Below are 144,179 nucleotides of genomic sequence, written 5' to 3'. Positions count from 1 at the left end.
ATTTGTGACTGCAAATGTTGATAATGTTAACACATAACATGGCTATCAGTATTTTTGTCTAGGCCTATAATTTTAGGTATGAGATCGAGAGAGGAAAAACTAATCTATGGACTCAGAGTTCATTGAGATTATTTTGGAGGGGAGACTGAGGCAGTGAAAAAGAGGGATTTATAATGACTGTTCATATGTTAATGATACTTGTCAAGAGACAAGAATGAGTTGACTTCCATGACACTACAATGCCCTCTTATCTCTTTTATCTCTGATCTATTTTACTCTGCTTCTTTTCCTGGATTCTCTTTTGCTTTTTTTTTTTTTTTTATTTCCCCTAAAATATAGATTTCCTATGATTCTGTCCTCAGGCCTCTTTTTTCTTTATTTTCTTATAGTAATCTCAGCAAAACCCAGCAATAATGAGGGGAGAGAGAGAGAAAGAAAAAGAGAGACAGAGACAGAGACAGAAACAGAGAGACACACACAGAGATATAGAGACAGATAGACACAGAGAGACAGACAGAGACAGAGAGACATACACAGAGAGAAACAGAGACAGACAGGCAGACACAGAGAGACAGAGACACACAGAGAGACAAAGAGACAGAGAGAAAGAGATAGACAGACAACATAGAGAGACAGAGACAGAGACAGACAGACAGAGACAGAGACAGAGACAGAGAGAGACACACCAAGACACACACACACACAGAAACAGAAAGAGACAAACAGATAAAAACAGAGAGACAGAGAGATACAGAGATACAGAGATAGAGACAGAGAGACAGACAGAGACAGACAGAGACACACCAAGACACACACACAGAGACAGAGAGAAAGAGACAGACAGATAAAAACAGAGAGACAGAGACAGAGAGAGAGATTGCTTTTGAACCTTGAGAGATAAAGAAGAAATAAGTGATAGTAGCATTGAATGGTGAGTGATGAGCACCAAATGGAATTGGTGAGTTATTGTACTTGTTCCTGAGGGCACTCAAGATACCTTTTATTACATAACCATCATTCATGGGATGTTACATACAGATGAGAAATCATATTGGTTAAATGATTTATTCAAGATCACATAAGTAATAAGTAGAAGACTGAGATGTTACATATAGTTTCTCTGATTAAAAATTCTACTATAACATCTTTTGTGGCTATTGTGGATTTTTTTTTTTACATAAAGACTCTTCACTAAAGGAAATTGGCAATGCAATGTTGGAATTCAGTAAAAAGTTCTTGATTGGGGTTCCAGTTTTAGAAATCATCTCTGTTGAGGTCATATTTGAAGTCAGTCATTGAATGAGATTGCCAAGAGAAAATGCAGAGAAAAGAGGACTCTGAGCAGAATCATAGGAAACCTTTATATTTAGAGGGTAGGAAGAAAAGGGTCCAGGGGAGTAAGCAAAGAAAAAGATCAGAGCCAAAGGAGAGCCATGGCCCTGTAGTCTCATGAAAATCAATCCATTCTGGTCTCCAGAACTGTGTCATTACTATACAAGCACCCAACCTAGGCCACTTAATCATGCTTATTTGTGAGTTCTTTATAACTTTCTTGTTTTCAAATTCCAACCATTAATCCCTGACCCTCCCAGACTACTTGTGTACTAGTATTTAACTTCCATTACTGAACACATGTTCTACCATCCACGAAGAATCTTTGGAAATGCATTTTCATGTTTTAATATTTTTATTTTCCCCAGTTACATGTAAATTTTTTTTTTACTAGATTCCTCTTCTTCCCTCCTCTCATTGAGAAGACACATGTGAAGTTATGTAAAACATTTTGGAAATGCATTTTCATATAGGAACAGTCTTTGAAGATCTTGATGGGCAAGATTACATTTAAGTAATTATGAACACTTAATGGTGACTGTAAATAAATATATGCCAGGAAATGAGTGGATAACTAGTGTTTTTTTAAGGCCTCGATCAAGGAAGAAAAACTCAAAAGTTTAACACTCACGAGTAAATACAGTACATTAGGTAGCTAAAGATTCTAAAAGACAAATGCAAAAGAAAAAAATATTGGAATGTTATGGGAAAGTTGGAAAGATGGTTGTGGGTCTGTGAGTTCCAGGTTAGGCTCTGAGGCAGTTAATAAAATCTACCTAAAAAAGTTTTTTTGGTTTTGTTGACTTGATTATATTCAATACTTGAAGTCTATCAAATGGACTTTGCCAAGAGAATGATGCATTTCCCTCTTGTTCATTGTGTCTAGGTTGATAGGAATTGGTCAACAATCTTTTAGTGTGACTAATAGGGTTTGGCTCAAAGTTCCATCTAAGTATGTTTAGGAGCGGGGTATAAGGCAAATAAGTCAACATTTAATATATATACACACACATACACATATATAATTTATTGCTAACACTCATTTTATAAAATTTTTGAATTCTGATTTCTTTCCCTCTGAACCCTCCCTCATCCACTGTGAAAGCAAGAAATGGGATATCAGTTATTCATATGAAATCATGCAGAACATGTTTCCATATTAGACCTGCTGCCAAAACAGAAAAAAAATTAAAGAAAGTGAAAAAAATATGTTGCAATCTGCATTCAGACTCCATTACTTTTTATCATATATCTTTCAGAACTGCCTTGGATCCTTGTATTAGTTAGAATAGGTTAGTCATTCAAACATATGGCCAAAAAAGGAAGAAGAAAAAAGGAAAGAAAAGTATACAAGTAATTCTTATTACAGTTGATCATTGTAAATTTTACAGTATACAGTATTCTCCTGGTTCTGCTCATTTCACTTTCCATCAATTCATATAAGTCTTCCCAACTTTTTCTGAAAGCATTTTGCTCATCATTTTTTATAGCAGGATAGTATTCCATCACAATCATTTACGTCAGCTTGTTCAATCATTCCCCAACTGATGGCCATTCCCTGAATTTCCAGTTAGTTCCTGGCCAGCATAAAAGGAGTAGCTATAAATATTTTTGTTCATATAGGTGTTTTTTTCTTTTTCTTTGATCTCTTTGGGATGCAGACCTGGTAGTGGTATTACAGGGTCAAAAGGTATGCACAATTTTATAGCCCTTTGAGCATAGCTCCAAAATGTCCTCCAGAATGGTTGGATTAGTTTACAACTCTATCAGCAATACATTAGTGTTCCACTTTTTTCACATCCCCCCAAACATTTGTCATTTAGCTAACCTGAAAGGTGTGAGGTGATAGCTCAGAGTTGCTTTAATTTGCATTTCTCTAATCAGTAGTGATTTAGAACAATTTTTTTTTCCCCATATGACTAGCGATAGCTTTGATTTCTTCATCTGAAAAATGCCTGTTTGTTTCCTTTGGAAAACATTTATTAATTGAGGAATGACTCATATTCTTATAAATTTGACTTAGTTGAAGCCTTTAACAGAGAAATTTACTGCAAAATTTCTATTTTTTTTTTTTTTTGGTCAAAACCTTTTTAATTTAATCTAATCAACATTATTCATCCTTCATCCTTTGATCTTCTCTATGTCTTGTTTGATCATAAATTCTTTCTTTATCCCTAGATCTAACTGATACATTTTTCATGTTCCCTTAACTTGCTTATGATATCACCCTTTATGTCTAAAATGTGTACCTCTTTGACTTTATTTTGATGTACAATGTTGGTCCATATCCAGTTTCTGCCAAATTGCTTTCCAGTTTTCCCAACAATTTTTGTCAGAGGGTGAGTTCTCTCAAAAGCCTAGATCTCTGTGCTCTTTGAACTGGTTATTTACTAATACATATTGTATATACATTGTATATACAATATATATCTAGCCTTTTCTACTGTTCTGCTACTGTATCTAATATTTAAGAAGTTATAAGATTGATACTTATTAGCAGCTTATTAGCTTAATAGCAAACTTATTAGTTTGGGAAGGATCTCTTCACAGACTTCCCATTTTCCTATTACCATGACTCATTGAGTTAATTCTTTCAAGAGTAATGATGAGGGAGTTTTGGAACGGATAATGGCTTATGCTTTTTGGCTGCCAAAATTCTATTATTTAATAAATATTATTGAGAAATGGTATGATGGCTGCATGTGCAAGACCAGTCTGGAAATCTCCTGGAAACAATTGGTCTCATGATACATCTGCTGCTCTTATCTGCTTCAGAGATCCTATGACAAGAGGAATTCCTGCTTTCTTTAGTCAGATTTGGACTAGCCCTGGAAGTCCAGGAATGACTAAAAAGATCAATGGTGGAGGAGGGGAGGAAAAAAGTAACTAAGTCTCTGAAAATAAAAATCCTTAAATTAAGATTGCTCTGTGTTTAGAGATTAGACATTTATCAGTTCAAAATTTCACAGCTACAGAGAATGAAATGGTGGGGTGGAAATACTCAGGGTGTTTGGGTTTGGGTTTTTGTGGCATTGGATATGGAAAATCTTTTAACGATAAGGGCTATTTCCCTCTTGGCCAGTCTCCAGAATGTGTCAGAATGAGACATAAAATTACACTCATTCTTGTTCCCAAAATGTGTTTCTGACATTCAGATTTTGTTCTTGGACTCAGTCTTTAGACAGCTCACAATCAAAGACAAATCACTGTTGCTGCTGCTTTCTTTGTGTGCTCGTTTATGTTCCCAGTAGACAATCTTCATTGAAAACTGGAGGGGAAGGGAAGGGCAGGAAGGTGTAGAGAGAAGCTCCTCTTGCCTCCATTTTTCCTTTTGTTATTCTTTCTTCCAAAAATTGAGCTTTTTTTCTATCTTGTCCCCATTTTGACTTCCCTGCTCTTTTCTTTTCCTGTAGTTTTTCCTTGAGACTGGGGCCATTAGGGATGTGGGACAAGATGCGATATAAATTTGTTACCTACTATGATACAAGTATAGTCTGTCTATTGTATGTCTATTATCCTGAAAGAGTGGAAGCTTCATGATCGCAGGGATTGCATATTATTCTTTTTTGTGTCCCCTCTAATACTTAGTGCTCAATAAATATTTGTTAATTATTGAACATTTAAGAAAATGGTAATATTGTGTTTTTAAAGCATTCCCAGGATGGGGATTCAGATACAAATGTCTGATACTGTAACTCGGAGGTATCATTTTATTTTTAATCAATCAAGTAATTAATCATTCAGCAAGCATTTATTAGGTAACTACCATGTTCCAAGAATGAGTATGTTAGGTATTAGGGATGCAAAAAAAGTGGGATGGGGGAAGAAAAGAAAAGAGTCTCTAATCTCAAGGAGCTCAGAATTCTTTCTGAGGAAGAAACATGTACATATATGTATGTGCAAAGTAAACACAAACTCATTTAGCACAGTTTACCAGAAACTGTGTCTTTATGTATTTTGATATAGAATCATTAAATGTAATAACCACAATAATTTGGCTCAAAACTCTTAAAGTATTGATACTGGGATTCCTTCTTTTGGACCACTCAATATTTTTATGTAGAAAATCACCTTTCATAGGCTGATTATTCATTTTTAGATCTTTTCCAAGTCTTTGTGGTCAAAAATACACACAGCACTGATATAACATTCCTATTCATGCTGGAAGGGAAAAGGATTAAATATATGTTAGTCCATTGTGTACTAAAAAAAGAGTGAAAGATTTGTTGTCATTATTGTCTTTTTATGAATTTTTTAAAACTTCTCTTAAAGTGATGGTCTGAGTTAATGACTCAGGTATATATAACTTGAGGCAAGTGCTATAAATTGAACCCAGATAGAATTTCTTTACATTGACTCTTGGAACAAGGATTTCACCTTGGCAATAAGAAAAAATTAGCTACTAATATAAGGACATATTTTTTAAAATAGAGTTTCAATTGCTTTAAAAGGTCAAATGACTGACATTAAGTGAAGTGAACAGAAGCAAAGAATATGATACACAATGACAGTAGCATTGTGTAAAGATCAACTATAATAGAGTTGGCTCTTCTCAGCAAAACAATAATTAAAATAATTCCAAGGGACTTGAGATGGAAGATGCTCTCTACATCGAGAAAGAACTATGAAATCTGAATGCAGATTGGAGCAGACTATTTTCACTTTTTTGTTTTTGTTTTTGATAGGTTTTTCTTTTTGTCCTGTTTTTTTCTTTTATAACATGAATAATGTGGAAACATGTTTAACATGATTGCATATGTATAACCCATGTCAGACTGCTTGCCATTTTGGGGAAAGGATAAGGAGAAAAATTTGACTCAAAATCTCATAAAAATGAATTTTGCAAACTATCTTTTTATGCAGTTGGAAAAAATAAAATTCTATTTACAAAACAGGATCAAGTATATTTGAAATGTAACTATGGTCAATTTTGGAGGATCTTCTACATGCAAAAAATTGAGTACTAATATTTTTTAAAGTTAGTTGAAATAATATTATTTAAGTGAATATTACTATGAACATAACTCATATGTGTTATATGAGTAACACATATACATATATATCATATATATTCATTGTATAACTATTTTAATGTTTTTTATTATTGATGCTTTTTTTGCTCCCTTGTCTTCAACTCCTTCCTTTGGCTTCCTTCAAGTCTGAGCTAAAATTCCACCTTTTGTAAGGAACCTTTCTTAATCCCTTTTATTGTTTGTGCCTTCCTTCTGATATCTCCAATTAGCTGTCTATATAACTTGTTTGTACATAAGAGTTTGCATATTGTCTTCCTCATTAGATTGTAAGTTCCTTGAGGACAGGGACTAGTTTTTGCATTTCTTTATATCTCCAGTGCTTTTGAACATAGAATGTGACTCTTGATAGTAGATGCTTAATAGATGATTGTTAATTTGTTCAGTCATTTCAGTCCATTCTCCTTCCTGCCTCCCACCTCTGTACCCTCCTTTTTGACAATGAAAAACAAACTAAAAATCTGATTATGATTTACTGTGGAAATATTTATTATTATTATTATTATTATTATTATTATTATCATATTCTGTACTAATGGTCCTCTGCCTCTGGGACTTTCCTTGTTTTTTTTTTTTTTAATTACTGAGAGTTTGCTTTCTATAAGTGATGTTTTCCTTTCTATTGTTGTAGTTATCATTTATATTATTATTTCGGTTCTGTTTATTTCATCAGAAGGTAAAGAAATTTTCCTCATATTCATCATTTCTTACTATGTGGTGATATATAACCAATGCCAAAGTGAACACAAACACACAAAGCTTAATGTAAATGTCTGGATTTTGACTTAGAAGAATTTCAATTCATCCATCTATCTACTAATATAACAATTGAGATGATGTCCACTCAAAGTAGAAAAGTCTATAATGTTTATAAAATTTGGTGAGGTATCCTGTATTGGAAGAAAGTTCCATGTTATAATCAATATTATAAACAGAAGATTTGGGTTTTAGCCCAAGTTCTGATACTACTTTGATTTTGGGTAAACTCCTTCACTTGTTGAGGATCAGTTTCCTCATCTGTAAAGTGAGTCTATTGGAGGAAAATACTTTATGGTTCAGAGCAAGATACTCTAGACATGAAGTTAGAGAATCTATTTAAAACTTTCCTTGGCTATTTATTAACTCTGTTCAAGATAAGTCACTTTTACTCTTTTGGCTTCACTTTACTAATCTGTAAATAAAGCATGTGTACTGAATATCCTTTAAGAGCTTTTCTAGCTCAAAATACATGAAGTGTAAACTTCTTTCCACTTCTGTGTTCTATAAACCAATTCAGACCTTTTTTTCCCAGATTGGTGCTGTGCTTTAGTATTTAAACCATTGTCTCTGTTATCTACTTCTATGTTACCCATTATCAAGCTATCACCTTTCATCTCTAATCATGGGAAGCCACAGATGCAAAATTAAAAGCATTGTTCTCTGAACACAATTCATGCACAATTAGAACTTAATTTAAAAAAAAAGCCAAACCCTAAGCAACAACTGGGAAGAAGGTTTTGAGAACTCAACCATAACCTGCTTTCTAATTGAAGTCAAGATCAATGTACAAGAAAAATGTCATAGAACAGCTGTTCTGTGGGATTATGGGATATTTGAATCTGTATTATTGAGGAGAGATACAGATTTTGAGGAAAATTATGTAAAAACCCTGAATAAAATTAACTATTAAAGATGAAACAATGTAGGAGAGAAAAATCAATCTAAGTGCAAATATCATGAAATCTAGATTTGGGATGGAGTAGAAATTGCTCTAAACTCATTTAATATACTTGAGCCACAAGAGTAATTTAGAGAATTAAATGAGCAAAAGCAAATCTCTGAAGTTAGAACCTACCTTGTCAATGGAAATGTAGAAACACAATTCCACTGAAATGGATTTCAAGAGACTGATATTCACTTGTATTTGCAATTAGGAAGACACTACTAAGGCTCAATTATATACTGTCTTATGTAACTTTCACATTATTTTGACTGTATTAACCATATTCTTCTTCTTTCTCTCTTCAAATAGATTATGAACTCCCTTAAGGTAGGGACTTAAAAAACATAGACTTTTCAAACATGAAGATACCATCAGAGAACCATACATCATCCAACCCCCTCATTTTACAGCTGAGAAAACTCAGGTTTGTAGAGATTGATTTGCCCCAGGTTACACATAGCTAATACATGTGGCAGAGCTGGGAAAATAACTCAGGACTCCTGAAGCTTAGTTAAATTCTCTTTTCACCAGGACAATATGTCTTATATTTCTTCTTCTCCTCCTCAAATAAACTACCATGCATAGACTTTGTTTTCCATCCTGCCCTCCCTCCCATATGTAATCTCTTTGATGGTAGAAGTTGTCTTTTTTTCCCCACTCCTTTCTCTTTCCTTCCTTGCTTTCTTCCTTCCTTCCTTCCTTCCTTCCTTCCTTTCATCCTTTCTTCCATTCTTTCTTTCTTCATCCCTCCCTCACTCCTTCCTTTCTTCCTTTATCTCCTATTCTCCACACCTTATCCAAATTTGTTATTTGATAAATGAAGAAACTGAGACATTAGCTTACTTGCCAAAGACTTCACAACTGCATTATAGTCATTATAGTCAAGACTAAAATCTCAATTGAACTCTATTCCAGTGCTGCCTTCTGAAAAAGTCATATGCTAAGGATGCCAACTTTAAAATACTGACCCCTAATTTCAATCCACTTAAAGACAAACCCCATCGCATGGACACTTCTTTCATCATGGATTATTATGGATCAAAGTATTAAGGCAAGGCTTGTTCTGTATCCTTCACTTACTTTTCTTATTCTTTTCTTGTCATTCTCCATAAAACTTATCTTGGAAACCAGGCACTATTTTCCAAATCAGAGTAAGGTGTGTATAATGGGGCCTGCAATAGGATTGTGTTGATAGTGCAATTAAATGGAGGTGGAATTGAGACTCCCACTGCTTTCTCTCACAGGGACTACCTTAATCAAGGGTTATGGAAGCTGACTTACAGTCAGATCACTTTATTGATATAGCCTTTCTCTTTTTTTACATTCTTTATCTTCATTTATGGGGTCTTCATTTTCCCTTCACTCTCCTCTCCTTCTTTCTTTTTCTCTTTCCTACTTGGTCATCTTCACTTAAACATGTACTTCATTTTGAGGAAATCCCTTCAGATTTCAGGGGAAAGAGGTCAGAAGAAAATAAAAAAGCAAGCTGTGGAGATAACCCTGGGGGATTTAGGACCCCTTTGTTATAACAATCCTTTTATGTGTGAAATATTTATTGGGCCCCTTCCTAGTCCCTATTTGAAGGTAAATCCCAATGGATGCCCCACAAGCCCCTCAGGAGCACAGAAGAGGGAATGTTTACAGTTTAGATGGTGCTTGATCTCAGAATGACAGGAAATGATTTAGCAAAGCTCAGATAAACCATTTTATCATAGAAAGCATATGTGCCAAACCCAATTTAAAATAAACACATCAGAGTCCTTTAAATGCCTTTGGCACCAAAGACCCCACCATGTCGTCTCCAGAGGGTAGAGGGCTGAGGTGGGGGTTGGGGAGGAGTTCCTCAGAAGAATATTTCTTCAGCTTGAGACTGAGTTACCTGAGACTTCACACTGCCAATAAGGGATGGAAAGTCTTTGCAGATTTTTTTCAGGCTTCTTTTATCAGAACCAATCCCTAGGTTTTCCTATCAAGGGAGAAGAGGGAAGGAGACTAGAATATAACTATTCTCCAACAAATCTCTCCTACTGTTTGTACTCCAGCGCAAATCCCAGTATTACCAGCAGATGTTATCCTAGTAGGAAAGGAGTGGGGAGAGAGCTGAGGCAGGAGGGGATGAAGGACCCTATCACCCTTTTGCCTGACCTTAGCACTCTCCTTATGATGGTACTGTTAGTTCTTATGTGTCCATTCTTTCTGCCAATATCCTTGTTCAAGTCCTTATCTCACACCTGGACTAGTGTCATAGCTTCCCAATTAGTGTTCTTCTCTCCATTCTCTCCTCCTTCACACCCATTCTACACAATAATACCAGTTATCTTTTTAAAATGTAACGTATCATCAGATCGTGGATGCAGAATTGTAAGAAAACTCATAGGTTATTGACTGCAATCCTCTCATTTTACAGATGAAGAAAATTATCCTCAAAAAACTAAATGACATTTTAATGATGTCAAGAGTTTGCCTAAATAGAAAATGGCAGTGTCAGCAGTGGAATCCATGTCCTCTGATTCTAAAGCCAATGTTCTTGCTGGCTCCTAAAATGTTAATCATTTATGTCTTCAGACAATATATTTAAACCTAGAAGTATCAATTGCTTTAAATTAATTAAATAATTGATTTAAAACTGTAAGTATCAATTAATCAAATTAAATAAAAAATCAGTACTCTGATTATGACAGTAATAATACATCAGTGAAAAGATCAGTCCTAAGTCTTCAGTCTAATTTCACCCAGTTCTGTTCAATTCTATCCCCATGATGAACAAATTGCTTTCATGTCTCTGAATACCACATTGCTTGCCAATTTGGATTTTATCCCTTTGTCTTTGGACATATGTAGAAGGGTTAAGGGAGAAGAGAAGAGCTCAAAACTAATAGTTCCTATTGGTAAGGGGGAAAGCACAATTATTTTAGCTCATGGCTATAATTAAAGGAGCCCCTGTTAATCTCTAGAGGCAAAAGTTTATGACTAATTGCCTCCACCATTGTTGACTGTCAGAGGGAACATGGGGATTGCATTATCCCTTAGGTACACACACACACACACACACACACACACACACACACACACACACCTATTTCCTACTTGTTAAAGTGGATCTGCACTCCAGCACAACACTGCTTCTAGTGGAATGGGGCTTTTGATGCTCATATAGATTTCTTGGAGCCAATGACCAAGCACACCTAGCAAAATCTGTATTATGTGAGAATAGCTAAGTAAATGGTGAAACAATTAAGTGATTGGGAAGAAAATTTGGGCCTTTTTGTATGAAGTAACAAATCACCTCTATTTTAGATCCAAAATTAGAAGAATAGGTTAACAATTGGAGGCAGATATACTTTTTTCTAATCAATAAATAGGATGAGCTGGCAAACAATTTGGAATGATGCAAAAGGAGCAATTGAAATGGCCGTATCCTTCGACCCAAAGATCCCACTGCTAGAATATATACCTCTTAGAGGTCAATGATAAAAAGAAAAAAACTCTATACATCCTCCAATATTTATGCCATAACTTCTTGTAGCAGTAAAGAGTTGGAAGCAAAGGAGCTGTATCTCACTTTTCCACATTTCTTCCTACCTCAGCGGTGGCTCTGTGTTACTGAGGAAGTTCAAACCCTTTGTTCTGGCAAATGTCCCTGCACCCTGTGATATTTGATGAAATGAGATTAAATAAGGTAATGTTCATAAAGCACTTAGTGTGCTACCCGGTTCTTAATAGGAGCTTAATAAATGTTTGGTTCTTTTTCCTTCCCCTACCCTTCCTCATCTTCTAGACAGAATCGATCTTTTCCATTTTCTGAATTCCTACAGTAAACGCTATATTTATGCTATACATATGGTACTGATTTTGTTCTGTCTTAAGTCAGATGGGTAACACAGTGGATATGGCCTTGGGCCTGGAGTCAGGGAGAGCCTAGTTCAAAATGAGTCTTACGTCACCGGGTTATTGCATGGAACAAATGAGGCAATATTTGTAAAATGCCTGGCACATAATAGGCATGCTTAAAATGTTGGCTATTATTGTTGCTGTTGTTGTTATGACACATCTATTTTGCTTTAGAGTTGACAAGCTGCTTTATATGCATTGCCTCACTTCATTTCTACTCCGACTTTGCCAGGCAGATGGATGCCAGCAGGCTGAGTTCCTTAAGGATAAGAGCTGTTTTGTTCTTGTTCTTTGTATCCCTAAGTACCAAGTCCACTGAATAAATGTTTATTGATTGATTGGATTATTGTCTAAATTTACAGAGGAAGAAACTGAGACAAGAAGCAATTTTCTGATTTGCCCAAAGTCACATAGCTAAAAAGTAGCAGTTAAGATTTAAAGCCAGATCTTTAAAAATTATTATTATTATTATATTTGAATTTTTATTTTTTATTATTTTTTAAATTAAAGCTTTTTATTTTAAAAATATATACATGGATAATTTTCAACATTAACCCCTACAAAACTCTGTGTTCCAATTTTTTCCCTCTCTTCCCTCTACTTCTTCCCACAGTTGGCAAATGATCCAATATATATTAAACATGTGCAATTCTTCTAGACGTATTTCCACAATTATCATGCTGCACGAGAAAAATCAGATCAAAAGGGGAAAAAAATAAGGAAGAAAACAAAATGCAAGCAAACAACAAAAAAGTGAAAATGCTATGTTGTGGTCCACATCCAGTTTCCACAGTCCTCTCTCTGGGTGCAGATGGCTCTCTTCATTACAAGACCATTGGAACTGGTCTGAATCATCTCATTGTTGACGAGAGCCATGTCCATCAGAATTGATCATCATATAATCTTGCTGTTGCCATGTATAATGATCTCCTAGAAAAACCAGATCTTTTTGACACCAAATCCAGTGATTTTTATAATATGAGTTCCTTGAGAACAGAGACTATTTTGATTTTCTATTTCTATCCTCAGTGCTTTAGCAGTGCTTTATGCATTCTAAGGGCTTAAAACATGTTTAAAATTCCTTCATTTCTTTCTTCATTCCTTCCTTTGCTTCTTTCTCATACTTTTCTCCCTCCTTCCTTTTTTCCTGCTTCCTACTAAATCATTGCTGCTAATTGTATTTTATCTTATTTGTGTAATTGTCCTGTCTTCCCTATCCAAAGTTTATACTTTTTGTATGCCTTATTATAAGAACATAATACTTTATACATAGTAAAACTTTAACAATAAATTTTTGAATAAGTGAATGAATAAACGAATTAAAAGTTTCCTTCCAAGCTGCACCTCTTTGAATGAGTCAAAAAGGGGAAGATTTCATCCTAGAGATTCAGGGTTCTTTCCTTTTTAGTTTCTGAAATGATGTTTTCTCCTCTTCAGACTAGGAAGAATCATAAGATTTGAAATAGTCTTTCTTGGTGATCCAGTCCTACTATTTGCCTTTGGTTAGGTTACTCATAGCATCCAAGAAATACAGTTTTTTAGTATTCATATGGATTTAGTAGCAGTACTATATAAATATAGTACTGTTATATATTTGTTTGTGTGTGTACACATAGGTGTTTGCATTGTTGATGTTGATCTTTGAGGTAGTGATAGAAAAACTTAATAAAGGATTGAGTGTATCATTTACAAAGCAACTTCACTGAGTCACAAAATATGTAAGGCACTTTGCAACTCTTTTTGGAAGACGGAGTGGTATAATGAAAAAAAGGCAAATTTATCTTCTCAGGGAGTTGGGTTGGGGCAAGAAGGAAAGATAGTATGATGGTGATAGTGGTATCTTTGGTTTGGATTGTAAACAATGTGGAGAAATCAGCTGGGAACAAATCACAGCTGAAGAAGAAAACCTGTTTCTCTATGAATTAAAAAATCTTAGTGTGCCCTGCTGGGATCTGGCGACCAAACGGACCAAGGTCTGTCAAAGGAAGATAGGGATTTTAGCCATCCATTAGTTTTCAGAGAATGATGATTAGCCCAGAATATAAGCACAGTAGGGAAGGATGGAAAGATAAAGCCTTAAAGAATTAGGTTACATTGAAGCACACGTGTATCGGGACTATGAATCAAACACAGAACTTGTTCATTATCTGCGAGAATTACATTACAGAAAGGTTATATGTTACATATTTTTTCCATGAGCTAGATTTTTTTTTCCCCTTTTGGCTGGACTTGTGATTTCATCAGAGCAGGAAGCTCCTGGTGGAGAATTTCCTCTCACTATACAAATCAGTACCTTCTCTGCATTTAATATTTTAGAGAGTTGTGAAGGGACCTGGAGAGGTTGTCTCAGACACTAGAGTCAGTGTGTATGTCAGAGATGGAATTTGAATTGATGTCTTCCTAACTCAGAGACTCTCTACACATCACCACACTGCTTCTGAGATATGATAAAACTTAAGAAAACTGGCAATATCCTGATGGTGAGGATGTGGGTATTCGTGCACTACTTTGTTGTTGTTCAGTCATGTCCAACTCTTCATGACTTTATTTGGGGTTTTCTCAGCATAGATATTGGAGTGTTTTTACATTTCCTTCGCCAGCTTATGAGGAAACGGAGGCAAAATGGGTGAAGTGATATGCCCAGGATCCTACAGCTATTAGTGTCTGAGACTGGATTTGCCTCCAGGTCTGATGCTCCATCCACTGAGCCATTCAACTGCCTACAATCTCTCAAAAACTAAAGTTGAGGAGCACCCACAATTCAATGAGAAGGGGACACAGATGGTATGTTTAGACTGGCAGATTTTATAAACAAGAAGCAGTATAAAAAATTCCTTTAAAGAAATGAATGACTAAAAAAAAAGATGGTCCATCTCCACTGCAAAAATGAGAGACAATCCCCCAAAAGATCAAATGCTCCACTGATTTTCTTGTGATGTCAAAGATACTTGAAGAAGACCCTCACAGTATGTTAGGTGGGCCACATGAGGTGAATTTACAGGAGAACACAAAGTGGGTTTCAAAATATGCAGATGTGGGAGATGTATATTATTAGTAGGTTTACTCAAAATGATGAGATAATCATAAGGTCTACAAAGCACTTTAGGTGCATTAGTTCTTTTTTATTAAAGCTTTTTATTTTTCAAAATATATGCATGGATAATTCTTGGACATTAATCCTTGCAAAACTTTGTGTTCCAATTTCTCCCTCTTTCCCCAATTCTCCCCTAGATGGCAAGTATTCCAATATATGTTAAATATGGTAAAAACATGTTAAATCCAATACATGCACACATATTTATACAATTATCTTGCTGCACAAGAAAAAACAAATCAAACTGGAAAAAATGAGAAAGAAAATAAAACGCAAGCAAATACAACAAAAAGAGTGAGAATGCTATGTTGTGATCTACACTCAGTCCCCATAGTCCTCTCTCTGGGTGCAGATGGCTCTCTCCATCACAAGATCATTGGAACTGGCCTGAATCACCTCATTGTTGTAAGGAGTCATGTCCATCAGAATTGATCACTGTACAGTCTTGCTGTTGCCATGTACAACGATCTAGTTCTGCTCATTTCACTCAGCATCAGTTCATGAAAGTCTCTCCATCCTGTTGATCATTTCTTATGGAACAATAATATTCCATAACTTCATAGATGGGCAGTCACTCAGTTTCCAGTTTCTTGCTGCTACATTTTTGAGGTGCATTATTTCTATTGCTCTTTACTGTAACATCCTTGTGAGATAGATGTTATGATTATCATTCCCATTTAATAGATGAAGTTGAATGACTTGCCTACAGTCACATAGCTCTTCAAAGCAGGACTAGAACTCAGATTTTACTGGTTGCAAGCTCAACACTCTATTCTCTCTAAAAGCTCAACACTCTATCCCCTATACCACACTACCTTTCCATGTCCACTGTAGAATTGATGGATTTCATATTGATAGGACATAGGAGATGAAGAAGAGAGAAGAGTCAAAGTTAATACAAGTTATGAATATGAGTGAATAGAATGAGTGAATAATGGTGCTATTAAGAAAAAAAGGAAAGACAGAAGAAGAGATCTGTTTTGGAGAAAACAAGAGTTTTATATTGAGTCAGGCCATTTAACTTTCGGAGGCCCAAGTTTTCTTATTTGTAAAATGGCAAAAATGGATGACAAGATACATAAAATTCTTTTCAGGTCTAAGATAATCTGACTCCAATTCTGTTCTGCTCTTTGTCACTTCAGAGGGAAGAGCTAAAGGTCTAAAGAGGAAGATTTCAACTTAATGTCAAAAAAACCTTCTAAACAGTAGTGGAATGTACTGTATTAATATTCCTGGCCAACTCCCTGGATGTCTGAGAAGGACATTATATAGAAAGGATTCCTAAAATAGGAAGGATATTGTACCTATAAAGTCCATTCCAACTCTTAGACTCTGTGATTGCATGAATATTGGATCAGATAAACCATTTGCTTGGGTTCATATAGCATTTTTTTAAGTTTTCTGCCCTCTCCAGTACATAAATGGTCAATTGGTGATGGTTTTCCTTCTATACTAACTATACTTTTCTCTTCCATTTCTGAAACACTGACCCCATGAATATAGTTCTGTGTCATGGTATTTTGAGCTGGAAAGTCCTCTCAAAATCATATATTCCAATCTCCTCACTTTAAAATGAAAAACTGAGATCCTAAGAAATTCATCAGTTTGTCTACATCAATAGATAGTAAGTACATGGCAGAAGCAGGGTTTGAACCTAGGTTTTCTGACCCCCAAATCCAGTGCTTTTGGTACGAGGCTGGTTTATTTCACAAGATCCTAGGATCTAGACCAGAAAGGGACCTTGGAGTTCATCTGATTCCAACCAGATCACATGAGAACACTAAAACCTACAGTAATTGTGTAACTTGGCTATAATATAGCTGCCATTTAAAGTCAGGCTTTTTGATTCTAGAACTAATGCCCTTTCCATGACATTATACTCTCATCTCTCATAGCCTTTTTATAGCTATGTTTAAGTTAGTAAATTAGTCGTGTGTTGTTTTTTTCCTCAGCAGATCAAAATTTTCCACTCCTGATAAATAATACAAATGAGACAACTTTTCACTATGGGTAAATTGTCAAGTGGGTCACATGCACATGGTATGGACACCAGAGACAATGTACAGCAATGGTGATAAGGGCTCCTGGCTATAAGAAGAGGCAGGATGTCATTATGTGAATTAAGCTGATGCACAGGTGACTGCCCTTCCAGCAGGAAAAAAAAAGTCAAGGGTCAGGAAACATGTGGGCTCTGCCTAGGACAGAGAAAGTGGTGAATGAAGAACACTCTTCCTGAAAGTCCTTGCAGCCAAGAGGAAGGGTAAGGGCAAAATCAACTGACTTTCCCCTCATTTGTGCATCAGCAGCAAGCGGTAACCTTCTGCCCCTTATCTCTGGGTCCCGAACACAAAGACCATGTGTTCATCTGGCTGGCTGGGGAGACTTCAAACAGGGTTGAGTGAAAAGAAATTTAATTTCCCAGTTTGGAGTCCCCAACTCTTGCTCAGAATTGGCAGAGTCCGTTCATTCTTGATAACCAGTGACTATCATATCAATACACATTCCCACTTGGTATCAGGTCACATGGGACCTGTTGGCCCAGCACATGCTTTAATATTTATTTTATTTAATATTTCATGTTTGTATATCATTTAATTTTTATTTAATATTCAATAAATTTAAATTAGTTAATAATTATTAAATCAACTTAATTAAAAATTAAATATTAATAATATTTAATATTCTCTGAGATTCAGCCTCCTCATCTGTAAAATGACTCCATGACTTCTAAAATTTCTTCTAGTACTAGTTTTAAATCTCTGATCCTATGAGTTGAGTCCAACCCATTTATTTTAGAAATGGTGAATCTGAAGCATAAAAAGATTAAGTCCAAGGCAGATTGTAGAGCACAGAATGGAATTCAGGTCTCCTTCTATGATTATTCTTTCCACTGTAGCATGAGTCCTTGCACAAGAAAGCAGGTTGTTTCCTTTGCCTTTCAAGGCCAATATTAAGACCTCTCTTCCCCATGAAGTCTTCTCTGATCATGCTGGTCTTTGGTGATTGATGATTTCTCCCCTTTCTGAACTTCGTAGTGTTTGCTTTTGTATCAAGCATTCTCCCCAGCATCTATGACATCGGAGTAGATGTTTCCATGGGGGAGCTCCAAGATCTGAAAAGCCTTTGATGATTATAACAGGGGTTTGATAGTGTTTTCTCCATGGAGGGAGGAGAGAAAGAAGATGGATCTTTGTTTTTAAGCTATAGAAAGCACTTTTTTCACAATCCTATGAGATGGGCAAGAGTTATTCCTTCCATCTTACAGCTAGAGAAACTGAAATTTTCTGATGCTGTGCCGTGGTCAGGGAAGCAGAATGCCTCCTCCAGGGATGTCTTGAGGATGTCTGTAGTTTCTCGCCATCCATTCCTTCTGTTGGTATTGTTTTTTTTTTCATCAATCATGTTTTGAGTCTAGATGTTTCTGCACCAAACATGGTATTTGGGGAGATGCTGGTCTTGAACTCCTGTTTTTCCTCCTTTCAATGTTCAGGTGGTTATGGTTGGCCCAAGTGCCATAACAGATGTTGCAGAGGGGGCAAAGTGGCGGGCTATTCTATTGCCTCAAGTCTGGGAAGAGGAAATAATTCATGCAGAATAGATGCTGCCTGCAGGAGCATACAGGATACCAAATGAAACCAGTTTGCCTGTCTAAAAGCAAAAGTACAGATGTGTGTGTGTGTGTGTGTCCAGGCCATGTTTGTTGGCTTGTTCAAGATTCTTTTGAATATCTGAATGGACAATATTTGTTCTGGTTTTTAAAAAAAACTCTAAATGAGTTTTAGCAGTGATAGACATAGGAATTTTGTTTCAGGACCCTTCCTTCTACAATAACAACTCTAACTCATATTGTGTTTTTAAGTTTACAAAACTATTTGTTTATAAGAATTTTTTGATGTTAATGCAAAAATATCATTCCCCCATTTTCTTCTTCTTCAATGCAACAACAGATTGCAACTTCATGAGTATGTGGACTCTTTCACTGGATTCAGCTTAAAGCTGTTACATTCATACTTCATGATTGTGACCAAATGGTAATGATTTTCTTGGTGGCTGCCTTTCTGGTGATGTGCCTCCCTGCATTTGGCTAGGTCTGTCCTTAGATGTTGATGATCATACAGTCTATGGCCAGGTTCATTCATGTACAAAATGTTCAGACACTGTTTAGACTGCAGGACTCTGAAGTCCTTCCAAATCTGAGAACTACTGATTCTGTAATCCCAAGATTTGTCAGAGTTTATCATATGGATTAATCTTGGAGACCCTAGTCAGAACCCCACGACATGGTAAGCCACCTCAGTGGAATTTAATGGATTTTTGAGATGAAGTGCAGAAAAGCTAAAAAATTACTCTAAAAAAGCAGGATGTGATTACAGAGAATCAACAGAAGCACCAACAGGTACTACTTGTATGTAAAAATGGCCCACAGGCAACAATGTGCTGGTAATTGCTGGTAAATGTTTAACAACCAGTCCCAAAATGCCTGACACATTTTTAAGTGTAATATGGATCATTTGCATTTTATCTATTCCTTTCTTAAGTCTACATAATCAACAAAATGATAACTCAAGGCTTGAGAATTACCAATTTCTGAGGCATAAATATTCACACTGAAAATTTAACAATTGGTTCTCCAAGCTAAAAGCTGCTTCAAACTTTTTTTGTTTCAAGAGAAGGTTGTCATTGCAAGTATGAAATTTCCCAAATATAATCTAGATTTCTCTTTTCCTCTGAACCTCAATTTCCTGACATAAAATGAGGGGATTTTTACCAAACTACCAAAACATTATTTCATAGTGAGAAAAAATAATAACAAATTTCATCTGAAAGAACAAAAGGTCAAGAATATCAAAGTAATTAATGAAAAAAAATGTGAAGGAAGCCATTCTAGATCTCTAATTTTAGTATAAAGCAATAATCATCAAATCAGTCTGGGACTAGCTAAGAAATGGGGGGAGGGGGGAGTAAATCAATTGAATAGATACACAGTAGTTAAAGATTATAGTAATATAGTGTTTGATTAACCAAAATATTCATGCTTTGGGAACAAGTCAGCAGTAAACAAAAATTGTTGGGAAAACTGAAAAGTAGTTTGGCAGAAACTAGGTAGAGACCAACAACTCACCCTGTATAACAAGATAAGGTCAAAAGAGGTATAGGATTTAGACTAAAAGGTATGTCATAAGCAAATTAGGAGAGCATGGAAAATTTGATCTGTTACATCTATGAATAAATGAAAAATACCAAACAAGAGATAGAGAAAATTACTGGATAGATAATGAATAATTTTGATTAATTTAAAAAGGGTTTGTGTTAATAAAACCAATGAAATCAAGATTAAAAGGAAAGCAGAAAATGGGGGGAAATTATAATATGTTTCTCTGATAAAAGCCTTATTTTTCAAAATCACTGTTAGAGATAAGCAAATGAAAACAGTTCTAAGTTATCATCTCATAATAATCAGATTGGTTAATACGACAGAAAAGGAAAATAACAATGTTGGGAGAGGAATGTGTGTGTGTGTGTGTGTGTGTGTGTGTGTGTGTGTGTGTGAAAATTGGGATACTGATGCATTGTTGGTGGAATTTTGAACCATTCTGGTGAACATTTTAGAACTATATTCAAAGGGCTATAAAGCTGCGTATACCCTTTGATTCAGCAATACCACTATTAGGTTTGTATCCCAAAGAGATCAAAGAAAAAGGAAAAGGACCTATATACACAAAAATATGTACAGCGGGTCTTTTGTGTTGGAAAAGAACTGGAAAATGAGGGGATGCCCATCAATTAGGGAACGGCTCAACAAATATGTTGAGTATATGATTGTGATAAATATAAGTTGAGTATGCGATTGTGATAAATACAATTTGTGATTATAGAATATCATAGCAATTATGCTATTGTGGTATAAGAAATGATAAGTCAGGAAACCTGGAAAAGCTTACATGAACTGATAAAAAGTGAAATGAACAGAACCAGGAGAATATTGTATACGATAATAGCAATATTGTACAATGATCAACTATGAATGACTGACCTATTCTCAGCAATACAAAGATCCAAGGCAATTCTAGAAGACTAAAGATGAAAATGTTATTCATCTACAGAGGAAAAACTCAATGAAGATTGAAACATATTATTTCTCACTTTTTTTGTGTGTGGAGTTTTTTTTTTTTTTTTTTGGTCTGTGTTTTCTTTCATAACATGATTAATATGGAAATATGTTTTGCAGGATTGCACACGTATCATATTTCAAATTACTTGCCTTCTCAAAAAGAAGAAAGTAAAGGAAGGGAGAGAAGTAGAAACTCAAATTAAAAAACCACCAAATGTTAAAAATTGTTTTTACATGTAATTGTAAAAATTGTAAAAAAAATTTTTTTAAATAAATAAAATAAAATTAGGGGATTTGACTAGATCAAAATTATTTAAATGGTGAGTCCTGGCCCCATATGAGGTCATGAAATTATGATTTGTTATCAGGAATGTTTGGTTTTTTATTTTATATAAAATTTTTATATTTTATATATTTTTACATACCAATATATTTTATTTTACCATATTTTATATAGTATTTTATATTATATATATTTGTTTGTAATATATATATTATATATAGTATTCATATTTTATATCCGAGACAGTGTAAAAATTGAGATTGAGAGTGGAAAAAGTCTTTAAAAGGCCTGGAATAGATTATCTTAAAGGTCCCTTCCAATTCTATGATCCTTTGATCCTATTCAACTCTATGCCCAGTACATTTTAATATACATATCAGATATATATGTTGATAAACTAATTCAATGGACTTTGTATCATAGAGTGATCTCTTTTGAGTGGCTGTGTGACTCAGTATGGTATTCTATATTCTCTTTTTATGTAGAAAGACTTCAAATAAATACTAATGCATTATATTTGCATAATATTTCATAATTTATATAATCTTTTAAATACATTATCCTATTTATGGCCTTCATAACCTAATTCCCTCCTATCTTCACAATCATCTTATCTGTTACTCTTCACCAAGGATTTCTTGATCTAGTGTCACTGATCTTCTGGTTGTTCTATGAGAAAGACACCCCATCTCTCATCTCCAGGTATTTTCATTGTCTGTCCTCCATGTTTGGAATATTTTCTCTTCTCAATTCTGCCAACTAACTTCTCTGTCTTCCTTTAAGTTTCCACTAAAATCCTTTCCGATCCTTCTTTCTGTTAACTATTTCCTTTTTTATCCAGTAGATAGCTTGTTTGTATAAATTTGCTTGTGTATTGTTTCCTTTAGATTGGGAGGTTTTTGAGAGCAGGGACAATCTCTTGCCATTCCCAGTACTGAGCACCCGACACATATGCCTGACACATAGTTAATATTAATTAATAATCAAAAACAACTGATTAATTGATTGATTATACAGCAAATAAAGAGGAGAGCTAAGTTTTGAACCTGGATCTGTGGTCCAGTCCTGTATTCTTTTTAGTGGGTTTGGAGATGAGTACATTCTGGGATTTGGGGGGGATGGGATATTCCTAAGGCATTTTTCTAATGTGAATTAAATCTGCATGTGAGCTCTCTTTTACTATAGATTGTACTGACTGAAAAGCCCTTGTTTTAACAAGTTCCTTGTTACTAGTACCATTTCTTGGATTAGATAAACTCTCTGAAATCTCATTCTATTTTCTTTTTTTTAATTAAAGCTTTTTATTTACAAAACATATGCATGGATAATTTTTCAACATTGACTTACAAAATCTTCTGTTCCATTTTTTCCCTTTCTTCCCCATTATCCTCCTCTAAATGGCAGGTAGTCCAATACATGTTAAATATGTTAATATATATGTTAAATCCAATATATGAAACATATTTATACAGTTATCTTGCTGCAAAAGAAAAATCAGATCAAGAAGGAAGAAAAAAAGTGAGAAAGAAAACAAAATGTAAGCAAGCAACAATAGAGAGAGTGAGAATGCTATGTTGTGATCTATACTCAGTTCCCATGATTCTCTCTCTGGTTGTAGATGGCTCTCTTTGTCATTGCACAAGTGGAGCTGGTTCGATTGTGTCATTGTTGAAGAGAACCACGTCTATCAGAATTGATCATTGTATAGTCTTATTGTTGTCGTGTATAATGATCTCCTGATTCTGCTCATTTCACTTAGCATCAGTTCATGAAAACCTCTCCAAGTATCTCTGAAATCATCCTGCTGATCATTTCTTATAGAACAATAATATTCCATAAAATTCATATATCATAATTTATTCAGCCATTCTTCAACTGATGGGTATTTGCTTAGTTTCGAGTTTCTTGCCACTACAAACAGGGCTGCCACAAACATTTTTGCACATATAGGTCCCTTTCCCTTTTTTAAGATCTTTTTGGGATATAAGCCCAGTAGTAGCACTGCTGGGTCAAAGGGAGCACAATTTGATAATTTTTTGAGCACAGTTCCAAATTGTTCTCCAGAATGATTGGATCCATTCACAGTTCCACCAACAATGTATCAGTATTCCAGTTTTCCCACATCCCCTCCAACATTCATCATTATCTTTTCCTGTAATCTTAGCCAATCTGAGAAGTATGTAGTGGTATCTCAGAGTTATCTTAATTTGTATTTCTCTGACCAATAGTGATTTGGAGCACCTTTTCATATGACTACAAACAATTTCAATTTCATCATCTGAAAATTGTCTGTTCATATCCTTTGACCATTGATAAATTGGAGAATGGCTTGAAGTATTATAAATTTGAGTCAATTTTCTATATATTTTAGAAATGAGGCTTTTATCAGAGCCTTTGAACATAAAAATATATTCCCATTTTATTGCTTTCCTTCTAATCTTGTCTGCAGTAGTTTTCTTTGTACGAAAGCTTTTTAACTTAATATAATCAAAATTATCTATTTTGTGATCAATAATGATCTCTAGTTGTTCTTTGGTCACAAACTCCTTCCTCCTCCACAGATATGAGAGGTAAACTATCTTATGTTCTTCTAATTTGTTTATAATCTCATTCTTTATGTCTAGATCATGAACCCATTTTGACTTTATTTTGGTATATGGTGTTAGATATGGGTCAATGTCTAGTTTCTGCCATAATAATTTCCAATATTCCCAGCAGTTGTCAAATAGTGAATTCTTATCCCAAAAGCTGGTGTCCTTGAGTTTGTCTAGATTGTCTAGATTGTGATAGTTATTGACTATTTTCTTCTGTGAACCTAATCTATTCCACTGATCAATTAGTCTATTTCTTAGCCAGTACCAAATAGTTTTGCTCATCCTATTTTTCATTCTCTATTCTGATTTCCCTCCTCCCCACACTTCCTACCCCCCAAAAAAGCAATTCTATTCATCAACTCAAGAGTCCAGCATGAAAATGATAGATCCATTGCCTCGGTAGATAGAGAGTAATTATTGACTGGTAAAAGAGTGGATGACATAGCTGAAGGATGGTTCTTCAGACCAAGATAAACTGTTGATAGGCTATTCACTTCCTATAATCTTTTATTTCAATGAAAGAGTTCTAAAAATGCCTGATGAATTAATTTATCAATTTGTCTATCTCTTTATCATCTGTTTGTAAGTCTAATTATCTATTTATCTGTTAATCTTCTTGCTGTCTATCTGTTTATATCCATCTTTATATCTCTAAGCTAATTTCCATGTCTTGTTTTTATTATTGTTCAGTTGTTTTTCAGCCATCTCTGAGTCTTTGAGACCCCATTTGGAGTTTTCTTAACCACTTACTGGGATAGTTTTTCATTTTTCCCCTTCAACTTCTTTAATTTATTTTAAAATAATTTTTATTTAAAGTTTTGAGTTTCCAAATTTTGTCCCTCTTCTCCTCTCTTTCTTTTCCCTTCCCTGAGATGGTAAGCAATCAGATAGCGGTTATATATGTACAATTATGCAAAACACTCCCATATTAACAATTTCATTTTGACTCAAATAAAAGAAAAATTGAAAGGTAGTTAAAATAGTATACTTCAGGCTTTCTGTGGAGATAGAATGCTTCATCATTAGTCCTTTGGGATTCTCTTGGATCATTGTATTGCTGAGAATAGCTAAGTCATTCATGATTCTTCTTTGAACAATGTTGCTGTTACTGTGTACCAGATTCTCATGATTCTGTTCATTTCACGTATACAAAGTTCATGTAAGTTTTTCTAGTTTTTTTTCCTGAAATCATTCTGCTTGCCATTTTTTATATCACAATAATATTCCATCACAATCATGTATCACCGTTTGTTTAGCCATTCTCCAGTTGATGGGTGTCTTTTCAATTTCCAATTCTTAGCCACAACAAAGAGCATTGTCTCCGGCTTATTTTGTAGATGAGGAAACTTGAAGTAAGCAGGATTAAGTAGCTTGCCCAGGATCACACAGTTAGAAGCTGGATATCAATTCAAGAAAATGTCATACTGACTCCAGGTCCAGCCCTTTATCCACTATACCACTTAGCTGGTTATCTCTATGTTTATCTTTCTGTTTACTTATTTATAATAAAGGATATTTATAAATTTACTATTGAACATTAATGCAATTGCTTGATAATTATATGTAAGTTGATGGCAATTAATTTTAATGAATAAAATATCACAATACATTTCCAAATATTATCTTTAAGTCTCAATCAAGCTTCTTACTTTGTCCACTGTTTTTCATTAACTTTTCCTGGATATTCCTCTAGTATGTATAGTCTGTTCTTCTGATCCTGTATTTTCCTCTTTTTATTGTTTTATAAGTCCTTCCAGATTTCTTTATGATATTAATACCTGTCACACTAAATGTCATTACACTATTCCAATGTACTAATGAACTGCTATTAATTTAATCATTCCCCTATGGTTGTATATTTAGGCTGCTTCCAGGTTTTGAAAATACAAAGAATGCCATTGTGAAAATCTTTAAACAGATAGCTTTTTGCTATTGTTTTTGACAACATTTTCATTGTATAGTTCCAATAATGAAATTGTTATGCCAAAGCATTTGATTATTTTTATAACTTTTATGGGTAGTGCTAGAAGTTTATAATTTCACCCATAATGACTAAGTCTGCCTATTTCCCTCTAATTTTGTAAGTACTGAATTTCATTATTTTTCTTTTTTTTTTTTACCAGTTTGACAAGTGAGAAATGGTGCTTTAAAAAAAGTGATTGTTTATGTTAAATTCAATTTCAATTCAATAAATATTTACTAAATATCTTTTATGTACTAGACAAAACGCTGAGCACTGGGAATACAAAAAGAGGCAAAGGACAGCTCCTGCTCTCAAGGAGTTTATAATCTGATGTGGTGGGGGGACAAAATGAAAATATATATACAAAAGGCTATGTACAGGACAAATAGGAAAGAGTTAATAGACAGAAGGCACTAGAATTAAAAGGAATTGGGAAGGCAAGATTGTTGTTAGAACTAAAAAAAAGTCAGGAAAGTCAGTAGTTGGAGTGGAGGAGGAAGAACATTCCAGGGATGGAATCCAGGGATTCCAGAAAAAAGATTTGGAGCTTGAAGGACTGAGTGGATGATAGTACCCTCCATAGTAATAGGGAAGGTAGGAAGAAGGAATGGTTTTGAGGAGGTGTGGATAATGAGTTCTGCTTTGGATATACTGAGTTTAAAATACCTACTGGAAATTCAGTTTGAAATGTTTGAAAGGCAATTGGAGATGCAAGATTGGAAGTCGGCAGAGTGATTGGAATAGGAAAGGCAGAATTAAGACTCATCAGCATAAAGATGGTAATTAAATCCATGGGAGTCAATAAGATCACCAAATGAAGTAATGGAGAGGATCCACACAGAATCATGAGGAATACCTCCTCTTTAAGAAATTTGATGTAAATTCTTAATAGTTATTTATATATTTTAGATGCCAAATATTTGAGTTATACTTGCTATACATATTTTCCACTTATTTTTCTCTTAATTATATAGCTTTATTGTATATTATTATTATTATTTTCCTGAGTCAATTGGAGTTAAGTGGCTTGCCCAGAGTCACACAGCTATATATTATTTTTAATTAGAATGTCAAATGAATTTCTCTTGTCCCATCCATGGTATAAGAAAAAAGTTATCTCTGCTAAGAGAAATGAGCAGAACCAGGAGATCGTTGTACATGGCAACAGCAAGCCTATACAATGATCAATTCTGATAGACGTGGCTCTCTTCAACAAGGAGATGATTCAAATCAATTCCAATTGTTCAGTGATGAAGAGAGTCATCTACAACCAGGGAGAGGCCTGTGGGAACTGAGTGTGGATTACAACATAGCATTTTCACCCTTTTTGTTGTTTAATTGCATTTTCTTTCACAGTTTTTTTTTTCTTTCTTGATCTGATTTTTCTTGTGCAGCCAGATAACTGTATAAATATGTATACATATATTGGATTTAACATATATTTTTAACATATTTAACATGTATTGGACTACCTGCCATTTATGGGAGGGGTAGGGGGAAGGAGGGGAAAAGTTGGAAAAGGAGGTTTTTGCAAGGATCAGTATTGAAAAATTACCCATGCATATATCTTGTAAGTAAAAAACTTTAATGAAATAAAAAAAGGAAAAAAGTCATCTCCCCTTCATTTTCTTCCATCTTTCTACACTTATTTTTTTATAATTAAGAATGGCAGCTTGCTCTTTCAACCATATTGTTAACTGTAACTATAGAAGCTTATCTATAAAAAACTATTTAAACTGTAGAATATTTTAATGACACTTGAAATTCTACGGGATTTATTCTGGGTTTTAGCATAAGAGCTATTAAAAAGAAAGTTGTATCTCTAATGGATGTGGCCCTCTTCAACAACGAGATGAACCAAATCAGTTCCAATGGAGCAGTGATGAACTGAACCAGCTACACCCAGGGAAAGAACTCTGAGAAATGACTATGAACCACTACATAGAATTCCCAATCCCTCTATTTTTGTCTGCCTGCATTTTTTATTTCCTTCACAGGCTAATTGTGCACTATTTCAGAGTCCAATACTTTTTTTTTTTTACAGCAAAATAACTGTATGGACATGTATACTTATTTTGTATTTAATTATACTTTAACATATTTAACATGTATTGTTCAACCTGCCATCTGGGGGAGAGGGTGGGGAAGGAGGGAAAAAGTTGGAACAAAAGGATTTGCAATTTTCAACGCTGAAAAATTACCCATGCATATATCTTGTAAATAAAAAGCTATAATAATAATAATAATAATAATAATAATAATAATAATAATAATAAGAAGAAGAAGAAGAAGAAGAAGAAGAAGAAGAAGAAGAAGAAGAAGAAGAAGAAGAAGAAGGAGAAGAAGAAGAAGAAGAAGAAGAAGAAGAAGAAGAAGAAGAGAAGAAGAAGAAGAAGAAGAAGAGAAGAAGAAGAAGAAGAAGAAGAAGAAGAAGAAGAAGAAGAAGAAGAAGAAGAAGAAAAGAAAGTTGTATCTCATTATGTTCCTTGAAAAGGAGTCTATCCTATACTGGGGTATATAAAGTTATCTAATAATAGTTAGGAGAGGCAGCTAATAGTGCAGTGGGTAGAACACCAGTGCTAGTCAAGAGTACCTAAGTTCAAATTTGACCTTGGACAATTGACACTTACTAGCTGTGTAACCCTGGGGAAATCACTTATTCCCAAATGTCTTGCGCGCGCGCGCGCGCGTGTGTGTGTGTGTGTGTGTGTGTGTGTGTGTGTGTGAAGCATTTGCAGAACACTTTGAGGTTTGCAATACACTTTACAGATACTTTTCTTATATTTTCACAATTGTGGGGTTCTGGGAATTATTATTAATTATTATAGCCCAGGGGCTATAATTATCACCATTTTACAGATGAGGTAATTGAGCCAAACAGAGTCTTCTTGTTTTATCATTATTATCCCATTTGTTCCTCACAAAAATCCATCAAGAAGGTATGTCTGTTTTACAGATGAAGAAGATGATGCTCAGAAAAGTCTAAAGGATTTCATTAAATTAAATTAATTAATGAAATTAAAGGACCATGAAGACTGTGACTGAGGTAGAATTGTGACCCCAGACCTTGATGACTTCAAGTCCAATGTTCTACTCACCATATCATGCTGCTTCTCCTTTAAATTTAGGTAAGCAGGACAAGCAGGTGGAAGGAGTGCTAGGCTTGGAATTAAATCTGGCCTTAGACACTTACTGACCCTGGACAAGTCCCTTAACCCGGCTCAGTTTTCTTATCTGTAAAACAAGCTGGAACCGGCAAATCCATTCTACTATCTTTGGCAAGAAACCTCTAAATGGGGTCATAAAAAGTCAGACATTACCAAACAACCACTTAACAAATCTTAAAACTTTATATAAATTAAGAAAATGTTATATTGTTAATTAGATGATAGTAAGACAAATTTTAAGTATCTGCCACGTGCAAGACACTCTGCCAGTCTTGGGGGAATTAGGTGAACAAGACCTCTCAAGAAGTGGAAATGAGGCAGGTATCCCCATAAACATAACCCAGTGTAGATTGTGATAAGTGTGATAGGAGAGGTAAGAGCAAAGTGTTAAGTGAGAGCCCCAAGGATGAGGAGGAGATAACTTTTGTCTTGGGAATCAATGAAGGTTTCATGGAGGAAATGGTTCAATAACTTTGTTACGCTGTTACGCTAGCCTGAACTAGATTTACAGAGCCAATTGTTAAATTTTCAGTGTGAGCACAGGCACAGAAATGGGCAATCGCTATAAATCAAGGCTTGATTTATTGTTTTGTTGATTGCTCAGATTTAGGAAAGTGATGGAGAAAGTGTTAAAAATGCAAATTAAATTAAAGATATGTTTTGGACACTTTTGGGGGGGAGATAGTTGTTAAATGTTTACCAACACACCTCTTAATAATTCTTAGAGAAAATGTTAAAAATGCAAATTAAATTAAAGGTGTGTTTTGGATACTTACTTTGGAAAGATGATTGTTAACCGTTTACCAGCACACCTGCTAATAACTCTTGGAGAAAGTGTTACAAATGCAAATTAAACTAAAGGTGTGTTTTGGCTACTTTTTTTTTTTTTTTTTTGAGAGAGAGTTGTTAAATGTTTACCAGCACACCTGTTAATAACTTGAAGAGTCACTCACTGGCAAGCCTATGTTCAGCCCAGAGATCATCAACTGAGGGTATCAAAATGATGTCAAAAATTCAGGGGTATGAGATACCTAAAGGCCATCTCCTCTCCAAAGCAGTTCACTGACTTGCCTACTATCACAGAAGCAAAGTAGCAGCCGGGACTTGAGTCCAGATTCTCTGAGTGAAGGGTACCTCATTTTGACTAGTGGAGATGAAGGGATAGAGAAGACAAACCAGGAGGAGGGTCCAGTGGAAGCAAAGTCACAAAGGTAGGAAAATGCATGTGGAGAGCAAGTTAGAATAAAGAGGAATACCTAGCTTTTCTGAAAGAGGAATCCTATGAGATGAAGCTAGAAAAAGATCACAGAAGATTGGGACAGCAATTGAATCTCCGAGAGCCTGAGTGAAACCTTACGCAGCCAGTGAGAGGCAGATTGAATCTCAAGCCCATGTTTTCTACCTTCAAACTCAGTGCTCCTTCTGCCATCCCACGTGGACTGATGACAAACCACGAAGGATCCTGAATACCTCCTTTGAGGAGCCACGGAAGAATTTTGAGCCAGAGCATGACATGAATAGAGTTGATTTATTTTTCTTGAGGAAGATCCTCTGGCAGAATGTGCAGGGGATGTTGGACTGGAGTGGAAGAGACTACTTTAGAAGCTTCTGCAGTTTTCCAGACGACTCAGATGACTAACTTTTGACCACAAACTCAAGGAGGGTATCTGCCATCCTCTTCCACAAAATCTCCTTGGTGATGCCATCCCAGATAATTCTGATCTGGAGAGATCACAAGCCTGGCACGGAGGATGACCTCATGCTTTCTTTTCCTGTGATTAAGAGTAACGGGCCACGGAAGAGCCTGGCTTTCATCTTAAGGAGCGGAATAAATAATATGTCAGCCTAACTGGATGGTCTAGATGACAGCAAGAAAAAAAAGGGTTGGCTACTAAACCGTGGAACAGAAAATTCTAAGAGTCCATCCAAAAGAAGACCGATGGCTTGGCTGAGAACTTTAATGTGAGAATGAAGACCAGGAGCAGATGTAAAAAATATTACTAGGGAAGAAAGGGTAAGACCAAATAATATACAGCCTGAGAGCAGCAAAAGCCTTCCAGGACCCCAAGATCCATTCAATGGGAGTTGGTAAAATAGGACCTTTACCCCTGGATGGATAAATTGTACAAAGGGAAAAAATAGACTGGGTCTTCATCTTGTTTGAGCATCAAAACACAATTGTGAAGGAAAGTCACATATGTGAAAAACACTATTTTTATGAGTTTTTTCTTCATCATCAGGTTTTGATATTGAGCTTGCTCTCTCTGCAGCTGGCACTTCTGTTTACATGAGGAGATCAGACCCATGAAATGCCTCATTTGTGGCCAATGCCAGCCTGACCAGCTTTTGGATGAATGTCAACTTTGACTGGACATTTTATTCTGCCTTTCATTTGTTATTTGCTAAAACCAAGCACATCTTGCTGAGTTGTTTTGTTTAGGTTTATTGCACACGAAGGCAGCAATGTTCTAGAAATAAACGTTTAGACATGCTTGTTTGATCCAAGAAAGACTTTTATTTATACTTCAAGGGGAGGGGTTATTTATTGATGTTTTGGAAACTCTGGAAAGCAGCTGATATGCAAAGAAAATAGAGCATTTCTGCTATCACCGTGTAGCTCTCGAATATCAGGGAAGCAAAATTAGCTGGAAACATGATCATCAAACTGTTAGGGACACAAATACCACAGAAAACAAATATAAGTAATTGGACAAATTGTAAATCATTTTATTGCAAGCAACTGATGAGTTCTAATTTGTTTTTTCTTTTTTAAAGTCTCTTTTATGTCAATGTGTTGGTTTGGAACTTATAAAAACTTTGCTAAATGTTGTTTATAGAAGCAGCAGGGCAGAGTGAGTAGGGAGTCTGTCTTAGAACCAAGAAAATCTAAGTTCAATTGATCATTCAATAAACATTTATTAAGTACCTTCTATGTGCTAGGCACTTCTATGTTAAGTGCTAGAGATTCAAAAAGGGGCAAGAGACAGTCCCTGCCCCCAGGAAGTTTATGTCTAATGGGGGAGATAACATATAAACAAATATATGCAGAGCAAATTATGCACAGGACAACTAGAAAATAATAAACTGAGGAAAAGGGCTAAAAATTAAGAGAGATTGGGAAAGGTTTCCATCCTCTGACCTATATTGGCTATTTGGGTGCCAATATTTAACTTCTCAATGACAAAGGCAATTATCGAAAAGGTAAATTATAGGTGAATTGCTGAGGAAATTTCCAAACTGGAGATTCTTTACAATGATGAAATAAAGCCTCTCTACCTCCCCAAACAACAATAAACCATATCTAATTACTGAACACACATGTGCACGCGTGTGCACTAACACACATACACATACTTTTGTGGAGAAAGAGTAGTATATATGCCTGTTTTATAAAATAATATCTTGAAGAGAACAAAAGCAATTTGAGAAGCAATATTAATCATCTGAATATTGCAAAGCTCTTTCCTAAATCTACATTACCTCTTGATTGGGCTATTGTAATAATTTTCTGGTTGGTCTCTTAGAAATGAATCATTCCCCTTCCAATTTATCCTTTACATGGGTACCAAATTGATATTCCTAAACTCAGGTCTGATCATGCTCTTTTTCTGCTTAAGAAACTTCAATGGCTTCCTATTATCTCTACGATAAGATGTAATCTCTGCCTTTTATAGCCTTTTATAATTGGACTTCTGTTTATCTTTCTAGGCTGACACATAATTTCCTTTCATTCCTCCATGTTCCAGCCAAACCAATCTACTCACCTCTCCCTGCACATAATTTTATGTCTCCTGCCTCTTAATGTTGAATAAGCTATATCCATTTCCTGGATTATTCTCCTTCCTCATCTACAACTTTGGAACCTTTAGCTCCCTTCAAATCTCACATCAAGTGCTAATCTTTCCACTTGTTAGTGTTCCCCTTGACCCAGGAATTCTTTTGTATTTATCAAATATTCCTTTGTATTTATTTTATCTTTACTTATCTATCTATCTATCTATCTATCTATCTATCTATCTATCTATCTAAGAGGGTTCCTACATTGATGAAACCACAAGATTATTAGTAGATTATAATATTTTTGTTTTCAATAAACAAAAATAAATTATTTTCTTTCCTTTCTTGTGCTACTCTTTTCCACCATTGCAAAATTAAAAAAAAATGAATCTTCTGTAAAAAAAAATGCAAAATCAATTTAAAAATTTTCTATACTGTCCATATTCAAAAAACATGCATCTTAATCTACATCCTGAATCCATCCCCTCTTTGTAAGTAGTGGGAAGCATGTCTCATTATGGATCTTATAAGTTATAGGATCTTAATGATGGTTCCCCCCAGGAGAATGTAAACTCCTTGTAGTCAAGGATGGTTTTGTTTTGGTCTTTCTATTCTTAACGTCTAATACCATACCTGACTTATAATAAGTGCTTAATAAATACTTGCTGAATTGAATTAAATTGCATTGACCCTGATTCTTGAGTATCATGCCAGCGGAGGGCTTTGAATATGGACCTGTTGATAGACAGTATTGATTATTCAAAGGTAATCTTTGCTAGCTTGTGTACATACTCATCACCAGAAAGATTTTCATTCATTCATTCATTTGTTTGTTTGTTTTTGCAGAGGCAACTCATGAAATCATCTACTAATGTGTGGAAGGAGCATAAACCCCAGGGATACCACATCCTTGAAAATGAAATGTAAGCATCGTGAACATTGTCAGCTTTGGGAATAAGAGGACTGGGTCAGAATTCTAATTCTACTACTTGGTATCAGTGAGAGGGAGCAGCTTATTTTACTTCTCTGTGTCTTGATTTCCTCACTTGTAAAATGAGATTTTTGGATTAAATAATCTTTAATGTTCTTTCTAGCTTAAAATCTTTTGACACAACTAGATGATTTTGTAGTTTCTGCATTTCTTTTTCCACTATTATTCCATTACCACTGAAAAGAGTACTTCAGTGGCTCTAAAACTTATTCACAACTTTTTTCCATTTCTTGTTAGTGTTTTGTGCCCTTAAAGATGTATATTAAGGTCATGGAGAGAGAGTCAGAAAAATCTGTGGTCTGTCTTTGATGCTAGCTGTGACTAGGGAAGTCTCTTCACCAATTTGTGGCTCAAACACCTTCCCAGGATAAGGCAATATGGGGTTCTGGAGAATAAGTACACTGCCTCTGGGGTCAGACCTATTCAGAGTCCCATCCCTGATGGGATGACCTAGATGACCTTCACTTCTTCGGCCTCAGTGTCCTTATCTGTAAAATAAGAAAATTGAGCCAATGGCCTCTGAAGTCCCTTCCAGTTGTAAATCAATTAAATCAGAGATGTCATCAACACAAGGACCAGATTAAAATGTAATTGGGGAAAGACTTAGATGAACTGATGCAAAGTGAAGTGAGCAGTACCAGGAGAACACTGTACATGCTAACAACAATGCTGTATGAAGATAAATTGTGAATGATTTAACTATTCTCAGTAATACAATATTCCAAAAACAATTCCAAAGGACTCGTGATGAAAAATGTTATCCACTTCCAGAGAAAGAACTATGGAATCTGAATGAAGATCAAAGCAGACATTTTTCCACTTTTTTCCATGTTTTTTTTTTTCTTTTTGATCTGTTTCTTCTTTCACAATATGACTAATTCCACTAATATGGAAATATTAGTATGGAATTAATGAGAATAAATGTACATAATTGTACATATATAACATATTTCAAATTAATCACCATTTCAGGGAAGGAGGAAGTGAGGAAAAGGAGGAAATTTGAAATTCCATTTTTAAATGAATGTTAGAAAATTGTCTTTACATGTACTTGGAAAATAAGATACTATAAAATGTAATTGGGAAATATTGAACAAAATATGACAGAATATAGATAATGTTAATATATGGTTTTGCTATATCTATATGCAGGGTCCTTTAGGGACAGTTTAGTAACCTCTGTTTCTATTTGACTTTGACATCATTGGACTAAGTCATGGCTGTGCTATACTCTGGCTTGGTGTAGGGAATTCCTCATAAAATCACAGATCCTTTGAGTATTCAATAACCATTTATCTATACATTTCTCTTATCTATTTTTTTTGGAGAGATAATTGTGAAATCACAGAGAAGTATAACTTTCATAAAATAAGAACAGCGAATGAATCAATAGTAGAATCTACTAATTATTAAGAGTTTTCATTTTCTCAAAAATAAATGTTAAAGTCATACAAAACTATGTCATCTAGGTGATGAGAAAATAAAAGCCTTACTGTACAAAGCTTGGGCTGACTCATCCCTGGTATTCAAGAATGGCAGTGATATGATCATAAATGAAGAAGTGGGATTGGGGGTAGAAGAAGAGCAGAATATTATGGTGATTTGACTCCTTACATACCTTAGTCTATCTGGTTCTGTCTAAATCCACAATGTTTGGTCCTATGGAGAATGACCCCAGAAATCTTAGACAAATCTTAGATCATTCTGGTCATAAAGATTCTAGGGAAGTATGGGTTTTAGGTCCTGGGTAGGGTTGGGAGGGAAAGAATAGGTAGGGAGAACCGTTCATGTCATGTTTGAGCTTAGAGATCCAGTTTGGTTGGGGGATTGAACCTGCCCTCCAGGTTCAGATATATTCTGTTGATCTGCTACCCCACAGCAAATGAACATCTTGGAAAATACATAGGTTCCAGCCTTTCAACAGGATCGGAAGGTGATGTCAACAGGAAAGAAAATGATAGCATCAGTTCTATTTTCTTCCCACTAGAAAAAACTAGGAACCTTTTTTCATCCCTAGGTTGTAAAGAAAATAAATTATTGGACTTAGAGTCAGGAAGATTCAAGTTTGAATCCTTCTCCAAATACTTACTGGCTATAAAACCCTGTGCAAGTTACATTTTTCTCTGCCTCAGTTTCCTCATCTGTAAAATGGGAATGATAATAGAATCTACACTACAGAGTTGTTGTGAAGATGTGTGAAGATAAAAAAAAATCAAAGATCAAAAGATCAAATGAGAAACACATTCTATACACACACCATTCAGTGAATCTGCCTAGATCATTTTTGGACTTTTTCAATTTGCTTCATAATTTAAGCATTATTTGGATGTTGCATTTTCCTTTCATAAAACTATTTGAAGAATCTATGTAGTAAATTTTCATCAAATTGTAGGGCTTTGATCTCATCAATGATGTAGGTTAATCCTTCCATGTCTGTTCATCTGTGCATCTTTCATCTGTATTCTTCACTATCACTGTATCCCCACAAAACAGTCTTCCTTGCATTTCTGTGGTACTTCATAGATGCCAGGGGAACATGCAGATGGTCTGTTAATTGTTCTTTGTTTTTAATGGCTTTCCTTTCTTTCATCAAATACATCTTTTGCACCACTTTTGTGCAATTCCTCATCTGCAATAGGTTGCATTCTGCTCAAATTCAATATAAGCTTTTCATTGCCCTTTGGTAATCTTTTACTTCAAGACTTCAGGGAATGTAGTGACTCATGGCCATAAAATATCCCTAGATCATTATTGGTGTTAAAAAAAACAAAAAACAAAAAAAATGGGCCTTAGTTTCAGAGAAAACTGGAGATCACATAAAAAAATCAACTGTACAATTCTCTAAAAGAAACACAACTTTTTCCTCCTTCTTCTGTTCACTTTTAAGCCCAGCACATTGTCCACTTGTAGAACTTGTCCCAGATATGATGTACTGACCCTAAAAGGTGTAGTTTGCCTATCCGATTGCATATCATGATTTGGACCATAGAAATTCTTCATCTACTTTGTCTTCTATATCCATGTTTTTTACATTATTCACTCTTTTACATTAATCTGGACATCATTTAGGAAGTTCTACATTATTATGGAGTTTATTATAATTAACATAAAATCTTTTACAAACAGGAACATCTGGAAGATCTTACTATCTATAGGGAAATTCTTCTTATACTCTGTGTTTAATCTCCTCCAGGACAGAGATAAACATCTTTACTGGGATCTATCCCACTGTTTAATGCTTAGATTGATAATGGCAATCAAGGCCCTTGAATAAAGTTATCTTCATAGATTCATGAAGGAATTGTGTATAATTTTGATATATGCTTGTGAGACATCTTTTTGGAGGAGATCCTTTAAGATAGTAGTTTGCTCTATCAAAGAAAGTGCTTTTTATTTAGTCAATAGAATAGAAACACAATAGCCTCTTGTGTGCTAATCTCTGACTTAATTTTATGATTGTAAACATGCAGCAACTGGCACATAATAGACACTTAATAAATCCTTGTTGATTATCACTGGCAGAAGATTGGCTATTCCCTTCTAATCCTTTTAGTGTAATAGTACATCATTCTCAAAAATTTTTGCACCGTTGGGAAGATGCCAGTTTGGTGAGGAAATAAAATGGTAGATCGATACTCTCTAGGTCACTATTCCATCGACAATACTAAGGTCCTCTTTGGAATTTTCCTTCCTTTCCCCTCACTTAAAAATGGATCCAGCAGTATCTTCGGAATTGTTTCTTGGATCTCTTTTGGAAGTAGTGTTTAACATTTTTTCTCATCTCTGTTTATTTCAGTGCCATTTTCATTTCTTCCAGCACACATGTAGGGCCTTAATGTCCAGGTTGAAATGTGATTGCCTCATTGTTCTTGATGGTGGAAATACTTCAACAGAATCTTTATAGACCATTTCTATATCTTGTCCATTTGTTGTTCTTTAAGTTTGGTTCTTAAATACTGTTGGGATGACTTCATTTAATTGGATCTCTACTCAAGCTTTCTTTAAAGTTGCTTTCCCCCTACCTCTTTCTGTTTTATGAAGTGATGCTTCTCACAATCTTCCATCATCCTTTTCTATAACATCTCACAAACAATTGTATATTCTAAACTAGCGATGCTCTTGGCTGCCATATTTCTCTGCTTGGCAAGGACATCACGTGTTTCCTGGCCGAGGCAGGTTTTTGTTTCTTTTAGTTTCCTCATTATAATAATTCATTATAGTATTTAAACTTCTGTATGAGATTGTTATGAGTAGTGTCAATGTCCCTATATATTATTTGTATTTTTAAAGTTTTATTTATGTTTCACTAGCAGTAACTTTCCAATAATGCCCATGGGAGATGTCTCCTTATAACAAACAGAAACCAGTTAATCAGATCCAATTGACAGAGCAATTGTTTTGAGCAGCATATCTATCACTCTGCAACTGTATTCCACCACCTTTCTACCAAGAGGATAGGACTACTATTTTGTTTTTAAATACAGTTTTTCTTTATCAGCTCCACACAGTTCATAAAGATGGAAAATCTATTTTGTATGTTAGGCTTATCAGAATTTTTAGTCATAATAAAGAAAATACTGAAAACTGGATTGGCTTTTTAGTAATATTAGTTTTTCAAATGAAAAAGCCTTATTAATTCAACTACAAAATACTAGCTCGTCCTTAGTGGAGGAAAATACATTGAAATATAGAAAGAAGACAGCTTTTAGTGAAAGATGAAGAATACATTTTTGTGTTTCCCAAGTAGCAGTATAGCTATAAATATAGCTGAGACGTGGAACCAAACATCTGGCAAAACAGCCATATTCTTCTAGAACAGAAAATAAACAAAATATCAAAATAAAGGCAAAGGAAATAAACACCAACCTTTAAGATGAAAATGTATAATAACAAAAGTTCTGACATTTGAAAATCAGCAAATCAGTGGAGAAAAAAAAAGTAGATTAAAATAACCTGACAGGTCAAGAGAAAAGAAAGCACATTGGGGATGGATGGTAGAAAGAAAACTTCAATTGAGTTATTGAAAATCTTGTGGTCAGACTTTATTTTTTTTTTAATTGTGAAAAGATGAGGACTGACAAAATAGACTAACTGGTATTTTATTAGGATAATGCTTTATGTCAGTGTTCCTGGGGAACTTCCATGACATCTGTTTGTAAATCAGCAAATCTAAATATTTAGATTCTGGTTTGCACATATCAATGTTTCTTCAATAGAATGTAACTTTCTGGAGGACAGGAACTGTTTCGTTCTTGTCTCTGTATCTCAAGTGCTCAGGTACAGTGTTTGTCAGAAACCAGATATGATAAACACTTGCTGGTTGAATCTAAAGTAATGATGATGAAAACAGAACTGAACATGAGGGAGAATAATTGTTTCTGGTCTACATACAAAGGATCTAGCTTCCTTGGCTGAACAAAGAAGGGGAAGGGTAACAGCATTATGCAAAGGTCTGGGACCCTGATCTAGAAATTAGTAGACCTGTTTCTACTCCTAGTTTTGCTATGTGAGCTTGGGTAAATCAATTAGCTAATCTCTCTCCATTTTAGTTATTCAATCTCTAAATTGGAAGAGGAACACTAGCCTAGACTAGTGTTCCCCAGGTGGTGAACTGTGGACCCTTAGGACCAAGGAATTATTTCAATATGTTTGCACATCTCTAGATAAGGACACATATTTTCAGTAGAATAAATACAAAATATTTCTTACATGTATATACTATATATTTTCAAATGTTACCACTGAGCTAAGTCATCTCAAAGGTTTCTTTAAGTTCTGGAATTTTACCAGTCTCTGATTGGCATGTAATGGAGAGGGAGGGAATAACAACCAGGACTGGGAGGTGAGAATTGTTTAGGAGATAGGGAAAGCTTCCCCAGGGTTATGTCCTACCTATGTTGTGTTCTTCCAGACACAAACAGTTCTTCCTTCCTTCTGACTCATCAGTCATCAGTTTTAATCTGGTAAATTTCATTTTAAGTGTGTTTTGAGAATGGAACAAGTAGTTGAGAGTATATTCTTTAAGGAAAATTTTGTTAAAATAAAAATGACTTCTTTATTGTAAAAAAGAAGTTGACTAGCCAAATGGAGGGTGAGATAAATATCAGGAAATATCAGAGAAGATGACCTCTTTACTTCTAATTCACCTCTTATTCTATTATGACTGGTTAATTCGGCCAAAGGGTGATGACAAGTGTTTGGGGGGGGGGAGTGGAGGATTTAGTTTGTAAGGTTAATTATAGTAATTAGGAGGATTTGTATTGGTCTACTTATATTATGATGAAGTTTCTTTCTGTAAACCTCCCATTTTCTAGGCACTCACACTGATTAAAAAAACACCTACATCTTCCAAGGAGGCAAAAAAAAAATGAGGATTTGCCAGATTCTGCGATTGAATTCAGAATAAATCCAGTGTGACTCTTGAGATATGAAGGAAACTGGGGGAAAATCAAGGAGAGCAAAATGGGAACTGGAACAAAAAGAAATGTATTCAGAGACCCATTTTCACCTTTCCCACCTAATTCCTCCTTTTTTAAACTTTTTTTTTAAATAAGGCTTTTTATTTTCAAAACATATATACGGACAATTTGACAGCACTGACCCTTGCATAGCCTTGTGTTTCAGATTTTCTCCCCCTCCCCCCCATGGCAAGCAATCCAATATATGTTAAAATATATGTTAGATCCAATATGTATAAACATACTAAATCCCTCTTTTGCCCCAGAAAGGTAGACAAGATCCCAGGCTCACAAACTGAATCATATCACTATTTCCACAGGTGAGACTGATTCAGAGGGGAGCCAGAGTTCTTTCTTAGGTCAAGGAAGGCCCAGAACCCTGAACCACCAAACCCCGAAGACGCTGAGAACCATTTTGGGCATAGTTGGTTCTGTACTCCAGGCTTCTGATTCTGCCTGGCAGGGCAGGGATGGCACGTGGAAACAGGCCCTTCTGAGGACGAAGTTGGCTTCTTCCAAGGAGCATCCCTCTGCCCATCACTGCAGAGTGAGGGATCTCATCTCTGACTACGGTCCCCAGTCTTGTTCCTGGTTGGGCTAGGAGGGATTCCTCCCCTCTGCAGCCCCAGCAGCAGAGCTGCTACTTTGGAGGATTCCTCCTCTTTCCACTTGAGTTTTGCAGCCCCAGCCCCCCACCTCCTTGCATGATTGAATGAAATTTGCCGTCCCGTCAGAGACAGAGACGTCCCTCTCCAGTTTACTTTAGGCTTCCCTGGCTTCGAGGGAAAGCAGCTCGGGCTCACATAGGGAAGATCGCCAAGGAGATCTGGCTGTGAAGGCACAGTTTGTGGAAACCACTGAGGCTCTGTCACCCTCCGCCTGGCAGTGTCTCCCAGGGACAGCCAATGGGATCTCAAGGAACTCCAGATCCAGTGTCTTATGCGTTAAAATACAATAATGATGGAGACATTTAGTACCTGAAGGCATTTTTCGATTAACTAGCCCAGTCTGCATTTGTGATTGAAACCAAGAGCGGAAGGGCTTCGCTAGGGGTCCGGGGGATAACACCCACATTCTCCAAGTCTCAATCAGAGCGCTTTCTCCTGCGCTCATCTACTGGTGCAACGGGGACCCCTTTTGGAGGCTACGGCAGGGATCGGAGGCTGGGAAATGGACTCTGCCGCGGGCCTATCGGCGAGTCCAGAGTTATCTGGGGCCTGTCTCCTCCAGGTCCAGTGAAATCTTAGCCAGGGCTAGGTAAAGATTAGGGGCAAGGCGTGGGCGTGGGCGTGGGCGGGCCGGGGCGGGCACATGCCAGCTCCGCCCCGTGTGCTCACAAGAGGAGCCGGCGGAGGGGCTGACCCGGCGCAGATTCCCGGGCAGGCTCCCAGGAACGCGAAGCAGGCTCCGGCCGGTCCATTTCCTCTCCTCTCCTTCTCCCATCACTCGTGCCCTTCGGCGAGCTCCGAGTCCCTCCCGGAGCCAGAGCGAGCTCTCCGCGCCATCGAGAAATCTTCCCTCCGCTAAGCGAGCTCCGCTTTCCCCTGGCGCCAGTGAGGGGCACCAGCCGGGCACTGAAGCCGGAGGCATCTGCGCCCGGCGCCTTCGCTTCCCTCCCGCCCTGACTGGCAGCTCCTGGTACTGGAGGCGGGGGAGTGGCTCCCAACGCGCCAGTAACTGGGAATTAAAGCCCCCGGGGCAGGAGCGGGCGCTGGAGCATCTGGATGCTGGAGCCTCCTGCGTCCTGCAGCAGCTGAGAATGGGAAGCGCCGCGATGCTTCTCGTACTCCTGTGCCTCGTTGGGAAGAGCCTGCTGGTCTCAGGTAAGGGGTCCTGGGCACGCGGGACCGGTCTTGCGGGAAAAGCCGGGGGCCGGGCCGGGGAGCGGGGGCCGGGAAGGACTGGGAAAACCAAAGGGAGACCCATCTTGCCTTTCGCTGAAGCACAACCGGGGAGCTAAGGCTTCCTTCGGCCAAAGCCGGGGGCCCCCACAGGTTATAAAGGGGGCTGCGATCGATGGCGAGGAGTTGGCAGAGAACGCGCAGCCCGCCAGCTGGAAGGGGCCTTCGGCCTCAGCATTTATTTAGCGCTTCCAAGTTTTCAAAGCATTCTAAATACTGCCTCACAACTAGCCTGTGAGGTCAAGTGCTACAGGTATCATTACGCCTATTTTACAAATAATTTACAAATTTACAAATGAGGAAACCGAGGTCAGGGAAAGTACCTGACTTGCTCCGGATCACTCTGCTAGTCAGTGTCAGAACCAGAATACGAACTCAGGGCTTCCCGATTCCAAAAGCAAAACTCATTAATCATTAACTCATTAATGACTCTTGCGGTCACCAATCTATTCCAATCAAGTCCTGCATTTTACAGATAAGAAACTGAGGCTCAGAAAAGGGAAGTCCCTTGTCCTGGGGCGCACAGTTTGGAGGTAGCGGATCTGGGATGCTTATCTGACTCCCGGTTCACGCGAGTACTTAGAGACACTTAAAACCACAAGCACGTACCCTCCCCCTTTCCAAAGGGACTAGGTGGATAGATATGCCTCGAGTCTCGGGTTCAGGACTTCAGGCGTAGACACAGGCAGACAAGGAAAGCCGTGTGACCGCTGAGCTCCGGAGAGCGGAACAGAGTTGGAGAGTCCCAGCCTGCCTCCCAACCCCGGCCTCGCACGCCCCGGGACGTCTGGGGAAAGAGGATCTCTGCTCGTGGCGGCTGCGGGAGGGAACCAGGTCCTCTGCTGGTGACGCGGGGAGGCTGCCGGGACTCCCGGGCGACGTGGAAGCTCGGGCAGCCTCCCGGGCCGCAGCATCCCCAGCCGCCCTCCCTTCTTCGGGCACTTGGCACTCGCGAAGCTCTTAGCGCTTTGTCAAAGCGCCCCCTCTCCGAGCCACAAATCCCTTTGTCTGAAGTGGAAGCCCCCAGAGCCAGGCACCTTTCAGGCCAGGTGCCCCTTCTTGGCTCCGAGGGCGCATTTTCCGCGAGATTAAGATTACGCAGACGCTCGGTGCAGTAAACCCCTTTGGGGCGCTCCCAGACACGCACGCCGGGAGTGTTATTTCCCCCGCAGCCACGCTTTATCGATCTCTAGAAAGTAAAAAGGTACTTCTGTGTTTACATTGAGGCAAAGGGATCCAGACAGCTGCAGCAATTATCTGGATAATTCATGCTACTGGGGAATTGGGAGGAGAGGGTTTTTTTTTTTTTTCCTTTCAAAGAAAAGACTCCGCTCCCTCAATTATCCAGATTGTCAGTCTGCATTGATTGCATTTACCTTATAATTATTGGCCTCTCAGGCCTGAGAACTAGGTCAAACGGCTGGGTCTGTTGCTAAGGCACTTCCCCTCCCTCCAGCCCCTTATATTTAGCATCCAGATCTGGGGTCCAGAAAGTGTGTGAGATATTTGGATTCCAGAAAGAAGTGAGTTTTTTTTTTCATTCCAGAGGAAAGCATTTAACTTTTCCCGAAGGGGCCCTCCTCAGTGATGGGAGCGACCTTGCCCTCCAAACAGTAGGGAGGGAGCTGTTGGAGAGGGTTTGATCCCCTTAGTGGCACTGGTTCATAATTGCTGCCTTCAAGTTCTTCACACAGAAGCACTGTTGTCTCTCCTTCGGAGTTCGAACTGGGCAGGGTAACAGAAGGATTAATTAATTAACATTGGTTATAAGCTTTGAAAATAGAAGCAGCTTTCTCAGTAATAGAATAAGCATTTCTTCCTCTAGAATTTATGTCTTAGAAATGTAAACCCATAACTAAGGGTCCCCAAAGTGAGTGCTGACTGTAATAGAAACAAGAATTTACATTAATTAAATTTCTATATTGTATCAGACAACAATGAAGTTATTTAATGAAAAAGCTAACGGACTCAACTGTTCTTTTTTCTTGGGTTAGTTATTTGGAGTTGTATTTATCTTCTGTTTCTTATTTTTAAAAAAATAACACTGCCAGGTGATTTTTACATGGGAAATAGTTTGCATGAGATCTGAATAATTTTGATCAATTGAGTTTATTTTTGTTTTGGGGGTGCCCCTTCCCCCTACTTTTATCACATTACTCCAAACTGTACACCTATAATTAATTCCTCACATCACACTACCTATTTCTGAACATCACCTTGTAGTTTTCAACTTAATGGAGTTTTTTTTTAATGTTTTATGATTTTTTTTCATTATTATTCCTTCCCTTTCATTATTGGCCCTTGCCATTTTCTGGGGTATAAAATATTTTTATAACACAGAACCCTCCATAAGAGAAAGAATAGCTAGATAAAACAAGTTAGTATATTCACAGTGTTTATAACACTCTCTGGGAGGATCCAGCTAGTGTTTTTCCAATCCACTCTAGAGATTCTGTATTAACCTTAATTTTTTTTTACTATCCCATAGAAAATGAAGCATCAAACTCATTTTTAAGGTTTTCCTTTGACTTTGAAAAACATTTTTTCATTACCCACTTGGTACAGAGGCAATTATTCCTTTCTTAATGAAAACTTTTATAATAAATTTGTAATAATGGATGTCAAGATCAATCCCAAGTCAACACCAATAGCACAGGCATTTGGGGACCTATTGACAAAGTTTAAATTCCTATTTTAAAACTACACTCTTGTTCCAGGAGAAGGTAAAGTGGAGAGTTGAGGCTTTATCCAAAGGCAAAATTTTGTGAGTGGGAGTGTGGGAATTAGGAGAAAGTTGGTTTTTTACACAGCTATTCCCATTAACTGTGTCTTTGGATAATATGAAATGGGATAAGATATAGAATAAATACCTACCCTTCCTGCTTCACTTTTCTTGTGTTGCCAATGGTTATATCAATAAGCAGCCAAATAATGGATTCTTTTTCCCCCCAAATGATAAATTTAGTGTAATCATCTCAATGAACAGACACAATATTGATCATTTTCAGTAATTTTATGATCCATTACACTCATTAAGACAGTAATGTTTTGGTACTCAGTCACTGCCCTGATGTCAATATTATTTGTCAGATGAATTTCCAATAGGTTGTACCTAAGTGCAATTCAAAATTCTTCTTCTGCAGAATGGGATATGGTAGGCAAACTTTCCCATGGAACTGTCCTGCTTTCAACCTATAAGTAAACTTTTCTTATTATCAATTTGTGACCAGAGCTGTGAGTCATTGGGCTCTGCATTCATCAGTTGGAATTCTTGCCTGCATCTCTAGGGAGCTAATGTGTACATTATTTGATATTGTGCTAGTTTCCCCCTGAACCCTTCTTCCCGGCCTCCTTCCATTTCCTCCTCAAGGACAGCTACCCTGAGCCACATTTTCAGCCTAGTTAAGAGAGGAAATATATTTTTTTAATGGCATAAAGGAAAATGAGGTAGAATTCACAGATTCTCCAGGTTGTGTAAAGGAACTCTGCCCATACAACACAAAATACATTCTGAACAATATTCATTAATCAGCACTTTAGACAAATGTGTATATCCTACATTTTATAAGAAACGTGGTCCTGGATTTTCCCAGGGGAGTGAGCTCATCAAATGAAGGTTCATTTTATTTCAATGTCCCATATCCTTTTGTAAGACCTTGAAGTTGGCAAGGCAGGAAAACAGGAACTCCACCCTCGCTCCATGAATCCCTGAGCTGCTCTCCTAGTTTATGACCATCTGCCCATTCTTCCTGTTATGACAAAGCTTGTGAACTTTTACTAGAAATAGTGAAAAGTAACCTTTCAGTTTTGACACAATGAATTGCCAAAGGGGCAGTCAATCCAAAAGCAAGAAGAAGTTTGCTTTGTTTGGGAAATCTTTTTCCTGTTGGGACTGCTCTGACTATATTCATCTCTCTCCAGGTTTCCCCACTGTTTCGCCTGATCCCCCAATTCTCAGCCCACAAAAAGACATACTTATCATAACAGCAAATTCAACTCTTCAGATTACTTGCAGGTAAGGAGTTCATTAAAAAAAAAAAGTCCTCTGGCTTTCATGAATATATTGCTCCTAATTTTTTGTAAATGAGGTACTGAAATCCCTTCCAAACTAGAGTCATTGTAGGTGAAAATTGACTTAGACTTAGTATACTGACTCTATTTGCCATGAATAGCCTAAGATGTGGATCTACTTAGATATTTTAGGGCTAGTTCCCTGAAGGTTCTTGGGTTCCCTTGGGTTAAGAGACCGACAAATAGTTCCTGAAGTACTATGAGTTTTCCCCAAATCTTAGTAGTTCATATTCCTCTCTCTTTCTCAAAAGAATTTCACATTGATAAAATCTGATTGTGGAAGTAGAAATTTAGCATTTGATTATGAGTATTCTTGTGTAAACCCTCCGCATAGATAAAGGACTGTCTTTTGACAGTCTCAGAATTCATATCTTTGCTTTCAACTGTAAGAAGTCACACTGTTGATTAGACTAATTGGGTAAACAAATTTCTTGGCTTATCCATGGTGTTTTTGAAGCCACTTTTCAGCAGAGAAGGTAGAAGAGTTTGGGGAAGAGGGGTGTTATCTCTGGGAAACCCTTAGCACATACAAGTGCATTTGTTTTAGAGCAGTGAAGAACGGTGAAAAAATTTTGTATGAAGCCATGAGGGGCTAGAAAGCTATAAAGAAACTGATTCAGAGCCTGCTGAAGTGTCTCTCTGAAATTTCACTGGACACAAACAACGGCTAGATCTAGAAGAACCAGGAATAAATCCAATCTTAAACCATTTGAACCTGGTGCATTCCTCTAGGAAAGCCTCTGGGACACCTATATATAAATCCTTATTAAGTATAAGTCTCCATCAGATAGTGTTCTCTACACTTCAGTACTCCCATTGAAGAGGTGATCTTACTGGAATCCATATCCAATGGAAAATGATAAAGATATGAGAGGCAGTCAATGGAAAAAAAAAGTAGTTCAACAGTTTTCCTCCAGCCCTCCCTTCCTGGATAGGGCAGGATACATCTTTCTCCAGTAGGAAAAGGACCCCGAAAGTCCCACCTATTAAACTATCTAGAAGGCCAGATTTATTTGGCCAAATATACCACAGCTGTATGGGGAAGGGAAGAGGGATGGAGGATTGGAACCAAATTTAGGATTTCATTGGTGCAGGGAGCTTTTAGTGAAAAACTTCCTTTTTTTCGTAAAGGTTAATACTTCTCTGCAACTTAAGAGTTTCAGCACTAAGAAGTAAATAAAAGTCAATCACAGAATGTCAGAGGCGATATTTGAATCCTTATCTTCCTGGCTCTTGATGTCTTTATGTAAACCTAACTTTAAGTTAAACACAAACTGGGACCTTTATTAGAACAGATGCAGACATGAGGGCCATGTCAGCTTCCCCAGTGAATCTTGCTCAGGTATGCACTCACTTTGTTAAGTAAGTGAATGCATGATCAAAGAATGAAACGAGTTGTTTAAAGGAACTTCTGAACATTCTCTTGGATGAGAATTTGACCTGTTTTAAGAAGAACTTGTAGGAACAATGACTCTATGGCCCATACAATTTTCAGACACAAAGCTTTTGTCTCTGGCTAGTTGACTGTCTTGCAATCCATCTGCTAACTTAGAAGCATTCATTTTCTCAGGGGTCAAAGAGATTTGGACTGGCAATGGCCCAACAATCAGGGCAGTTCCGATAATCGAGTAATGGTGACTGATTGCTGGGATGGTCCCTTCTGTAAGACACTCACAATTACAAAAGTGATAGGAAATGACACTGGAGCCTACAAGTGCCTGTACCGAGACAACGATGTGAGCTCAAGCATTTATATCTATGTTCAAGGTGAGTGGTTATAATTGACTTCCCATATGATTTCCCAGCCTCAGAACAAAGGAGGAACAAAGAGAGCCAAGCGGGACAAAAGCCTTCCTCTCAAAGGCTCTCTGCAGACCAGAAACTTCAAAATTCCTCCCATGCAAAAAGCCGTTTCGGTGACTGCAGGTGTCATTCATTTGTTTCAGAGTCCGGTCCATGTCATGCTCGTTTCCTTAATTACACTAGTTCTTCTCTCTTATTCCAAAGCAGTCCATGATGACACTTCCATCTTTCCCAACAGCATTCCCAATGTGCATCCCAAGTGAAATCTTCTGCATAGGAAATTTTGGGGGTGAAGTTAAGTGAAAAAGTATAACTGTTGGAGTATGAGAGCCTTTAAACTGGAGCTGTGTGTGTATTTCATGAGAAAAATTTTAACAATCCTATTTCTGCTTGTAGAGTAAGTGGACCTTTGGCTGAAAGGTATATTCAATGATACCAATGCCTTTTGTAGCATTTGTAATATCAGAGATAATAAACCAACAGATCTTGCTTTCTACAAGTCATAGATTTATAGTTGAATGGGACCTTGGGTATTACAATTTCTTAATTTTACAAATGGGGAAATTGAGGCTGAGAGAGATGGGTCCTTATCCAGCAGAAATAAGAGAAGGGAAGGAATTTGAAACCTAGTCCTTCAACCCCAAATCCAATGTTCTTTCCAATGTACTCTGCTTCCGTGAACTATCAGGCTCAAGGATTTCTGTTATTGAGACCCAGGGTGTCCCTAATATTAGTTAGGGACCAATACTGTTGCACACACCCAGCATCTAAGTGCTTTGAGATTTCCTTATCAGCATACTGATTTAAGTTAAATTTGAGGCACAGTAACTAGTGTTTTGCTTGGGTATCCTGAGATTTCCGTGATCCCTAAAGATGACTGGCTAAGATTTCCCCTGTCAAAGAAGCATTTCATTTGCAGAGAAAGACTCCAATCAGCTCTTCAGATCTTAAGTGCATGTCCCATTTGCATTTCAATTGTGCAACATTCTCTTTTCTCCCAAGTAATGGGAACTACATTGAAATAACATATACCACTATTAGGTTGCACAAGACTTAAGAATGCTCGTTCCATTTGCCAGGTGTAGACATAACTCATGTATAGACAGCTTCTGGTAAGACTCTGCAAGCTCCAGGTACCACCTTTCCCTGCATTATCTCCTTAGCCCCTCTTTCTTTTTCTCCTCAGTTAAAAAGCCATTCTCTCCTTGGCCAGATCAGGCAAACTTCAGGAGGGAGATTCTTCAGTTCTTTGTGATTCTCTAGCTTCTTTTGATCTAGCAGGCTGAAGAGATCAGCCTATCTCTGGAGACTACAAGGATTTCCTGCTCTCAGCCTGGCTGGAAATGTTACAAGGAGAACGTCTCCTATAATATTTTGATATTTCCTTCGCTCAAGTCAGGAAGTGCAGAGGCATGTGACAATTCATTTCGCAAAGTAACAGTAAATATTTTGTTTGGGGAGGATGGATGATTGTTTGGTTCTTTTTGTTTATTTCCTTTTGGGAGGAGACAATGAAGTAGAAGCCACTTGCCAGAGAGAGTTTTAATGGCATCCAAGAGTTAATTCAGGTTCCAAGGGTACATCCTATAAAGGGAAGTTAAGCCATATTTTCATAGCATGCAGATGGAAGGTAGGATGTCCTACCAAGAAGGTCAATGTACTGTTTATTTGGGAGTTTCCTTGTCTGTCGTGGAGTACTTCAAATGCCATGTCCTGTCCAAGGTTATGAATGATCCACAATGTTTTAGGAGTTGAGCTGTCCAGACCTGGGGTCATGAGGATTTACAGTGGAAAAGGGTTGTCAGGATATTCCCCTTAAACAGCAGTTCAGTCTTGTGTCCCCATTTTTGCTTCCTTAGTCTTAGACCCAATTCCCTTATAGAGGGGGTAGAGTTAGGAAGTGGGGCCCTGACCCCATCGGGTCTTGCTTTGACTTGTGTCCAGTCGAGAGACAAAAGTCAGACCTCCTGCTTTTCTGTCCTTTGCAGCTGCAGAGGAAATAGAGCTTCTCCTACTTGTGGGTGGGGGTGGGCCTGGGAAAGAGATATTTATCCTTCCTCTCATCCAGGTTTTAACTGTTTCTTCATCTGCCTAGCTTGGAATCCATATTATGTTAGGTTTGAGAGGCAGACCCATGTGGGAGTTTGCCATTGAGATCTGCTGGTCAGATCTCTGGTCCAAACTATCCCTTTCTGAAGGGATGAGGTGGATTGCCATCAAGGTGTTTTGTACATTTTTTTGCTGAGGCATTTGGGGTTAAGTGATTTGCCCCGGGTCACACAGCTAGGAAGTGTGAAGTGTCTGAGACCAGATTTGAACTTAGGTTCTCCCGACTTCGGGGCTGGTGCTCTCTCCACTGTGCCAACTAGCTGCCCCTCCTTTGCTAAAGTTTTGAAGGTTTGTCTTCCCTTCTCTGTTGTTTAAACTCCAAGCTCTTTGATCGCAGCAGTACTCATGTGAGTGGAAATTTTTCTGGGTGCCTGCCATCAGTAGTAGGGAAGCTCCCTTGAGTTAGGATGGAATGCTTCAACTCTCCTAATTGTTAACTTAGCACAGCAGGCGGTCTGCCTTCATGGTCTTAAAATGATGCAACTTTATGATGCTCTTCTGTATCACTCCTTAAACTTGAATCTGAGATTTATCTCTTCATATATAGTAAGTGCATAGATTAGTATTTACAAAAGGGTTCATTTCTGCTGTTTCTACATAGTGGGCTGAAAAGAGCTAGTTCAAAAGTTTACTTTTAGTCGAGTTTAAAACATGGTATGTAAAATCCTGTGGACACTGGTTTGCTCTTTTATTGCAAAGCTATATAGTGATCAGTTGCCAAGAAAGGAGGGGAAGTGAAGTGAAGGAAAGCAAGAGAAAAAAAGAAAATGAAGGGAAAAGAAGGAAGGGGAAGAAAAGGGAAGGGAAAGGAAGGGAAGAGAAGGAAAGGAAAGAAAAAGAAGGCAAGGGACAAGAAAAGAACAAAGGGAAATAAGAAGGGAAAGGGGGGAAAAAAAGGAAAGGAAGAGATGAAAATTACTTTTATGACTGATAACAGTGTGGTCCAGTTCTGAAGTCAAAGGACCTTTATCCATGTCACTTAACTTTGCTGGGTTTCATTTTCCTCATCTGTGAAATAAAGACGTTGCCCTGAATGCCCTGTGATGTCTTCCACTCAATGGTCCTCTGCTCTTACTAAAGCTTTCAGAGGTTGTGCTCTCCTATCCCATGGATTGAGATGCTGTTTTGATAAATACTGTCACCCTGATTCTTTATCTCTCCCCTTACCTCCAAACCTTCCTGTGCCTTTGTAAATGACACTTTCATCTGATCTATGGGACCAAACCTTTTCATTGAAAACAAAATCAAGGATTGAGCAATATGTGGATCCTAGACAACATAGCTGCTTGTTAGGATCTTATGTTGGTAATCAGAGGAAAAAATGATAATTAGCCAACATCCTAGGTAATTAATTGAGACAACCAATCAGCACATCTATTAAGTTCCTATGCTGAGTGCTGGGCATTTGAACATATAAATGAAATTATTCATGCCCTTAAGGAGCTTACATTCTAAGGGGTAAGGAACAACACGGTCATTTATCAGTTTATAGAGAATAAATACAGGGTAGTTTGTAAGAGAAGGAATTCAGGCTTCAAATCTTAGGTAAGACATTTAAGGTGAAAGTTGATCCCTAAATTTTGTTTGTCTTCATTGTGCATTTCAGAATAAATTGGGATTGGGGTGGGGAAGATGGGAAGGGATCCAGGAAGGCTTCATGTAGAAGGTCGAAATCAGATGAAATTCAATGTCTTCATTGCCAGAATTCGTGGAAGAGTGATGGTTTTATTCTGGTGTTGGAGATACATCTTGAAAATCTAATTTCAGTACCTTCCAAATAGGGAGAGGAATATTAGTACTTATTATCTGGGAAAAGGGAGGAACCCTTTAAGAAATTATAATAGGGATGATCATGAAAATGGAACATTTTATTTCATAGTATCATGCCAAACTAACTCTATCATGATGTGTTTTAAGTGACACTCGTTAACACATTAATGAAATGAAATATTCCTTTAGATTACAGGTCTCCATTTATTTCATCAGTAAGTGATCAACACGGTGTCTTGTACATCAAAGAAAACAAAAACAAAACCGTCGTTATCCCATGCCTCAGTTCCATTTCAAATCTCAATGTGTCACTTTACGCAGTAAGTCCAATTTTCTTCTTTTATCTATGCTTTGTTAGGACTCTCATTGTCTATAAAAGACACAAATACTCCATATAGAGTTTTTCCATTTCACAAGAGCAATGCCCAGTAAGGGATTTAAAAGTCAATCTAGGAAGATCAGAATAGACAATTTGTAGTTTTAAAAATAAGAAATAAAACAAGAGGTTTAATTAGAATTAAATAAAATGTATTCAGGCTAGATTTGTGTAATTTTCTCTTTGGGATGCCAACCGACTGTGCCATTACTGTTTCCCCAGAAGTATCCAGAAAAGAGATTTGTTCCCGATGGTGAAAAGATTTTCTGGGATAGCAAGAAAGGTTTCAGTCTTCCCAGCTACATGATAAGTTACGCAGGCATGGTCTTCTGTGAAGCAAAAATCAATGATGAAAGCTACCAGTCTCTCATGTACATCATTGCGGTAGTTGGTAAGATGACAATTACTTTCCTCATTTTTCCTATCTAATCATGATCATCAGATCATAGATTCATAGCTGGAGGTAACCTTATAGTTTCACCTAGTCCAATCTTCTCATTTTCCAGATGAGAACTCTAAAACCCAGAGAGATCAAGTCACTTGTCCAAGTTCACACAACTCAAGAGCCTGTAGTGCCAGGAAGTATCAGTCCCTACAGCATGAGTTTTTCTTAGGCTAGTCTGTGATCTTGATTCTGTCTCTCAGATTCCTGGGAGGGTTTAGGATCTGGAGAAATCCCTCAGAAGCAAAGTATCCCGAGGCATTTAAAAAGCGAGTGCCTTATTGCATCATTGGGAAAGAACATATACCCAAGTTTCAGATTTTTTTTCTCACTCATCTTTTATTTTTCCAATTTACTTCCTACAGGGTACAGGATTTATGATCTGGCTCTGGATCCCCCTCACAGCGTGGAACTGGCTGTTGGAGAAAAGCTTGTTCTGAACTGCACAGCAAGGACAGAACTCAATGTGGGGATTAAATTTCGTTGGGAACATCCTTCTTTGAAGGTAATGCTCACAAAGCAAGCCAAACCTCCAGATACCTTGATAAGAATTCTTGGGAGGGACTCACCCTCATGAGTTGTGACAGCCTCTGGCCAGATCAGCTCTTAGAACCTCTTTAAGTTTTAAAGGGACCACAGAGCATGGAGCACCACTGACACAGAGAAAGAGAATGAGGGAAAATTCACAGAAATTATATTCTTCTGTTACAGTGAACTTTTTTTTTTCCTGCTGGAAAAATTATTTCCTCCTTTATACAAGATGAAAATCTTGTATGCTCCTTTGCTGTTGTGACTCTCTTTGCTCCTCTTAGGAGTTCTGAGGTGGGCAGGGGTGACATTGAGTTTTGGACTCTCTTCTTCTTGGCTGTGTCTCTCTGGCAGTTCATCTTCATCTTGCACTCATGGCTAGAGCTTTTGTCCTATTTCTAATTCACCTGCTGTCGTCTAGTCCTTCTTGTCCCAAACACGATTGTTGTCTCTATAATATTAAGGGTTCAACACTTACTCACATCAACATTGAATAGTATTTACTGTGGGACAAGATGCTTTGTAGTAAGACAAAATATATTATCACGTGAGTGGCTAGAAGCTGAGCAGGTAATTCTAGGTTCTTGGGGCTTGAATTAAAGCCAGGGATATTCCAAAGTCAGCTCAATCAAGAGCAAATTGTTAAATCTTCAGTGTAAAGATTTAACCTTGGTTATTAGAGATTGCTTCAAAACGGGAAGATTTGTTTTATTGTTTTATTGATTTCTAGATTTAAGAAAGTGATGAAGAAAATTTTAGTAATGAAGATTAAACTTAAAAGTGTGCTGAGTGTTCATTATGTTAGAAGAGGAGCTGGTTGTTTAACATTTACTAATATAGTCTTTCTCTCTCTTCAGTCTGAAATACGGGATTTGAAAACTCCATTGGGCAGTGACGTTAAGAAGTTTTTAAGCACCTTGACTATAGAGCATGTAACCCGGAGTGATCAGGGCTGGTACATCTGTGAAGCATCCAGTGGGCTGATGACCAAGAAAAACAGCACATATGTCACTATCCATGGTAAGACATCCATCCCCTTGAATCAATTGAATGTTTTCCAAAAATAAAGCCTGTGGCTTTTGTTGGCCCCTGCCCCTACTGGCAAGTCATTATATGCTTTCAAGACTTTTCTAATCCCATTAGTGCTGTCTAAATCAATGATTTCATAGAACATCGTGTTACATGCTCTCAACTTGTGTTTGTAGAGCCCTTGCCTCACTCCAGTCTTGTGATGACTAGTTCCTGGAAACTAGAACTTAAATAAATTTAGATTGGCTAAAAAGTCTCGGCTGTGGGTTACCTGGAGAGTACCATGATGTGCCTTTCCCTCCTAACGAGGCAGCTCAGACTGCCACATACTTGGCTTTTCATGGGAGTATATAAAAAAAAAAATGAAACCAAAACAACCCACGCCAACCAATTGACATTTAAATTTCTTGCTGTGTCCTGAATGTTGAAGGTTTCCAATTGTTTCCACAATTGCTTTCTTGCAGAAAAGCCTTTTGTTGCCTTTCACAGTGGAATGGAATCTTTGGTGGAAGCCAAGTTGGGCGAACGGGTCAGAATCCCTGTGAAATACATGGGCTATCCAACCCCCGAAATTAAGTGGTAAATATTAGAAACCAACACCCAGTATTATTTTTTTCTAAAGGCGACCTATTATCACATACTAAGGATTCTGGGGTTTGGTTTATTCTTCCCTCACAGGTACAAAAATGGAAAAGCCATCGAAAGCAACTATACAGTGAAAGTTGGCCATGTTCTGACAATTACAGAAGCAAGTGAAAAGGATGCGGGAAATTATACCATTCTCCTCATCAATCCCATTACTAAGGCGAGACACAGCCACGTGGTCTCTCTGGTGGTGAATGGTGAGCTAGAGAGTTTTGCTTTTGCTTTTTTTAATTGTAAAGAACATCCACCCCTTCTCCTTTTGGGTCAGATCCCTCCCTCTGCCATCTTTTCCATAGTCTGTGTCCCAGTAGGCACTTGATAAATTCTTTCTGACTCTCATTGCCTCAGTCTACTTCTAGGAAAGATCGAGTGATGATTTAAAGGCTAACCTAAGATAGTGGAGTGAGTGCAATGAGGAGGGATGTCTATTGATCATATTCAAATTAATTTCTTATCAGAATAATACTCTGTATTATTATTATGTGACTGTAATATTCTGCAAATACTCAGTATGGCATTCGCAGCATGATGGGAAGGAGCTTGGGAGCAATTTAGCCCAGATCATAAGATTTATATGTGGCATATAGATGTGTGTTGGTGGGTTTAGGGGCAGGATTAGACTCTTTTTTTTTTATTTGTTGAATACTTTTTACTGATCTTGCTTATCAGCCATCCTAGCAATGATTCTCTATTATAGAAGGTTTCACAAATTAGCATGACCACATCGATTTCACTATAAATCATCCCTTTGTCAAAAGTCACTTTGAATTTACAGAAGAGAAAGAAGCTTTAATTTTATTGGAGGATGTGGCATTTTATGTCTTCCTTGCCCTGGCATTATTAATTGTAGTTTCTTCTCTCGATATCCTAATCCATTCTACCCATCCTTCCTGTTGCCCTTAGTCCATCTGTTATGTTGTGGTTCTGCTGGAGAAACCAGCTATCCCTAGAGCCTTAGGGTTCTTAAGTTACATCACTGGGTCAGATGACAATGTTATAAGTGAGAAGAATATACAGGGCAGATGGGAAGGTTTGGAGGACCTTGGGAGTCCATGGCAGGGCCGATGGGAAGGGTTAGCAGCCTTCCGTCTCACTAGGAAGATGAAGAGATAGTGAATGAAGTTATATTATCAGTAGTAATGCAGGGAATAATTAAATATATGCTCAAGTTACAAACCTTCAAAGAGGGGCAATTTAAACGGTTTGAAATGTTGGATTGGAAGGAATATACAAAGTATTTCTCAGTAGGTCCCCTATCTGAAGCAAAGGATCAAGCTTGGGGAAATAGATAAGAAAGAGGATGGTACATTATGCTTATGTAATGCTTTCTGTTTTCCACTTTTTCACATCCCTTATCTCATTTGATCCTCCCTTACTTAGTAACATCATTCCTATTTTACAAATGAGTGAATTTGGGGGACAGTGAGTTAAGTCATTTTCCTAAATTTTTCTTGCTAATTGTGAGCTTAGAAGAATCAGAAAGGAGAGTTCTGGTTATCTGCTTCCTAGTCCAGATATAGATATAGTTTTATATTTTACATATAAATATAAATATAAATTTTAACACATGCCCACATATATATATGTATATATATATAAATTTGGGTAAATCGATTAATTCATTGGTTCCCAGTTTTCTCGTTTATTCAATGTCTCAAAAGTCTTAGTGCAGTTTTAAGTTTTAATAATTTCAGAAGCAGAAGGATTACACTTTGATAAAAACAAAAACAACCCAACATTTGAAAGATCATTTGTTTATATTTCAAAATATTGTTATGTTTCTCATTAAAATTCAAAATAATCCCCGTTTTGTGCTAGAGGCAACTCTAGATCAGTATTGTCAAACACAGACGTCAACACTCCCAAGTGTAACCCAAACTAAATTAAAATATAATTGGGGAATATTAGCAAAATAAATAAAAATACAGAGTCTATAGATAACACATGGTTTTCTAAGTCACTATGTGGCCACAGGGATATTTGTTTATGGTTTAATGGTCTCCATTTCTGTTTGAATTTGACTTAAATTTTAAAATTTTATTATTCAAAATCCATAAAACCAAAAAAGGAGTAAAAATCTCAAATTTTTAAGTGATGCTTTTGTAAGTTTATAGCATTTCTACTTCTGAAATAATTAAAGTTTAAAACGTCACTGACACTTGAAACACCACACACACAGATAAAGGGATATGTGCGAGGGGTGTTCAAGACTGTTGAGTCTGCTGAACTTGTCTTTTTAATTGTGTTTCTGGAAAATATGGCAACTCAAAAAGACAAAGTTCAGGAGACCACTTGACAATTCTTAACAAAGGATAAAATCAACCACCTTCTTAAAAAAAATGAAGTAGTCATTAGTTGTTCAAAACCTCTTCATTGCCTTCCTAAGACTGACGAGCTGCTCCTGACCTTCATTTTCCTTTTTTCTAGTTCCCCCCCAGATTGGTGAGAAATCTCTGATTGCCCCAGTGGATTCCTACCATTATGGCTCAATGCAAACCCTGACGTGTACTGTTTATGCCGTCCCTCCACCGCTCCACATCCACTGGTACTGGCAGCTGGAAGAAGCATGCACTTACAACCCTGGGTAAGTACAACCCAGCCACTTGATTATCGTTTGGCTTACGTTTTCCTTGGCTAAAATTGCCCCCTCCCAGCAGCGGGTAGGATCGCACTGAGCTCTGTTTTGCTTAGTCACTGGCTCTAGGTTCCCGCCTTTTATTAATTGCTTTTTTCCCCTGTAGTCCACTTCAGGATCAGCTGGTCCTCTGCCTCTCTGGGAAGATTAAAGTCTCTCCATCTCTCTCCTCAGGAGGCTCTTCCCTCTTTACCAAACACAGGATATTTTCGATTTATGCTCCTTGCTAATCTCCCTGTTTCTTCTTACGCTAATAAGTTGCTGAATATGATGCCCCTTCTTATCTGAGAAAGCCCATCCCCAAGAGGAAGTGTGCTGATTGATGTTTGGGAATGAGGGAAAGAGCTCCAGCCCTCAGTGGCTTGCTTATCAGGCTCCAACACAAGGCCAGACATCCTTAGGAAAAAAAAAAAGCCATCCCAAACCCAACAGCCCCTACCACCACCCTATGTCTTCCACTTCCTGTTGTTGTTTTTGAAATGACCACGGCTAGCTTCTTCCTCAGCTGCTTGATCATTTCCTACACAAAGGCCACTGTCCTCAAGAAATTCCTAAAGGAGCCCGGTGGTTTTCAGTCTCCTTGCCTTCCTTTGAACTAAATTAACTTGAATTGTCCAGTCTCTCCAATTTATGAATGAAGGTTTGTTCCCAAAATAGCCGCTTCCCTCCAGTATCCTGGAAGGAGCGACCTCAGCCCAATTGCTAGAACACTTTCCTCCGGTTCTGGAAGTCTGATGTGGAGTTGGCGCAAAGGTCTTGGAATACGAGGGATCCATTTAAAAGGCTTCTAGGAACATGCCCACCAAGCCGTGGTTCTGTTTCCTGCCCACTGATCGTGACCCAGTCCCACTTTTGTCTCTCTCAGTCAAGCTGGCTTAGTGACAGAGCCCTACGTCTGCAAGGAGTGGAAGAGCATGGAGGATCTCAGTGGGGGGAATCCTATCGAAATAACCAAGAATCAATTTGTCATGATCGATGAAAAAAACAAAGTGAGTTGGATTTGAATGTCTGTCTTTTGTCATTGAACTCAATTTACATACATTTATTGAGCATTTATCATTGAGGCCCTGAGAATTCAAAGACAAAAACAAAAACTTAGCGCTTCCCTCGTGGGAAGCACACACATTCTACCTGACCAACATTGCACCAGGGATGTGTAGGAATTTTAGAGATTAATAATCAGATTTGTTGGAGGATTAATTACTATTTTAAGCAAAGTCATGTTTTAAACCGACACAGAGCTTGTCACTGGTCCTTCCCACTTTTTGGAACCAGTTACAATTTATGCCCCAGGGAAGAATCTTCAAGAACCCCAGATCTCTTCCATGTCACAATGAGGTAGCAGGGAGTTAGTTCCCTTTCCAAAATTAGCTGAATAATGGTCAGATTTTCCACTCCTTTTTATTCTCTGTGGACAATCTGAGGCAATATCATTCTTATTCTAAGTTTAAATGTATGTGCTAATGTCAGACTTGTAAACATTTCTACATTTTTAAAAAATATAATAGAAATAGAGACAATGTGGGGTAGTTAATAATGTGCTAGGATTATAATCAAGAGAATACATTCGTATCTTACCCTTGACATTTACTAGCTGTGTGTCTGTGCAAATGACTTAAATTCTATGTGCTTTAGTCTACTCCCTAGGACTTACAATAAGTTATAGACAGATTGCAATCACCAGTGGAGAAGAATATTCTAATATTGGGAGTTCCCTACCTGAATGAAATGATGGGCCCATTGAGTGTATTTTTTTTATCATGATCTACTCCAATATAATGGGATCCCTTATGATACCATATATGTGAATAGACTGTAGAGTGGTCACAAATATGTACAAGTCTAACTTTTACCCTGAATATTCACATATTTCAGTAGCTTTTGACTTTTTGGGAGTTTTCTTCACCAAAACATTGAAGGGATTTGTCATTTCCTTCAGCAGCTCATTTTACAGATGAGGAAACTGAGGCAAACAAGTGATTTACCAAAGATCACATAGCTAGTAAATGTCAGAGACCAGCCTGAATTTAGGAAAATGAATCTTCCTGACTCAAAGCCCAGCCTTCTATCATTGCACCTCCTGTGGTCTTTGGCAAATACAGAATATGAAACTGTTTGGTTCTCCCACAGACTGTAAGCACTCTGGTGATTCAAGCTGCAAATGTGTCATCCCTGTACAAATGTGAAGCTGTCAACAAAGTAGGACGCAGCGAGAGGATTATCTCCTTCCATGTGACAAGTGAGTATATAGCACGTGTGTGTGTGTGTGTGTGTGTGTGTGTGTGTGTGTGTGTGTGGTGTGTGTGTGTGTTGGAGGGAGAAGAGGGATCTCCACTGAAAGGAAATAGTAGGTTAAGTCACTTTTTTAATCACTTCTCAATAATAGATGCTCTACTGCAGGAAAACTTTGTCACTTTTTCAAAGATGAGATGTATCTAATTCTTACATAGAAAATAGACTGTTCAATTCAGTCTATAAATAGCAAATGTAGAATTCACACACATTCATTGATAGAGATATTACACTGACCAAATTTTAAAAAATCTGTTTCTAAAAGAATTGTATTTCAAGGCAAAACTAGAGATTTGGTAACTCTCTGGCTAATAAAAACTGAATAATTTAGGCCCCAAACTCACTTTAAGGATGTGGGACTAGAATTATCCCATTTGTCATCAGCATTGCAAGGATCTCTGATTTCATCCTTATGACCACGCTACCCACCGGTGTGGATCACATCTCATAGCGTGTGCTCTTTGTGAGCTGCTGTAGTTGAAAAATTCATTACCTGGAGACCAAATTGTGAATGCTCTGAATCTAACCAGGCTGATCTCTGGACAACCAACACAGAGCTTGTCACTGGTTCTCTCTGCTCTGTAGATTTGTACTGATTGGATCAAGAATCCAAATCTCCCTGTCACAGTGAGAGAGCAAGGAGTTGGTTCCCTTTCCAAAATTAGCTGAATAATGGCCAGATCTTCCACTCCCTTTTGTTCTCTGTGGACTATCCGAGGCAATATCATTGTGTTATTCTAAGTTTAAGTGTATTTGCTAATGATGGATTTTTTTTTAATTTCAGGGGGTCTTGAAATTAACTTTCAACCTGGCAATCAGCCCACCGAGCAGGAAAATGTATCTTTGGGGTGCACTGCAGAAAAATCCACATTCGAGAACCTCACGTGGTACAAAATCAGCCCGAGAGCTTCTCAGGAGCACCTGGGAGAGCTCCCCATGCCCGTCTGCAAGAGCTTGGACACCCTTGTGAAGATGAATGCCACAATGATCTCCAACAGCACAAGCGACATTGTGACCCTGGAGCTGCGGAACGTCTCACTGCAAGACCAGGGGGACTATGTCTGCTTGGCTCAGGACAAGAAGACCAAGAAGAGACACTGCATGGTTAAGCATCTCACTGTGCAAGGTACGGAGCCGGTCATTTCCCACAACGTCCCGCACAGAGAGCTCCCATCCCAGGCAGTGCTTTGCTAAGTACCTAACCCTCCCTGCCATCTGGACCCATTCTTTAGCATCTTGGAGCACCCCCCAAAGCAGATCGTTAGCACATTTATCCGATGGGGTTTTTATAGGGCTTGTTTCGTTCCATATGTGCCATCTTCTGGCTTGGCAATATTAGGCGGTACTAGTGATGTAAGACCGGAAGATCTCTTCCTCTGCCCGGGGTAGGAAGCTCATTGAATACTGTGATGATTCAGTGTTGGCTTAGACTAGCAGAGGGGGATTATTTCCCAAGGAATAGGAAGCTCTGCTCTGCTGGTTCCCTGCAAAAGCCTTTGTCAACATGGCCCCAAGTGCGATGGAGGGAATCAAATGATCATTCTGGGTGTTCTGAGGAGCTAATGTACAGTCCTTGCAGAGTCCAGAGCCCATGTGCTGAGTTACATTCAGCTCATGTCACATTGTGAAGTAGGTGGAGTTTGCCTTTGTAACCCATCTCCTTCCTCCATCACCTTTTTTTCCCTCCAATATCCCCCTTTTCCCAAGTCCTCTTTGTTTTCACATATCCCTTTTTTTCTAGCAGAGATTCTGTTCCCAGCTAGCAAGTGTCTCAGACTGGATTTGAACCCTGATTCCAGGCTCAGCACTCTATTATTGAACACATTCATCTTTCAAATTTTGTTGTACACTTAAGCAGAGACCAAAAATTCCCATTTTTTCTTGCGCAGACATCTCCCCGACACTTGAGTCTTTTGGTTGCATGTGTGTGTCGGGCGGGATTTAGAAACTGCTCTCTTGTTTGTTTCTCTCCACTGGAGACTTTACTGGGACATAGATAACTTCATCAATCACAAACTGAGTTTGTGCCATAAACAGTGGGATTTTCAGGAAATCATCTGCATTTAGAAATGATATTAAGAAGTACCTCTGATTGTCACTCATATTGTGTTGTGGCCCAGGCAATTTCCAACTTGCTTAGCCCTAGATCTGTTGACATATCTTCCCCCTGTAAATGTGTTGCCCTCTTGGGCAGATTTTCTTTTGTAGGGAAAAAAAAACCTATAGAGTTCCAAGAATACTCAGAGGAGAAATTTCCTAAGGGCAGATGTGCATGTAGGTGATATTGGACATGTGGGATGAAGATATTATTTTTAACTATCATTCCAAACTTTTTCTAAAACATTCCTGTTAACACAATTTATTATTAGTCAGGATTTGTTTAGTAAAAACTCAACATTCAGCTGCAAAACCTCATGCATTATGCTTCATTAATGCTGATTGGATTGGATTAAATTAAGTATTCACAAAGAATCATCAAGAAGCTGAAAGCAAAAAAACACAAACGTGTGTATATATAATTAATATATGTATATATGTCTGCACAATTTTATTTAATACTAATAGAGCGTGCAGCACCTATGATCACAGGGAGTGTGGAGAACCAGACAACCAATATCGGTGAAACCATTGAAGTTTCTTGCTCAGCTTCTGGAATCCCTCCTCCACAGATTACATGGTTTAAAGATAACGAAACTCTTGTTGAGGACTCAGGTGAGTAGTACTTTTTTTGTTTTACTTTTCTTATTGAATTTTCCCAGATGAGGTTATCAAAACTTTTTTCATTTTGTAATTTCTTTCTTTCTTCCTTTTTTAAAAAAATACAATTCATTTTTTTCTAGTGTGTACTGGACTAGCTCATTGAAATGCTCATTAGAATGCTCATTGACAGTAGTCAAAATCTGAACCTAAAAAACTGTAACTAATTTTTGTTCTTTGAGTGAAGAGATTAAAAATCAGGCACTAAACATCAACCTAAATAAGAATGATTATTTTACTTCAACCCTCAGGAATTGTATTAAAAGATGGAAACCAAAACCTAACAATTCGCCGGGTACGGAAAGAAGATGGAGGTCTCTACACCTGCCAAGCCTGTAATGTCCTTGGATGTGTGAAAGCGGAGACCCTCATCATGGTAGAAGGTCAGTGGGAAGTTGCTGGGGCTTTTTTCCTCCAATTTTTCTAGAATTAGATCCAATCTTATAATGTTCCTTAAGCCTATTCTCATTGGGGAAACAATATTAACCAGATCAACTGAAGATTTTCCTTCTTATTCTGGTATATTCTTTCATTTGTTGTATTAATGATAAACATAAATTCACTTTGGAAAGAGAAAGAAGTTCACTATCTTATGAGGATATCTGTAAAAAGAATACTTTATATTCATAAAGATGGTGTAGCTTAGAGAGATACAGGCTTTTTATGATTTCCACTGGGTTAAATCTTATTAAGATTGAATTATAGCTTAAAGATGCTAAATGAAATCCATACTTTCAGATACAGCCAACTTATACATTTTGACCATATGTATATTTCTAGGGAGTTTTAATTTATTTTGGGTGGAGGGAGTGATGGAAGAGAGTAAAAAAGATAGTGATAGTGACATCAAAAAAAAAAAGATTTATGAAGGAACTTAAAATATGCAAAACAGAAGGAAGTTCAAAAGGAAATATTGCAAGAAGAACCAATGTTGACATGACAGTGTTATACTGAATATATACTTTAAAAAACAGTTATAAGAGTATATAAATTGCATATGCAATTTTGGGGGGATCTTTGTATATGGGAATATTAATGGTTGTGCATTTTTTTTATAATTTTAAATAGTGCTGACATTTGTATAAGATAAGTACAGCTTTTTGGGATTTCAGATTAAGAAACACATTAATGTATCTCTTCATAACCCATTCAATCTATAAATAAAAAGTATTACATAAATATCAATATATCTATAAGGAATTATTCTGCAAGGACTTAGAGAATAGAGTAGTAACCAATAAATTGTTAACTGATTTTTTTGGATTTGTTTTAATTTTTGATTTAAAATATAGTTCTAGTTCTGTAGTTTTTAAATGAATAGCAACTTGCTTCATTAATGGTAATTTCCACTCTGAAAATTCTTACTCTTATGAAACTTCACATCTGTACCAAAAACCCAAACTGAAACGAAAAATAGGAGTCCCCATTAGTCTTTCAAAAATACTTTACTTTCTCATATAAGTAGCAAATATTTCAGTTAACATAAACCATACTCCAAAGTGTACAATAGCCATGTTGCCATTACCTATCAGTATTTGTTTTGTTAACTATTACTTGTTTATCTTTCAGTTATCTCCTTGCTGCCCTCAGCCATTTTCATAGCTTATGCCCCAGTTTATTTTCAGTCTATACTTAGCTGATAATAAAGGTAGTAATTGCTTCCTTATCACCCTCTTCTACTCTTAGATTGAAAGTTTCAACTAGCTCTTAAATTTTCCATTTCTTTAAGGTTTTTCATTTTATAGAGCAGTGGTCTCTAAAGTACCTACATAGGACATCCACATCAGTAAAACATTTTTGAGTAAAACATTATCATCCCTTAACACATATACTAGTCTATTTATAAATTATATGTTCACACAGAACTGTGCTAATAATTATGTAAGAAAACTTCCCACCAAAAAAAAAATAGAAATTCAAAAACAATGAGATAAAATGGAAATATTTTGTCCTAGAGTTAATAGGGAACTACTAGAGTTTATTAAATAGAAGACTGGTGTGATCAGACTAGTTCTTTAGGAAGGAAGGAAAGAAGGAAGGAAGGAAGGAAGGAAGGAAGGAAGGAAGGAAGGAAGGAAGGAAGGAAGGAAGGAAGGAAGGAAGGAAGGAAGGAAGGAAGGAAAAGAAGGAGAGAGAGGGAGAGAGGGAGGAAGGAAGGAAAGAAGAAAAGAAGGAAGGAAAGGGAGGGAAGGAAGGAAGGGAGGAAGGGAAGGGAGGGAAGAGGAGGAAGGGAGGAAGGGATTGGAAGGTTGTATCTTCCAATTGATTATTCACCCTTTGGGTGGTGGTGTGCATTATACCATTATGACAACCACTGTCCAACAGCACCCAGGTTTTACCTAGATTATCCTTTACCACCCTCTTTCAGCTCTTCCTCTTTTACTTCTAGAAGCTTTGGAATAAGGAAATACTTCCTAAGAATTAAAGCTATCCCCAAAGAGAATGGCCACCTAAGAAAGTGACAGTGTTTTCTCCTCAGGCAAAGACTTAGTCTACTTTTTGAACATATATTTGATATAAGTTAGACTAGACCTCTGGGATCTCTTCTATTTTTAAAGCTGTGTGAGTTCTGAATCCTTAAGGATAGTTAATGAGTTCCCAGTTGTTCTGATTTATTCATTCAGACTCCTACTCCCCCATCAGTGACTCCTTTCACTTACACCAGACCCTGATCCTAAAGGGTCTAAAAACTTTAAAAAATCACAAAAAATCAAAATACAGATAACAAAGTAAAACTGATTTATTTTTCCTTTACCCTAATTCAGTATCAGTCTTTTCAACATTTTCTATATTTAAATCTTTTGTGATATTTTATATTTATCTCTAATCACTGAATGGTTTCATTTCTGGATTCCTTATTACTGCCATTTTCCTTGCATAATCAGTGTTTTTTGCCATCTTTTCCATTTACATTTGTGGGGCTTTGTTAAAGTTAGCCAGTCTTGTAAACTGTCCCTCAGGAATTATTTGTTTTCTCTCTTGTTCAGCAACTCACCTTTATTAGCATTTAACTTTTAAAGTTTAAACACATCAAATAACTCAGGTCAATATGCATAGAGACATACATCAGTGACTTTTCAGCACTTTCTGACATATCCAATTGTTTTTTTTTTCCAGGTGCTCAGGAAAAGACAAACCTGGAGCTCATTATTCTGGTTGGCACAGCAGTAATTGCCATGTTCTTTTGGCTGCTTCTTGTCATCATCCTCCGGACCATTAAACGGGTAACAAAACCATTTTCCTTCTGTCCCATATACATTGGTTTTTCCTGACAAATGGAAACTGACTGGGGTTCTTTGTGTTGTTTCTTCCCATTGTTGTTGAATCAACAGGGACATTTTTCTTTCAATGCCTTGTCATTCTTGCCTAGTTTCCTAAGGACCTAGCCCCTAGGCTCTAATTGATAGAGGCCAATAGAGGGGAAATATGCTTACACTGTCTTCAGTTATTAAGACTCGAGCACTTAATTATGAGCCCTGTGGGAGCAGGAGGGCACTCTGGCACTACGGCGCTAGGAGTGCATTGTGATGGCTTTCAATCCCAGTGAATTTTTACTGGGAAATCAAGCATTGGGAATGTGACCACCCACAACTGCTACCACAACCCAACGCACACAATAAAACGTGGTGTATGTGACAGGAAAGAGTCATGTTTTCCAGGCCAACGGAGGGGAACTAAAGACTGGATACTTGTCCATCATCATGGATCCTGATGAGCTCCCCTTGGATGAGCACTGTGAGCGCCTTCCCTATGATGCTAGCAAGTGGGAATTCCCCAGAGACCGGCTGAAGTTAGGTGAGTTTCCATATAATATTAATTGGAGATAAAATTGATCAGATGGCATTCTCTAAGAATGAAGCTCAACAGAGGATCCATCTACATAGTGTCAGGAGAAGTCTGTCCAAAAGACAAGGAATATGAAAATCTGGGTTAGGGATATTTGTCCCTTTGGATTAATGGTCCAGAAGCATTTGCTAAATGCTTACTATGTTTTAGTCATTAAGTGCTAGGTATACAATGAAAAGCAAAAGCACGGTCCCTGCCCTCAAGGGACTTACAGTCTAATTGTGGGGACAACATTGAAATCAATGTAGAGACTAGACGGGAGGTTATTTCAGAAGGAAGGCGTCAGAGAGATAAGCTTTGTGCTTGAGGAAAGGACTCACTAGGAAGATGGGATTCGAAATGTCTTGAGAGAATCCAGGGAAGCTCTGAGGCAGAGTGAAGATGCAGAGTCTTCCAGATATGAGAGAGTCACCAGTAGATGGATTGTCATTAGTCTGAGAAACAAGCTCAGTGCAGCCAGATCTTAGGATGCATAGAAGGGAGTAAGTTGTAAAAAGGCTGGAAAGGTAGGAAAAGACTGTTCTGAAAGGTTTTAAGTGCCAAATATAGGATTTTATATTTGTTCCTGGAGATAACAGTTACTGTAGTTTGTTGATTAGGAAGGATCACATAGATTTGCAGTTTAAGAAAACCATGTTGACAGCTGAGTAGAGGAAAAATTCAAGTAGGGAGAGACCGGAGCTTAGGAGATCAATTATAATATTCCAAGGGAGAGAGATGAGGACCAAAATGGTGGTCATGGAAGTAGATGTGTATGAGAGACGTGAACAGAGAAATGACAGGATTTGGCTTGACTTGAGAACTTTATGGTGTAGGAATTTTTATTCATTAAGCCATGCTATATGAGAGTCAATTTTAAAAATTGGAGGTGAATAGGATGAGAAGAGAATACTTGTAGCAAGGATATGTTACCACCTTCAATCAATCAACTGATAACATTTCCTGAGTGCCTACTATGTGCCTGACACTCTGGTAAACATTGGGGATACAAATACTGAAAACAAAATAATCTCAGCTCTCAAGGAGCCAGCATTCAATTATCTGAACAACAATCATGTGAAAGAGGGACTGGATTTTTTTTCTGAAGCAGCAGAGACTTTAGGTTAATATCAGCTAAAATTTCCTAATGACCAGAACTGTCCGAAGTAGAATGAATTATTTTATTCGGTAATGACTCCTGCATTACCAAAGGTCTTTAAGCAGAAAGCAGATGACCAGTTTGTTAGAACTATTGGGAAGAGGTTTCTTTCTTTGACCAGATAGGAATCAGATTAGATCAAATCCTTTCCATCTCTAATTTCTGTAGTCTACTCCTTGAGTGATTTGACCCAAATCTGTATCACCTTTTGATTCTAGGTAAACCTCTTGGTCGTGGTGCCTTTGGCCAAGTAATGGAGGCTGACGCTTTTGGAATCGACAAGACAGCAACATGTAGAACAGTCGCTGTCAAAATGTTGAAAGGTAAGAATAGATTAATATTATGATACTTTCCACCATTTTCTTTGTCCATTCTATAAATTAGAAGACAAAGTGGGCAGCTAAGTTTCCTGCAGTGGAGAGCCACTAGTGCCACTTAGAGAAAATCATCTAGGGAAAATGTTGCAACATTCAAGTAAAGAAAGTAGCTGTTTTAGTTTCTCCTGATATATTATAACAATTTTTTTGTTTCATGTTTGTAGAGGGGGCAACACAAAGTGAGCATCGGGCCCTCATGTCTGAGCTGAAGATCCTCATTCATATTGGCCACCATCTCAATGTGGTCAATCTTCTTGGGGCTTGTACCAAGCCAGGAGGTAAGAAACTGCAGATGCTTCTGATGATGTTATTTTGAAATGTCCTCCCTCAGAAATCACATGTATAATAGAAACGGATGAGAAAATGAACTGTGGTATAATGGAAAAATTTGGGATCAGGAAACTGAGTTCAAATGCTAGATTTAAAATGACCTTGAACTGTGAGCCTCAGTTTCCTATCTGCAAAAGGGAAATAATATTATCTTTCCTACTTTCCCTCTAAGCTTGTTCTGAAGACTAAATGAAACAATTTAGGGTGAAGAATTTGGTAAATTACCAAATGTCATATAAAAATCTAGGCTTTCATTCATGTTTACCACCATAAAGTTATCTAGTAGGTGATGAACAGTTTATTTTTTGGAGAACCCATATCAATGAAATAATAAATTCTCAAAATGTTATTATTGTTGCTGTTAAAAAGACTAGTGGTGTTCAAATTTTTGGTGGCCTTGAGCTTTTTCTGGTTCTTAAGTCCAAAGCAAGTGTAGCCCCTGCCAAGGGAGAGACTAAATAAGATGTAAAAAATTCTCATAGAATATTGTAATTCTCTTATGAACTTATTACATTTTAGTACATATTATAGATATTTGCAGACACATCTTATTTTTCCCACCTGATTATATTTTCCATATTTCATTAACTATTCTTCTTTGAGATTCACAATCTAATACCACTTGCCCTAGTGTTCTTTGCATCTCTCAGAACACTACTTGACTTCCTTCCCCATCTTTTCTCATTATCCTCCCAGTTTTGAAATCAGACTTTGTCATTTTTCCTCTATGGACCCCCTCACCATCCCAATAACTTTCCCATCAAAGTACTCCTCCTTGGCTACCACTCCCCTTTGTACAAGTCTTGCCCATTCAGATTTAAGTTTCTTAAGGGCAGGGAATATCTCTATTTTTGATACTTATGTCCCTAGAAGTTAACATGGTATTTGGCACAAACTAAACACGTAATAAGTGTTTTTTTCATTAATTTATTTCCATCCTTTTTTTTCTTTTCCTGTTCTTCAGTATCCATATTCTTTCCTTTTCCAAATCTTCATAGTGTTCTTTACATCTACAACATCTTGTTCTTCTTTGCCTTTTGAATAACTGCTCATTTTAAAAATCCCAGTTCAAATACCACCTTCTCTAATCCCACTCTGATGACCATAGTCAGCAATGAACGGCCTTTTGGGATGCCCCATAACACTTTGTTCATACTTCTCTTACTACATTTTCCCCTTTTAAAATATATTTTGCCTTCTGCAGGACCACTCATGGTGATAGTAGAATATTGCAAGTTTGGAAACCTATCAACTTACTTACGGGGCAAAAGAGATGAATTTGTTGCCTACAAGGTATGCCATGTGCTCTTAATTGACAATAACTTGAAATAGAGAAACATAACCCAGTGATAAGTTTGACTTTTCCAATTGAAATTCCATGAGAAAATGATCAGAAACAGGAAATTCCTGTAGTTGGGCTCGAAACTCCTCCCATTCTTCCTGAGATGCTTTAGACTTTCCTTTTCACCTTTAGGAAAAATAATTCTCAAACTTTATTGGGGTGACCTCAACTTACTGACCCATTTTAGATGGGAAAGATGCTTGTGTTAGGAGTGACTAAGGAAAGGGAAGGTCAGCTCCAGATTATTATTCTTCTATCCCAGTCCTATTTAGCGTCTCAGGGGAGGGTGTCAATTCCTTTCCAAAGAGCTTTAGAATGTTGGGAAGTGTGACCAAAAAAGAATGGGAGATGACATGTCATTTCTTCCTTCAATTGAAAAAAGAAATGAGACTTTAGGGAATATCATTCGTTCTTACCAAAATTACCATTTGCCTACAAAGCATTATCCATCTCTTCTCCAGGAAATCAATTTTTTTTTGCATCTTGGACATCTTTTTTTAATGTGTATGAATGTGAATCATTTTGGGGAAACTCTGTCCTGCATGGTGATTTAAAATTTTCCTTTCCAGACCAAAAGTTCACGGTTCCGACAGGGAAAGGACAACTATGTGGGGGAAATCCCTGTGGACCCCAAACGCCGGTTAGACAGCATCACCAGTAGCCAGAGCTCGGCAAGTTCAGGGTTTGTGGAGGAGAAATCCCTCAGCGATGTGGAGGAGGAGGAAGGTAAACCAGTCATCTGCTCTATTTTACCTTTACTTATGTGCCTTTGGGGAAAGATAAAAGGAAAGTTAAGTCCAAAGGAGAGTCTCTAATTATAAACAGACCACTGGCCCTCTGGTGCACTCAGCCTCACTAAAACTGTGTATGTGGAAATAAATGAAGTTCTAAGAAGAGATGATCCCTTTTTTGTAGACGGTGGCAAAAATAGCCTTGTAGTTTCAATTCTGAACATGCCAGAATGGAAACCTGTGCCCCGGGAAGCAGACATGTTCATGACCTCTCTTTTAAACCAAGGAACTGGGTTAGTACTATGACTATTAAGAGAGTGAAGTTTCTGCCTCAATCTAGAGCTGCCCAAGTCCTACTATTATCTCAGATGGCCTGAGTCTATAGGTTATATGTACAAATTAGCAAATAATTCACATTTACTAAGAGACGGCATGGTAGGAGTGGATAAAAATCTGACATTGGGAGGTTAAGAAAACTGAAATTTAAAACCTGGGTCTGACACAGACTAGCCTTGTAATCTTTTCATGCCCTAGCTAATGCTCCAAGGTTATAAATTGAGAGAAAGTACCCATCTTCACTACTGAAGACAATTTCCACACTGGATACTCCTTATTCTGATAAAATCACAGTTTTCTGGAATTGCAAATGTCAAATTCATTGGGAAGATGCTCCTTTTTTATGTGGCTAGAGACATCTCACCTCTGAGAACTAGAGGGGAGTTCCAGGTTTGTTTTTTTTTATTCTAGTCAAAAACCTGGTATTTCTCAGGGGTATGGAGGAAAGGGTTTGCCTGGAAAGGAAGTGCTATGAGAAATAGTGATTAATGACTCATATCTGAATCCTTTCCCTCTAGGAAAAAAAGTACCAACATTCTAGGTTGGGAATTACCCCAGAGGGGAAGAAAAAAGAGGGGGGATAGTGCTCAGACTTTTACCTTGAATGTATAAAAAAAATCTTTAAAGTGCCATATAAATATTGGTCCTTGTTATTATACCTGCCCACACTTAATGGTATTCTTCATGGAGTTCTTTCTTTCTTTTTTCACAATTTAATATCTCTAGTAGAACCAAAGAAGAGGAAACAAATAATAGGAGATACACTATGGTATGGGGGAAAATACCTTTCAAGGGGTCAGGAGATTTGGGAAATCTCTGTCACCACAGGCAAAGCATTTTCACTTTCTGGACTTCAGTTTCCTCATCTGTAAAAGGAAGAGGTTGAATTAGGTGATTTCTGGGGCTCTCTCAGCAACAAAATTCTATAATTCTCTAAGATTCTAAGTTTAACAAACCTCTGAGAAAATATATTTTTATGGAGTGCCTTTGAAATATCTATAGGTAAGCGATATCATGTCCATTAATCAGTAAACATTTATTAAGTCCCTACTATGTGTCAGTCATTGTGTTCTGCACTGAGGACACAAAGGAGAAAAAAAGTGAAAGAGTTCTTGCCTTCAGGGAGCTTCCATTCCATAGGGAGAAATGAGTTCCATTTATACAAAGTTAAAGATGATTTAGGTGGGAAGTAAGCTAGCACCTAGGATAGGAAGAGGTTAGGATGATGAGAAGGTGAGGAAAGAGTGCATTCTAAGCATGGGAAACAGTCTGAAGGCATGAATATGGAGAAGAACCCTAAAAAGCCATTTTTCATTTGGACCCACTTGCAGTTAAGTAACAATAGAATTATCTGAAATCATCCTATGCTTGAAGCATAGGGATGCCAAATTATCCTTTCGAAGGAAAAGGCCCACTCTTAGATCTTCCCTGAAAGACTTTAGTTTTTAGTCTAAAAGTAAGAAAGAGAAAGTATACGCAATTGGGGTAGTTTTCCTTTTGTCCTTAGAAGTTTATCTTTTATTTTTTTTAGCCTTTATCCACAGAGGCTTAGGGAGAAAAAATTTAATAAACTTGGATGTTATTATTTTATTTTTAGACTTCTCAATATGATATTATTGTTTATCACTCTGGGCATAGGAACAACAGGGAAGTATCCAAAGCAATAAACTACCAAAAAAAAAAAAGTTATCCTCAAAGTCCCCATTCCTTTTTCCAATTTTACCTTTCACCTCTCTTGTAGCCCCCCAGAACATGAGAACATATTATTAACTCTACATTCTACCCCAAGGACACACGGAAGATATTGTAATTTGTTCTAAGTATTCCTACAGCTTTTAATTCTTTGAGTCTAATTTTCTGCACTAATAATCCGGGGGAAAGGAGTATTGTTCACTGACTATTCTCATCTTGTTCTTCCAAACAGCTGCTGAAGACCTGTGCAAGAACGCTCTAACTTTGGAGCATCTTATCTGTTACAGCTTCCAGGTGGCCAAGGGCATGGAGTTTTTGGCATCCCGCAAAGTAAGTAACTTTAAGGGAGTGTCAGGGCTAACTAGTGCCATAGCCAAAGCAGAAGTAACAGTGCTAGTAGGGGGAGTGGTGGTAGTAGTAATAGTGATGGTGATGGTGTACTGATGGGCTATATTCATCCTGCTGGTTGTTTCTTACAGAACAACAATATTCCATAACATTCATATACCACAATTTACCCAACCATTCTCCAATTGATGGGCATCCACTCAGTTTCCAGTTTCTAGCCTTTATGATTAGGGAACTTCCAATGAGGAAATTCTCCCTACCAATGCATATCAATTACTTATCTTACCATTTTAGGTCAGGGTTACTTAATCTGGAGTTCAAGGAGTTCTGTGGATGGATTGGGGATAGGGTGCATGAACTGGGATGGGAAAATAAATCACATCTTGATTTTTACTAACCTCCTAATATACTTTAGCACTTCCTTCAACTATTTAAAAACATTTTTTCTCTGAGGGGGCATAGAAGCTTCCTCCAATAGTCAAAGGGGCCCATAACCCTGAAAATGTTAAGGATCCCAGTCTCAGAGGACCTTCTGGGGGACTAAGGAGTTAAGTGGTATGTCCAGGGTCCCACGGTATGTGTTGAAGGCAGGATTTACACTAAATCATTCCTGATTTGAAGGCTAGCTCTATATCCACTATTTCTATATATTTACAACACTGAATAGAAATGAAGAGATGCCAAGTATTCTATTTATGGATTATAATTTATTCTTGAGTTTTAAGAATTCTGAAAGAAAAACTGAGTAAGGAAAGGGGCTTGACTTGGTATATTGTATTTCTCCTAGACATCAAGGACTTGTGGGGGAAGGGAGGGCTATTTTTACTTTATCTAGTCATCACCACCTTCCAAAAGCATTTATTTGTAGTATAATTAAAAGCCGGGTAGGACAAATTTAAGATGAGAGATTAGAAGAGCTAAAATTAGAAATCCAGGCTAAACAAAGACTGGAGTGAGAACGTGCCTGGCTACAAATATCCAAAAGCAGGAGAGCAATTAGTTGAAGCCATTCCTCTTGAAAAGACCTCAAAGAATGATTTAAAATTAAACAAAAGAAAAATTAATTGAATATTGACAGTCAGCAAGGTCTCTTTGACTACAATTGTTTCTCAGGGGAATAAGAAAATTTAAGAACGTTTTACTACCTTTTCCAACCAGAGTTTCATAAATTAAGAACAAAATTCCTAAACCAATTTATTTTTCTAAGTCTAAAGTAGTCCACAACCTTCTGATCCCATAGTTTCAGACACTTCCTGCTAGGCAGTCCGTGTTTTCTCCCTTCCTTGGAGACGAGACAGGAAACTGGGTGTCTTGTGGGGTCTCTCTGAAGAGGAATAAGTTCTTCCCTGAATGCCTTTGTTCTGGTGGAGGAATTGAAAGGTTTTGGATATTTTTTTTTGTGATTGTTGTTGTTATTGTTATTTTATTTTGTTTTGTTTTAAGATTGAAGAATCAAGTTATCTAGATGTCTTTTGACTATAAAAAGAGGCAAGGTTGACCTCTGTCAACCTTTCACTTGGCATCCATATACTACGTGAGCAGTGGGATAAATAAGAGCTGGCTGACAGACTCTATCCCTTAAAATTCTTTGTTTTGTTTAAATCTTTTAGGAAAGACAAAGTTTTTTCAGCAGGAACCTCCCCCCACCAAAAACAATCTTATTCTATAATAATTCAAAATGGTGAAATTGTTAGAGTGACAGTCTCTCTGATCTTGTTATCTATTTATACATATCTCCTGAAATCCTTTGCTATTTGTAAAAGTTTCTTGAGGTGTTACAACAATAATAATAATATATCAAATTTATATAGCCCTTGAAGGTTGGCAAGGTTTCTAAATTATGTTACCTGACACAACTCTCATGACAGCTATATGGGAGTAGCATTTCTCATGTACATTTTACATGTTGAGGATCTGAGAGACACTTAAATGACTTATCTATTAAAATCTATTCAATGTCTCATCTTTTTGGATTCCAATTCTAGGGCATATTCAATATGTCAATTATCTCTCACAGTCCTCAATCTTTCTTTGAAAAACAGAATTTTCCCTATTCCTATATTTCCCTTGTTATATTGAACAAAAACTCTTCAGACAGATAGCCTTGAATGGGAATTACAAAGATACTATGTTAACTTTAAGAACTTGTTTAAATCAATTAATCTCTTTTATTTTTATCTCCTTACTTGTAAAATGGATGAAATAATAGCAGCTATCAGACAATGAGGGAGGGACAGCTGGTGGGGCGATTTATAGTGCTGATGGAATGCTGGATCAGGACTTGAAAGAAAGAAAGAAAGAGAGAGGGAGAGAGAGAGAGAGAGAGAGAGAGAGAGAGAGAGAGAGAGAGAGAGAAGGAGAGAGAGAAAAAGAAAGAAAGAAAGAAAAAGAAAGAAAGAGAGAGAGAAAAGGAGAGAGAGAGAGAAAGAAAGAAAGAGAGACAAAACAGAGAAGAGAGAAGGGGAAAGAGGAAGAGAGAAAGAGAGAAAAAAGAAAGAAAAAAATTTAAGATATAGCCAACATGTTTTTTTTTTTGTTTTGTTTGTTTTTTTTTAGTATACTAGGGATTTATCTTTAAGACAAGTTACACTTAGCTTATTAGACTTGTCTTGAAGTGCAACACTTGAAAGGAAAGAAGCTGCTCGTAAAACACCCAGAGAGGTCCATTACAGCATCAACTGGTTGTGAAATAGAGAAGCTGAATGGTTGAGCCAACAAGGCTATGTGACATCTAATGCCTGTGCACTCATTCAGAAATAAATCCCACTCTGGCTACCTGGATTGAAACTGTTAGCTATATATAGCTTCGTGTCCAGAAAAGCCTCTAGCAGAGGGAAGGGGATGTGTGGATGTGACCAGAAACACATTCTTCACCGTGGCCAAAATTAATCTATTTATTTTGCACCATTGTCATCAAATAATTTGATTACCTAATCCCAAAGACTTGGAGTGGTTATTTAATAAGCAGGTGTGTGACTAGGCTCAGCTTATAAACTCCCTCTCTCTCCTTTTTTAATGTTGATAAAAACCACTAACACCTCCCTTGGTAACCAGTCCCTTTTCTGATGTGAGACGTGAGAAGTGTGCTTCTCCTCCGCCTCCAAAAAAGTCCCAGAGTCTATTTGGCTTTGGCCCATGAGGTCCCGGCAGATGTAAAAGAGATCAGCTGTGGCAGAGACAAGACCTAACACACATACACACACATGCTTTCTTCTCATTGCAGTGTATCCACCGGGACTTAGCAGCTCGAAACATCCTCTTGGCAGACAAAAACGTGGTCAAAATCTGTGACTTTGGCTTAGCCCGGGACATTTACAAAGACCCAGATTATGTCAGGAAAGGAGATGTAAGATTTAAGACATCTACTATTGCTTTGGAGGGTGGGGAAGTGTGATTTTAGAAACAATATGAGATCTTTTTGATTTTCTTCAATGATTTCTATTTATTCTTCTAAAATTTATAGGCTCGATTGCCTTTGAAATGGATGGCTCCAGAAACCATTTTTGATAGAGTCTACACAATTCAGAGTGACGTGTGGTCCTTTGGAATTTTGCTCTGGGAAATATTTTCCTTAGGTAAGTCACATCATTTTAAGCCAGCTGGACAGAAGCCAAGGGGACCAGTGTGTGTCTTCTCCCAGTGTCACCATTTTTACGCTTCATTGGTTTAGGCTCCATTTCATGCTTGAATGGTAATCATAGAAGTGCAAACATGAATGATAATAACAGCTACTATAATAAAAAGAATGACAAGAATAATTTAAATATATATGGAAATGACAGCATTTTACATACATTATCTTTAGGTACAATAGAAAGAACATTGATTTTGGAATCAGAGAATCTGGATTTAAATCTCTGCCACTTACTACTTCTTTGACCTAAGTCAAGTCCTTCAAGGTCTCAACCTTAGCTTGCTCATCTGTAAGATGAAGTTTTAGACTAGATGAATTGTAGGATTGTTTTCAAGCACTAAGTCCAATCATTTGCCTCAGTTCCCTCAATTGTAAAATGGGGATTAAAAAAACACTTTCTCAGACTTGTTGTGAGGATCCAATTATATAATATTTGTGAAGTGCTTAGTACAACACCTAGAATGAAGTAAATGATTAGTAAGTGCCTGTTTTCATCTTTTCTATAATCCTTTATAATAAAAATAATTTCAATTTTTTTTTAGATTTAGATTTAAAATTTTAAGACTTACAAAGCACTAACCTCACAATAACTCTGGGAGAAAGGTAGTACAAATATAAGGGAATAAAGGGAGCTTCAGACAGATACAGATAAGAAATATTAAGACTTGTAAGTAAATTCAAGTCTTCAAAGCAAATACTGTTCCCTTTACAACACAGCCCTTCACTGTAGTAGGATGGGTGAGTAGTGGAAAATAGAGAGATTTCATTTACTTTTTCCATTCCAGGCGCCTCCCCTTATCCTGGGGTAAAAATCGATGAGGACTTTTGCAGAAGATTGAAAGAAGGAACCCGAATGAGGGCCCCTGAGTATACTACCCCTGAAATGTAAGACTTCCTCAAAGACTTCCACCACAGCGCTCATTTCCATCTCTTTTGATAAGTGCAATGGGCTCCCTTGGGAGGTGGTGAGTTCTTCCCCATTGGAGGTCTTTAAGCAGAGGCAGAATGTCGAGTATGTTGTAGGGGATTCTTTATGAAGTATGGCTTGAATCAGAAGACTCTCAAATTCCATTATTCTGTCAGACCCCATTCCTTCATCCCTGCTCCTTCCGTGACTTTCAGTAGCATGGGTTGTTCGGCCAGTTTGTGCTACTTTTCACAATGCATTTTCGGTGTCTATAGCTTCTCAGTCCTTCTAACATGTCTCATGACTCTTTGGGTTCTCCGTGGTGCTTCTTACAATTTCTGTCATACAATTCATTTAATAAAGGCATTATCACTCTCCAATCCAGATAAAAGAGATCAGAGAACGTGACCTCCATTTTTGTTGGCTTCTAGGTACCAAACCATGCTAGATTGTTGGCATGGAGAGCCCAAGCAGAGACCCACATTTTCAGAACTTGTGGAGCATTTGGGGAATTTGCTACAAGCCAGTGCTCAACAGGTACGTCATCATGTTTCTAAAAATGCCCGAATCTAGGGCATAAAACCTGACAGAAACACAAACATTTATTTTTAAAAATAGACTTTTATTAATACTTTGGTTTTTCCATTGCCTAGATCTCCCCTTGTCCCTCTCTCTCCCCTATGGGAAGCCCGTATAAACCCAGACTTTTAAGAGTGAAAGAAGGCAAGGGAACTCTTCTTTTCCCCATTTCTCTCTCTCTGCCGGAGCATCATTAAGCAACAGAAAACCCATGATCTTCGCATCCCTTCTAAGCTTGAAGATCTCACAACCTCATGATTCCATGACCCAAGGATATTTTGGTTCTTTCCCAGAAGTTCTTGAGACTTGAGAATAGGCTTCCAAAAGTTAGTGGCTTTTACCATCAGAAATTCCTTTCTGTTTCCAGACCATGTATCCTGCTAAGTCTGAGGCCTGTTAATCTCCACTTTTATCTTCTATTAAGCATTGAAGATAGATGACTCAAAGTTAGCAGTTTATTAATAATTTCTTCAAGAATTTATTGGCAAATTTTGCTTTGTTTCTTGATCAAAGAAGCTCATTTTTTTCTTTTCAAAGGACCTTTCTAGCTATTTCTTTGCTCATCCTTTTGTTTGCTTTTCTTTGAATTCTCTTTAATTGTTCCAAAGTCTTCTTAAAGCAGGGAGACTGAAGCTGGTTTCAATATTCTACTAAGGATATGATCACTGTTGAGATCCATCAAATTCAAGTTTGTATTAAGTGCCTACTGTGTGCAGAGCACTGGGTGATCTATGAAGAGATTACTTCTCACCTCTTGCATATCATTTGCCCATATCCCAAGATTGTGTTACTTTAATAAAATGGCAGCATTGTTTTATTGATTCAAATTCTATTTGTGTTCCATTATGACTCCCATTTTTTTCCTATTGTTCTTGTCCCGATCCAATTTTTAAAAATTTTGAATGTGCCACACAACCGTGTAACTATCCCTACTGTGTATAATCCTAATTTTGACAGATGATTTAATTATATCTTTTAAAATTTTACATTCTCTTGTCAGAGCAATATAACCTGAGCTATGAAATCTACCATGGCTATATTATGTGTGTGTTCTTAGTTAAAAGAATTTTAATGCATAGAATCTATAACAATAACATTCCTCTTTGTCTATATTGTTACAGGATGGTAAAGACTACATTGTCCTTCCTATATCAGAATCGTTGAGCATGGAAGAGGATTCTGGACTCTCTTTGCCGACCTCACCTGTTTCCTGTATGGAGGAAGAGGAAGTGTGTGATCCTAAATTCCATTATGACAACCCAGCAGGAATTAGGTACTGTATCTGGTGAATATCCCACTGGGGCCTCCAGACAATCCCAGGGGGTGTGTGGAAAATGCAAGGAAGGCCTTTCAGCTGCTGCATTCCATTTCCAAGTTCCCACATTTAACCTTGGCCGTGGGGCTAATAATAAAGCAGTAGTACCTCTTTAAGAGGGCCTTTACAAGCTCTTCCCCAAGTCTTGAATTCCTGTTTCAGCCTCAGTCCTTTGTCCCCTTCCAGGATCCCAGGCCCTGCAGCTGCAACAGCTGGAATGTCACTGGTGGTGGATTAAAATGAAAACTATATTTTTACTCTCCCCTCTGATATGTTGATGGATTAGGAAATGGCTCATGAGGGAAAGGTTAATATGCATCCATGGGTGCCTGTTTTATGAAATTTAATTTAGATAAAGCACATGATAGAATACTGGGGAGTAGAATTCTGAAGTGGAAAGGATGTCTCGTATCCTTGCAGGTCTTTCCCAAGTCTGATTTTTAGCATTTTTTTTTATATTTAGTATTTATATTTTTATTATCTTTGGAAATGGGACTGAAAATCTTTGGGTAAATCTTAGTCCTTTTTTTTTTTTTTCTTTTTTCAATTGTTAGGGCAAATTCTCCCCATTGTACAGAAATGAAAAATGATGGACCTTGGGAACAGGGTGAAAATGTAGTGTGACAGAGCTGTCATTCAGAGGAGGAAACAGGGTAGAGCTTTTAGAGGAGAGTCAGAATGCCTCTTTTCACTTCAGTGGCAAGAATTGGGGAAGATGATCCCCAAAGAAAAGGCTCATGAAGATGTGGGAAGAGGCAAGAAGTTAGTGTTGCAACAATACTAGTGTTCCAAAGCAAAAAAGTGCTCAGGTTCTGCTGGCCTATTGTTAATCACTGATACTTAGAAAGGACCGGGAGCCTTACAAAGCAGTTTATCTGCTCATTGGAGCCTGCCAACAACCGTGTGAAGTAGTACCACCTCATTTTTTGGATCTGAACCCATAAAATGAATCCATTTTCTGAATCTCTTGATTTAGAATCATTAAGAGACTTGCTTATGATCACATAGCTAGTGAGCCATTTCCCCCACCCCTCTGAAAGGACATTGAAAGGACATGTGTTATTTCATGGTCATGAGTATATTCTCTCTCTTTCTCTCTCTCTTTAAATATGACCAAAAGGAATGAGAATTCAACTTATTCTTTCTTAGCTCAGTGTGCAGCTTTGCATATGGTTTTACAATAGAGAGGAAATCACATTTGAGGGGAAGCGCCAAATGTGCTGTTGGTTGATCGGATGTAAAATGGGGCTGCTAACATTTATATACAGAATCATGGAAAAATGTGACATGACAGTCTCCCAGCAGACTTAGTTCCCATTTTCTGCCTGAAGGCTTTCTTATACTCTTTCCATCCCATTCTTCCTGTTATCTTAAAAGCCAAAAAGAAACAGAATCCTTCAAGTAGATTTTCTTTCTATATCTCAGTCCTGAGGTATATTTTCTTTTCTTTTCTTTTCTTTTCTTTTCTTTTCTTTTCTTTTCTTTTCTTTTCTTTTCTTTTCTTTTCTTTTCTTTTCTTTTCTTTTCTTTCTTTTCTTTTCTTTTCTTTTCTTTTCTTTTCTTTTTTTTCTTTTCTTTCTTTCTTTCTTTCTTTCTTTCTTTCTTTCTTTTTTCTTTCTTTCTTTCTTTCTTTCTTTCTTTCTTTCTTCTTTCTTTCTTTCTTTCTTTCTTTCTTTCTTTCTTTCTCTCTTTCTCTCTCTCTCTTTTTCTTTTCTTTTTTTCCTTTCATTTTCTTTCTTTCTTTAAAAGAACCCCAAAAGCAATTTTTTCAATCTTCTGCATGGAAGTAATGCAAAACCAAAACCAGCTGCAAACTCAGCAGAGTTCATTGGACACAAGAAAGAGCATATAAACTAGGTTCTTCTCCCTTGACTTTATCAGGACAAGTGGAAGGGAGAATCTAGTTCTTAGAATTCACTGGCAACTTTCCTCTAGTCCAGGCTGATGTCCTAGCTAGGCAGGAGGTGAATGAGAAATTAGTCAGTTGTTTCCTTCTAGGCTAATTCCTTTACATTGAAATTTCTTAAGAACAGGGATTATGTCTTGCTTTTGAAGTGAGTGATGATCTCGAATTTTATTTTTTAATTGATTATAAATAAATAACCATTTCCCAGTGATCAGTGGTATAGCCATAATTAGTGGCTTATGGGAGTTATTGGTATAAGTCATTAGAGATCAGTTTCTCTGGACCATTCCTATTGCCCAAAGACAGGGAATGACTTGCATCATAAAGAAAACGACAAAGTTAGAATTTTAATCTAGATCCCTTGTTCCCCAATCCAGAGATTTTTTAGCAACATCTTGGCATTTGTTAGTTAATTGACTATGCTCTCTATTTTTTCTCTCCATTTTTCATCCTCTGAAACCTTTCAAAAATTCAAAAACAAGAGTGATGTTACATCTAGAATCACTAGAATGTCTAGGATTTGGAGTAGAAGAGGTTACTCACTGGGAGAAAATGGTCTGCTTTTCTCCCTCTTTGCTATGTGCAGGGATTTCCTTGTGTTTTCTTGATGGTGGGCAGGGAACATTTTTTGTCAGTCTCCACTCACTGCAGATAATACACACTTGGGAGAGTATTTACAAGGGGATAAGAATCCTATTCTCTCAGTAGAACAGGAAAGTCAGTTAAGGACCTCTTATTTGCATTCTGGGAAACTATAGCTCCCTTCCTAACTTGAAGGAAGCAAACAAGCTTTTTTGTTTATGGAGCATCTTTCTTCCCAAGAGCTCCTCATGCCTAAAAATCCCATCCACTCTTATCTTCTTGCTTGAGAGTGTTGCAACAACCCTATTGTTCCAAACCAAAACTAATTAGTGCTCAGGTTAAGGTTCTTCCCAGCCTCCAGTGCTTTGTTTTGTAAGGCTACCTTTCACTTTATTTGTATTTATCTTGTGGGTTTTTTTTTTTAAAACTTGTTTACATAGTTTATTTTCCCCATTAGAATGTAAGCTCCTTGATGCTAGGGATTTTAGAAAAAGCATGTATTTCCAGAACTTAACATAGAACTAGACATATAAAAAGTATCTGATTCATTACTTATATCTTTAAAGTATCTCTGTGAGGTAGGAGGGGCAGCTCAGTTTAAAAATGGAGAAAATAAAGCAAGAAGGGTATGTCCCTATGTATGTGTATGCACAGGCGTGTGTGTGTGTGTGTGTGTGTGTGTGTGTGTGTATTTGTATTGGATTATTAGTCTGGCAAGAATCGGACCGAGCACACAAATGAAGATAAGGGGATTTTAGGTTTCTTGCTGTATTTCCTAGCCCTTCAGTATGACTTACAGGTGTTTCCTCCAACCCGATGTATCATTGAACTGTTAGACATTATTTGGAAAAAGAAATACTAGGGGATGGCTAAAAACAAGAATAATGTTCAAGAAAGAAGTCCCATAAAGGCAGGAAGTAGAACTGGAGGGGGCTGATTACTTAGCTTGCTGCTGTTTGCTTTAGTCTAGCTCTCGACCTCAGAAATATAACCCAAAGAAACAGAGATTCATCCAAACCACTTGGTTTTTATTATACTTTTAAATGTACTTTGCAGGAAATTAAATTTCTAACATTTGCTAGGAGAAGACGTTTCTTTGCTATTATTGTTGTTTCCATAGTTTTGTTATGTGTCTTTTTTTTTTAACAGAAAATGTTTTGAAGGTCTTTATTAGTCTTGTGGTTAAAAGATAATGAATATAAATATTACTTATGACACTGAAAGTCAAGGAAATCACCCCTAAACTATAAATATTTGTTCTTCTACAGTCAGTATCTGCAAAGCAGCAAGAGGAAAAGCCGATCAGTGAGTGTAAAAACATTCGAAGACATCCCATTGGAACCAGAAATAAAAGTAATCCCAGATGTAAGTATGGCTTTTAAAAACAGCTTTAATCAATAATACATGAGATGAAACTTCAGGTAGATAAATATTGGTTTAGGTATTCATGCTCTGGGACTCTACTCTGCTGCTCTCCTTGGAGTCCATAGGCAATAGGGCAGCCTTTTAATGGGGGATAATCTTATAACAAGATCTTTTTTAGTTCTTCAGTTGTATCTTCTTGGCAGGGCTATACGATAGATTAGCTTGTTTTATCCATAATTCTACAATAAATCAAGTAGTATTGCAGTGAGCTACTTCTTCCTGATAGACTGGGGAATATGCTTTCCTTAAGCAAAAGGGATAGAAATCACTCAATTTCTCTGTCTTGTATCTGGGGTTAAGTTTATTCTCAGTTGAAGGAAATGATTCCCTCCCTGGCCACCCACCCACCCAACACTTACACACACACACACATACATACCATGGATGGTACACAAGTTGGTGGTCCTAGATCCCAACTATGGCTCTTTGATCTTGCTTTTTTAAAATATTAAGGGGGCATGGGGGAAGGGGGCTGCAGAGACTGCCACCCAGAGAAATGCTTTCTTCATCTATAAAAAGACTATGAAGCAATAAATTGTAAGCTAGACTAGGCTCTGACTTCTGGGCTTCTAAAGATTAGAATTCTGCAGAGGGTTGGTATCATGTGGGTGCCAGATACAAGCTCTGCCATCTTTAAATAATTGGTCAACAATTGCCCTTAATCAAAGGCTGGCATTTCCTTGTCTTCTTAAAGGACAACCAGACTGACAGTGGAATGGTTCTTGCATCAGAAGAACTGAAGACGCTGGAGACCAGTTCCAAACTGGCACCCCCATTTAGGTAAGGCTCTGCAAGATGAAAGAAAATGGGCAAAAACGTTTGGACTTGCGATTTAAATCAAAATGATTGTTTAAATCAAAATGGTGTGTCAAAATAGATGACCTTAGTTGTATCATTTAGGACATACTCACTGGCGGTGGTTTAAGGTAAACCAAATCAGAAAGTCAGACTTTGAGCTTAAAAGGAATTGGACAAACTGGTATTTTGTAAGTTTTCATGAGAATTTGTGGGTGAACTCTTTGTCGGAGGGGCAGAAGCTTTTGTTATAAGATACTTTATCTTTTGGCTCCAGGCATTTTTAAAAATAAGCTTTCCCTCATGTCTGGGATGTTCTTCTTCCTCTGCTCTGAATACTGATTTCCCTGGCTTCCTTGAAGTCCCAACTATAATCCTATTTCCTATAGGAAGCCTTCTCTAAACTCTTAATTCCAGTGCCTTCTTCTGTAAATTATTTCCTAAGGGACTATAGAGATTACCTTAATTCAATTCTCTCATTTTGTCTTTGTGGAAGCTGATGGTCAGAGAGAGAAAAATCACTCTTTAAGATCACATTGTTAATTACCTAACAGTAGGAATTTCAATCCAGATCTTCTGATGCCAAAAGATATTCTCTCTCCACTGCTAAGATGACTAAAGTGGAGATAACTAAGTGGAAGTGGGAAGAGGAGCTATCAGACAATATGGATGTGGTCAAATGAGGCAATTTTAATCCGATTAAAATTTTTATAGTTATCAAGATTTTATTTAACCTGCCCATGAATTATTTTCTGTGTACATTTAATAAACAGTGTACATATTACCCTGCGTGGATTTGGTGTACAAGTTGAGATATATTAAAAACTGGTTGAGTGTATTGATTTTGTAGGTTTCAGGTAGTAAGAAAAAATTAATTTATTTTTAAATGAGTCAGTAGGTATTTGTGTTCACTCTGTCCAGGGTACTCCACCTTAAACAAAATATATAGGCAATAATTACAATACTATTCCTCTCTTTGCAAAATAGTTCACCATAATACTCAAATAGTAAATAGTAAACTACTGTGATTCAGGGTAGACAAATTTAACTTGCTTATAATTAGTTTAACCCAACTGTGGTTTAAAATAGAATATTAATGATTGAAATGGACCCCAAAAGAACCATTAAAAAGACCATCGTGATGCCATTAGGTGTCAGTGATGAAGTTAAAAGCCTGTTAAATATGAGTCTTTCTGACACCAGTATGATTTCATTGGGGGAGAGGATGTGGGGCTCCTGAGAAGATTGCAGATAATAGATTTTTGGAATAATTTTTTCTGGAGTATACCAACCTAGGCAATATATGTAGATGTTATAAAATCCTTATGTGATATTTCATATTTATATAAATATATATATATATAATATATATATATATAATATATATATATATATATTATATATATATATAATATATATATATATAACTTTGGATGTCCAAATAATAGAAAAACTGCAAATGATATAATGAAAGTGCAATTCATCATATTTTAATTCAATAAGATTTACATTTCTAAGTTCCACTATATCTGCCATGTTCCATGAGTCCAATTCATTAAGGATGTTTTCTGGTTGCTGCTGAGTGAGTCATCTCTTTGGTTCCTCTAAAGAATGTGGTTTCAATGAGTCAATAGCAGTTCTGACATGGCTTCAATTGTAGGCGTATTTAAGATTATTAATGCTTCAAGTTGCACAAGGATTTTATTAACATCATTTACATGTCTTCCAATCCCCTCTTTGTGAGTGTAAGGGGAATGCAAATAAACTTTCAGAGGATCCTGATCACTTTTAAGATCAGGAAAGAGCCCCCTTAGCTTGAACAATTATCTCATAAATAGCTGGTCAATCAGTAAGGTCATCAACATGTTCCATTGGCAGAAACCTTTACATCCTTCTGGATAAATGTCTTTCATCTAATCTAGTGCTTGAAAGACTGGGGTCTGAATAAGAGCTTATCACTGACAACCAAATTCATGCTGGTACCTGAAAATAATCATTATTCCAAGCAACCTGATATGTTGATTAGCAACAGAGAGAGATAGGGATGGGTACCATTGCTCTCTAGGGAGATTACAAGGCCCCATGTGGTTAGGGTTGGGAATAAGGGAACAACCTTCATTTGATCTGCTCACTTGGTCATCCTTTCTTCCCTAGTGCACTAATGCCCAGTAAAAGCAAAGAGTCTGTGACATCTGAAGCTTCGAACCAGACCAGCGGTTACCAGTCAGGGTATCATTCTGACGATACAGACACCACTGTTTATTTGAGTGAAGAGACAGAACTTTTAAATCCTGGGGAAAGTGAGCCTCAGTCCTGCAGTGCACACACACTTCAACCTGACTCTTGGATGCCGTTAAACTCACCTCCTGTTTAAAGCCAAGGAGTTGCCTCCGTCCCTCCACAACTGGAAAGGTTTGTCCTGCAGAGACCCTGCTCAGAGATTGAATGCTTTTGTTTCCCTATAAAGGAGACAGCACATTTTTGATCCTTGTACAAAAAAGAGAGGACTTCAGTTACCGGGAAGCCAGTCAGACTGTAGTAAATGGCAAAGAAGTTGGTGACTCAACAATGAATGTTTTGAAGGCACATTGTCTACCTTAGCCTTATCTTCTCTCTTCATTCATTTCTTCAAAAAGCATTTATGAAGTCTCTGCTTTGTGATCAGCTTTGGCCAATGCAATTGAAGTAGAAGAAATGGTCCCTGTCCTCAAGGAACTTGCAAAATGACTTGGGGAATTAAGATACATGTATGACATGACCAGGGAATAATTCAAGGCATTACAAGAGTTATAGAACTTTGGGGAAATGAAATGTTATGGTGGATTGCATGTAGTCTGAAAGTTTTATGGGAAAGATGGGTCTCAAACTGAGCCTTAGAGAAGTAGATGATGATATTAAATTGTTTCAAATAGATATGGGAGCCCCTACATGAAACCGATTGACAAGAAGCTGGCAGGGAGATTTGCTACAAATTTTACAACAAATTTCAAGACCTCAGATGAGGGTATTGTGATTAGTGAGTGGAGGCTTCATTCTAAACCGTGCTAAACGAGAATCCCTTATGCTGTTTCCTACTGTGCTAAATGAGAGATCCTTCTGGATCTTTATGTAGTTCCAGGCGGAATTAACTCCAGGAAGGAAAAAATATGACTCTAGTTCCTTGTCTCCTAGATTAATCTTTTATTCAGAATACCACAAAGAAAGGGAAACTTTCAGGCTGAAGCTCCCAGATATTTATAAGACTTCAGACCCAGAATCCTTTGTACTCTTGTTGGTCTTTCCCTGGAAGAAGAGCACATGTGGCTTTATGAGAACTGTTCTTGTTAAGGACTAAACATTATTAGACTCGAGGCAGTACCATGAAGGAAGAAATTTGTTTTTCCATTTCCCTCCAATATCTTCGTTCTTTGGCCACTTCTGCTCCAGGGACAATGGACTTAGATTTGTTCATTGTTTGCCAAGCTTCCAACTTATGTTTTTGTAGCCAGAGTTCTAATAGCATCCACTGTACATTTAAATTTTTTAACATATGAAGCTATTTCTACTGAATTTCTGCCTTCTTATCCCTTTTCTTAAAAAAAAAAAAAGAAAAGAAAAGAAAAATGTATTTTTTGTACCATAGTGTGAAATTCTGGGAACTATGACTATAAAACATGATACGGCAATACAGTATTTATATAGCCTGTTTATGTAGAAACAAATGTAATATATTAAAATATGTTCTATATAAGGAATTTTGTACTATTCATGTTTTTATATCTGTGTTATGCAGAATGTCAAGGAGGACAATGTTTTTTAGAAATTGATGTCATTTTATTAAAAAAAAAAGATTGGTCCCTTTGCAAAGCTTCAGACTATACCTATTATTTTAGAATCCATTCATGCTATCAAATTTAAGGCTACCATATTGAATTTTTACTTCTTTTTTTTTACACCTTTTGTAATTTATGCCATCATATGACATGTAACTAATTCTGAATAATGGCATAGAATAGGGTCATAAAATCGTTAAGTTGGAAGGGGCTCCATCTACTCTATCCCAGGCCCAAAGCATGGATCCTGCCAACATCTCAACAAGTGGCCATTCCATGTTCTGCCAGAAAATCCCCAGTGTCAGGGACTTCTACCTGCTAAAATACTCCATTCTATTTTTGGATCGCTCTAAGAATTATGAATTATTTTTATATCAAGCTAAGATCAATTCATTCCAACAGGATTGTATTAAGCTTCTATTATAGGACAGGGCATTGTACTACACACCAGGGATATGAAGGAAGGAATAAGCATTTATTAAGTACCTACTCTGTGCAAAACACTTTATAAATATTATTTAATTTGATTCTCACAACAACTCTGGCAGGTAGGTGCTATTATTATCACCATGAAGAAAAATGAGCTTAAGAAATGTTAAGTGATGTTTGCTATCTGAGGTTAGATTTGAATTCAGGTTTTCCTGACTCCAGTAGTCTATCTACTGCATTACCTACTTACCATTCACTCTTGGCTACAGCAGGTGGGAAACTGGGCCATGGTTTAAAGCCAAAGTAATTTTCCAGATTTGGAAAGGAAAGAGCTATTTAAGGGATGGAGTCCAAGGGTCTTAACTCCCTTCCCCCACCTCCCAGCAATTTCCTCTCCACTTGGCTCCAATTGTCCAGCCTGGACACTAACTTAATGTGTGACAAACAGTACAATCCATAGCTACCTCTGCTTTTTCTAAGGGAAAATAAAGCTAGATTTTTATCTGAAAATAATTTAGATACTGACAGTTCTAAAAGCAGACAAAGCTTTGAGTTGGGCTATTTTCTTCTTTTAAATTAAGAGCATCTAGGAATGGCACATATCCTGCACCCATTGCCTCTTTTATCTCCATTTTTTCTCAAGAATGGGGGTACACTGAAAATGGCGACCTTCTCTGAACCATAGTTGGAATACTGTTTGTTGGTTTTGGTGCCTCGTGTGAGAAAGGATATTGTTAATCAGGAAATTATCCCAAATGGGGGTGGGTTTCCAATCCATGCCATATGAAGATTAGATAAAAGTATAAAGGATATTTAATCAAGAGAATAAAAGATTCAGGAGTGACAGAGAGCAATCTTTGGGCTAAAATATAGAAGAAAGATTAGATTTGGTTTTTTTGATCTCAAAGGATAGAATTGGGATACTAAGAGTACAGAACCAGTAGAGATTTCCAAGATCATCTATTCTGACCCTTTGATTTTACAGATGGGGAAACTGACATCCAAAAAAATTAAATACTCAATGTCACATAGTTAGTAAGATAGAGCCTCACCCCATTGAGTCATGCTATAACTCATGAAAACTCCAAAGAGATGAAATTAGATTTGGTGTTAAAAAAAAAAAAAACTTTCTAACAGTGAGAGCTATCCCAAAATGGCCTTAGAAAGCACAGGGCTTCCTCTTTCTTCAGCTCATCCCACTAAGGCTGGGTGGCCATTTGTCATGTGCATTGCAGAAGGGATTCCTTTGGAGGTATCAGCTGGATGGGATGGCCTCTGGGGCTCCTTTCAAATCTGAATTTTTTTTTATTCTATTTCTCCGAAAGAGGGGGAAAAATACATGGAATATAACACTGGTTGTGAATCCAAAGGATCTGGGTTTTAGTCCCAATTCAGTTACAAACTTGCCATGTGACTTTAGGCAAATCACTTCCTGGACTAAAGGTTCTTATCTGTCAAAGGAGGATTGACCCATATGGGCTGAAGATCCCTTCCAGCTCTAAAATTCTGTGGCCTTGTGACTAAAGAATCTGTTTTGGCCCAAGTGAGGGAGGGGATATCAAAAACATGTTTCAGACATTGATATTCTCTTAGACAGAATGGAAATTTCTTCTTCCCTGTTCTCTTGCTCTGCTGTACTCCATTGCATCCTAAAGTCCATCTAGTTGTTAAGGATTAGGTTTTTAACTGAAGTATTACATTCACAACTCAAAAAAAAAGTGCATTAGATTTCATGTGGTCCAGAGATTGGAGTCCTAGATCCCTTTCATCCTTTGAAATTGTATATGGACGCCCAACTTAAATCACTTTCCAGTGCCTCCCTTCCCTTCTTAATAAGGTAGAGCTGCTAACACTGATTTCTCTTAGTAAGGGTGGGGAGCTTAGCTCAGTTACAAATTAGGAAGCTGGAGATGCTGGCAGGCTAGATACAGTCAGGATTTAAAGCCAATTTCCCTGACTCCAAATCCAATACTCTGTCCCTGCCATCCTAGACATACTGTCTTTCCTAGACTATAAGTTCCAAAGAGGCAGAAACTGAAAGAGAGTCATACTTGAAAGCTGGAGGGAACCTCAGAAATCCCACCCCCTCATTTTACAAAAACTGAGGTTCAGTAAATTGACTTGCCTAAACTCACTCAAGGGCACCATACATGGAAGGTTGCCACCCACCTCCCATGCCAGTGGGATTCTGCTCCAAGACCATGTCCAGTGTCAGGCTGGTCCCTGTTGTGGGTCAACCAAGGCACCTCTACCTCCTGACCCCATATCTCCATCTGTTCCTGCCAGTCCAGAGATGAGCCTCCTTGAATGTTACAGAACCCAGCAACAGCATCTGCCAAGGAGGACCTTAAACGGTATACTCTCATGCTTCCCTCAAGGAACTCATCTCTGATTGCTCCAATCCTGCCTGGCTCACTCTGTAGTGATTTTCTCTTCCTTTACACTCACCTCCTCACAGTGACCCTGAATCCCTGGCTGCCAGTAGGTGAATCCTCAGTCCCCATGCTAGACTTGCTGCCCCTAATGCACATCCACCTTAACTCAACCACTCCCACTCCCCACCAAAAAAAAAAAAAAAAAATCCTACTTTGTAATGACTGCGTATTTAAAATCAGCCAGAGTCAGGAATTCAGGTTAAGGGAAAAATCTTCAATCTTTATTGAAGTGAAGAGGTGAATAAGGATTGCGATAGCAATATGGGCAGCTGCGACAGGAAGCCAGCTAACAGAGGGAGATCTGAGCTGAAAGGTCGTCGCAATGGCAAAAGCAAGCAGTCGCTCCTTCCCCTTCCTTTTCCCCTCCCCTGCCTCCACCCACCAAAATCGTCGTTTCCTATACAAAACATCAGGACTTGCACGAAGAGTGGGTGGGGGCCATTCTTTCTCCAAGCTTATATATTAATAGAGTATGGTCCAATTACTATTTAGCCTCATGTGCTTGGGACCTCAGTGTATCAACTCAAGCCTCAGCCCATTACACTACTCCATATGGGCAGACTCTATCTCTGGTCTCTGAGATGCTTGATCCACATGAAAAAACTTTCATCTTAAACTTCTTTATTGCTCCTGCCATCTTTTGGGCCTCCTTGAGATTTAGTTCACTCCTTTCTCCCCATTGCTCCTTCCAAACTCTTCCTATAGTCACTTTCATTGAGCTACTTCTCCTCCTTTGAAATTCATGATATCCAAATTTATCACTCATTCTGAATATTGGCCACTCTTATCTCTAGGTCACCCTTTCTCCCCAGGATGTCTCCTTCCTCCAATGAGCTCAGCGTCTAGCGCAAAGTCTTTCTCTCTTTCAAAAAAATTTTAATTGCCTTTTATGATCCCAGTCTTTTATTATTCCATCATTCTCTCTGCCTTATGCCCACAACCCTGTTCTTCATTCTCATCATGATCACCATCCCCTCTCTCCCTCAGTTCTTTCCTAAGCCATCACATTAGTTTTGGCTCCTCCATCTTTCCTTCCCTATTCCAAGCCCACGATATTATTATTAGATCTTCAAGTCTAATTGCCTCCTTGTCCTATTGCCAGCCATGCCTTAGCAAGCCCCATATCCTGATTACTCCCGCTATTTTTCCCTTTCTTCCAACTCAAACAATGTTGAACGGAGTGGGACGCTATCATGGATCTCTTGCACCTCTTTCCCCTTCTTGCTCTCTATGACTAGCTCCACTGTCCTGTAGCTCCAAATGCACCGTGATATTCCCTTCTTTGACTACATGACTCTGTACTGGCCATGTCCCAGACCTAGAATGCACTGGCCCTTCATCTCTGCCTCAGTTCCCAGAAGACTCAACTTAAACTCCATCTTCTGTAGGAGATTGGTACCACCCCCAACAACTAATGACTCTCCCCTTCAGATAATTTTCCAACCATTCATTTGTTTTTATCCATACCTGGCCATTGGCATGTTGTCTCCCCCATTAAAATGAAGGCTTCTGGAGGACAGAGACTGGATTTTTATTTTTATTTTTTATTTTTTGGTATCTCCAAAGCTTAGTGCCATTCCTGGCACATGATAAGTACTTAATAAATGCTTGTTGACTGACAGGAAGAATCCAAAGTCAGACTTAAATCCAAGTCCTCTGACTCCATAAACCATGCTCTGTTTATTGAACACAGTACTATCCTTAGGCTCACAGATTTGACAGCTGGAAGAAACTTTAGAGATTATCTCAGCACCCACACCCACTTTCTAGATGAAAAAACTTAAGGTTAGAGAGGTTGTGTTTAGCCCAGGATTACATAAGTAATCTTCTAGCTCCATTTCCATTGAATTTTATTGGCTTGTTTTAAATCTGTGTGTTTTTTTCTGTTTTATTGTATTTATTTAATATTTTCTCCAGTTAACATTCAAAACAAAACAAAAATTTATTTATTTATTTATTTTGCTGAGGCAATTGGAGTTGTGACTTGCCCAGGCAGCTAGGAAGTGTCATCGGAGACCAAATTAGAACTCAGGTTCTCCTGACTTCAGGACTAGTGCTACTATTAATTGCTCCTACATTTATTTTTAAAACTTTTTGAGTTCTAGATTCTCGCCCTTAAATTTTCATGTTTTCAGTAGTGCATAGTTAGTTAAACTGTTTGTTGGACTAAAAATGTACCCAAAGTCTTAGGGTCTCCATGTGGATACTTTCCCTTCTAACAGCTAATGGCACAGTGGACGAAGTGCTGGGCCTGGAAGCAGAAAGATCTGAGTTCAGATGTGTCATTTGTGTGTCCCCAGGCAAATCACTCAACTGCTGCCAAGTCTTAGTTCCTCTACTGTAAAATGAGAATAATGTTAGTATCTCATTTCTTGCAGGGCTGCTTCCAACATCAAATGAGCTAATATTTGTAAAGTGTTTAGCACATAATACTGAGTCCCTTAGTACATAGTATCTTACTTAGGATATACTATGTAAATGCTCATCCGTTTCCTCTTCCCAAGTACATAGTATCTTACTTAGTAGATACTGTGTAAATGTTTGTGCCCTTCCTTTTCCTCTTCTCAGTCAATCAAGAAACAGAGCCAAACACTGCGTTAACTCTGGGGGGCACAAAAAGAGGCAAGAGACCAAGGAGGTAATAGGAGGAAATTAAGAGAGGGAAAGCATTAGGCTTGGGGAAGGCTTCTAGGAAAAGATGGGGGTTTTAGTTCAGAGTTTTCAGAAGCCAGGGAGCTCAGTGATCAGAGCAGAGGAAGGAGAGCTGTGGGGGACAGCCAGAAAAAATGCCCAGAGCTGAGAGAGGGGGGTGTCCTGTTCATGGGACAGCCCGAGGCCAGAGTTACTAGACTGAAGAGTATGAGTTTATTAGGAAGGTGGAGCTATGCTATGAGGAGGGGGCTAGGTTCTAAAGGGCTTTACATGCCAGTTGGGATTTTGTATTTGCTCCTGGAGGCAAGAGAGAGGCAATAGGTTACTGAGTACAAAGGGGTAGGGAGCAGGAAAATAACCATGATCAAATAGTCACTTTAAGGAAAATCATTTTAATGGCTTAATAGAGCATCTAGCACCATGGAAAGAAGGTAGCCGGGATCCCAGGAGATCCCAAGATAAGGGAAGAAGTGCCAAGGATCCGGGATCAGTGCCTATTTACCAAACCCCTGAACTCTTTCTTTGGCCGGGGTGTGGGCAGTCAGGCAGCTGACTGAGGATTCTGGGTAGGTGTTGTCGATCTCCAGGTCCTCTGCCCATGACAGGTTTATGAAGGATACAAGACAGCTTAGGCAGATGCCCCCTCCCCCTTGGCTTTGGGCTCCCTCTGCCTGCTAGCACTGTTCCAAGTTAGGAAGCAGGCCTTGGACCCCCTCCCCTTTGCATTTCAGCCTGATTAGGTCCCAGAAGGCTTCCCCGGGGTCATTTGGAAACTTAGCAGGGCTTCTCCAACATATGGTGCTGATAAGGATCTCCCTGTTTGAGATAAGGAGCTGTTTAATGGAATCTGAGGAAGCTGGAGTTTGGTCGCCATAAAGCTGTACAATGTAAAGCATGATCCCGACACAGATGTAATTAACTGTTAAGCATATTAGGTGCCTGAGGAAGGCTGTTCTGTAACTCATAAATTACTAGCAGGCTACCTTCAGTGAGGCAGGAAGGGGGCAGGTATCTTTGGCTTCCAGCTGGGCACAATGACAGCTTAGGATGAATAAGGAGGCTGGATTGGGGTTCACTTTCATCAGGTCTTCCTCCTCCCCCCTAAATCGGACCCCGGGAGCCACAGAACTATGCTAGAGGTCTTGCCCACTCCTCTTCATTTGTTTTCCCCATACCATGGAGGAACGGAGGGCAAAGGAGAGGACGAAAGGTGGCTTGGAAAAACAATCTGACCTACCCTCTAAAAGAAGCTTAGAGAGCTGGGAGGCACCTTGGAGGCCAGCTAATACAAGTGTCCTGCTCCGAAGGGGAGAGTGGGGCAGGTGGCTTTGCCCAGTCCTCCTTCACTGAAATCCCATTCGCTTGCATGCATGGTGTCACCTCCCTGATGTCATGAACCTCTTGAAGAATGAAGGACAAACAACAATAACTCACTTTGTAAATAAGAAAACAGAGTAGTTAGGGGCAGCTAGGTGGAGCAGTGGATAGAGTACCAGCCCTGAAGTCAGGAGGACCTGAGTTCAAATCTAGTCTCAGACACTTAACATTTCCTAGTTATGTGCAAGTCACTTAACCCCAACTGCAAAAGAGAGAAATGAAGAAAAAAAAAACAAAGAAAAAGGAAGGAAAAAGGAAATCCTCAAGATGTGATCTGGCCCGAACAAGAGTTCAATAGAATTATCTCCTCCCTAGTCCTAAATACTATCCCTCTCTTAATTCAGTCTAAGATCACAATAGCTTTTTTAGATGCCATATATTGCTGATTCATATTCATTTCAATTTGATAATCAATTTTAATTTTTAATTGACAAAGTTTGTTTTTATCTATTTTATTCAAGATTCCATCCCCCTTTTCTTCTCTTTCATAGATCCTTAAAACAACAACAAAAAAAAATAATAATAATAAAAGAAGGAAAAAAAACCCTCATTTTATTTTTTTGTTTTGTTTTTTGGTGAAGCAATTGGGGTTAAAAAAAAAAACTTGCCTAGGGTCACATAGCTTGCAAGAAAACTCTACCATTTGAAAAAAAAATCCACACATCACCTCTGCAAAGAAGAGAAGGTGCATTTTTTCTTCTTTTTCTTTTCCAGGTTAAGCTTGGTCATTATAATTTCACAGAATTCAGGGTGAAGTTTTTGTTCTTCTTTCCATATACATTGTTGTCATCATTATATATTGTTTTCCTGATTTTTTTTTTACTGTACTCTGAATGAATTCGTAGAAATTCCTCTGCTTCTCTGTATTCTTCATCATTTCTTTTGACATATTAATATTTCATTGAATTTGGACAACACAATCTCTTTTAGCCTAAACTGATGGAAATCTATTTTACCTCCCTCTCCAAATGTTTGTTCCCATAAAAAACTGCTGCTAAAATATATTTATTTCTATATATAAGATTTTTCTTTCTATCCTTGACCTTTTAAAGCGATATGCTTAGCAATGGAGACTCTGGGTCAAAGGATATAGACATCTTAATCACTTTCTTATCAGAGGGCTAAATTATTTTCCCAAATGGTTGGATTAATTGGTAGCTTTACTAGCAAGTTTTAAATTCATTGACACTTATCTATTGTGGAATAATCTTGGTCTTAGATAGTTTTTGTTAATTTTCTATATATCTTGTATATCAGGGAAATTTGATTAAAATATTTTTTCCTAGTTGTTAGTTTTCCTTCATATGCTAGCTGCTTAGATTTTGTCAGTATAAAACCTTTTTAATTTCACATAACTGAAGTGATCTATTTATCTTTTTTATTTTCTCTATTATTTATTTGATTAAGAACTCTCTCTCTAACCATATCTGTTCTAGTTCTAGTCTTTTATTTATGGCATAAGCATTAATATTCAGGTCATGTATTAATTTTATTTTGATAAATAGCATAAAATATTGATCTAAACCTAGTGTTTTCCAGTTCTTCCAGAAATTCTTTCAACAACCATTTACTACATATCTACTATATGAAAGAAGTGCACTAAATGCTGAGAATACAGAGAAAAAAATAAAATTAGAATTTCTGTCCTAAGCAGCTTAATTTTTTTGAAATTGTTACACGACTCATAGTTAGGAAAGTCTACCTTACTCTGAACCAAAATATTTGCAGTGGTGATCTTAATTTTTCCTTCTGGGACCAAGTAGCATAAATCTGATCCTTTGTCCATATGACAACCACTCTCCCATCATCCCCCAAGTCATTTTTGAAGAAATTTTAATCTTAATTAATTTCATTATTTTTCACTTTTTATCTGGGAGCTGAGAAGTGAATCAAATGTTGTATTACTTAAGACAAGTGTCTAACAATTTTGAGTTTATTATACTCTTATTAAATCTATTTACAGATTAGATTTATTACGACCTTGAAGATTGAATGATAAAATAAACCATTGGCTCTAAAAAAAAAAAAAACCAGAATGTGGCTGATGGGAAGAGTCTAGAACCAGTGGTTTAAATGTCCTAGACTGAGTCCAAGTATTATAGAAGCAGGGTGGAATACTGAGTGATTGACACTTTGCTTATAGGACATACCACTTTTCCCTTCTCTATGTGTGAAAGGACAATAAGACACAAATGCATATAAATATGCACCTATTGCCCCAACTTATGGTCAATATAGTGACAACATGCACAATGACATAATGTTGCAATCTTGAGAATATAGGATGAAGCTTAACATATTACAACATAATGCAGAATTTCATTGAGATGACTCAGATTTAACATAAGGCTTAGTCATTTTTCTTAGAAATAAGACACTCTTGAATGGAGATTCAAGGGAGCATTCTCAGACTGCCTGACTCTTTCCTTAATCCTACACAAACCCTACAAAACAATAGATTTTCATTTCCCTCTGGAATATAATACTTTGGTTCTAAAAAAAAAATTAGCCTGTAAGACCTTATTTTCCTCATCAACTGTTCTCATTGTCTTATGACTAGAGAGATCAAGATAGCTGGGTTCTAGTCTGCCCCCCAAAAAAAACCCTTTGTGAGCTTGGGCAATAATAATAAATAATAATAAATCATATTTAAAGGGTTTTTTTTAATGTTTAGAGAGCACTTTATTCATAACAACCATGTGAAATAGACAGTGCCTTTTTCAGTGGGATAAATCCATAAATTCTAGCACCCTAAGACCAATAAATCTAGCACCAATATGTTGAACCCCTTTGGAGGTGGGAGATGGAGATGGGGCAGGCTAACTAAGAAGAGCCAGTTAGGTTCCTGTAAGAAGTGGAGCAGGTCAAAGCTTTTGTGCTGTAAAAAGATCTTAGCTCAGTCCTTCTAATCTAGGTGAGATATGGAAACTTAATGAAAGAGAGAAAATTATAAGAAAAATTACTGAATTGTTCAAATTGTTCTTTGATCCATGATCTCACTTTTAAGTATATATTGACAGATATTCATTATTAATGGACAGATATTCATGAAGTAATGGAATGCATAATCCTCCCCACAGACACACACACACACATTTTTGAAGAGGACTGATATTAGGAGTGATGTCTTGACTTGCACATGAATTGGATTTAAATGAGATAGAGTTGCACAAAGTGATCAGCATCACTTTCTTTTCCTGAATCATTGAAGTCCAGTGACAAGACAAAAGTCAGGGTGACTGGTGATGATTCAGGATGCAGTGGATGGCTTTAGTGTCTTCAGTGCTTGACCAAGTTCTATGTGCTTCTCGGCATTTCCTTCCTAGCTATTGGAACAAATTGTTCTCATCCGTCCATTCTGTTGGAGAAAGTCCTAACACGTTTAGGGTAGACACTCCCCTAATTTTCTGACAGGTTTTAGACCTGTCACTTACCCTCAACCTGGTTTAGCCTGTCTGCCGAGAGAAAGTTTATGGGGAGTGGCTCACTGTGCATGCTATAGCTTATGGAGCCACTGAGTGAATCAGGTCAACACCAAAGGTGGATAAGTAGCCCTGAAAAGAGTTCAGCAAACTCTCACTCCAGAAATGCTAAACCTCTTGAATAACTAAACTCAAAGAAAGGATCTATTTCAAAATAGTCATAACAATATTTTTTATGGAAGCAAAAAAAAATAAAACTCAAAATCAAGGTTTGAAGTGCATACTATTTATTGGGAAATGGCTAAGGCAGCTTTTGCATATGGAAGTAATGGAATGCAACTGTGACAAAATAAATAATGAGTATGAGGAATTCCGAGAAACATGGGAAGAACTAGATAAACTGATGTAGAATGAAGTAAGAACCAGCATAACATCATGCATGATCATAACAACATAAAGGAAAAGAACACTAAAAGACTAAACAAACAAACAAACAAAACAATCACCACTAAAAGACAAAAACAAAAACAAAAACACTAAAATTCATTTCAATGACCCATTCTGGCCACAGTATTGGAGGCAGACAGGTGAGAAAACCCACGTCCCTCTTCACGTCCCTCTTCTTGGGAGAGAAATGGAGGCGCCATGAGTTTGGAATGTTATTACATGGTTCTTTTGTGTTGGTTTTAATTATTTTTCTATATTACAAGAAAGGATTTGGGGGGAGGTGTATATATATAGATTCAGAGGGCTGAAATATCAAAACCAAAAAATGTCTTTAAAACTTAAAGCAGATTTTTAAAAATTAATTAAGATAGCTCTATTCGAGAAGCTCCTCCAAGAAACAGAAGGTTCTGTGGCAGGCTGACTAGTTACCAAGGCTGTCTAGCCTTGTTGTACTGAGTCAAACCATGTTGCCCTGAATATATCTTATCAAATGCCATGTAGTGACTTAAGACAGTCCAGTATTTAAAGAAAGGGGGTGAGGGAGAGAGAGAGAGAGAGAGAGAGAGAGAGAGAGAGAGAGAGAGAGAGAGAGAGAGAGAGATCCCCCCCTCAAAAAAAAAATCTCCTAAATGCTGTAGTGTTCATTTCCAGAGACATCCAGGCAGAGATAACTTCCCAACAGGAATAGTGTGGGTGCACTTAGGAGAAGTTTTACCTAAAGGCAAAATTATAATCACAGAGCGATCTTTACATTTTCTGATAAAGCCCCAGGCCAGGCAACAGCAGCTCAACATTACATTTGAATTAAGTACTAAAAGCAACAGGGAAGCCAGAGATAAACCCCCACAATTATTAACTTACCCGCTGGTTAACGGCATGAAAATGATCGCCATCGATGTGAGGACCACGTTCCCACAGTAATCCTACCGTCTTGCTGATCTGGCTTATTAAGTTTTATTGGCAGCTTACTGTTGGACTTAATCATGCGAACAGTGCAAAAAAAAAAAAAAAAAAAAAAAGATCGTGCTGGAAGGTAGATACACTCTGATTTGAGGGCTTTATAAGGCACAGAGAAAACTTGGATGGGTTGAGTTGGTTTACCCTCATTATAATGGCCCATCATAGGCAGACTTGTCTTGGACGTGTTCTTACCTGGTTCTCCCATTGACTGCAAAAACCTAGTGCTTGGTTGAGGTTGAGAGCTATGAAAAATTGACCACAACATGCAAGGTCTCAAGGAAACAAGAGTGCACTTCATGAGAAGAATGAAATAGTGGGACCCTGAGAAAATGAATCTTCTGTTCCTTCTATTTCTGGGAATTTGCTGATTAGAAGACTCCCAAGGGTGTTAGCTGCAAGTGTCACCTGGAAGGTCCTTAATTCACTTTGAGCTTTGGGAGCCCCAATAAACAGACCCATCTCAACTTCTCAGGCAAGAGTGGCCTTATGAGTAAGGGGCCACTTATATGATATGATTTGCAAACTGCAAAGAAGACTCCCTTCTCCAAAACAGCTCCCATAGGCATCTCAAAACATCTTAAACTCCACCATTAGAAAGATGCATTCCTCTGGGCCAAGATGGTTTTCAGACTTTCAGAGTCTCCTATTAAATACACATTCTCCTGGGGAAGGTAATACCGTAAACCATTATCAGCTAATACCTCAGCAGGGATTAGTTTATCATTTACTTTCTAAACAACATTCTGCCAGACTAAGATGTCTGTGTGTGTGTGTGTGTGTGTGCGTGTGTGTGTATCTGTATGAAAAAAAAAAAAAAAAACATTGGATTGGGTTCAAATCCCAGATATGCTTCTTGCTACTGCATGACCTTGAGCAAAGCAACTGATTTCTCTGAGCCTCAGTTTCCTCAACTATAAAATGAAGGGGTTATATGGAATAACATTTAAAGTCTCTTTCAGTTGTAAACCCATGCTTCTGTGTGTTACAGGATAGAAGAGTGTTGGTTAGTGAGATGGAAAAAACCACTGCTCAATAATAAATTAAGACTATCGATAAAATAATTTTAAAATAAAAAATCAACCAATGTAAGATTTCCTGGACCCAGAACAAAAAATGACATAAGGAACTTTTCCTTATAATTTGTGAAATACTGTTTTATTTTATATTTGTTACTATTTTAAGGAATCTGTGACTTTATCTATGTGGGTATTTCCTTCATTGGTTCAGACTGAAATCCATCTATGCCTTTGGCTTCTGTTTGGACCCTGTTTGCACCTTTCCTTTTAGGTTGCCATTTTCTGGGTACCAAAGCAGTACATGGGTTTATCCATCAACTGTCCATTACTCAAGTCTAAGAGTTCTAAACTTGGAATCTATAAATTTGTTTTAAATAGATATTTTGTGTGTTTCAATATAATTAGTTTCCTTTGTAATCCTGCACATTTTATTTTATAATTTAAAAGCAGTATTTTAGTGAGGGACATAGGCCTGATCAGGCTGCTTAAGATCCCTGACACAAAAATGATCAGAACTCCTGCTGGATACTTGATTCCCCATCTCCTGTTCTAGACATCTATTTCTTCAATATCTTTTACTCTGCTTTTTTGTTCACAACACCTCATTGGTAGAATGCTGAAGTCTATGCCTTTTTCACCAGCTTTGGGTATGTAATAATTTAAATCTTTTGAAGATTATGGTACTCTATATCTCCAGTTATATAACATGCTTTGAAAACTACTAGTGTTAAAAAGACAGATTGTTGTCCTTGTTTAGTTTAATTCTTAGAGTCGTTAAAAGGAAGCTACAGTTTCATAAATGCAATCTACCCTAATTTTCTACACCTTTGCCTCTGGACTTCATTTATTATCCCTCTTCAGTTTTTTTTTTTTACCCAAAAGACATTCACTGACCAATCAGATATATGGTTTGTCCATCTGATATAATAGTCCATGCAATAGGCATCCTTCATCCACTTTGTTTTTCTTGTGTGGATATTTAGGTTGAACCTTTGACTGTCTATTATTCCTATTCAGGCTCTACAGTAAGAACTTGAAGGAATAAACCACAATGTTATCATTAAATAGGAACGTCTCCCCATCTCTGCTCACTTTGGACTCTTGTATGCGTCCTATAATAGGACAAATGCCTTTGGAAAGTATATAACCGCTGTTTCACACCTTACCTGATATTGATAAGAGAGGATTGTTGAATCAAGTTATTTACAGACATTACTGTATCAAGGATTCTTTCTTGATCTCACATTGAAAAACTTTAAAAAACAAGATTTGAGGAGAATTTCATCACTCTGGATACTCCTTTCTCTCATTGCATATTGTAATTTAACTGTAATTTATTAGGGTGTGTGTGTGCGTGTGTGTGTGTGTGTGTGTGTGTGTGTGTGTGTGTGTGAAACAGAGAGAGAGAGAAAAAAAGAGAGAGTTGCTATATTTGGAAATTTTACCACCCTGGTGACGTGCCTCTCTAGGCTGGGCTTTAGGAAATAAGGGGGAAGCTTTTAAAATATTCTACTTAAATATGGAAAATACCATCACAGCTCCATTATTTTATGCTTGCCTACCTTTTTTTTCTTCCACTAAATTTCTCTGTCACATGATCTCTCAGTGCTCCAAGGTAACTCCCTAAAATCATCACTTGTGCAACAGTTTCGATGGGCTTTGGTAGAGGGAATTTCCTTATGGAGCACTTACCTCATCAAGGAAATCATTGATTTTTCCCCTAAAGATTTGTTCTCTCTCTTTTAAAGTTCCATTCTCATGGAAAATTGTTTCAATTTATTTTTAATTCAATTTTATTTTATTTTTCATTCTAAACTCTCTCCTTCCCTGCCCCTCCATCACCCAATGAGAAGTCAAGAAAAATGAAACCCAAATCACAGAATTTTTGGATTCTCAGTCATCATGTAGCCTCATCTGTGCCTTAACAAGAATCCCAAATACAGCATTTCTAAGCAGTCCATCTGCCTCTAAAGATCTCCAGTGAAGTGGAACCTGCAACTCTTCCAACACCACCCATTGTGCTTTGGGATAGCTCTAATTTTTAGTGAGATTTTCTTTTTTAATAAACCTCCGTCTTTTTCTCTCTGATTTCTAACCACAGTAGAATCTAGAGTTGAAAAGAACCTTAGAAATTCATCTGGGAGAATTCTTTCATTTTACAGATAAGGAAGCTATTTGGAGATGAGGTGACTTTTCTGTAGCAGAGAGATGAGACCTGTCTTTTTAAAGGTTCTGCCAGTGGAGGCAAAACTTAGCAGGTCCTACCAGATCTGCTAACAGACCTGCTGTGTTTTTCATCTGAGGACGGGCCTGGATAAAGTCAAAGAAGCTCACCATTAGGAGACTGGCCATCGTGTGATGAATATTGTTTGCTCGCAGCAGCTCATAAAAACTGTTTACTTGGGGTTGTGACCTGAATCTGTGGAAGATGTACCAACACAGATGAAATTATTGATCTTTTGAACTTTTGAGATATTAGAACAGTTTCACTGAGAGCTGTACCAACACTGATGAAATTACTAAGCTAGCCAAAAAAATAAAAATGTATATTCTAAGATTTAAAAATTAACAGAACCATCTCATGGTGAGTAAGGAAATGGGGGATTCTCTTCTGCACTTCTCTATCATTTTCTTCCTTATGCTGCCAAAGGCTGTGGGTCCCCTCTTCTGGTCACGTCCCATGGCCTCTCATTAGGCAATCATTTCTATTCCAAGTCTCAGAGTCAGTGGGTCAGAGCTCTGGAATTGGGCAGAGACAGAGAGAAGAGAAAGATCACAGACTTCAACTCTTCCGCTCAATCAGCCTTTCTTGGGCACCAATTAAATGCCAGGCATTGTGCTAAGCACTAAGGACCCAAATAGAAAAATGTTTGTCTCCTCATAAGCTTATTTTCTACTTGAAGAAAGATAAATAGAACGTTTAATGAGAAATAAGTTGAAAATGAATTTCAGAGGCAGAGACTAATGTGAAGGTCAGTTTGTTAACAATAGCAGAAGAGTTTTGGAGATCACAGAATGGTCCCATAGGACTCAGCGTGGAAGTGGCTCGAATTTGCTCAGCTCACTCCTTTGAACTTCTATGATTGTGCTTTGCTCGTGGTCTATAGCACCTTCTTTGATGGGAGCACGTCCCTGGATGGTCCTGCGCCATCTTTTCCCCTGTCTCACAGACAATACTGAAGTTCTTCAGAAAGGCCTTGGTGGGGTCTTTATTCCCCCTTTCCTCACCACGAGACTACTCTTGTCTCCTGCAAATTCTCCATAAAATAGTCTTTTAGGTAAGTCTGTGTTTGGCACTCAAACTATGTGGCCAGCCCACGGAGGTCATGCTCTCTGCGGTAGAGTCAGAATGCTGAGCAGTTGGACTCCAGAGACAACCTTGGGGTCTGGGACCTTATCTGGTCAGGTAATCGCCAGAATCTCCCTGAGATAATTCCAATCCAAGTGGCTCAGTTTTCTGGCATGGTGCTGATAGACTGTCCAGCTTACTGATTACACGTAGCAGTTAGGTAATGCATTGGATAGAGTACCAGTCCTCAAGTCAGAAAGCCTCTTCTTTCTGAGTTCAAATCTGGCCTCAGACACTCACTAGCTGGGTGATCCTGGGCAAGTCGCTTCATCTTGCTGCCTCAGTTTCCCCATTTGTAAAATGAGCTGGAAAAGGAAATGGCAAAGTACTCCAGTATCTTTTCCAAGAAAATCACAAATGGGATCAGAGAGAGTCAAACACGACTGAAATGAGTGAACTAATCAACGGTTAGAGTCACTAGGAAGTAGATTTGTCCTGCCTTTTACAGCAGCAATGGAAATGTTGTTTCAATTGTCAAATCCCAAGAAGGAGAGGGTGGAGAACAGAAACCTGGGCACAGAACAAATATAATTTCTTTTCCACGTTCTGGCTGAAGCTCCTCAGTTCATTCAAGTTATTCTCATTCTTCCCCCTACTGGTCATCTTCCTCTGGACCCTCTCCAGCTCTCTTGTATTCTATGGGTCTAATCAGGGCTGAATAGAGTGGGATTATCACCCTCTTTGCCCTCCAGACCACCTCTCAATCACCTTCTTGGGGTTGGCTGCTATGTTACACTGACAATTCTTTGCCCAGAAGGGAAGGGAGGGAGGGAGCGGGGCTGACTGCTTTGCTTCTGTGAAATATACCGGAAGACCTGGTGCCTATTAAATAATCCACTCTGGGAACAAAGAGGGGAGGGACTTTTTTTTTTCCTTTCACAGTATAGCCTAGGGCCAGGTCTGTTCTTCCAATTCTTTATAATGCCTTTAATAATCCTTTTGGTGATCAGAGGATCTCAGATTTTAGACTTGGATTGTTGTGTGCAGTTATTTCAGTTCTGTCAGATTTTTCTGGACCCCCATTAGAGGTTTTCTTGGCAGAGAAACTGGAGTCATTTACCATCTCCTTTTCCAGCTTATTTTCCAGATGGGGAAACTGAGGCAGAGTTAAGGGACTTGCCCAGGGTCTCACAGCTAGTAAGTGTCAGAGACCAGCCTTTAACTCAGGAAAATGCTCTATGCACTATAGCAACTAGCTGCCTCAACAGATCTTAGAAATGATCAAATCTGAGTGCCTTATTTTACAGATAAGGAAATTGAGACCCAGAGAATTCAGTGATTTATCCAATAAATGGGTTGTGAATGACAGAGTTTGAATATGAAACCTGGTTCTTTCTGTTTCACCATACTAATGATTACTACCGAGCTCTCTCTACTGGGAAGTCCAAAGTCCAAATCAGTAGGATTTCTAGGACCAATAGATAGAGTGAGGGCAAAGTTAGGTTGGGGCAGCCATAAGGAATGGAGCACTGAGCTTGGAACCAGATTCATCTTCTTGAATTCAAAACCATCAGACACTTATTAGACCCTGGTCATGCCACTTCATCCTGTTTGCCTCAGTTTCCTCCTCTGTAAAATGAATGGGAGAAGGAAATGGAAAACCATTCCTGTATCTTTGCCAAGAAACCCCAAATGGGACTACAAAGATCTGAAATAACTCAGCAATAACAGCAACAAACTTAGGAGGAACAGGTCAAAATAATTAAATCTTGGTAACTTAAACTGCTTACTAAATTTAAAGTTTTGGCAAATTGCAAGCTTCCTGGAGTTTTATTCCCTTTTTTTATATACTAAATCAGTGAAGATTTTAATGACAAGTCAGCGTTCTATTAAATTAAAAAGAATATGTTGAGATGCCGTCTCGATTAATTGGATCCCTCCCAAGAGAAGATGGTTCAACAGCGCTTATACACTGTTGAATGAATGTTTGTTGAATGCTGGCAGGCTTATGCCCTGAGAGAAGCTTGGGAGAGGTGTTAGCTTTTCTGGGCAAATAACCAGTGACTGGGGAGGAGGTTGGGACAGTTATGTGGTTTAAAGGCAATAATAACTTGATAGTATCACTTGGTCTGGATTGAGCAGGAGGAAAGATGAAGTCAAAGGGCAGGGAGGATGTACTTCCTTCCTTTTTCATTGTATTGGGCTGCGAGGGCACCTTTGTCCAAGCCCTTCTGCTGTGTGGCCATAGGATCTGCCAATATGCACATGGAGGAAATAATCATTCATGTTCATATCGGGATTTTATATGCAATAATGGAATGGGAAAACATTTATTAAGTACACATACCATGTGCCAAGCACTGTGCTAAGCCCTTGGATTACAAAGAGGAAAATAAGATAGTCCTCCTTCTCAAAGAGGTCATGGTTTAGTTAGGGGACGGAGCACATATAGAAATGTTCAGCTGCAGGATGAATGGAAAGATCCAATGGTACTTAGGGTACATCAGAGGAAGCACTGGCAAGGCGGGAGCTCTTAGTGTACACTGTTAGGGAGAGATCCTCATAGGATGTGGGTGGGCAGGGAGTCGGGAGGGATCCACTGCTGTAAGTAAGGAGTACTATGGTGGCTCCAGTTCTAACCCCCCATGGTAGTCTCTTTATGGATGGTCCAGGCTGGAGCAGCTGAAGTGCACTGCAGTTATAATGGGACATTTACAGGACCATAGATTTATACCCGGAAGAAATCCTAGAGACTATCAAATGTAACAGCTTCTTGCTACACACGAGGAGCCTAAAACTCAGAGAAATTAAATGATTTACTTAAGAGCATGACTTAGCACAGTGCCTGACTTGTAGCAGACAATGAATGTTTTTTGACTGACTGATTAAAGGGATGTTGCACTATAATATTTACAGACCACATCATAGGCATTATCTTAATCATCACAAAATTTTATAAGATGGCTACTATTAATATATTTCCATTTTATTGATTAGAAAATTGAGCTTCATAAACAAAGGTTAAATGGAGATAGCTAGATGGCGCAGTGGAGAAAAAGTCAAAAGACATGAATTAAAAATCTGTCTCAGAACTTTACTAGTTATGTGACCCCAAGCAAGTCACTTCATCCTGCTAGCCTCAGTTTGCTCATTTGCAAAATCCCAAATGGGATCCAAAAAAGTTGGACATGACTGAAAAATTACTTAACAACAAAATGATAAGCTCAGGGTCCTAGAGCTAGAATGAGTTAGATGGGATCTGAATCCCATGTCCTATATTCAACATCATGAGAGGATGATGATGATGTTAATATACAGCATCAAAGTTTGCAAAACACTTTCTTATCTCATTTGATTTTAGGTGACTATTATTAGTCTCATTTTTCAAGTGAGGAAACTGAGGCAGATTAAAGTATTCTAGAGGTCACACAGCTAGTATTTTGGACTTTGGACTTAATAATCCCAACTCCAGGGTTCTCTCTGGTATTTTATTGCAGTTCTGTGCTTGTTAAACTTACAAGTACCTAATAAACGTATTGAATTGAATAAAAAATATATGTCTAGCATTGTGCCAGGAGTTATGGGGAGCAATGAAAGAATTAAGTAGACTATTTCACCATCTTCAAGAAACTTCTAATCTAGAAGAGGAAATAAGATTTTAACATATATGAACTGTAGCAGAAGTAGGAGGGGGAAAGGTTACCCAAAAAGTTCCCACTGAAATCATTCTCCCATTCTGGGAAGTTATTTACACCCTTTGAGAATCAATCTACCTAAGGGTCCGGTAAGGAAAAGCCAGAAGCTTTTGAGAACAGCTTCTCTGAAGGCTCACTGGAATTGCCAATCAAAGAACACCTCTGGAGGCTTATTTTTAATTACATTTTTAGTGTGGGTAGGAAACCACTCAGGGCGGTGGTAGAGACATGGAGGGTCTTTGCCATTCCTTTTAATCTCTCCCGGTAGCTTCAACGACAGCCCATCTTTTGGAAGCAAACGCCTGCTGCATGTCAGGGTTTCAGGCTGAGCATGAGCTTGCTGTGGCAGGCTATGGCAAAAATAAGACAAGGAAGCCTCCTACAACTTCAGGAACCTGGACATTTCCTACATATTCTGAAAGGATTCAGAAATGCTAAATATAGATATCCTACAAATTTCCGTGATGTGAGGAGCTTTGTTTACTCAGTTTGCTTGAAGCCTAAATCCGCCTCTCTGCAACAGCAGAGAGACATTTCAGAGAGGCAGATTTTGGCTCCGTGTAAGGAAAAACTGCCTAATAATTTGAACTGTTATAATAAGCTGCCCCAGGAAGTAGTGAGCTCCCTGTCGCCAATAGTTTCAAGTAACAGCCACTTGTTGGTTATGTTGTGGAGACAATTTTCACTCAGGACCCCTGAAGTTTCTTCCAACTTGGACATTCTGGGATCCTGATATCCTTTTGGCATTCTGTGCCCAGCAGTTCTTTTGTGTCTCTTTGTCCAGAGTTTTCTTCGTCTCCCAAAAGATAGTTCATTGTTTCCTTTCCCACAGATTCAACTTTCTGGCGGGCTCCACTAGGTGAGAGAATATCAGGAAAGCTCCTGTCATGGCAGCTTGCATCCCTGCTCAAAATCACAATCCCAAGCCAGAGAACCACAGTGGTACCTACATATCACCTTTAATTTCGATTCAGCAAACAGCTTTGAGGTATTTAAGGTGTCCCAGGCACTGTCCTTGGTGCTCAGCTTCCAAGGAGGTCTCTCTCCCTCTCCAGAATCAGGTAACTGCAATCAAAGGGTTCTTAACCTGGGATGACCATGATTGTATTTCATCAGGCCATGACATCTTAACATTCATTCATTTCTTGGTGATATTGAACATTTCTTTCTAGTGAGAAACATTCTGAAAAGGGATCCAAAGGCTTCCCAAGACTGCCAAATGAGGCCATAATATAAAAAGGGGTGAGAACTCTTCCTGCAGTCTGATTGATGTTCTTTCTTCCAGCATGCTAGCTGCATCCCACCCTCATCAATGCTTCCCAGGAGTCTAAGAAGTGCAAACGAGAACATACCTTGTCCCCTAGGAAATGAGGGACAGAGACAAACTTCAGAAAATAGCACGCAGGATTGGACTGTCAGGATCCTGAAATTCCTTGTCCCTTTTTAGCTACATCTTCAAACAAATCGCTTAGTTTTTTCAGGCGTCCAGTTCCTCAGCTATGAAATGAGTGATTGGAGTAGATGACTCTAAAGTTTCTTCTAATTTTTTAAATGATTTTTTTATTATGGGCAAATCATTATGTGGAGTCACTAAAGGAACATAAAGAGCTATGAGACAGTATCTGTCCTTCAGGAGGTGAAAATATAAATAATAATAAATTATATTAATATAATATATAATATTATTATTATAATAATAATAAATAAATAAATGATAAAATGATTTTTTTAAAAAGGAGGGGATAAATATAAAAGGGGAAAATATACAAACACATATATGAAAAGAATAATTAGCACACCAAGGCAGCAATGAAAGGCTTAAATGGATTAGTAATTTATATAATAAATGCTACAGGGTTCAAAGGACGAAGAGATTCCTTTCACTGGAATTATCAGGGAGGACTTGCTCAAGGAAGTAAGATTTGAACTGACTCTTGAAAAAAAATTAATTTTTTTTAAATAGATGAGGGAGTGGAGTTCAAGAGCTATTCATTCCCCACAGAGGGAACTGCACAGTACATGTCCATGGTACATGGTACAAGTTTTGTTTGAGGTACAGGAAAGAAATTAGCTTGGTTAGAGGGAAACATTCACACAAGGGATTTGTGGGATATGTGGCTAAAACACCAGTGGAGGCAATTGAAAATCGCTCTGGATTCTTGCCAAGGAGAACAATTTAATCAAATTCTTCTTGGAAGGATTCATTTGGTAATGTCTGTAGGAGCATAGATTTAGACCTAGAGGAAATCTTGGAGGCCGCCACCTCCACTCTTCTCAGTTTACAGATAAAGGAATAGAAAAACCAAAGGACTTGTTTGGAGTCATTTATGTGGTGAGTTTCTGAAGTGGGATTTGAACCCAATTTTTTATTTTTTATTTCATGACCATCGCCCTAGATCCTGTACCAAGTGTACAGGTTGGATTAGAGAAATGGTAGCTAGAGAAGGAAGATAATCAAAAATCAAGAATTCCCATAGTCCACATGTGCAATGGAAAGAGTTTGGCCTTGGGGTGGGGGTAGGAATAAAGGCCAGCAATATTCAGAAGGAAGACTCAATATGACCCGGCAATTGATTGAAGGTGGAATAAAAAATAATTGATATTATCACTAACACAAGAAATTATCTTCTCATTTATGATTTTGCCTAGAGATTTTTTGCCTAGAGTTTTGCCTACTTTTCAGTTTTCAAAGCATTCATCCCTGGGTTCCAGTTCTTATTGGGACTTGGTGGTTTCGGGGGAGGAGCTCAGAGAGATTAGTCACGGCTATGACAGGCCTTTTGGCTCAATGCTGCCGGGGGTTATGATTCAAGAGACTCTGGAGATTTCTACTTCTGCTAAAGGTGTGAGCTGACCCGGAATCCCAACCTTGTCCTTCCCACCTTTGGCCTTGTGGGAGTAAAATGCAGGAGACGCCCCTAAGTCTAACACAGATGGTCGGAGTTTGAGGGGGAAGAGGGGCAACAAGCAAGGGACCTAATCACTCTTCAGTGCCTGGAAATTTGGGTTCAAAGATTGTCTGCCCATGAAATATGAAGCCAGTCCCCACTGTGGTGCCTTCCTCTGAAGTTCTCCATGGACATATTCTATGATGGGATTTGTGTACATCCTATAAGATCATTGAGAGAAGGATCTATTGTATTCATTTTTGTATTTCTCTGTGCCTTAAATATAGTATAATATGGTAGTTCAGAAATTCTCTCTGATGTTTTTGGGTCTAGATTTTCTTACATCAGGCTTCCTCTGCTCTGAAATCTGTACCTGGTAGTCCTCCTCTGCCTCTTTTCTGAAACTTTCTACATACAAACTCTTTCATTCTGAAAGCTTCCAGCTTCCTCATTAGTGCCTTTGGGGTGAGTTCCCTGCTTACTCTTCTCCAGGACTCAGCTGAGTCCTTGTAGTTCTCCAGATGCAACTTCCCTCCCCTTGATTCAGATGGGAGTTATTCTGCCTCATGTCAGAGGCTCCAGAATCCTTAAGGATCCCCTAGATCCGGAAGCTCTTAATAAAAAGGAAGTTTTTTAAAAAAATTAAACGTTCAGTTCTCCCAGTTTTATAATTCTTCCTTAAATTTACAATCTTGAGTCTTGTGATGGCTGCATTTAGATAAGTGAAAAGGAGAGAAGAGGATGCTTGCCTCCTCCTCTCCTTTATTCTCTTCTCTCTCCTTTCCTCTTCTCTGTTTTCCTCTTCTCTTCTCTTCCAGAATGTTACTTCTTCCCCAGCTTTTTTCAGCCATCAAAAAAGCTCATTTATTAACCACTGATCAGCTTGATTGTCTTTCTATAATATCTCCTTACCTCTTCCCTTTGTGTCTTCTTCTATGATATATATATATATATATATTCAGAGACCCGTCTCTCTTCTTCAGAAGTTTAGGGTGAATAAAGTAGGATAGAAAATATACAACTTTCTTTAAGCCATTTCCTGCTGCGCCCCCAAAATGAACTATAAGGACAGAACTTTTGTGTTGGAGAGGAGAGCCAGAGCTATAGCTAGGAATTCTTGCACCTGGAGTGACTTGACCAAGTTTACCAGGAGTGGCAGTGGTATACATGGTGTACAGTCTGCTCTGGTGGGGTACAATGCTATCAAACTCTTTCTAGGAAGACATGGGGTTGCAGAGGAGGCAGCAAGAATAGTACAAGACTAGGATCTTTTTAGTGGATAATGGTCCCCCAAAGAGGGGTGAGACTCTTATAGAGCTGACTGAGGGCTATAAATCAATGCGTGATCATGGGACAGAGTTGGCAATCTAGGGAGGAAGTATCCACCAACTCATAAACCAATGGCCATCCAAACTCCATTCTGTCAGTGCAATGAATCAGGTAAATAATGCATTTAATAAAAATATGGTCAATACCAAAAAAAGTGGTTCCCAAAGTGCTTTAAGAAGATAAGAGCTTCTAGAAAGGAAATTCCAAGCAGTCAGCAAGAATGTTTCCTGAGGTGTCAGAAGCTCCCTGCCAAAACCCTAAGAAATGCTCCTCCTTTTTTCTTATCCACCCGGATTGATTCACCTTGGGACAAAGTTAATCTCAAATGCTCAAATCTAAATCATTGCTTCCCTGCTCACAGCACTCCTGACTGTTTTCCCTGTTTCATCAGTATCCAAGCCCATAACAATATCCCCAAAATCCCAATTAATCCACTTGAGTTGTAGATCTCTGGGATTTGGGATGATACATTTCATTTCTGAGTTGGAAGAATTTGCCACTCCTTAGTCTGGGGACAGCTAAGTGGCACACAGGATGGAGTACCAGACCTGGAGTCAGGAAGATATTTTCCTGAGTTCAGATCCAATCTCAGACACTTACTGGCTATGTGACTCTAGGCAAGTCACTTCACCCTATTTATCTCAGTTTCTTCATCTGCAAAATATGCTGGAGAATGAAACTGCAAATCACTCCAGTATCTTTGCCAAGAAAACTTCAAATTAGTTTACAAAGAGTGAAAATTCCTAAACATCATCGGTCTTTTAAATGGATTCGATAAAACATTATGCCTTAGCAGGTTCAAGAGAAATATTTGTATTCTCTCGAACATTTATTAAGTGTTAAACTTGCCTGATCTATGATTTATTACACACACGCACGCGCGCGCACACACACACATACACACACACACACACAGAGTATAGCCCAAATCCAAAGGGTCCAATGATTCTCTAATCTTATACTTCGTTTCTCCTCTTATTTCTGTACTTTCATTTACTTACATAAACACAGAATCCCTTCCCCTTCTCTTTCCACCATGATATTTTGCCTTATATTGTGGTTTATTATTCAGCAATGGAAATGCATTTCTGACACTGAAGTATCTTTCCTCGAGGATCTTTAAAGCAAAAAGAAATATCTTTCTAAAAGGAACAGTTTAAATGAAGTCCCACTTGGAGGCAGGAGGACACACTTAATGGATTTTAGAAGTCCCCTAAATGACAGGTACTCTTGGAACATGATTATCAGCTCTTCCAACCAATCATCCCCAAGCTCATACTAAGGGCATTACCCATTTTGGTGGAACTCGCCCAACATTAGACGCAATGGGCAAAGCCTTTGAGTATCCAGACTCATCTGCTGTGTGAAGGCACCTCAGGAAAGGACTTCAGTATAAGGATTCAGGTGTGGACTAGCTTGAGAGACTCACTCCTCAATTGGCTAAAGATTGATGAAGTTTGGAGTTATAATAACTCTCAAAGATCATCTAACAAATTTAAGGGGAAAGTCAATGAAGCAAGTGCTTCCATCCTTGTTGCACTGAAATAAATAAAGCTAGGGAGTAACCCTATGATTTTGCTGGTGTAGGAACTTCCAGGTGAAGGAACTCCCTTCACCAATGCACGTTGGCATTTCATCTACAACTTATACTCTTAAATAACAATCTAAAGAAGAGACATCAAGCCAATTGTCCAAAGTCACATAGATAACATGTATCAGAAGCATCACTTGAACCCCTGGAAATATATGAAGAAGTTCTTGTAGGCATTTGGACCATTCACATACCCTGATTTCAGAAGAAGCAGTTTTTATTAGATCTACACAAAGTGATAATTCCATTCTTCTCAGCTTAAGGTTGTCTCAGTATCTCGGACACCAGTAGTGTTAAAAGTTTAATAAAAACAAGACCACTAAATTACATATAAGGATCCCTGGCAGGTGCATATTGGTTTAGGAAGCCATACATTCACATTATCTATCACATTTTATTTTGCTAAATATTTGTCAATTACATTTTAATCTGAGTCTAATCCCGTGTTTGATACCCCATGCGTGTTGCCTTTGAAAATACAAACTAGCTGGGACAAAAGCTATTTGAATTAGAGCCCTTTTGGTCTTTAGGCTAACCCCTCCACTGAAATACATTTTGTTTTCATCACTCTCAATCATTGTCATACCTATCATCCAATGGCATAGATGTAATTTTTCATTCCTTGCAGGAGCACAACTTTCAGTATTTTGAAATGTCTGTGTAATCTTGCTACCATCCAAGTCCTTGGCAGTTTTCCCAAAGGATAGTCCCGAGTTTCAGAGGCAGCAGCCAGGAATCAGGAATGCTGGCTTCCCCACAAAGACAAAGATCATTAAGAGCAGCAGAGCCGGGAGAAGGGCGGAGTATTCCAGGCTCCTCACTTGCTGCAGAATGTGGAGATTGTCATTAACAACTCTGAGTCTCAGTTTCTTTCTCTCTCAAAAAACTGGTTCAGAACAAATGATTTCTAAAGTCCCCTTAGAAACTGCAAGGATCTTGATTGTCATTTATAAATGTGGATGACCCCTTTCTTGGAACCCACATGGATCTTTGCTACCTATTCAGTTCAATTCAGTCTTTTTTCCAGTCATGTCTGACTCTTCGTGGTCCTACTTAGGGTTTTCTTGGCAAAGATATTGGAATGGTTTTGTTATTTCCTCCTTCAGTTCATTTTGTAGATGAGGAAACTAAGGCCAAAAAGATTTATGTGACTTATCCAGGCTCACACAGCTAAAAAGTTTCTGAAACCAGATTTGAATTCATGAAGATGAGAATTTCTAATTCCAAGACCAATCACCTAGCTCCCTAACTTTGACATTTTAGTGACAGCTGAAAGTATATATTATTAAGGCAACAGACATTTTATAACTTATAAAACTTTGTCCTTCTGACTACCTTTTGATGACAGTGGGTCAAGTGTCATTGCCTCTATTTTAAAATTGAGTCAGGTTCTAAGGGGGAGGTCCTAGACTTTTTGCTGCTGGAGAGCAACAGATCCCTTTTGTGATTCCAAATCTCTCTGTGATCCTGATCCAGCATCCTGTTCCATAGATGAAGTTTCAGGAGGCATCCATTCCCCTTGAGAAATTCTGGGAGTTTACAGATGAAGAAATGGGCTAGTGAGACAGCCGGCACTCAGCATGAGAGGAGGAAAGAATGCTCTTCCCTGCCTTGGGCTTCTGCTTTGGACTAACACTGGTCCCAATAGTGCATTGCTCTGAATTTGTCACTAATATATATTTGATGGAAGGAGGAGGTAAGGAGAGGAAGAGAAGTAAAGGAAATTCTACTTACCTCTGGATTTATCGAGGAAGAAGAATCAGCACGTCATAGTAGCCAACAGGGAATTACACTTTAAGTTAGAAAAACCTGGGTTCAAAACCTATCTCAGATACTTACTACCTATGCAATTCTGGGCAAGTCACTTGACCCTAATTGCCTCCAAAAACATGAAGAAGGAAAAAAGGAATCCCAAGTCCAGATTTTTAAGAAAAGAAATTATATTTGATTTGTGTATTCTTTTTTACTTTCTCCTCAAACATAAGCTTCATCAGGGTGAAGACTAATTTTTTTATCTTCATAACCCTAGTACCTGGCTAGTGTCTTGCATGGAGTAGCACTTTGTTGAATGAGTAGGTAGAAAGAGTGTAAAATTTGAAATCCCAGGAGCCGAGTTCAAATCCTATTTCTAACACTTACTCCTTTATGAGAACCTAGACAAATTTCTTATCTTCCCAGAGCATCAGCTGCCTTATCTATAAAAGGAGAGATTTGAAATGATGATTTCTAAGATTTCTTCCAGCTCAAGATATAGGGTATCAATTGAAACTGACATAAATGTGCCATCATCAATAATTCATAGAAAATTTGCCTCCAGCCAACTTTGTGGCAAAGTCTCTAGAACAGTCCCTTGGTCAGAAATTTCTTTATACCCAACCCAACCACAAGCAACATCACAACCCCTCAAGCAATCTTGGAATGGGGAATGATGGAGGAGGGAGGTAGCATTTCACCAGAAACAACAAACTTCATAAAAACCAACAGTGGATTAGTATGCCCAGGATGATAAATATTTTCATGGTGCCATGTTTGATCCATTTCTTTTTTTAAAGTCTACAGCTTTGGAAGAAGGAAAGGGGAGGAACAAGAAGAAAAATCATTCCCTCTACTTTCTGGTCCTTTAAATGTGGTTCCTTTCTTTAGGATTCATTAAGTCTGTAAAATCCCTTATATAGAGGAGCATTTTCTTGCAGAATACTGGGAAGTATTTCAAGGCACTCTCTGTGGGGGCACATGGCTTTCCCGCAAGCATCCTCCACCCTGATAGAGCCTGGGAAACTCTGAGGGGAAAATGCCCCAAGCTCTGTATAACATCATTGTAGCTCTACACCCTCCTTAAAGGAAACAAGAGACCAAATGAGGAGGGTGAACTTGGAATGAGCAAGCAAAGGATTTCTGGTGTGTATGTGTGTGTGTGTGTGTGTGTGTGTGTGTATTTATATTTATATAAATATTCAGTGGTTCACACGGAAACTCAGCTTCAGCATCTCTCCTCCCAGATCTATTTCAGGATCCCCCCCCCCTTGTTGACATTGAGGAATGAGTTTGTGTTGCTCCGTTGTGAAATAATAACTACTGGCAGTTTCGAGGCAGGTTGAAAACAGATATTATTCTCTAGCATTCACCCCTCCTCACCCATTCTCTGACCTCTGGTTTATATTTTGATCATAATGTTTCTAGCTCTTTGAAGTAAAGGCTTTGATGGGCTGTGGCCCATCCAACATTTGATTTACATGGAGATTAATGGTCCCGACTGGGTTTTGAAAAGGAATGTACAAATACTTTATTACCTGGTCATTGGTGCCTAGTACTCTATGTTCTCCCACTGATCTCCCCACCCTCTGTGACACATTCCTGAAAAGACTCCAGGAAAAAATGTTCTAGCCCCACAGATTGGCGCTGTCATATTTTGCAATATCCTTCCTGAAAAATCCTATTCTTCAGAGGCTGCTCTTCGAAACAGTAGAGAGAAACATGATGCTAACTGTTAAGGAGGAAAAAAAGATAACAGCAAATCTTGGGAAATGATTGAATATTGGCTAAATATATGGAGGACACTGAACTAGAACACCCAAATGTATTTTATCAGTTTGGTAGGTTATAATTCAGCATTGTGGTGATTGTTTAACAATAAGCTCTAGGGGAGTGGGATATAGGTAAAACACATCTTAAAGTTTAATCTGCATCATTACCATTTTTCTATGATTTTATTAAGTCTAGCCACTCCACAAAACAACAAACCAGGATGTTATTTGTAGCTTTGCTGATTTCTGAGATGTAAGTGCTCACATTGAAAATTTAATAATCGTCTTTGTCTTATTGCTAGGTAGTTTCAGCGTATTTGACTGGCAATCAGAGATTGCATCATGGATGAAGAAGGGACAAGAGCATTGTAGCCACACTCATAACAGAGCCCATCTGTCAGATCTACAGAAGATGCTCAGTATACGCCAGCATGAATGGCATGTGAAACTACTCAGAATTCTTTCTTGAGTTTGTATTCACATCATCTGAAAAGATTTAAAAACTATCCTGCCTGACTTTCAAAAAGGTGAAGTACAAAACCACTTGTTTTTCTTCTTTTCTTGGGCAATATAGTGAATTTTCCACTTTGACATTTACCCCATAAAGTGTCAAATATTCTTTTTAGAAAATTTGACTTTTGATTAATTTTTTTCTAAAATATATCAGGTGTTGTGCAAGAATATTTGTGGCAGCCCTTTCTGTAGAAGCAAGAAACTGGAAACTGAGTGGCTTTCCATCAGTTGGAAATGGCTGAATAAGTTGTGGTATATGAATGTTATGGAATATTATTGTTCTATAAGAAATGACCAGCAGGATGATTTCAGAAAGGCCTGGAGAGACTGACATGAACTGATGCTGAGTGAAATGAGCAGAACCAGGAGATCATTATACAGCAACAACAAGACTATACAATGATCAGTTCTGATGGATGTGGCTCTCTTCAACAATAAAATGATTCAGACTAGTTCCAATGGTTTGGTGATAAAGAGAGCCATCTGCACCCAAAGAGAGGACTATGGAAAAGGAGTGTGGTTCACAGCATAGCATCTTCACTCTTTTTGTTATTGTTTGCTTGCATTTATTTTGTTTCTCAATTTTTCTGAATTGATTTGATTTTTCTTATGAAGCAAGATAATTGTATAAATATATATGCATATATTGGATTTAACATATATTTCTACCATGTTTAACATATATTGGACTACTTGCCATCTAGGGGAGGGGATGGAGGAAGGAGGGGAACTTTTTTTTCAAGGGCTAATGTTGAAGAATTGTCCATGCATATGTTTTGAAAAATAAAAAAGCTTTAATTAATAAAAAAGAAAAATCAATAAAATATATCATATATGATCAACTATGATAGACTTGATTCTTCTTAGTGATTCAGTGATCCAAGGCAATTCCAATTAACTTTGGATGAAAATTCCATCCCCATCTAGAGAGACTATGGAGCCTGAATGTAGATCAACACATTATTTTCACTTTTTTTCTCATGATTTTTCCCTTTAGTTCTGATTTTTCTCTTCCAGTATATATAGGGAAATATGTAAAAAATGAATATACATGTATAACAAAAGAAAAATGTTTTTATATGCAACTGGGGAAAATAAAAAGAATCCCTCAAATTAAAATGTATCATGTCTCTCCTCAGCTTCTTAAATAGAACATATGGCACAAAAGTTTCTTCTTCACTACCTGGTGTCTGGTAAAACCTTAGCCTTAAGCCAGTTCTGTTGAGTAGTTATTACCTAGTCTTGACTGCCATTCAATAAAGGGTGATAGCCATGTTTGTTTCACTCTCAACTCAATCCCCTCTTCCATCTTTTCTTCCTTGGCTGTTTTGCCCTTGACTGGGTACCTATCTTGCCTTTCTTCACCCCTTTTCTTCTGTTGCTTAGCCACGTTTGGTCACGTATGACTTTTTGTGACTCTCTTTTGGGATTTTCTCGGCAAAGATACTGAAATAGTTTGACATTTCTTTCTCCAGATTATTTTTTACAGATGAGAAAACTGGAGCAAATAGGATTAAGTGACTTGTCTAGGATCACACAGCTAGTGTCTGAGGAGGATTTGAATTCAGGTCCTCCTGATTCCAGGACAAGCACTCTATCCACTGCACTTCCTAATTGCCCCCTTGGCCCTTCTATTTCCCTTTTATTTGTTATAGTTTCTCCTTGGAATGTAAGCTCCTTAAGAATTGTCTAATTTCATTTTATTTGTATTCCCTGCATTTAGGACAGTGCCTTGTATATAATAGATGCTGAATAATACTTTTTTTTATAAGTCAGGATCATCATTATGCACATTAATTTCAATAACACATTGTGACTCATTCAGGCCCCAAAGGGCTATTTATGGGTGGCTTGCCCTTATAATCAATGGCTTTATCCTTCTGTTTTAGTTGTAGTTCTTGTAGCTGACTACATTACTTGTCAAACTTCTTACAGGTCATTTCTTGCTATATTTTGTGGTCCTTTGCTACTTGTCCCACCTACCCCCCAAATCCTTGGTGTACACACTCATTTGTGACTTCTAATTTTCTACATGGGAGCAGCTAAGTGGCATAGTGGATAGAGTGCAGGTCCTGAAGTTAAGAAGACTGATGTTCCTGAGTTCAAATTTGGTCTCAAACATTTCCTGGCTGTGTGACCCTGGGCAAGTCAGTTAACCCCATTTGCCTCAGTTTCCTCATCTGTAAAATGAGCTGGGGAAGGAAAAACAAAATCACTGTAGTATCTTTGGCAGGAAAACCTTAAATGGCGTCACTAAGAGTCAGATGTGTCTGAAAACAAATGAACAACAATGATTTTCTATAGGCTAGAAAATCAGTTTAACATAGTCATTAGAATTGTATGAGGCAGTATGTTATGTATTTATGGTACAGTCAAAAGAGAAGGGACTTCAGGATCAGAGGCTGGAAGTTCAAATCCCAACTGTCTCTTTCTATCTGTATGACTTAAAGCAAGTCACAAACTCCCTGAACCTCAGTTTCCTCATCTATAAAATTAAAGCATTGATCTAGATGACCTCTGAGGTCTCTTGCAGCTCCAGATCAATGACCTGAGTCTAAAATCACAGTAAATAGGCTCTGAGGGACAAACTTTGGTTCCCCATCTATTTTGACTTCTCACGTTCTCAGCTATGTTTCTGGATCATTGAAGCTTGTTGGATGGATTGCGTGGCTAACTAGAGTGTTAAGATAAATTGCAATTCAGACTCATAGAACTTTAATGCTGAAAACACATTTGCCCCTTAATGAGAGATAATATTCCCATTTTACAGAAGAGAGGAATGAGATCTAGGAGTTTTAATTCACTTTCAAAGGATGGTCACCTAGATAGGCAATGTCTAAGCTGAATGATATTTGAGCACTCTTATCCTAATTCCAGAGATCTTTCCACAATTGCAAGGAGGCTTCTGATCACAGAAAGTGAATGGGTTTGACCATGAATGAAATAGCCCATAATGGAAAAAAAAAAGATTTGCCCCCAAGGACCTAACAGAAAGTTAGGAACAAGTGAAAGAGCTGGTTTTGTGGAATCGTAATGCTAACTGCAGCATCTCTGGATACACGTTTGGATGAGGAAATAAAGAAATAGGAAAATAATGAAAAAAGGAAAATATAAATAAAGAAAAAGGAAAAATTGGCATCTTGGAAAACTGACTTGGAAACCCTTTTTATTAACTCTGGATGATGAGCTTTCATTACATATTGAAAAACTAATATCAGAAGATCATAGATTTCGTTAAAAGGGACTTGGCAATCGCCCATCTTCCCTGACTCAGTGACTTCCTGCAGCAAAAAAGTTCTGGGGTTGTCACCAATGCTAAGATTCCATGATCAGAGAATTATTCCTTTGACTAAAGAAATCTTTCTGCTTGAGATACTTTAAAAAATTCAAACACCCCTAGGAAAAGTTATACATCTAGTCACTTACACCTTAGTATGATTTAATTTTCCAAATGTTTTCTTCTGAGAAGAGAGAAGATCATGAGAGTATTATGTGCATTTATTTGAAGTACTATATGCATATATTATGCATATCAGTGTGCATAAATTTCAAGGGGAAGGAGAGTATAATGGGGAAATGGAGATGCTAAAAAATAAATTTCCCCAGATTTGTAAGATTACAAATAGGGTCAGCCCTACTTTTCTTCAGTTCTCTTCTACAAAGATTTCTTAAAGATAATAATAATAATAATAGCTAACATTATTTTAGCCTTTTAAAGTTTACAAAGTAATTTACGTACATTAAATACCATCACATTTAATGTATGGGAAATAATAAACTTAAAAACCACGATCATTTCTGCCTCTATATTTTTGCTCATGATCTCTTTTTTCTCCCCATAATACTTTCTTGCCCACTTCACCAAATCCTTTCCATCCTTCAAGGTATAGTCCCAATCCCAACTGGTAACATATGGGGTTCTGAAGACTCAGTGAAAAACACTTCCAGCAAAGAAGAAATGGGAGAGTTATCTAAAGATTTCTGGAGCATGGATAGAAAAGTTGTCAGCCAAGAGTATAGAATCTGAAAACAAAAGTGGGTAGCTGAAGGAAAGTAAAAAAGAAAAGCAGAGATATAAGAAGAATGTCAAGAGCTCAGTTAAAGAGACTGAGGTTGGCAAGGACATCTCCCTCCCCACCCCAAGCTCCCGTACTGGAGAACAGGGAAGAACTAAAGAATAGAGGTTGGGTCAGGTGACACAATAAACTGATAGTAAAGGGAAAAAGCACATCTGCCTGGTTCTTCTGTTTTCTCTGCCAGAGGAAACCTCTTTAGACTAGAAAAGATTGTAAGAGATTCCAAACTACATTTTATGAATTCGAGTAACTAGAGCCAGATTAATTTATTCCAGGTTATTGAAATAATTTACATATATATGTGTGTATAAACACATACATATATGGGGGGGGGGAAGAGAGACAGACAGAAAGAAAGGCAGAAAGAAAGAAAGGCAGAAAGAAAGAAAGAAAGAAAGAAAGAAAGAAAGAAAGAAAGAAAGAAAGAAAAAAGAAAGAAAGAAGGAAGGAAGAAGAAGGAAGGAAGGAAGGAAGGAAGAAAGGAAGAAGAAAGAAAGAAAGAAAGAAAGAAAGAAAGAAAGAAAGAAAGAAAGAAAGAAAGAAAGAAAGAAAGAAAGAAAGAAAGAAAGAAAGAAGGAAGGAAGAAGGAAGAAGGAAGGAAGGAAGGAAGGAAGGAAGGAAGGAAGGAAAGAAAGAAAAAAGGAAGAAAGGAAGAAAGGAAGAAGGAAGGAAGGAAGGAAGGAAGGAAGGAAGAAGGAAGGAAGAATAAAGGAAGGAAGGAAGGAAGGAAGGAAGGAAAAAAGAAAAAGAAAAGAAGAAAGGAAGGAAGGAAGGATGAAAGAAAGAAAGAAAGAAAGAAAGAAAGAAAGAAAGGGAGGGAGGAACAGAGGGATGGAGGAAGGGAAGAAAGAAAGAAAGAAAGAAAGAAAGAAAGAAAGAAGAAAGAAAGAAAAAAGAAAGGAAGGAAGGAAGGAAGAAAGAAAGAAGGAAAGAAAGGAAAGAAGGAAGGAAGGAAGGAAGGAAGGAAGGAAGAATAAAGGAAGGAAGGAAGGAAGGAAGGAAAAAAGAAAAAGAAAAGAAGAAAGGAAGAAGGAAGAAGGAAGAAAGAAAGAAAGAAAGAAAAAAGAAAGAAAGAAAGAAAGGGAGGGAGGAACAGAGGGATGGAGGAAGGAAGAAAGAAAGGAGGGAGGAACAGAGGGATAGAGGAAGGGAAGAAAGAAAGAAAGAAAGAAAAAAGAAAGAAAGAAAGAAAGAAAGAAAGAAAAAAGAAAGAAAGAAAAAAGAAAGAAGGAAGGAAGGAAGGAAAGAAAAAAGAAAGAAAGGAAGAAGGAAGGAAGGAAGAAAGAAAGAAAGAAAGAAAAAAGAAAGAAAGGGAGGGAGGAACAGAGGGATGGAGGAAGGGAAGAAAGAAAGGAAAGAAAGAAAGAAAGGAAAGAAAGAAAGGGAGGGAGGAAGGAAGGAAGGAAGGAAGGAAGGAAGAAGGAAGGAAGGAAGGAAGGAAGGAAGGAAGGAAGAAGAAAGGAAGGAAGAAAAAGAAAAAAAGAAGGAAAGAAAGAAAGAAGGAAGGAAGGAAGGAAGGAAGGAAGAAAGGGAGGGAGGAAGGAAGGAAGAAAGAAAGAAAGAAAGAAGAAAGAAAGAAAGAAGGAAGGAAGAATAAAGGAAGGAAGGAGAAAACTTGGAACACAATGCCTTATCAAAATAAATGTTGAAAACTATCTTTGACATGTATTTGAAAAATAAAACAATTTTGAAAATTAAAAAAAAAAAAGAAAGAAAGAAAAAAGAAAGGAAGGAAGGAGAAAACTTGGAACACAATGCCTTATCAAAATAAATGTTGAAAACTATCTTTGACATGTATTTGAAAAATAAAACAATTTTGAAAATTTAAAAAAAAATTTAAAATTTTATTTGGAAATTTTAAAAGAATTGCACATATTTAACCTATATCAGATTACTTGCTGTCGTGAGGAAGGGGGAGGTAAAGGAAGGAAGGAAGAATAAAGGAAGGAAGGAAGAATAAAGGAAGGAAGGAGAAAACTTGGAACACAATGCCTTATCAAAATAAATGTTGAAAACTATCTTTGACATGTATTTGAAAAATAAAACAATTTTGAAAATTTAAAAAAAAATTTAAAATTTTATTTGGAAATTTTAAAAGAATTGCACATATTTAACCTATATCAGATTACTTGCTGTCGTGAGGAAGGGGGAGGTAAAGGAAGGAAGGAGAAAACTTGGAACACAATGCCTTATCAAAATAAATGTTGAAAACTATCTTTGACATGTATTTGAAAAATAAAACAATTTTGAAAATTTAAAAAAAAATTTAAAATTTTATTTGGAAATTTTAAAAGAATTGCACATATTTAACCTATATCAGATTACTTGCTGTCGTGAGGAAGGGGGAGGTAAAGGAAGGAAGGAGAAAACTTGGAACACAATGCCTTATCAAAATAAATGTTGAAAACTATCTTTGACATGTATTTGAAAAATAAAACAATTTTGAAAATTAAAAAAGAAAAAATATACTATACACTACAGTTGAGTGATATTGAGACTGATTTATGGCAAAAAAAATTCATTATTAAAGGAATAGTTAGTGAACATCTGGAAAATGGAGCACTGTTAACAAACATACGGGCAAGTGACTTCATCAAGAACAAGTTATTGCCAAATCCATCTCATTTTCTTCTTTGAAAAGGCTATTGAACGGATAATCTAGGTGGCTTAATTGCTAGAAGGCTGGGTTGGAATCAGGAAAACCTAAATTCAAATCCAGTCTCAGATATTTACTAGCTATGTCTGCCTTAGTTTCCTTTATTAGAAAATGGGGATAATAAAAGTACCTATAATCCTGTAGTTATTGTGAAGATAGAATAAGATAATAGTTGCAAAGTGCTTAGCACAATGCCTGGCACATAATAGGTGTGCTTTTTTCCTTTCCTTCTTAAGGGAACGCTGTAGCTATAATTTACTTCCATCTCCTATCTTTGTACCTTCTCCCTGTCTTATATCCTCCATGCTAGGAATGAACTCCCTCCTTCCTCTCTGCCTTAAAGTGTCCTTCCTGTTCCTTTGAGATATAGCTCAAGTCCTACCTTATATATCAGGGATTCTCAACTTTTGTTCTCAGGATCTGTATTTTATTAAAATTATTGAGTTTTTGTTTATGTGGGTTATAGCTATAGATATTTAGCATATTAGAAATAAAAACTAATTTTGAATTTGTGGACCCTCTGAAAGAGTTTCAGAAACTCCCAGGATTCCCTGGACCACAGTTTGAGAGCCATTATTCTACATGAAGCCTTCCTGATTCCCCTAACAGTTAATAATTTCTTTCCCTAATTATCTTGTATTCAATAATTTTATATGCTTTATTATTCGTATGTGCTTCTATCTCTCCTTGTTGTTTCCCATTAGAATGTAAACTTATTGCAAGTAGGGATTGTTTCATATTTTTTCTTCCCAGCATCTAACACGGTGCCTGAAACATAATAGATATAATAAATACTTCTTGACTGATAGAGTTTAAAATGATATGTTATTTATTCACCATATATATCTAAAAGTTACTAAACCTATTTTGGAACTTCATCCAACAGTGCAATTAATAATTCACATTTAAGACAGCGATTTACATGATTTCATGTGCCTCCTCTTAATCCCCCTAGAATACAGACTGTACAATTATTATTATCCCCATTAAATAAATTACTAAACTGAGGCTCAAGGAGGGTGAGCAACTTTTTCAAATTGATGCAATTAGTAAGTGGAAGAACCAAGACTCAAACTTGGTTTTAGTCTAAATCCAGGATAGTTTTCCACTGACTGAAGATCATTGCTTGATTGGGGTAAAGGGTAAAGGTCTCTTTTCTTCAAAATATGGATGGGAAGAGGCAGGAAATCTGTGACCCAGGTGGGCCTGCTTTGGAAAGATAATACTGCCTGCTTGATAAGGACACCATGATCTATGTATGCATCAGGTTGTTTTTTCCAATTGCTATTTTCTGCCTCTAAAAAATCAGTGTTGCTTTTTCTTGACTTCTTTTTGTAAATCCCCCGGGGCTACAAACAATAACAAAAGGTGTCATATTTATACAGGGCTTTTCTCCAAAAAGCTCAAGGACCCAAACAGAACTTGTTTTTATATCTAATTTAATTACTTCTCACATAATCCCCATGGGCTTGGGGGAGAAGGGACAAAGGCTAAGGAGAGGTTAGGAACACCATAATTTCCAGGTTGCAGAATGTAAAACAGGCACAATTATAAGAGACATTTACAGAGCTCTTCAACTCCCAACAATTCTATCAGGTAAATCCTACAAATATTATCAACACCCTTTTACAGATAAGGAAACTGAGGCTCAAAAATACTGAGGAAATGGCAGGCAAATATAGCATTTTTTCTACTATAATTTACTGCCTCAATAACATGTCAAACTGAAGATCAGCCAGAAAGATGGGGCATAAACCAATAGCAAAGCCTAGTTCTCTGCACTTTAGGTTCATGGTTTGAAGCACAAGATAACAGAAAATTAAATACTCTAGTGCTGAGGGCATCTGCATCTTTCTGTGTGTCACAGACCCCTTTGAAAGTCTGGTAAAGCCCATGAAGCTCTTCTTGGAATAATTTTAAAAAGATGTTCCTGGGCCCCAACTTAAGAATTACTGCATATCCAAAGGACTATAAAACTGGGCAAACCTTTGATCCAGATGTGTCACTATAATCCTGTAATCCAAAGAAATCATAAAAGAGGGAAAAGAACCCACATGCTCAAAAATGTTTGTGGCAACCCTTTTTGTAGCAGCAGGAAACCAGAAACTGAGTGGATGCCCATCAGTTGGAGAATGACTGAATGAGTTATGGTATATGAATGTCATGAAATATTATTGTTCAATAAGAAATAATGAGCAGATTTCAGAAACTCCCAGGATTCCCTGGACTACTATTCTACATGAAGCCTTCCTGATTCCCCTAACAGTTAATAATTTCTTTCCCTAATTATCTTGTATTCAATAATTTTATATGCTTTATTATTCGTATGTGCTTCTATCTCTCCTTGTTGTTTCCCATTAGAATGTAAACTTATTGCAAGTAGGGATTGTTTCATATTTTTTCTTCCCAGCATCTAACACGGTGCCTGAAACATAATAGATATAATAAATACTTCTTGACTGACTGAGTTTAAAATGATACGTTATTTATTCACCATATATATCTAAAAGTTACTAAACCTATTTTGGAACTTCATCCAACAGTGCAATTAATAATTCACATTTAAGACAGCGATTTACATGATTTCATGTGCCTCCTCTTAATCCCCCTAGAATACAGACTGTACAATTATTATTATCCCCATTAAATAAATTACTAAACTGAGGCTCAAGGAGGGTGAGCAACTTTTTCAAATTGATGCAATTAGTAAGTGGAAGAACCAAGACTCAAACTTGGTTTTAGTCTAAATCCAGGATAGTTTTCCACTGACTGAAGATCATTGCTTGATTGGGGTAAAGGGTAAAGGTCTCTTTTCTTCAAAATATGGATGGGAAGAGGCAGGAAATCTGTGACCCAGGTGGGCCTGCTTTGGAAAGATAATACTGCCTGCTTGATAAGGACACCATGATCTATGTATGCATCAGGTTGTTTTTTCCAATTGCTATTTTCTGCCTCTAAAAAATCAGTGTTGCTTTTTCTTGACTTCTTTTTGTAAATCCCCCGGGGCTACAAACAATAACAAAAGGTGTCATATTTATACAGGGCTTTTCTCCAAAAAGCTCAAGGACCCAAACAGAACTTGTTTTTATATCTAATTTAATTACTTCTCACATAATCCCCATGGGCTTGGGGGAGAAGGGACAAAGGCTAAGGAGAGGTTAGGAACACCATAATTTCCAGGTTGCAGAATGTAAAACAGGCACAATTATAAGAGACATTTACAGAGCTCTTCAACTCCCAACAATTCTATCAGGTAAATCCTACAAATATTATCAACACCCTTTTACAGATAAGGAAACTGAGGCTCAAAAATACTGAGGAAGTGGCAGGCAAATATAGCATTCTTTCTACTATGATTTACTGCCTCAATAACATGTCAAACTGAAGATCAGCCAGAAAGATGGGGCATAAACCAATAGCAAAGCCTAGTTCTCTCCACTTTAGGTTCATGGTTTGAAGCACAAGATAACAGAAAATTAAATACTCTAGTGCTGAGGGCATCTTCATCTTTCTGTGTGTCACAGACCCCTTTGAAAGTCTGGTAAAGCCCATGAAGCTCTTCTTGGAATAATTTTAAAAAGATGTTCCTGGGCCCCAACTTAAGAATTCCTGCATATCCAAAGGACTATAAAACTGGGCAAACCTTTGATCCAGATGTGTCACTATAATCCTGTAATCCAAAGAAATCATAAAAGAGGGAAAAGAACCCACATGCTCAAAAATGTTTGTGGCAACCCTTTTTGTAGCAGCAGGAAACCAGAAACTGAGTGGATGCCCATCAGTTGGAGAATGACTGAATGAGTTATGGTATATGAATGTCATGAAATATTATTGTTCAATAAGAAATAATGAGCAGATTTCAGAAAGCCTGGAAAGACTTACCTGAACTGATGCTTTAGTGAAGTGAACAGAACCAGAAGAACATTGTATACAGTAACAAGATTGTGTGATCAACTGTGATAAACATGGCTCTTCTCAATAATGTGGTGATTCAAAGCAATTCCAAGAAACTCAAGATGGAAAATGCCATCCACACCTATGGAGACTGAATGTGGATTGAAAAAGTATTTTCACTTTTTGTTTGTTTCTTTCTTTCTCATGGTTTTTTTCCTTTTTGGTCTGACTTTTCTTGAAGAATTTGGAAATATTTAAAATGCTATTTATTTATTAATTTAAATAAAAATATATTTATATTAATTTATTAATTAAATATTTGAAATATTTAAAATTTAAAAATTTATTTGGAAATTTTAAAAGAATTGCACATATTTAACCTATATCAGATTACTTGCTGTCGTGAGGAAGGGGGAGGTAAAGGAAGGAAGGAGAAAACTTGGAACACAATGCCTTATCAAAATAAATGTTGAAAACTATCTTTGACATGTATTTGAAAAATAAAACAATTTTGAAAATTAAAAAAAAAAAGAATTTCTTCATAGACTCTAGTTTGGAAAGTCAGAGCACAAACCAACTCCATTTCATCCCCTATATTCTAGCTCCTTTCATTAGCTAGTTTAGCCATTTGAAATGAGAATGTTCATCTTTTGTATATATTACAGAGAAAGCTTTTGCAACCTCTACCAGGAAATATGTTGATGTATTTTCCAGTTAAAATATCAAAAAATTAGATCTAGTGGTCATACCACTTGCCATCATACTACATGAATGTATTGTACTCCAGAGAATGGCTTTTGGGGAGACTCCCTTCTCTTCATGAAGACTACTCTTATTTTTGAAGTACTGGACCAGGAAGTCAGAAACCTTTCCTCTGCCTTCTAAACATCTACTACAAAGTTGCTCTTCTTTCCATTTAGAGGGTCAACAATCTGGGGCAAACTCTTATTTCACATCTGGATTATTTTGACTAGTTTCTCTGCTTTAGTCTCTCTTCATTCCAGACCAAAGGGTTGCCAAAGGACTCTTCTTAAAGTACAGATCTGCCCACATCCCTCTCCTCCTCAACAAATTTCTTTGGCTCACTATTATCTCTATGATAAAACATCAAAGCTTTGTTTAGCTTAGCCCTTCACAACTTGGTCCCTTCCTACCTTTCTACTTACTCTTACTTTCCTCTGTACGTTATGTCTTCTAGTCCCATTGGTCTCCTTGGTGTCCCTTGAATCCAATCTTAACTCCACGTCTTTTCATTGTTTGTCCCCATGCCTGCAGCTCTTCCTAATCACTTCCACCTCATTGCTTTCCTGGCCTTAAAAACTCATGTAGAAGGTCTCTCCCAGTCCTCCCTACGGCTGGTGTTTTCCACCTGGGATTACCTCTATTTAAACTGGATATAGCTTTTATGTACAGTTATTTACATAATGTCTCATGCCCCACATCCAGTTGAATGTGACTTTCTTGAGGCTAAAAGCCATGGAATTTTTGTTTTGTTTCTATAAATCCCCAGTACTTATCACAGAGCCTGGGACCAAGCAAATCCTTAATAAGTACTTGTTGGCTAACTGGTTATAACCAAAGAGATCTCTGATTTAAACAAGTCACTTAATCAAATTAAAGCAATAAGTCCTGAGCAAGGCATTGTGCACTAGAAATCTGACCTCTGTGAGTCTCCTTTATCTATAAAAGGAGAGGCTTAGATTTCTAAGATTCCTTTCACCTGTAAAATTCCATGATCCTTTGGTTCCCTATGGGACTATCTGATGGTCCCCCTCATCCTTTAATACCCTTCTAGGCCTTTGGATGTAGAATCTCAAGGCATGATGGGAGGAGACTGTTGGTTGTACTGAAGAATTCAAATTCATGTTGGAAAAGGTGAAGTAAAAAAAGCCATTCTCATCATCTAGTCTATTAAAACAAAGTGTCTAAAGTATAGTTTCAATGATTGAACAGAAAATGAGTTTACCATTTCACGATTTTTAATCAACTACAAAAAGCAATCATTTTATCTAGCTGCACTGGTCTGTAACAACAAGCATAAAACAACAACAGTAAGATTGTGATATGTCTCTGGACCACTTTTAGGTTTGCTTCCATGGAATACAATATAATGATAATTCGCAATAATTGTCAGTATTTATATAGCATTATAAGATTTGAAAATCACTTTACATATAAAATTTGATCTTTGCAACAATCCTGTGAAGTACATATTATCATCCACATTCTACAAATGAGAAAGTTTAGCTCCTTGCCAAACTCCTGAGGAGATGATGAGTTTTCTTAAGAAACTCTTTTTTTTCCTGAGAGAATTGGGATTAAGTGACTTGCCCAGTGTTACATAGGTAGTAAGTGTTAAGTGTCTCAGAACTGATTTGAACTCAGATCCTCCTGACTTCAGGGCTGGTGCTTTATCTACTGTGCCATCTAGCTGCCCCACTAAAAAACTCTTAAAAGTATTTTTTTCCTCTAGATAGAGAATTTTCTTATCTTGGATTTGTAAGGAGGTTCAGAGACCATCTAGTGTAAGTAACCCAGGGCTTTTAATAATTTTTTTCCCAGAGTTTCTTAAACTTTTGCAATCCCCTTTTACCTGAGAAATTTTTACACAACTCTGGGTATATAAGTATATAAAATAAACATATAAATCAAACATTTACCAATAATAAATTATAATTTTACAACTTCCACATTTAATTACATGACCTCATATGGGGTCACAACCCAAAGTTTAAGAAGTTTTGGTCTAACCCATTCTTGGAAAGGATTCCCTTCTGAATCCTTCTGATCATCAAACAAGGATTCCATCTTCCTTTGGTTCCCTATGGGACTATCTGATGGTCCCCCTCATCCTTTAATACCCTTCTAGGCCTTTGGATGTAGAATCTCAAGGCATGATGGGAGGAGACTGTTGGTTGTACTGAAGAATTCAAATTCATGTTGGAAAAGGTGAAGTAAAAAAAGCCATTCTCATCATCTAGTCTATTAAAACAAAGTGTCTAAAGTATAGTTTCAATGATTGAACAGAAAATGAGTTTACCATTTCACGATTTTTAATCAACTACAAAAAGCAATCATTTTATCTAGCTGCACTGGTCTGTAACAACAAGCATAAAACAACAACAGTAAGATTGTGATATGTCTCTGGACCACTTTTAGGTTTGCTTCCATGGAATACAATATAATGATAATTCGCAATAATTGTCAGTATTTATATAGCATTATAAGATTTGAAAATCACTTTACATATAAAATTTGATCTTTGCAACAATCCTGTGAAGTACATATTATCATCCACATTCTACAAATGAGAAAGTTTAGCTCCTTGCCAAACTCCTGAGGAGATGATGAGTTTTCTTAAGAAACTCTTTTTTTTCCTGAGAGAATTGGGATTAAGTGACTTGCCCAGTGTTACATAGGTAGTAAGTGTTAAGTGTCTCAGAACTGATTTGAACTCAGATCCTCCTGACTTCAGGGCTGGTGCTTTATCTACTGTGCCATCTAGCTGCCCCACTAAAAAACTCTTAAAAGTATTTTTTTCCTCTAGATAGAGAATTTTCTTATCTTGGATTTGTAAGGAGGTTCAGAGACCATCTAGTGTAAGTAACCCAGGGCTTTTAATAATTTTTTTCCCAGAGTTTCTTAAACTTTTGCAACCCCCTTTTACCTGAGAAATTTTTACACAACTCTGGGTATATAAGTATATAAAATAAACATATAAATCAAACATTTACCAATAATAAATTATAATTTTACAACTTCCACATTTAATTACATGACCTCATATGGGGTCACAACCCAAAGTTTAAGAAGTTTTGGTCTAACCCATTCTTGGAAAGAATTCCCTTCTGAATCCTTCTGATCATCAAACAAGGATTCCATCTTCCTTTGGTGTCTGCTTAAAGAAGATGGTCAGAAGTAGATTTTAGAAAAACCTGTAAAGATTTATATGAATTGTAAAAGCGAAGTGAGCAGAACCAGGAGAATACTGTATACAGTAATAGCAACATTGTATGATGAACAACTGTGAATGACTTAATTATTCTCAGGAATATAATGATCTAAGACAATTCCAAAGGACTTATGATGAAAAATTCAATTCACTTCCAGAGAAAGAGTCTGAATACAAATCAAAGCATACTAATTTTTCTTTTTGTTAATTTTTGTGTGTTTTTTTCCTTTGGGCTTGTATCTTCTTTTACAGCATGATTAATTTGGTAATAAGTTTTGCATGATTGAACATGTTTAACCTATATCAAATTATTGACTGTCTCAAGAAGGGGGGGCACTGAAGGAAGGGGAGAGAAAATTTGGAACTCAAAAAAATTTTTTAAATAAATGTTAAAAATTGTCTTTATATGTAACTGGAGGGAGGGGAATAAAATATATATTTTTTAAAGAATATGCCCAGAATTGGTTTTATGGCACAGAAAGTTAGTTAGAGGGCTATGATCAGTTATAATATAAACTATGCAGACAAATGCTTTTGAAAATATTCAGAAGAATATAATAAATAGTTTACAGTAAGGACTGAACAGGACTGAACAGTTAGAAGGAAGATACAGGTTTAAAATAGGACAAACGAGTAAGTGAACTTTCATAAAAAAAAAAAAAAGAAAGAAAGAAAAACAAACAAACATGAAAGAATAGAATAGTTGGCTCTAATTGCCGTAGGGCTAGACTGGGAACAAAGTAATTACCTTGTAAATGATTCATTGAGAAAATAGCCACTAGTAAGTTACTTGAGTTTTTGTTTAATTTGTCTGTAGATTTAGAGCTGACTACCACAGAAGTTGGGCACTTTAACCTGAGTGAGATAAGCATCAATTTAATACTGTCAACTACTCAATAGAGACAGAAGGAAGTTGGCTTGTGAGTAGTAAGTGGTGGTAGCTCTGAGGCATTTTAGGCAACATGGCCTAATGGATAGAATGCTGGACTTGGAATGAAAAAGACTTGGATTTAGATGCTATTTTTGATACTTATTTGCTGGAAAAATATGGGTGAGCTATATATCTTCTCCCAAGTCTCAGTTTTCTTATCTGTAAAATCAGGGTTATAATAACTACTTTAAAGGATTTAATGAGATTGTATATGTAAAGCACTATTGAAAATGTCAATTATTCTCTATGGACATGTACACATATATTGTATCTAACATAGACTTTAACATATTTAACATGTATTGTCTACCTACCATCTGGGGAAGGGGATGGGGGGAAAGAAGGGGAAAATTAGAACAAAAGGTTTTGCAATTGTCGATGCTGAAAAATTACCCGTGTATATAACTTGTAAATAAAAAACTATAATAAAAAAAGAAAATGTCAGTTATTGCTGCAAAGAGACAAGTGAACATTGAATTATGATGGTGTCAGATACCACAACAATATTCTATGAGTACTAAAGTATCTGTAGATGATGAGGGTGAGATAGTGATGATGGGAAATAGTATGTGAGAGGAAAAGTTTTTTTTTTCTTTTTTAAAATTCAATTTTCTTGTATTTTTGTTTCCAGGTTCTCTCCATTTACTCATCCTTTCCCTCACTTATCGAGGAGGCGAAAATACAAAACCCATTACAAATAGGATGTCATACAAATCACATTTCCAAATTAGCCATAGAACAAACATTTATTAAGCTCCTACTATGCTGGACACTGTGCCACTTTATAACTACTACCACATTTGATATTCACAGATGAAAAGGGGGAGGAAGGGTAAAAGGGAAAAAGGAAATAATGATTTGTTTAATTAGCATATTTGAAAAGAAAAAAGATCAGAAAGAAAACATGAAAGGACAATAGAAAAAGAATTCTTGAAAGGAGATGTGATTTTAAAAAAATAATCTTCTCTGCTGAAGAAATTTATTCCAACGTAATATGTCTCAAATTTGCCTGGAAATATATTTATTTATTCAACAAATGTTATCAAGCACCTGCCGTGTGAAGGGCAGTGGACTAAGAAACTATGGCTATTGTCAAGAAGTATTAAACATGGCCTCAACATTATATCTGACCCTCTGAGACCCTGTGAACCTTCTTGTCCATGGGGTTTGCTTGGTAAAGATACCAGAGTAGTTTGCTATTTTCTTTTCTAATGGATTAAGGCAAACAGTAGTTAAGTGACTTGCCCAGACTACACAGCTAGTAAATAAAATCTTCATAATTCCAGATCCAGAGCTCTATTTGGAGGATACTCCCCCACAAATGCACACAGAGTCTGTGGGAGGAAGAGTAGATGTGGAAAAAAGGACTGGCTCACCGATCCATATGAGGCTAACATGGTGTGATGGATAGAATGCTGGACTTGGAATGAAAAAGACTTGGATTTAGATGCTATTTTTGATACTTATTTGCTGGAAAAATATGGGTGAGCTATATATCTTCTCCCAAGTCTCAGTTTTCTTATCTGTAAAATCAGGGTTATAATAACTACTTTAAAGGATTTAATGAGATTGTATATGTAAAGCACTATTGAAAATGTCAATTATTCTCTATGGACATGTACACATATATTGTATCTACCATAGACTTTAACATATTTAACATGTATTGTCTACCTACCATCTGGGGAAGGGGATGGGGGGAAGGAAGGGGAAAATTAGAACAAAAGGTTTTGCAATTGTCGATGCTGAAAAATTACCCGTGTATATAACTTGTAAATAAAAAACTATAATAAAAAAAGAAAATGTCAGTTATTGCTGCAAAGAGACAAGTGAACATTGAATTATGATGGTGTCAGATACCACAACAATATTCTATGAGTACTAAAGTATCTGTAGATGATGAGGGTGAGATAGTGATGATGGGAAATAGTATGTGAGAGGAAAAGTTTTTTTTTTCTTTTTTAAAATTCAATTTTCTTGTATTTTTGTTTCCAGGTTCTCTCCATTTACTCATCCTTTCCCTCACTTATCGAGGAGGCGAAAATACAAAACCCATTACAAATAGGATGTCATACAAATCACATTTCCAAATTAGCCATAGAACAAACATTTATTAAGCTCCTACTATGCTGGACACTGTGCCACTTTATAACTACTACCACATTTGATATTCACAGATGAAAAGGGGGAGGAAGGGTAAAAGGGAAAAAGGAAATAATGATTTGTTTAATTAGCATATTTGAAAAGAAAAAAGATCAGAAAGAAAACATGAAAGGACAATAGAAAAAGAATTCTTGAAAGGAGATGTGATTTAAAAAAAATTAATCTTCTCTGCTGAAGAAATTTATTCCAACGTAATATGTCTCAAATTTGCCTGGAAATATATTTATTTATTCAACAAATGTTATCAAGCACCTGCCGTGTGAAGGGCAGTGGACTAAGAAACTATGGCTATTGTCAAGAAATATTAAACATGGCCTCAACATTATATCTGACCCTCTGAGACCCTGTGAACCTTCTTGTCCATGGGGTTTGCTTGGTAAAGATACCAGAGTAGTTTGCTATTTTCTTTTCTAATGGATTAAGGCAAACAGTAGTTAAGTGACTTGCCCAGACTACACAGCTAGTAAATAAAATCTTCATAATTCCAGATCCAGAGCTCTATTTGGAGGATACTCCCCCACAAATGCACACAGAGTCTGTGGGAGGAAGAGTAGATGTGGAAAAAAGGACTGGCTCACCGATCCATATGAGGCTAACATGGTGTGATGGAAGATCCATAGGAAGCAATAATGAAATAAAGTAAAACTGTCTGATTTCTTGGAATCTGTAATAGAAATTGAGCCTCTGGAGTATTTCCTAACCCATATGTGATGCCCTGAAAAAAGTCAAACCCAGTCATTAAAATATCTTTTTTGTTGTGATTTTTAGCTGTAGTCAAAGATAAAGTAATTAGGTATGACAAAAACAAGCTAACAGCAAAAAACAAAAAATTCAGCAATCTGAGATACATATTTACTTGTGTGTGAAGGTTTCCTTTATGTGTCTTCGTGTTTCTTTTATCAGAAAGGTGTGGAATGACCAAAAAATGTGAGGAATACATCAAAATCTGGTAAGACCTTTATTAAATAATGGAAAAATTAAAGCATAAAATAGCAACAGAAGAATGGAGCACACATTAACTATAAATACAGGAAAAATGAATGAGAAAATCAACACAAAGAATCCCGTTGAGGAATTCTATGGAACACTATTAGAGAAAGAGACTAAGAGGTGGTTATCTACCTTTTTTGCTGCCAAATTAATAGCCATAAAGCAAAGTTCTGACTCCTTTATTCCCTTGATCAAGAATATCCAGTGGTTCCACGTTGCCTCTAGAATAAAATACAAATAAACCTTCTGGTTACCAAATGCTTATAAGTGTTTAACAACCTACTCTCTTGACACTATCAGTTTTAATCTGCATTAATAACATTTTCTCTATTACCTTCTTATGTCTAGACAATCAACAAAATAATAGACCAAGCCTGGATTGTAGTATTTACTTGTTCCTGAGGTATAAATGCTCACATTCATTATGTAATAATTGGCTTTTGTGGGCCTCCTTGAACTAGCTCCAGCACACCTCTGGGCCCCGCCCTTAGCAGCATGTGTAAAGTGTTCCAATATAAACCTTCCATGGACTTTAAAGCATGTATAGACATTCTAGATCTAGCTTTGGTCTGCTGCACCTTGAAGAAGCATACCGTTGATTGACACATAGCCAGAAGTAGGGTGAATTCAGAATGCAGTAGTCAACCATATTCTATGCATTTTAGTCTGATTCCTTCCAGACTGATTCTGGTAAAAAAGCTGGAAAGGTTGATTTTGCTTGTCTTTCATTTTTGAAGAAGATCAATGGCATTGTGGGATGATGTCTTAACTTACACATGAATTGGATTTAAGTGAGGCAGAATTGTACCAAGTCATGAACTTCATCCTCTCTTCCAGAATCATTAAAGTCCAGTGTCAAGTCAAAAGTCAAGATGACTGGCGATGGTCCAGGGTACGATGGGTGACTTCGGTGTCTTCAATGCCTGACCAAGCTCTAAGTATTCTACAGTTCCTATTTGAGCTGCCTTCATGGCCATTGGAACAAATTGTTCTCATTCTCCTCTTCCACCTAGAAAAGCCTTCACATTCTTGGGGTAGACATTATATATATATATATATATACATACATACTCCTAGAGGTTCTTAGAGTCATAGGTAAAAATTGGGTGAAGGTGGACACAAAAAGGTGGATGAGCATCTCTGAAAAGGACTCAGCAAGCCCTCCACCCAGAGATGCTATTCTTCTGAAATACCCCATTGTAATGGTAGAGATGTTAGGGTTGCTCCATCTGAGACCAGCTTGTGATCAAGAATAAAGGCTTCTATTCTTTGCCTCTGTGTTTATTTTCCTTGCTTCTAGGTGGAAACTGAAAGCTATGACCTTTTGAGTTTCAAAAGGTCAAGAGAACAAGCCAACAGGAAATTTGGAAGTGGAGTCCATGTTTGAGTTTGTAGTCAGCCAGTCCAGGTCTGAGATCCAAGGAATGACCTTCAAGACCCAGGCTAATGTTGAGGACTCACTTGACAGTTAGGACACATGTGGATATCAACTCAGTGGAGCTGCTGCTAAGTCTGAGCCCTCTCTCCCAAAGCTTGAAATATCCTGGAAGAGTGTACCTCCATAGTGTTAGAGAGAAATATTTATATTTCTGTTCTTGCTATATCTATGAAATAAATACTCCTTTGTCAATATGTACATATTAGTTGTAGTAGATATTAGATATTGATTTATTAATAGTTCATCAATATTAATTGGTTAAATGGAATTGGGATGCTAGTCCCTAGTGCTTAATCATTAGTCACTATCAGGGGCTCTATCAGAGAATGATACCCTAATTCCTAGGAAGAATCCATAGAACCAAGATATAGGTTTTCTCTGGAAGAAAATGGCTCCAGAACAATTGCTTCACCTATCAGAAATGCCATCAGAGGTCCTTATGCAACTGGAGTTGGTCCCAGGTGCCAGAAGAGCTAAGCAAGACCTCGATGACCTACTAGATGTTCTCACTCAATCGGCAGGTTGACTAGTCAGCTGAGGTGCCATTTCCTATAAAGGAGCGATTCATCCATTGCCATTATCACACCCAAAAGCATGGTTGGTCAAGGGAAAAAGACCAAGAACATGAAATACCCTTTGCTGCCATAGGTTTCCCAACATGACTGCCTTTCTGCCATGGATTTCTTGATATACAACATGCCAGGTTTCAGAGAGCGAGCCCAGAGGGGGAACCAAATCCTGAAATGCCCCTCACTAACTGTCCTCTCAAGTTTCCAGGGCAACAAACTCTAATTGATGTGATCAGGCTGCTCAAGGCTTTCAGCCTGGAGCCTATTTCAGGGACTCTTTTGACTAGATGGAATACTTTGCAGATCTGAGACGGTTTTAGTAGTCATGTCAACCAAATCATTCTCTTTTCTTGAATCAAAATACTTCTCTGGGTTGATCACTTATCTTGAACCACTCATTGCTTATTAATTACCCACTAGAGGATATTGTTCCTCTTGTTTGCTCCAGGGCTCATGCCAGGACCTGTAATCCAATTTTCTCAGAGCCCATCTTCCTACTGGTCTGTCTAGGTACCATGCTGAGTTTTGTTAAGTTGATTTATAAACATTTTCTCTGTGAAACATTCAGGTCTAAGTATACATGTCACGTCTAAGCTACTTACGCTCAGGTAATTCTAAGTCATTTCTTCCTTAAGAGAGTGAATTTCTGTGGATAGATGATAGATAGAATAAGGGGGTCTATTATTTTCCCCATTTCAGTCTCATTTCTCCCTTTGTCATTCACACCTGATTATTTCCCCATTGTCTGAAATGAAGCCGAGGCAAATTGTGTAGCAACTGAAGCATGTTTGTTTCCAGGGCTCAAAATCTGGATGATGGAAAGCTCTAAGAGACTGAATTTCCACTGAGGATGATGATCTCCAGACTCTGGTTGTTTGGTTTGAAAACAAAATTGTCCTCTATGTCCCTGGAAAACAGAACCGGAGGCTTTAAAAATGTTGTAGCAGATACTTGATATTACCACACAACTGAGTATGCATGGAAATGTTAATTGGGGTCAACTTCTAACATGCTTTATAGGTTTCTTTTTTCTTTTTTCTTTTTTTTTTCCAAAGTGGGTGTCCTTCACTCATCGCAGCTAGAAGTACAGGGCTATCCAGAAGCCCGATCCCACTCTGATTGAGATGGAGAACTTTCAACTGCTGTTTCTGACCTAGGACTGTTCACCCCTCGTTGAGTAATTTAGTAGAACCATCTGCTCTGAGGAACTCTACATATTTAATAAATGCCAAACTTAGTGTGAATTTCTGATTGGTTCAGGTCCTAGCCTTTCAGAACTCCTTACCCTGACAGTTCTGCTAGCCCTTAGCCTCTCTTGTAAGGATTATAGGAGTGTTGCATTATACTCAGCTCTTTCCCTAGCATGTACACATACACACACACACACACACACACACACATACACTTTTGCCACAACTAGATTTTATGTCCCTCTAAAGTCATTGATCCCTAGGTCTCCCAGAATGAATCTCATCTTAAGAAACTATCATCTAATCAATAGCCTCCCTCCTCCTATTCTGCCATTATCTTATATTAAGCCAGATATATTACATTCTGGTGGAATTCCCATTTCTTTTGGTAATATTTTATTGGCTTTATTTCTTAAAAGAGATGGTTTATTAATTTAAAGATTAATTTACGTATACAAAGGACAAAGAATATTTATTCTAATGTCAGAAGATTCAAATCTAGACTCTAGCACAAGCTGTGTGACCAGACAAGTCATTTAACCTGCATGAGCTGGAGATTCCTCATCTGCAAAATGAACAGGTTGGATGAAATAGAGTATGAGGGCTATTTAGGTTCTAGGTTTATGATTCTATGGTAACATTTAACTAGCCAGTCTATCAATCAACATTTGATTAATAAAGTAACCTTTTAATCAATTCTGAAGAAGAGCCTGGTACGAAATACCTGCAGAATACATTGCAAATGTCAGAGACTTACAATTCAACACCAATCAGGGAAGGATGAAATCCTCGGACCACCACTGATGATTCATTGGACTCCTGATTCATTTTGATCTATGGATATGACTTGGAGTATCATTCAGGCTTCCCTCAAATTAAAAAAGCTAGTCTAATAGCTACTTAAAATTCTAATGCTCACAAGGGTACCCTCTCTAACTTATAGTGGGTTCCCCTAAACAAATGGCTATCTCAGGTTCAAGGGGTTACTTGGGTCCTATGTACTTAAAAATATAGCTCACAATCCTCTTTCCAACTGCAGCATATTTTTATCTTTAATACTTAGCCAGAAGACATGATTCCTTTAAAGCTAAAGCATATAATACAGAGACATAGTAAGAAAAACAACAATTAAAAATTTGCCCGTAAATCTCCTGAAAACACGCAGACCTTCAGGAAAGAATACACAGATGTAAGGAGCACACATGGAAAGACATGGAGGAAACAGGTATGGCTTGCACACTGCAAAAGGGCAACTTAAATCTTTAACTCTGATGTCTTCTGTTGATGACATTGTGTAGCTCCCATCAGTCGCCAATGGATAATTACTTTCTGCCAATTTTTGCTTTCTTTAATTCTGTGATAAGAGACACGGTCCCAGCTGGAGGAGGGTCTGCTGGACACATAGGATATTTTAGAAATTTAATTTCTCCTAGATGTATAGTATCTGTCAGAAGCTGCTTTTCTGAACATGTGATCTCTGCTGGATGGTCTCTGTTGTATGCAATCTAGAGATTGCATATGTATTCTGTACCTATGCGAACAGGAACAGTATCTCTACTTGTTACATGGCTGTGACTTCCAGTTTGACTTTTCAGCTGTGGCCTTAGCTGAAATTCTTGACCATTTCTTTCTCATGAAAAGAATGTTCATGGCCATGCTCTCTTAATTTAAAACCAGAGCATTTTTTTCATAACTCTTTTAGAAAATCTTTCATCTTTGGATAGGGAAGTAGATGGGAAGAGCACTAAATTTTCTGGTTGCATAGAATTAAAAGTAAGTCCTACAAAACCATTGGTCTATCAGCCTAGATACATTCCTATTGGTGTATGTATATGTATGTATTATTTACAATAGATAGAAAGAAGAGACATACATTTTATTGAATGTTTGAATGAATCAACTATTTCATTTTTTCCTAAATATAACAAATTCTCCTTAGCTCTGCTGATTCTTTTTCTCTTAGTTAAGCCATTTTTAATGGTCTCTTCTTGCTACCATTTTTATTTCTTTCTGCTGGTCAGATTCCCTGTGATTTTTCTGAATTGCCTAAATATTTGCTAGAGTATTTTTTTCATGTTAGCCTCCTTTTCTATGTCGTATATTCCAGGCACTTGCTTTCACTTGACTAGTCATGTATCTCATGTAAACTACATTCAATTTCTCCTATGTCACTGCAAACATTTGCATTTTCTAATGCTCAATTTGCATTTTGATTACTCTTCAGGTGCTTTCACATATCTATGGGAAAAGAGTTTCACTGCAGTTGAGCAAACGAAACTCAAGGAAAACATCGGTTCTTGAGAATTGGAAAGATACCATTCCTATCTGTGGGGCTTTCATCTGTTCCCCAAATGTTAGGTCAATCATTTTTTTCCCCTTTGAGCTACAAAAATATGAGTTAATTTAGAAAAAGAATAAGGGCTGAGACAGCAATTATTTGTAAGATTTAAACTTTAAATAAATGAGCTTTATTGATGCCTTTTATTCTTATATCACAATGATTTCTGGACCCATCCTTCCCTATTCACCTTTCCATTTTAACAAAAAGAAACAGATAAATGAAACCAATCAACACAAAGACCTTTTTCTGATAATGTATGCAACATTTTGTACCCATAGGCCCCACCTTTCTATTGAAAGGACTTGCTATGTATGTCTCATCATTTGTTCTCTGGGACCAAGATTGTTCATTAGAGTTACTCAGAGTGTAGTGGGATTTTTTTTTCCTATTTACATTATTTCCATAATTGTGTACATTATTCTCTTGGTTCTTCTTATTTGACTCTGCATTCATTCACATAAGTCTTCTCTTTCTCTGGATTCCTCATATTCATAATTGCATATGAAACAATAATATTACATTTCTTTTATTTACTGCAGTTTGTTCAGTTATTCTCCAATCAATGGATAGGTGCCTTTTATAAACTAGTTTTTTGCTACCACAAAATTGCTATTAATATTTTATAAGTGTTTTATTTCTGTATTTTACTTCTTTGAGGTCTGTGGCTAGTAGAAAGATTGCTGAATGTGACTTTTCTATAGAAATCTAAATTGTTTTCCAAAATAGTTGAACCAATTCATACTTCTTAACTATGAGCCTGACATCCCACAGCCATAACACTGATCATTTCTATTTTTTTATGTAGGGACACTTCAGAATTGTTTTATTTATTTAAAAATTAATTTATTCTTACCATTTTGTAATATTTTTCAGATGGTAGGTGATAGATTACAAATTCTTCTTTTGAAAATTATATGCTTTTAATAATTTATCTAGCTCTAAAAAATACTATGCATAGGACATGACTCATTTTTAGATATTTGTGCCTGTTTAGCTTATATAAGAAACAAATATCATATTATTTGTCACAGATATTTGATGTACGTCTTTTCTCCCCAATAGTTCATGAAAGTTTCCTTTTAAAACTTTAAACAATTAAAATTATGAACTTTATCTTTTGTGATTATTCTTTTTTTGATTAAATTTTTTTCCCTTTAACTATGGATATAAAATGTACCACCTTCCATTCTCTTTATTTTTTTGTGATAAAATTTTAAATTAGTGTCATATATCTATGTATATTTTATGAAAATATATAGTGTGATATGCTAGTTTAAGCCTAATTTCTTCCATACTGCTTTCTTGTTTTCCTAGTAGTACTTGGTTAATAGTTTATTAAATACCAAGGTATTTTGTTCAATTGGGTTTGCTTCTTGATTTTCTAGTCTTTTCTACTTTTTTCTTTTTTACTTCCTCTAAGATTATGGATTTTGTTCTACAAAAGTTCATTTAATAAAATGGATTTTGCTATTTTAAAATTTAAAAATAAATTCATGGATTTTTTATCAGCAAAATGTAATCTTTTAATTTAGGTAGTAACATCTTTTTTTTTTTAAGAATTATATTGGTGCTGTCCAATGATGAACAATGATTATTTCAATAATTATTTGTTTTCCTTTATTTCTTTAAAGATTGCAGTTGAATTTCTATATATTCTAAGTGAATCTTGTCAGTTTAACTTCCAGATATATTATAATCTTGATTTAATAATCTTCAGGGGGTTTCCACATTGATTTTAGTAGTTGTATCATACTCTTTCCTGCTTTATTCCCAGTTAGCCTTATCGGTTTCAGTATCTATGTTCATGATTTTTGTTTCATATACTCTGGTTTCACAATATCTTGATTTCTCAATTCCTACAACTTTCATCTTAAACCTCACTTTAGTCATGCAAGGATAAGATCAGGGACTTTTCACTGTCACTTTCTCAACACCCATTAACTCCTCAAGCTTTTAAAATTTTGCTTCTATCTCCCTCACTCTGTGGTCTTTAATATTTAACTTTTGGCTTCTTTTTTCTTGTTAATGCTCTTTCTTACCTTGGCTTCCATGGATGTATTTTCTTAATTTTCTTATTATCTCCTGATCCATAAGTCCCTCAAATTTAACATATCCAAAATGACCATTTTTATATGTGTTGGAGTGGAAAGATTACTGAATTGATAATTAGAAGTGAGTTCAAATCCCAATTCTGCTGTTACTAGCTGTACCTTAGGGCAAGTTATTTCAACTCTTTGGGCTTTATTTTCCTCATTTGTAAAACCAGGGATTGGACTAGATAACCATTAAGATCCCTTTCAGTTCTAAATCTGTATTTTTATATTCCTAAAATATGATGTGTTCCTTATCCAATCCTTAAAATTGTTAAAATAAAAAAAATCTTTTGTCTAAAATACGAGTCACTTTTTTACTCCTTTCTTTCTTTCTAAATACTTCTAATCCCTCTCAACCCAATCATCCCAAACCCTAGTCCAGCTAATCCTTACTTGAACATTTTTCTATAGATTTTTACTTGATTTTTCCCACTTCCTATCTCTATTCTCACCCACCTTTTTAACGTATACT

At 37.4% G+C, this 144,179-nt stretch overlaps 1 protein-coding gene across 1 annotated transcript; it reads left to right on the top strand.

Moving 5' to 3' along the window:
• The first annotated feature begins 42,058 nt into the window (after positions 1-42,058).
• Positions 42,059-87,881, top strand: KDR (kinase insert domain receptor). The gene is made up of 30 exons (XM_051964132.1): positions 42,059-42,217; positions 46,217-46,310; positions 47,937-48,133; positions 52,238-52,368; positions 52,647-52,815; positions 53,232-53,371; positions 54,252-54,414; positions 54,888-55,002; positions 55,102-55,265; positions 57,496-57,652; positions 58,569-58,692; positions 59,834-59,942; positions 60,780-61,121; positions 62,561-62,707; positions 63,004-63,135; positions 65,870-65,976; positions 66,412-66,547; positions 67,955-68,059; positions 68,278-68,391; positions 69,648-69,736; positions 70,355-70,511; positions 72,777-72,874; positions 76,116-76,238; positions 76,356-76,467; positions 77,312-77,411; positions 77,865-77,970; positions 79,134-79,285; positions 83,084-83,180; positions 83,935-84,020; positions 86,190-87,881. Exons 1-30 carry the CDS (start codon positions 42,154-42,156, stop codon positions 86,407-86,409), a joined length of 4,050 nt encoding a protein of 1,349 aa, XP_051820092.1. The 5' UTR covers positions 42,059-42,153; the 3' UTR covers positions 86,410-87,881.
• Positions 87,882-144,179: the final 56,298 nt, after the last annotated feature.

This window comes from Antechinus flavipes, chromosome 6, assembly GCF_016432865.1.
Source record: "Antechinus flavipes isolate AdamAnt ecotype Samford, QLD, Australia chromosome 6, AdamAnt_v2, whole genome shotgun sequence".
Lineage (NCBI taxonomy): Eukaryota > Metazoa > Chordata > Mammalia > Dasyuromorphia > Dasyuridae > Antechinus > Antechinus flavipes.
The sequence above is the reverse complement of the archived record's forward strand: the minus strand, read 5'-3'. Positions and strand labels throughout refer to the sequence as shown.

Coding starts and splice junctions, on each gene's coding strand:
- KDR (XM_051964132.1), top strand. CDS start 42,154: ATGGGAAGCGCCGCGATGCTTCTCGTACTCCTGTGCCTCGTTGGGAAG. Junction 68,060..68,277: donor CGCTGTCAAAATGTTGAAAG/GTAAGAATAGAT, acceptor TCATGTTTGTAG/AGGGGGCAACACAAAGTGAG. Junction 72,875..76,115: donor AGTTTTTGGCATCCCGCAAA/GTAAGTAACTTT, acceptor TTCTCATTGCAG/TGTATCCACCGGGACTTAGC.